The sequence below is a fragment of the Manis pentadactyla genome, chromosome 16, assembly GCF_030020395.1.
Source record: "Manis pentadactyla isolate mManPen7 chromosome 16, mManPen7.hap1, whole genome shotgun sequence".
NCBI classification, from domain to species: domain Eukaryota; kingdom Metazoa; phylum Chordata; class Mammalia; order Pholidota; family Manidae; genus Manis; species Manis pentadactyla.
Genome location: NC_080034.1, coordinates 27,645,588 through 27,752,077, shown reverse-complemented (window position 1 = coordinate 27,752,077; position 106,490 = coordinate 27,645,588). Strand labels below are relative to the sequence as shown.

The following is a 106,490-nucleotide window of genomic DNA, read 5'->3' as shown; positions in this document are numbered from 1 at the left end:
CAAAGTGGGGAAAGCACTAGCCCGAGGTGGCACAACTCATGGTTAATGGCAGAACCAGGATTAAGAATTAGAACTCAGGTTTCTTCATCTCCAGTGTAGGGCAAATGTACAGACTTCATTGCTTCTCTGGGGCTGTTCTTCCACGGGAGGAAGATGGTTCAGTGAAGACTGGTTCCAATGCCCTGTCCCCTGCCCTCTGTTAGTCCTTCCTCACATCTAGTTCGTCTTTTCCCTGTTCAGTTGAGTCCGGCCTCTGAAATCTGGCTCCTGACTCAATCCTTTACCACTCAGTTGAGAATAAGCATCTTCTCTAGGTTTCCAAGACTCAATTTCCTCTCCCCACCCTCAGCCCCAGGAACTTGCGGAAACCAGGTATGGGGAAGGATCTTGGTTGAACCGCTGCTGTCCCCTCCACGGAGAACAGCGGGAGAGAGTTTTGGCAAAGATCTCCGGATGGTGGTGGGGGGGAGGGGTTCGGTGGGCTGAGCGAGGAATGGGGAAGGGGTGCGAGAGCCCCTGTTGCTTCTCCTCTTGGGGGGTGGTTATTAGGTAGGCTTGGAGAAGGCGGAGTTTGGGGGGCCGGGGGCGGGGCTCCTGAGCTGGGAGGAAGGGGGGGCACGCTGGCTCCAGCTCGGCTCAGACAAAAGGCGGCGGCGGGAGCGGGCGGGAGGTGGAGCGGCGCCGCGAGGGCCTCAAGGTGACACCCGCCCCCGGCCCCGGCCCCTCCGGCCCGGCCCCCCAGCCCGCCACCCCACCCCCAGCCCCTAGCCCCTCAACCCCGGTGCCCTTTCCAGGCCCCCTCCCCCCGGCGGGGGGTGGGGAGTAGCGAGGGCCCCGCCCCCTCCCGCCCCCTTCCCAGGGCCCGCGCAGGATGCCCCCGGCCCCCGGCAGCCCCCCGGGAGGCCCTGAACTCGACTCCCCCACTCTACGCCATGTCCCCCCCTGGCTCGGCCGCGGGAGAGAGCGCCGGCGGCGGCGGCGGCGGTGGCGGCCCTGGGGTCCTGGAGGAGCCCACGGCAGCGGCGGCGGCGGACGAGGGCCCCGCCCGAGAGGAGGTGAGAGCCGGCGGCGCCCCTTCCCCGGGTGTGGCCGCAGCCCGACCCCCATCCCCCGCCACGCGCGGCCCCCGCCCGTTCCGCCGCAGCGCGGCCGGCGCCCCACACCCCTAGCCGGCCGCTGCAGCCGCAGTCCCGCGCCGCTGCCCCCGCCCGGCGGCCGGAGCTGTCCGAGGTGGCGGAGAAGGGACCGCGCCGGGGGCGGGGCTTAGGGGGGGTCCTGGGCAGGGGGAGGGGCTTGGGGCGGGGCCTCCCGGACCCCGGGCGGATGGGGGTGGGGATGATGGCCGGGATCCATTTAACGGTGGGGTATTCTGTCTTGAAGGCCAGGAAGGGCTACTTGTAGGGGTTGCAGAGACAAGACAGGACCGTGGGATAAATGGTACGCAAGTGTTACCTGAGCTGGGGTCCTAAGAAGGTCAAGTGTGTACAGAGGCAGTCCCTCCTGGGGTCCCTGGGAGAGTGTGTGAGAGGGTGCACCTCTCTCTCTCAATATCCATGCCACCCCCGGAGTCCCTGAACCCAAGGATCCTTCAGAGTGTTAGTATAAGTGTATCCGTAGTTCGGGACCCTACTTTTTCAGTCCTCTGAACCTGGAGACAAAGAGACTGAGGCATGTACAAGGAGCAACCCCCCCATCTTGCACGCACACTCAGGCACACACACACACACACACACACACACACACACACACTGCACTAGGCAGAAGCACACAGGCAGGCAGGGACTTGCAGGTAGTGCTCCTTTCAAATGTGCTCTTATGGAGACAAGCACACACCCAGGTGGGCACAAGTGCACAGCCCCGCAAGGACAAGGCTCCCCCAAATGCACACGTACCTACCTTAATCTTGTGTGTATATGCTGTGGGCTATTTCCTAGTTCATCTACCTACCTGCACTTCCAGATCTTTCTTCTGGTTTCACACCACGTCCAGGGCCCACCGCCTGTTACTGGGCTCTTCCTTTCCTCCCTTTTCTCCCTTCCCCTGGCAGCCTCCAGGTCAGGCCCGAGGAATTGAAGGAATAGGTCAGGACCTCAGCAGGAGGCTGTGTGTGGGGATCTAAAGCTAGACAGCAGAAAGGAGTGGGAAAGCACAGTCCACCACCAGAAATCCAACTCAGTACTCAGCTATTAAGCGGCTGCTGGGTGCCAGCACCACGGTAGGCACCTAGGATACAAAGAGAACAAGGCCCTGCCCTCAGACGTGCTTAGTTTAGTAGGGGACCCAGACATGTAAACAACTCACTGGGGTGATGGTGGGACAGAATGTGCCAAGTGCTTTAACAACCCCTTGAGAGTACAGAAATTCTTTTTTCCTTGACAAGTGTCTGGGCTGCACATGTCTTCCTTTCTACCCCTAGTCCCCATCTCACATCCTCACTTCCCAGCCACATGGCTCTGCCCTTCTGGAAATCTCCTCCTGGAGTGCCTTTGACTCAAAGATGCCAGCACCTTCCCTCCCATCTTGGAAGGGAAGGATGCTAGGGTGTAGAATGGGGCTCTCAGGGGGCCTGGGGGATACCTCTAAAGGAGGCATGAGGCTGATTGTGAGGGACAGGGAAGTGGACAGGTCAAGAGGAGTGGCTCCTCCAGAACCTAGGACTAAAAGAATCTGGAAGAAGTGAGGGCCCCACCTGTTAACTGGGAAGGTGATGTCAGTGGGTCCCTCTCCCCTTTCCTGGAACACATGGAAGGAGTCTGGGCTGGCGATCTGCCTTTGCTGATGGCTGTCTGTCCTTCCCTGTCTTCCCCATCCACACTTTTTCCTGTTTCATTGTCATCTTGTGTGTCCTTGGACTCTTGTTTCTCTGGATGCCATCCTATCCATCTGTGTCTTCTTTGCTACCTGGGTCTCCTCTCTCCATCTCTGGCTCTGATACCACTCTGCCTCTTGGGGTGTCTCTCTCTCTCTCTCTCTCTGAACTTCCCTATACTGACATTCTGTGCCCTTTTCCTGTCCCCATGGCTCATTCTGGGTCACTTCTGTGTTTATCTCTGGTCCTTGGGTCCCATCTCGGCATTACCTTCTCTCTCCATATCCCTGTCTGTCTCTGTCTTCATCTCTGGTACTGGCCTCTGTCCCTCCATTCCTGCATCCATCCCTGTGCTGGGTCCTGCCACTGTGTCTCATGCCCCACTTATCTCGTCCCCATTCCCTGCCCATCTGAGCAGCAGCGTCCCATCCAGCCCTCTTTCACCAAGTCCCTCTGCCGTGAGTCCCACTGGAAGTGCCTGCTGCTCTCACTGCTCATGTACGGCTGCCTGGGAGCCGTGGCCTGGTGCCACGTCACCACAGTGACCCGCCTCACCTTCAGCAGCGCATACCAGGGCAACAGCCTCATGTACCACGACAGCCCCTGCTCCAACGGCTATGTCTACATCCCCCTGGCCTTCCTGCTCATGCTGTACGCCGTCTACCTGGTGGAGTGTTGGCATTGCCAAGCCCGCCACGAGCTGCAGCACCGTGTTGATGTGAGCAGCGTGCGGGAGCGTGTGGGCCGCATGCAGCAGGCCACGCCCTGTATCTGGTGGAAGGCCATCAGCTACCACTATGTCCGCCGCACCCGCCAGGTCACCCGATACCGCAATGGAGACGCTTATACCACCACCCAGGTGAGGGGCTGGATGGGAGTGCAGGCCAGTCCAGATGGGAGGGGGATGCTGGGACCCTGCTTAAATATCCCCAGGGGCAGGAGCAGGTAGCATGAGCTCTTGTGGGTACTGCAACAGGAAGGCAATAACAAACTGTAATAGTAGCAAACACTTATCTAGAAGCCAGGCTGTGCTATAAGTACTTTAAAAATATCATTTATTTAACCCTTGTAACAACCCTATGAGGTAGGTAACTATTACCCCATTTTATTAGTCAAATTGTTAGTATGTGGTACAGCTGGGATTTGAACCCAGGAAGTCTGGCTCCAAGGTCTATACTGTTCTGTGTTTATTGGTTGGAGATGGCTTCACATAACGTAGTCTTACAGCATGCTCTCACCTGTTCAGTGAGGTGGTTTCTCTTTCACAGGCAAGGAGACCTAAGCTCAGTGACTTGCCCAAGGTCTTCAGCTTCTAAGTGGTAGCACTAGACTCAAACCCAGGGCCCTGGATCCGAAGTCCAAGGCTCCCAGAGGTGGGGGTCAGCTGGCAAAAAGGTGGAGGTAGGCACCAGAGGCCCCATGGAGAGTGTGGGGGTGTCAATCAGCACCTCCTGGATCCACCATGATTAGACATAGGAAAGCCCTGAAGGAAGAGGGGGGAGAGATTTTCCCAGACGTGGGTGACCTCTGTCTCAGTACTGGGATGGGTAAACAGAGCCTGAGGCCTGCGGGAATCTAGAAGGAGGTTGGGTAAAAGCTAAGGTGGGTCCAGGGAGACCAAAGACAAAGGTGTTGGACAGGGAGCTCCTCTGGAGAGCCCATTTGGAAACACACTTCTAAAAGGGAAGAAAAGCAGGCTGTTTGTGATGAGGAGGCAGCATGGGATAACAGCGTCAGTGGCAAAAGGGCCAAGCAAGCTGGAGGGGTAGTTCTAGGCCAGGGCCTGACCCCCAGAAGAAGCAGAACTTAATTAAAATTAGAATGCACGCAGGTAGGGATGAGTTCTAGTCATCGCTAACTCACTGATCAAGCTGAGGGCCTCAGTTTCACTATAAACCAGGTAAGATCTGACCAGGCTCCAGTCAGGATCTAACCCAGGACAGGCTTGGGGTTTGACCAGGCAACAAGAGCAGTGATGGGGTGGAAGAGGGTGAGCAGACAGAAGCGACTCCCGCAGCCTTCCCCGGCGCCGCAGGTCTACCATGAGCGTGTCAACACGCACGTGGCGGAGGCCGAGTTCGACTACGCGCGCTGCGGGGTCCGGGACGTGTCCAAGGCGCTGGTGGGGCTGGAGGGCGCGCCGGCCACGCGGCTACGCTTCACCAAGTGCTTCAGCTTCGCCAGCGTGGAGGCCGAGAATGCGTACCTGTGCCAGCGCGCGCGCTTCTTCGCGGAGAACGAGGGCCTGGACGACTACATGGAGGCGCGCGAGGGCATGCACCTCAAGAACGTGGACTTCCGCGAGTTCATGGTGGCCTTCCCAGACCCGGCCAGGCCGCCGTGGTACGCCTGCTCGTCGGCCTTCTGGGCTGCGGCGCTGCTCACGCTGTCGTGGCCTCTGCGCGTGCTGGCCGAGTACCGCACGGCCTACGCGCACTACCACGTGGAGAAGCTCTTCGGCCTGGAGGGTCCGGGCTCGGCAAGCAGCGCGGGTGGCGGCCTGAGCCCCAGCGAAGAGCTGCTGCCCCCGCTCACCCACCGCCTGCCGCGGGTCAATACTGTGGACAGCACGGAGCTCGAGTGGCACATCCGCTCCAACCAGCAGCTCGTGCCCAGCTACTCGGAAGCGGTGCTCATGGACCTGGCGGGGCTGGGGGCGCGCTGTGCAGGGAGTGCGGCGGGCGGCTACGCGCCTACCTGCCGTTATGGCGGGGTGGGCGGCCCGGGCGCCGCGGGCGTGGCTCCGTACCGCCGCAGCTGCGAGCACTGCCAGCGCGCTGTCAGCAGCTCGTCCATCTTCTCGCGCAGCGCCCTGAGCATCTGCGCCAGTCCGCGGGCCGGCCCGGGGCCCGGCGGAGGGCCGGGCTGCGCGGGCAGCCGCTTCTCGCTCGGCCGCCTCTACGGTTCCCGGCGCAGCTGCCTGTGGCGCAGCCGGAGCGGGAGCATCAACGAGGCGAGCTGCCCCACGGAGCAGACGCGGCTGTCGAGCCAGGCCAGCATGGGGGACGACGAGGACGACGACGAGGAGGAGGCCGGGCCGCCGCCGCCTTACCACGACGCCCTCTACTTCCCAGTCCTTATTGTGCACCGGCAGGAGGGATGTCTGGGCCACAGCCACCGGCCGCTGCACCGCCACGGCTCCTGCGTAGAGACCTCACTGTGACCTCTGGCCCCTGGACCTGCCCGCCCCCCTCCCTCCTGCCCCTCGCTGGATGGTGCCCCCTGCGTGCAGCAGGGGCAGTCACGATGGTGCCTGAGGCTGTGCTGGGCACGGCGTGGGGTAGGGTGGGGTGTGGTGAGGTAAGGGTGTGCGGGACAGACCCGGGGGAACCCGAGACGCGCGCCTTCCCTGTACATAGACAGATGGGTGGGAGGTGGCTGCAGCTCCGGAGAATCCCACCCGGGCAAAGTTGTCAATTCCAGTCCCGCCCCTGAGTTCCTAAGGGGACTCCATCCCCTTCCTACACCCACACCCGATATCTCCTGTCCAGGCTCTCAAAGGATCTTCAGACTATTAATGTGGCGACTGTGCGGTGGGACCCGAGTTGGGCCTCATCTCATGTGAGAGGCCCTCGCCGTGCAGCTGGGGAGGTTCTGAGGCCTGGGGAAGGGAAACGGGGGCTTTCCTTCCTTCACTGCCTGGGCCCCCTGTGGCCTCTCTCTACTGAGGAGGCCGTGGTTTGGTGAAGAGCAGGGCTGACTTCCAACCAGCTGATGAATTCACCGGGTCTGAGGCCGGTACTCCATCGTAGAACCATGGAAATATCCTATCCTCTTCTTGGCATTGGCCCCAGAGGTCGGGGTTTCCTTTCTGTCACTCCCCTCCTGTTGTTTATCTCACCGGGCGCCTGGGGTTCTGGTCTGGAGGGACTGTGCTCACCACAGCTGCCACTCCGCTTCTTCTCCTCCTCTCCCTGGCTCAGAAGAGCTGCTGCCAGAGGGGAGGGGAAGGGCAGTGGCAAAATGTGGGGTGCGGTGTACCTCAGTCCTTTCCCTAAATGCAGCCTCTGAACACGGGTGTGGGAGGGCGGTATACTGCTACCCAGGGGGCATTCATCAAAGCTGGCCAAGGTGAATGAGCGGGGAGCGCAGGAGACAGACCTGGGTGACAAGGGGAGTCCTGGAAGCAGGTGGGAGTTGCTGAGTAGAGGGCAGTGGAGGTAAAGTGAAAGGACCTCCAAAGGTGGGATGTCAGTGGGGCCAGCCTGTGCACCCCCCAGACTTGGGAGGAGTGGAGAGTGGATGTCCTTGCACGTTGCCTCTGCAGGGCTGACGACATTACAAGCCCCAGCTGGATAAATAATTCCGGTGGCAGGGTCAGAGGCAGGAGTTCTCCAAATTTGCCTGACCCCTCTGCCCTTCCCTATCCTGTGAGCTGAAGCCCTCCAAACGCTGTGTGTCCCAGGGTCTTCAAAGGGGCATCCTGCCACCACCCCAGGGCACTGACCCCATGTCCTATTCCCCCAAATCTCTGATGCCACTTTCTTTCCCCCACCACTTCGCCCCTGATGTGCTTCAGTGTGCATGTCTGTGTCCAACCCCGTCTGCCCTCCCAACTCCCTTGGCTCAAGTTTTCCCAGCAGACTTAGCACCCAGGGACGGAGCTCACATTTCAAGCTCAAGAGGATAACCCTTGGTCCACCTGACATTGCTCACCTCTGATATTTCTCATTTTGCCTGAGCCATCAGAGCTACTCCTTCCCCTCCTTCAGCCTCTCTGCCTCCAGCCTAGGGGACCTTCACCTGCCAAGGGCGTGGCCTCCACCTATACAACATCTGCTCTGGCTCCCAGCCCCTCTTCCCTGGGGATTGGGAGGCACAGACTGTGGAGACCCCACAGCCCCTAGCCTATGGGAGTTGAGCTTTACTTTCATGTAGAGATGGCTGAGTGGGAAGCGAGAAGAGGCTGGAGAAAGGGAGGCTTGGGTAGGAGGGAACATCTGCCCACTAGATTTCTCTGGGCAGCAGTGGCCACCTGCCTAACAACACAGACCCTGCCTGGCCCCTGAGTCTGTGCTCCTTGGGGGCCTAGTGGTTGGTGCACCCTCTTTCCTCTGAATGGACATCTGTGAGGTACAGGTGGGGAGTGTGGCCTCAGGCCCCAGTTCCTGGCCAGCTGGCACCTGGATATAATGTCCTTGTGTGGGGGCAGATCGGCCGCTTTATTTCACCAGGGAGGGAAGAGCTCCTCCCCTTCACGAGTGCTCCTGAGAGAGAGCCTGAGCAGGGAGGAGGGGAGAGGAGGGCCTCTCTTGTTTTTGCCTGGATTGACCATTTCTGCCTAGCTCTCCTCAGACAGCCTCACCTCCCACACATGCACAGACTTAGAGAAACCAATTCTTTGGTCTATTTTCTTGATAGCTTTATTGATTGCCAGGGAAAATGAAAACCAGAAAATTAATTAATCTCTAAAATTAAACTTCACGCTGAATGTTCTTGTTTCTTTAATTAGAACCTCTGCTAGCAGCTGTGGCTATGTACACACACACTTACACACTCACACATACCCTCACATCTACACGTTTTCACTCCAGAACTGTCAGAGGGTGTCAGACACAGACAGACTCTAGGTTGCCCCGACAGGCACACACGTGCAGTCACTCCCAAGTCCCCTTTGGTGCTCCACTCAGAGCCTGCTTGTTGGAAAGAGTCCCCAGATAGCAGGCACCCCTAGGCTGTGGTTGCAGCCCATAACCCAGACTGTGGAAACACCACAGGGCTGGAGGTTCTGGGCTCCTCAGCCCGAGGAGGGTGGGAGAGGTGGCTCAGCCTGAATGCCTCAGTCAGGTCCTCTCAGGGCCCTGTGGGTTAGTGTGATTCCTGTGGTTGTGGCCCCAGGGTGGGCAGCCACAGAGTGACAGGAATTGTGGAGGGCACCTGGAGGGCTTCATGTATCCTGGGGATAAGGGCTTGCAGGGTGGGCTGGGCCTGGCTGGGGAAAAGACAGGTCTCTGTCAATTGGGTGCATCACACTGTGGCCTTTCTGTCGTAGATTTCCAAGCGCAAAGATTGTACAAATCAAACTGATGGACAATAAAGTTGTGGATGACTCGCTGACTTGCTTTCCCAGCATGGCACTTCCCCACCATCTTGCCCTCCCATGAGAAGCTCTCTGGGGAGACCACTGGGTCTGAGCCCCTCCTATCACCTCTTTCCCCCTTCCCAGGTTGCAGGGTTGGGGGGAGGATTAGGGTATGACAGGGCCTGTAGAACTGGATCACTTAAGCAGAGTCAAGTAACAGGTCTGGGGTCAAAGAGCCAGGCAAAGCTCTGCTGTGGCCAGATGACAGGGAGAGAGAGGAGAGTGTGTGTGTGTGTGTTTGAAAGAGGTCAAAGATCTGTTCAGGAGAGAGGAAAATGGTGGCGAGGGGAGTCAGGGAGATGGGTGGACCCCTGGGCAGGCACAGTCACTCAGTCCTCTGTGCCTTCCCTACTTCTGGAAGAATCGGTCACTTCAGGGGGTCCGGTAATATCCTCTCCCTTCATACCCCATTTTCCCCACCTGGGCCCTTCCCTCTCCTCACATCTTTTTCCACACCCCAAGGATATTTGTGGTCTCCCCCTCACCCCTTTCCCTGGACCAGTGTGACACTCTGCAGCAGGCATGGCAGGGGCATGAAATGAGGGATGGGGCTGGGGCAGTGGCCCCAGTCTGGTTGCTGCCCCAGTCCTGTCCCCCATCTTATCCCGCAGGGTTCTCAGGGCTCTTGGCAATGATTGGTGACATGAAGTGGCTGGGATTCAAGGCCTGCTGGCGGGCTGCTTCACGGTTGGCACAGAGGGCCTGGCCAATGAGGTACTCGCTTTCCTGGGCTACGTCTGAGAGGCGCAAGTCAAACTCCAGGAGGGTCCTATTATCTGACATGCCTTCCAGGAGCTGCTTCCCGCCATCCTGGGAGAGGAGCACAAGGAAATGGGCCATTTACATCACCATCCAGGCTCATACACTTATTTATATAGAGATGTGACTGGAACAAAAATTCACAGGATAATACTTAACCTATTTGTGTAGCACACTGACATTTTCTATTTTATTCTATCCTATCCTATTCTATGAGAAAAACGGTACTCAAGATTCACTAAATTGATTTTTCAGCCCCAGTGGTTTAAAAATATGGTTCTATGGCAGTGATGACCATTCCTTTCCTCTGGATCAGCCCTGGGCATGTGGGACAGATCTGGCCAATGAGAGGTGAGGAGGAGGTTGGAGGGCGTGGCTTCTGGGAAGGTTCTCCTCCCTCTGGAGAGAGGACAAGGGAGAAGCACCAGAGTGGACAAGGCCACATGGCTGGGTGGGCAGAGCAGAGGATGGCACAGAGCCGAGGAATTTACCGACCCCAGAGCTCCCTGTCATGAGCTTCTGATCATGGGACATAATGAATATTCCTCTTGTTTAGGCCGTTTATAGGTTAAGCTTCCCAGTACTTGTAGCCTCGAGCAACCCCTCTGGAGACAGCAGGTGTGTGAGGACGGCTGTCCTCTGGGGAGGTTTGGTTGAGGACACAGGGCCCTAAGCTAGAGCACATGGAGGGCCCTTCTCACCTCTCCTTTCAGCCCTAGCCGCTTCGGGCCCAGGCCTGATGTGAAATAATTTTATACTGGGAGTCAAAATACTGCTGCTCTTTGGATGTGTCCCAACAACGAGTTGCAAAGTCAATTTAATGGGTTACAGAAGCATTTTTTAAAAATGAAGTAGAGTAGACCATAAAGGAAAAACATCAGCACATGTCAGCAGTAAAAGTAAATGTCAATTATACTGATGTCTGTGTTCTCCAGGTGTGGATGTAAATTGCACTTCTTACTCTGAGACTTGGTTACGATAATCTGAGAGACACTGTCTGTGGGAAAGGACCCAGGCTTCCAGTCAGTCCTGGGTTTGGTCACAGCTCTGCCACTTTCTACTGAATAGATATTCTTGGGCAACTGACTAACATCTCTGAGACTCAATTTCCCATCTGTAAAATGGGGTTAAGAATATACATTTTACTAGATAACTGTGAGGCTTAATGGAAAACTAATAGATATTGGGCACTAAGTAGTATATAACCCTGAGGAACAGTAAGAACTAGCAATTGCCAAGGGCCTAGCCCGTGCCTGTAATGGTTAACTGCCTCATAAGTATAATTCATTTAATCCTTCTAGTAAGAATCCTTAGTAGATACTATTATTTTCCCCATTTTACAGATGAGGAAATCGAGGCCTAAAAAATTAAGTAACTTTACTGAGTGCTAAATAGCAGAGCTGGGATAAGAACCAGGTAAAATCTGTGATCTTAACAATTACCCCGTGACTATCCCATGGCAGATGGATTCTATCTCCACCCCCAAGGCCCTGGGGCCCCTCCTGGGCCCTGCCTGCCCCAGAAGTGGTGCTCACCAGCCCGACGTGGTTGCAGGACAGGTTGATGCTGGTGAGCGTAGTGTTGATAGCAAGCATCTGGGAGAGGAGTGTGGCAGTGGGCTCAGACAGCTTGTTGCCGCCGAGGTGCAGCGTGGTGAGGCACTTGTTGGTCTGCAGGGCGTGAGCAAGTGCTTGGCCACCCTCATCCTCAATGTAGTTGAGGCGCAGATTGAGGGAAATGAGGTTGGTGTTGTGTGCCAGGGCGTGAGCCAGCGACTGGGCGCCAGGTGCACGCACCTGGTTGTTGGCCAGGTTGAGCACACGCAGGCGGCTGTGGCTCAGCAGCTTGGCAGCAGCACGCACACCGCGGTCCCCAATGAGGTTGTGCGACAGGTCCAGCTCCTCGAGGGCAGGGTGGTCCAGGAGGCTGCGAATTAGAATGCGTGCCTTGTCGTCATCCACCTTGCTTCGGGTCAGCCTGAAGATCTGTGGGCAGGTAGAAGGTCTTCAGAGCCTGGCAGTGGGGGATGATCTGCCTGCCTACCTGCCCTCTGCAGGTAGAGGAGGGAGCCACACGGAACCTGACGTTCTGCTCACCTGGTGTTGGCCATCTGGCTGGCTCCCGTGTGGAGTAGGTCTATCTGGTATGGCAGAGTAGTGCAGAATTGGTAGCAGGCAGTAGGGGGGAAAAGCTACCATTTATTGGGAAATTACTATGTGCTGGGCATGCTGCTAGAACATTTCATAACCATCATCTCTAATCCTCAGTATCCCAGTAAGGCAGAACTAGTTCTCTGTATGTTACAGATAGGAAACGGAAGCTTAGGGTGGATAGAGCATTGGTCCAGTCACACCGTGATTAAGCTGTGGAGGCAGGCTTTGCATCCGGGTTTGATGCCCCAGCCTCTCACTGCATGCTCCTCGGCTGGCTAAGATCCACCATGGCAAGGAGAGGAACTCTTCGAAGGAGACTGCCAGGGTAAGAAGCAGGGAAAAAGTGGGAAGGGTGAGAAACAGGAAGTGGAAGGATGGAGAGAAAAGATCAAAGACGGTAGGACTGACGCTACAAACGGGAGATCGCATCCCCTACCCCTTTCCTTCTCACTGGCTCAGTCCGTGCCTCCCTCTTCCTTGAGACCCTGTGTGACTGGCCTCACCACCCTCTCCCTGTCCCTTCAGTCCTGTGCTTTCTTTATGTCCCTCTTAGCCAGCTTAGAGTCTTTTGTTCCCCTCAATTTTTCATTGCATCTAGCTGGCAAAGCTCCAGCCCTGAATCAACCCCACTCTTTATTTTCTGCATGTCTGTGCTCAAGCAGCTGTCATGATGGAAAATGTCATGTTATAGGAAGGACTGGGTGATATCACAGGAGCCACCAATAGGCCGTCAGTGCTGTGTGCCAATTCACTCTGTTTTTCTGGACAACATACTCCCTCATAATCTGCAACAACTTTTTTCCCATCTCTCTCCAGCCTCCTCAGATGTCAGGGGGTCCACTGTACAGCCTCCTTTCAGCAGGTGAGTCTCCTGCCTCCCTAGCCGCTGAAAGGGAACCTCCCATTTTCCTAATACCAAACACAAACCCATGGCTGCCCACCACATCACCCTCCCTTCTGCCTGAAGCAACCACCCCCCTTCAGCCCCAGGTGCCCCCCTCAGCCCCAGGTACCCACCTCCTGCCTTCTCAGGAACCTCCCTGGTGAGTGAACCTGTGTCTCCCTCCCGTACTCATCCCCTTTCTTGCAGTTTGATGAAGGCTTACATTTATTGTAAACACATGCAAGTTTCTTTCTAAGAAAACCCAACCCCCTCATCTCTTACTGCTTTGCCCTTGGCTCCCTTCACAGCCAAGTTCTTGAAAAAGCTGATCACAGGCATCCTGTTTCCTCACTTCCCACTCTCTCCATATACCACTCCTGTCTGGCCTTGGATCCTGGCCCTCTACTGCTGCAGCTCCCTCTCGGTGACCTTCCCCTGTGCTAAATGCAGTCCTCAGCTCCATCCCACCCGACTGCTACTCACCTCCTCTTCCTGAAGCACACTCCTCCCTGGGCTCTGGGATACAATGCCTTGTCCGCCCTTTCTTCTTCCTCTGATTTCCTGACAGGCTCTCCCTCTCCCAACAAAAGTATTTGGGACATCCTTATACTAAAAAAATTATGCTCTGTGTATCTGAAATTCCAACTTATTTTATTGCAACCCTACCCCAGTTGCAATTTTACATATATATGCTTGGTGATCAGTGCCTTTTATCCTACCAGACTGTTAGCTACAGAGAGTGCAATTGGTAAAATTTTGTTCATTGTTGAATCTTCAGCACCTAGGACAGGGCCTGGGGTGCAGCTATTTGTTGGATGGATAAATGGCTAATGAATGAGAGGGTGGTGCCTTGTTCATCTCGACATCCCTAAAACCCAGCTTGGTGCAGGGAGGGAGATGGGAGGAAGAAGAGGAGAATAGAGGAGGAAGTGGAGGGGAGAGGGAATCAGAAAGAGGCTGAGAACGGAGATGGGGAAGACTTGGGGTGGGTGGTACCTTGAGGGTGTGGCATGCCTTGATGGTGGCCGCCAAGGAGTGGCAGTCTTGGTAGGTGAAGAGGAAGAGGTTCCATTCAAAGTTCATGCCACAGTCCTTGACACCGTACACCAGATCCAGCTCCTCCAGATGGCTCAGGCCAGCCACCAGGTTATTCAGTTGGTAGTGGTCCATGACGGGCTCCTCTGTCTCTCCCTCACTGCCTGAGTCAGTCTGCTCCCTGCTCCTGGGCAGGGATGGGAGCTGCACGGGAGGAAGGAACTGATGCACGCGGAGCCTGCGCACGTAGTTTCTGCAGAGTGGCAGCAGGTCAAGGATGACGGCAGGGGCCGTGGTGCTTGGGATGAAGTGCTTCAACAGGTTCTCCAGGTGACGCTCAAAGAACATGCGCTTCCAGCTGCCGCCGTACTCAGCCACATGGCACACAGGCCAGCGCTGCGTGCAGCAGCGGCGCCAGTAGTTCTCACTGTCGATCAAGTTGGCGGTCACAGCCAGAGGCAGGTCAGGGGACAGGTGGTTCAGGACCTTCTGCTGGTGCTCTGGGAGCAGCTGCTTCAGGACAGGGTTGTCTTTGGGAAGAGAGGAAGGAAAGCAGGAGTCACAGTGCTGGGAATGCCACACACGGTACCCTGGGCTGGGCCTGCCTAGGGGCACCAAGGAAAGAAAAGGTCCTCCCTGTTCTCAGGAAGCCTGAGTCTGAGAGGAGAGACAAGCTTTACTCTCAGGAAGGCTCACTCTGAGGGGGATATGCAGCCCCTGGCTTAGGGGTGTCTTTGAAGTAGGACATTTTAGCTTCTTTTCTCAGGGAGATCCCAGTTTGAGGAAGAATCTCAGGTGGGCCCTCAGTTACCACTTAGTCTGATGAAGGAGACAATCCCTGAGTTCAGAGTTTCCCGATTTGATTTGATTCATTCATTTAACAACAACAAAAATTCTGAGTACCTACTATGTACCAGACAGTGTACTAAGTGCTGAGGATATAAGAATAAGCAAAACAGAGGGAGCCACTCCCTCTTATGAGGAGAGGTAGACATGAGCAAGTCAAACGAATATATTGTAGGTCAGGTCATGAGAGGTGCTCTAGACAAAATGATGGTCCTGTCCTGGGGCAGCCCCCTGTCTGGTAAGAGAGGCTGGCAATTTGTGAAAAGGATGAACACTACAGAGTATAGAGTACAGAACAAACCAAGAACCTATACACGCCATGGAAGACTCCAGGAGAGGGGAGGGTGCTCAACCAAGGAGGGCTTTCTGGAGTAGGAGACAGATACAGTTGGGTGAGGAGCGGGCATAGGCATGGAGGGTACAGTGTGGGTGGGAGTCTGGTGAGACCTGGAAGCGGGGACAGCAGGAGAAACTGACCTGGTCCTGGGAGGAAGGGAAGTGTTGAGTGTTAAGTGTGAATGTGGAGACTGTGTGTCCCAGCACCCAACCTCTGAGTTCTCACCCCTGGGCAATCCTCACCCATCATTCCCCACTCCTGGCCTTCTCCCTCCTGCCCAAGGCAGGGATAGACTCACTCTGGAAGTTCCTGACAATGTGCTGAATGCAGAGCTCTGTGAGGAGAGGCACGATGGCCAGTGACCACTCAGCATCCTCAGCGATGATCCTGCGCATCCAACGTACATTGGCCCCAGAATTCCGGCCCTTTGACTTCAGCGGGGGTGGGATAAATGAGGGTTTTGATGGCTGTGGGCCTGTGCTCGAAGCCTGGCCTACAGTGGAGGCCCAGTCCTGGGTGACGACTGAGGACTGGCTAGGGGCTGACACTGACGGTGGTGTTAGGGTTTCCTCCATGTTGTAGACTGGCAACATAGAAGCAGGTGGTCCCTTGGTGATGGCCCTGTGACAGGAAGTTTCTCACACTGGACACTGGCAGGTTCTTGGTGCTGGTGGGAACCTGCAGCAAGAGGAGGGAGTAGAGGTGTTACTTTGAAGGGTCTTGGTGGGCATTTACCAAAAGAGGTAGCACAGAGTGGTTCTTAAGGGTCAATCTCTGGAGTAGGGCCGATCCAGGTACAAGTTCCACTGACTAGGTGTGTGGCCTTGGGCAAGCTAGGGATCTCTTTGAATTTCAGATTCCTCCTTTGTGAAGTGAGGACAACCGTTACCAATGAGATGATTGGGAGGCAGGAATAAAATAATACACCCAAAGAGGCATAGGATACTCTGACACATGAGACTATAACATGGAGCAGCCTCCAGTTTTTTATAATAACAGTTACAGAGCTACAAGCAATTGCTGTATGCAGGACACTCTTTTTTTAAAAAAGTTCTCAGTGCATATTAACTCCTTTAATCCTTACAAACACCTTTTTGAGATAGTTACTCATTCCCATTTTTCTGATGTGAAACTGAAGCATGGAGAGGTTAACTGACTTGCCTAATGTCACACAGCTTGTAAATAAGATGGATTTAAACTCAAGTCTACCAACTTCATATTCTTAACCCTACAGGATACTGCTCCTCTGAGGGTGAAAAGTGGGGGTGTGTATTGCCAAAAGACTGAGGTGTAACAAAGAACAACTTAATTCAAAACAGTTTCCTGCACTAAGTATTTTACAGAGAAGAACTGCCTGACCAGGAGAATGGGGTTGAGAACAGCATTGGCCACTGGGAATATAATAATATATGTTTAATTGTATTATGTATTATAATATAATGCCTGCCAAACCAAAAGCCATGTATACTATTTAAAAATTTCTAGTACCCACCTTAAAAAAAGTAAAGAAACAGGTGAAATTAATTTTGTTTAACCCCGTATGTACAAAATATTATAATTTAAATATGTAGTCAATATAAGAATTATTAATGAGATATCATATGTGTGTGTGTATATATATATGTGTATATATATATATATATATTTTCATATTAAGCTGTCAAAATCTGATGGCTCAATAGCCACATGTGGCTAATGGCAGCTGTTTTGGAGCGTGCAGGCTGAGAGGAAGAAGCAGGAGCCAGACCCACGCCCCTACCAGGCCGCCAGCAGGTTCTCTTCTCCTCTGAGCGCTCTGGCTCCAAGCCCCCTCCCTTCAATCTCCCATCCCACTCCTCCTGGTTCTCCCAGCCTCCCGGCACTCCAGACAGCAGCAGGAAGGCGTGGGAGGCAAAGAGGCAGCTAAATCTGGGGCTGAAGACAGAAGACAGAGGATGTATCTGGGGCTGGAGCTGGGGACCTGCCCCCCCCATTTGTCCATTCCTGCCCCCTTGCTGTACGTGCCCCTGCCCTGACAGTACTGGTGGAAACGGGGCTGCTCCACATGCATCTCCACATCTAGACAGTTTCCCCTCAGATTTGCTCCCTGATTCGATGCACTGTATAGTAGCCAGTGGGAGGAACACTCTGAACTAGCAAAGGTGTCCTTGGCAGATGGAAGGTACCAGATGGTACGCCCTGGCCCTCCAGGCATCTCAAGGAGGAAGAGCCTCTGTGTGTGTGTGTGTTAGAAGAGGAGCACGAGGAGGCACTGTAGGGAAGATATCTATATATTCGTGACACCCTTATGGAAAGCAAATGCAAATTCACAAACAGCTTGTGTCCAGAATTATGGAATAACCAGATGATGCTTTTTGACTGATGGCCCTCAGAAAGTGTGGCAGGGAGGGGCTGCTACTTAGAGGTGCCAGATGACTTTGCATTTCTGGCTTTGCCAATGACTTGCTGTGTGACCTGGGCTAAGTTACTTAACCTGTCTGAGCTGATGTTTCCTTATCTGTAAAATGGGATAATAATATTGTCCTGTGCAGATTGTTGTGGAGATTCCTCTGAGATAATATTTCAATACTATTGATAATATTTGGAAAGAGTTCTAGGGTGTGTGTGTGGAGGATGAAGGCTATGAAGGACGGCGTCCTGGCTGGAGGATACCCTGGAGGCCTGCTTCTTGAGTGCTGACCTGAGATGGTGTCTTTGAGTGAAAGAGATGTAAAGGGCAAAGTAGGAAAGGTGGTATTACGAGCTGGAGAGAAGGATGGAGGGACCTGGCTGACTGAGCAAGAGGAGGAGGAAAGAGACAACAGGCCAGCCTAGCTCCTGCCAGCTCTGTATCTGCATTCCTGAGACTCCCTCCAAAGAGGACACTGGGTGGGCCACACCCAAGGGAGCCAGGGATGGAGGGGGCAGGCTACTTGTGGGTGTTGCCCTGGATCCTGGCCTCACCGTTCTGGTAGGGTTCCCTCTCCTGCCGCCTGGGGCTGGGCAGGAAGCCCTCTGGCCCAGGGTGGCTGTGGTCTCACTGCCTTAGGACCCAGCAGCGTTTCCCAGGGCCTGGTCCAAGCGCTGCCTGCAGCCTGCCTCTGGGTGTGACACTGCAGGATCCGACCTGGGGCGGTCAGGGCCCTGAGCAGCCTCCTCAGAAGAAAGGCACTGACCAAGGGCCCCTTTATGGGCTCTGAGTGCACGGCTGGTTTAAAAAGAGCCCCTGGTGTCTTACAACGTTTACAGAAACCTCTGTAACCAGGTCTGATGTCATTTTTAGGGCAAATGGTGGAACCCTTAACCTTATAATAAGGTCAGAGTTGACAGTTTTCACTTAACCACTTTTTTATTTAAAAATATAGATATTACAAAAATATTTTTGGCAAGCCAGTTATTACCAGGCAGAGGATTCTTCCAAGGAGGATTTTAGTTCCAAATGTTTATTTTAAGTCAATTTTTAAAAACTGATAAAATATTAAGACAAAGGATATTTAAAAGGATAATGAGGAAGACAGACTCCTTGCCCCCTTGTTTGTTATAAAGATGATATAAAGTGTGTGGCCCCTCTGGCAGGTCGTGCGCTTGACCCCTGCCTTTCTCAGCCACTGCACGGTGGCCACTCACTGGGCTGGCCTTCGGCCTCTCAGATCATTCTCTCTTCATCACAGGCTCCTCTCACCCTGCCCACCCCTCACATGCTGCATTTCTTAGGGACCTGCCATGGCCGCCCGGCCTCACACCTGCTGGTGGCTGCAGCTCTCACCCCTCCTCTGAGCTCCATGCTCAGGTGCATGGCTTCCCAGCTCCCCCAAACTCAGTCAGCCCCGCAGGAGAACTCAGGGTGCCCTCCCCTGGCCATCCAGGTGCCTGAACCAGAAGTTGGGGAATCACGTCTCTCCTTCGGGCCCCCACAGATGGTTACCGCTGTGTCCACTCAGTTCTGCATCCCACCCCAGCAGCCCCTCTTCTCCCTTCGTGCTGCGGCCTTAGCTGAGGGCCTCACTCACTGCCCACCTGGGTCCCAGCTTCAGCTGACCAGCAGCCATCTGCCATCCAGTGTGGTCCTCTGGCGTCTAGGGGGGCTGCAGCCAGGGCCCGAGGGTAGTCTCTTGCCTCCAGCCATAGTGCACAGCTCTTCCACAGTTACACAGTGTGTCCCCTCCCCCCACTTTTCTGCCCTCCACCAGGAAAGAAGAAAGCCTGTCCCTAGGGAAGCAGGGGTCCTACTGTTATGCTGAGAGAGCCTGTCAAGGAAGGCCTCCCCAGGCTAGGAGAGGACCCAAGCCTTGGCCCCGTAGGATGGGAATCTCAGGATCCTAACATAAGGCTTTCATCCCAGTTACATTAAAATGCAGCTTCCCCCAAAGAAATGAAATCTTAATATTACGTTCATGTGTGTGCTTATATACCCATATTTTAACTTTGAACTATTTTTTAAAAATGCATCTCATTTTAGATCAAATAAAAGCATAGTAAATTATGAAATATACACTGACACTAAAGTAGCAAACTTAAAAAATGTAGAAGTCATGTGATATATTCTTACAGTTTAAGCATACAGAAGTTTTATATATATATATATATCCCCTCTTATTAGTCATCCACACCTCAGTGTGAATGAGTTTCAGATCCAAAAAGCAAAGGTAGGAAAGGGGCAAGAAAAATGTGCCACTGAGTGGGCAGAAGGTAGGGAGGGCTGGCAGGATAATCAGAAGGCAGGAGACCTGAGATAACTCCAGCTACCTCACAGGGTGGCCTTGATCAAGCCTGGGCATCACCAATCCGCAGCTGAGGGTGGCAGTAAGGGCCACTACCTTCCTGGGAAGTCTGGGGGAATGAGTAGATACCCATTAGCCAAGGGACCCAGGAGCACCCAGACAACCCAGGGGCCTATGGAGGGCAGCCCTAGAAGTGGCAGAGCAGTCACCTTCCCTTCTAGAGCCTTTTCTCCTTGGGGGAACCGATAGGGCCATCAGAGAATCCCAGAGTTTGAAGACTGGAAGCATGTTCAAGGCCTCCAGCCCTTCTCTGGGGCAGGAATACTCTCTGACATTCCTGAGACAAAGTTGGGGCCATCGGGAGTGGGTGCCTCTTGTGCCACCACCTGGTGTCACCATCTAAGGGCACACCCTGCCCTCAGAAGGAGAAAGTGAGGACATGCCCGGTGACCTTTCATCTCCTGATGCCTGTCTCATGGGCCTGTTGGGCTCCGCCTGCTGTGTCTCCAACAGCCTAATCCAGCCCAGGACCACAATCCCTGGGGAAAGGCCCGTCCTCCTCCCCCAGGTCCCCACTCTGTGTCCTTAGGATGAGCGTCCTGAAATCACAGGCAGGCCATAACTCAAAGGGTGGGGTGTTAAGGTCTGCTCTTTACATGCCCACACATGAAGTAATTTAAAGCATTACTTCAGGATACTAGCAGGATGCCCCAGTTTGGCCAGAATTGTCCTCATATTTGATGGATTGTTTCTGGTGGACAAGTGTTCTGGGAACCATATCCTTGCCTATAGCTACAATTTATGGAGTTCTGGGCTCTCAATAGCATATGCACAGCAGGAGGCAGCGTAGCAGCTTCCCAAGGACTCAGGAGGCATACGAATCAACTCTCCAACACACAGATCTGCTCTGCCCCTAACATCTGAGACCCCGGGCAAGTCATTTAACCCCGAGAAGCCTCGATTTCTTTATCTGTAAACTGGGGCTGGTAATTAATGTTATCCACTTGATAAAATGATTCAGAGGAATAAAGGAGCTAATGTGTGTGAAACATTTCATATAATGCTGGCCCAGAGCCAATATTCAAGATATGGGTTAGATATTATGATGAAGATGTTAGACGCTTTACCTACATAAGTTTACTAAATCCTTGAATTTATGATTGAGGATTGTTACTGTTATTATAACACTATTACCCCCACTTCACAAATGAGGAAACAGAAGCTTAGAAAGCTTAAGTAACTTGTCACATGGTTAGTAAATGGTGAAGTCTAGGTCTACTTGTTATCTGTCCAAAGCCTTCCCTGTCTTCCATACACAGAAGCATAGGAAAAGAATACATTGGGGTGGTTTCCTAAATTGTTCCAGACTCGGTGAGTCTTTGGGGCTGGACTAAACAGCCCAGGCTCCCCCACCCGCCAGACAGCTGCCAGGCATGGGATCCTTCTGCAGAACTGGACTGTCACCTAAATCCTTCGGCTTGGGACTCCAGGGACACCCAAGAGCATACTGCAGAGCTGTGCCCTCCTACCCCGAGGCTCACTCCGTCAATGTTTCTCGTAGATCTAGGATTCAATGCTTGAATCTCCAGCACATTCTCTCCTCTGAGGTCTCAGACCTTTTCCATCCTGCACAGCTAAATCTAAACTGTGGGCAGCAGCTCCTCCCACCTGCCCAAACGGGAAAGTTGAAGGTGCTGGGGGGCCTCTCCCTTCCTGTTCGTCACATCCCTGGTTCCCAGGTGCCCTCACCTCCCTTCCTCTTAACTGAAAAGCTGAAGTACTTGGCCCTCTTTAGACTCACGAGCACCTCTGTGCCCCTGGTCACTCCTCACCCCTCATCCCTACCTTTACTTCAGACACTCCAGCAAGGGAGCTCAGCTCCAAAGGCCAGTGGAGTACCTCCCCCAACCCCCTGGGGTGAAGCCACCCTGGAGTCTCCTTGGTAACCAAGCGAAACCGGCCCTGCAGAGGGAAGGAGGGAGGTGCAGAAGCTTCTGGATCAGCAGGAGGGATAGCTGCCTGCAGGAGCTGCGGACAGGGATCAGCCTTCCTGAGAAGACTGGAGCCCCCGGGGCTCAAGACTTGTCTTCCGTGACCAACCTGATGCCCCACTCTCCCCTTTCCTCCTCCTCACTGTCCCCCTTCCCTTCCTCGAAGACCCTAAGCCTCTGGGGCAGTTTGCAGACAGTGGCTGTAGAGGGTGAGGAGGCACAGCTTCCGTCTCAAATTGGTGGGGGTTTGGCGGCCTCCTGTTGGTACAGACCAGACCGCCTTTCCCCACCACACGTGGGATCGAAGGCTGTAGCCACCTGCGGACTGAGGGCGCTGAAGGGGCTTCCGGGCCCTGCGGGCGGGAGTGGGGCCAGGGAGAGTTCAGCCCGATAGGAGCCCCGGAGGTCGCCTCACCCGCTCCCGGTGCCTGGGCGCTCACCTTCCCGCAGTCCCCCAGCGCCGCGGCTGTCGTTAGGGACGCCCCGCGTCGCCAGGGGCGGGTCCGGGGACCGGGCACCTGCGAGCGACACCGCCTGCGCGTGCACAGCGTCTCCGCGGGGGGCTGCGCAAGCTCGCAGCGCTGTCCTCGGATGGTGGTCGCTTCGCGCCTTGACTTGGGGCTAATGCACAGACGTTTCTCGTGTGCTGCGGGGGGCTGCTGTGCGGGGTGGGAACCTCGTGGCATGCTTTGTTTCTGGGGTAGGTTTAGGAATGGGTGGGCTTTTCTGGGGGAAGGTGGAGTCGGCGTCTAGGGCAGGGCTCGTAGACTACAGTGCTGTTCCTCCTTGGCACCTCTGTGTGGCATTGGGGCTGGAGGGGGTGAGTGGAAAGAAGTCCACGAAGGCATCAGCAAGCAGTCCTCCTTTGCTTTGGGCACCTGGGACTGCCGAGGCCTCCGGTTGATCTAAGCCTACGGAAGAGCTGTGGGCTGCCCATCCCTGCAGAGGCGCCTGCCACCTTCCTCCAGGATGTAAACAGGGCTGATGTCTGCCACCTGGCAGAAGGTTCCAGGCCTCCTAAGAGCTCCTTCAGTAAGCCCTAAGCCTGAGAGGCAGAAATGGCCAACTTTCGGGGGTTGGTTAGTAAGAAACTGGCCTTCAGGAGAGGGGCAACCAGGGTAGTGGGACGTTGCATGAGAACGTGGAATTTAGCTTTAATTTCAGCTCTGCTGAGGATTATTAGTTGTTCACTGTATAAGTTAATATCTTAGGAGCTCAGATAAATCAGGGGCACAGAACTCATGTGCCCACGTGTAAAAGGGGCTGGGCCCTCTGTGATACCACTGAACGGTGGCTGCTGATGCAGTTGCCAAGATGCCGAGGTAAGAAAAGCTCTGAAACCCTGCAGGCCTGAGCACTTGGGATTCGGGTCCTTCGGTGCCCTTCCAGGGGTGCCTCAACGAGAGTGAGTAGTTGTGCAGGAGACAACGCCAGTGGGGCCTGCTCTAATAATTTTAACGGTTCTAGAACTTCGTAGCCAGGGAGCCTTTGACTTGAGTCCCTGGAGGTCCTTTCCTTCATCCAGCAACAGAGATTGGGAACAGAGGTGGGGCTCCAGCTTTTGACTGGGTCCTGAATGGATTCACAGTGGTAGGGAAGGAGGGCTGCTCTCCACCTCTCAACCGCCCCCTGCACCGAGCTGCCCATGTTCAGCTTCAGCTTCAGCTCAGGCTCGGGGCAGCTGCTGGACAATTCATTTTGAGTGGGCTTCTTCTGGCCCCAGCTCTTCTGACCCCATCACCTGCTATTCTCCCAGCTCATTGTGCCTGGTTACCTCCCCCTCAGGGCCTTTGCACTGGCTGTTCCCTCAGATAGCCATGTGGCCCACACCCTCCCCTCAGATGCCACCTCTCAGTGATGCAGTAAGGCCACCCCCACCCCCAGGTCCCGTTCTTTCTTCACAGACCTCATCACCACCTGACACCCTCCTCTCTCTCTTCACTGCCTGTTTCCCAACCAACCGGGCAGGGAGTTTTATCCCCTTGGTTCTCACCGCTTTCCCAACAACTGATCAGTTATCCGTTATTCTCTTTACCAACAACTCACTAGGGCCTTCGTTAAAATGAGGTCATTGTTAACGAAGTGACACCAGAGAGGACCTGCCCAGCTGTCGTGACTTTCACATGACAGTTCTGGATCTTGGTGGCCAGGGAGGCCTTTGCAGGCGCCCAAAACAGGCTGGCACAGCCAGCCTGTCTGAGCACTTGTGGCGATGAGACGGTTCTGATTTGGCTGCTGGGTGGGATTCAGCCCAGTGTGAGGGGTCAGATGGGTGATGGGGCACCCATGCCAGGTTGCCAGGATGGGGAAAGGCTGCTCTTTTTTAAAAGGCCTTCTGGAGCTTCCTGTCCTCTGTGAAATACTTTTTAATGAGCAGTCACAGCCAGAAGAGCCCATGTCTTCACATCCCCCTAATAGGGGTGTGTCTCTGGGCCCCCTTCTGCCTTCTGCAGCCCACATCTCCTTGTGTCCACACAGGGCCCAGGGCAAGGCAGTCCTCTTTGGCTCAGCTGCTTGGCCTGCAGACTCCAGTCCTCTGCTTCTGCCTCAGGGGAGGTTCTGCGGGCTCCTCAGGGTTCCTGGCACTGGCCTATCTCTTCAGTCCACAGCAGTCCCTGGGCAGGTCTGGGTCAGAGCTGGTTGAGGGCATAGGCTCGGGCTGTACTGAGGGCAGCTTCCAGGTCAGCAGCGTTTCCGGTGCCCTGGGCCACGACTTGAGAGCCCCAGGCCTTGCCCCCCATGTGGCTGCATACAGCCAGTGCCCAGGCCTCTGCTGTGAAGGCTGGTGTAGCACTCTGGGGACAGAAACAGAAGGGGCAGTGATGCAGAACAGCTCTCCCTGCCATCATTTACTTAATGTCAGGGCGACTGGCACCCCTACCAGCTCCTGGCCAGGCACATGGCTGGGGCATCGGGTGAGGAAACAGGAGAGGGTTAGGCTAGGAATGTGAGTGGAGGTTGATGAGTGTCTATTAGTTGTTTGCAAGGGCTGGACTGGATGGGTGGGGGGTGGGGGGCGGTAACTGGGGAATCATGGTCTTTTCTCTGCTACACGTTGTGGTGGAGTGGCTAGGGACAAGGAGATGACCCCACTCCCATCCTGTGGTATTGTCCAGATGGCCCTGCCCAGCCCCAGTTCCCTTGTTTGGGAGGAATAAAGGCATGGAATCAGAGAGCTGAACTGAGGTTGGCGGGGTGGGGCTGCTCCCCCACTCTCCTCACCTGGGCCACCTGACAGGCACACAACACATGCCCCAGGGGCTGGGGGCTGAGGAGGAGCACGGACGTGTGGGGTGCCTGCTTACACAGCTGCCGCACCACCTTCACCAGCACCTGGGCAAAGGGGCACAGACGGTGAGCCCCCGGCTCCCTGGGTTCCCAGCCATCCCCTGCCAGGACGTCCCCTTCTCAGACTCCAGGCCAACTCACTGAGAGGGACTCAGTGGACACTGTGTCCACAATCAGAGGTGCCCCCGAGTGCCGCCGTAGCAGCTCCTGGGTTTTCTGTGCAGCCTATCGGATAGGAAGGAAGAACAGCAAAAGGGTCAGGCTGGGAGGCAACTGGTCCCTCATTTCTGACCTGAGCCCCAATGCAGAAATCCTCTCCCCCAGCAAAGGCCTTCAGCTTTGAGCAGGTTGCCAAGGGTTCTGCCTGGAATGGCTCCTTTTGGGTTCTTCCCCTCCTCCCTCCCCTCTTCCCGTTCATCATAGCCCCAAGCCCCCCCAGATAGGCCGCTGATGGTGAAGGGATGAAGGCCGGGGCACAGATGGACAGGCAGGGGTGGGAGGAAAGAGCCACACCAAGGAACGATTCAGGTTGAATGGCCAATCAGGTCGGTCTGCTTCCTGGAGGGAGAGTCTGAGCCAGACTGGGGAGTTAGGGGAGAGACAGTTTGAGAGAGAAGTGGGGGAACGGCTCAGTGATGGTACCAGCTGGTGGGAGAGGGAGGGGCTGCCACCCAGCCCCACGCCAGGCCTTGAGGCTTCTTAGTGCACATGCTGGAGTGCCCCTGACCCTTGCTGGGTGTGCCTGGCATCTGCCCCCAGGGGTGCAGCCGAACCTCCTCTTACCTGCCCCATCTCCAGCTTTCGGATGGCAGTGTTGGCACGCCGCTGCATTACCTTCAGTGTGGCCTGAAGCTCTCGCCGCTGCCATTGGGGCATCGTGGCGTTATCCATGACCTACGGGCAGAAGCAGGACATGGTTCTTGCTCCTCCCTGAGCCACAGCCTCTGAGCAGGGCCCAGCAAGGCCAGGCAGAAGAGCCCGTCTACCGCATTCAGCCCTGCAGACAAACAGCAAACATCTGGGCAAGCTGGAGTCCAACAGGAATGCTGGGGAGAGACTGGAGGGGGCTGGAGGCACGGGGAAGGAAACAGGGAAAGCAGAGGTGGGAGTGGCCCTCACATCAGTGAGTCGCCCAATGTCCCTGGACAGTCGCCGCGCCTCCACCAGCTCCCGGCTGCCCTGACTCAGCCGCCCCGCAGCTGCTTCCGCCTCCTGGGCCAGGCTCTGGCCTAGCGCTCGGGCCTGCCAGGGAGGAAAAGGGCGTCAGCGCTGCTGGGCTCGACTCCCCCCGTGGGCTCTCAACCCGTTGCTGGTCAGGGCCCAGAGAGAAGTATTTAATAATCAGAACCAATCAAGGCACCAAATAATCATCACAGATGCCAGCTGCCAGCAGCTGGTACAGATGGCCACACCGGAGCACCGCGTGAATACTGGGTCTGCTGCTGGGCACCCCCCAGCCTGAATGTGCCCCCCGGCCCCCATCCACGCCTAGCAGCCTCCTGGGCCTGCTAGCTGGCTGACCTGCCGGGCCTGCTCCCCAGTGATGGCCAGCAGGCGAGTGGTGCCCTTGGTGAGCTGGCGCTCCCCGATGATGACCATATCCCCTATTGTCCCTGTGCGTAGCAGGTGCCTGTGGGCAGAGGGAGGAAGGATGATGTCAGAGGGCTGATGGGAGAGAAAAGAGCCTGAGTTCCAAACCAGGGGGTGGTGGCTCCAAAGACCAAGGAAGGGTGAGGCTCCAGGGCCCCAGAAGCAGGGCAGGTAGGGGGAACTCACGTCCCACAGCACAGCTCCACAGAGGTCTGCAGCGCAGCTTGGGAGCCTGGGCCCAGTGCCTGGGCTACAGGCACCCCCACTGACACCACCCGCACAGGGTCTGGGTATACCTGATGGGGAGAGGGCATAGGTCTGTTAACTGGCCTGGTGGCAGGGGGACAGGCGATCTCTCCCAAGGGGGCTCTCACAACTCACTTCATCCAGAAAGCGCAGCCCAGGAACATGGGCGGTATGTGCCAGGGCCACCTCCTCCATGTACACGGCCTTATCCTGCCCCACGGCCTCCTGCACAGTGCCCTCCACAGCCCGGAGCTGCTCTGGGGTCAGTGGAGCCTGGTGGGGTGGAGGGGAAATGGACAGACCGACAGGCAGTCAGCACCTGGCCTGTATCTGAAGCATTAAGAAGCAGTCATTGTTTACTGAACTCTCCCCAGGTAACACATAACAGGTGCTCAATAAACTTTGATGGAGCACTTAATTCTTTTCCTTAGAAAGCTACCTGGGAGTTGGGCCTATTGGAAGCTGCAAGCCTTTCATTCGGCATTAAAAGTCAATGTAGAAACAGAAAATGGGGGTTCTGTACTCAGGGAGCTTACAAGGGACAGCCCAAAGGAAGAGAAATATCAGATGGAAGAGATGCCCGAGCAAGGAGTTACCAGGTGGATTGGGATTTAGTCAGTATTTCCTGGAGGAAGGATTTGAGCCTGTAGGGTAGACAGGGTGGCTGAGAAGGGAGAGGGCAGCTCAGTTTGAGCACGATGGCTTGGGTGACAGCATGAACAAGGAAGCTGGGTGGCTCAAGAGGCCCCACACACTGTCTAGCCTGACCCCTCACTGGCGTGGGAGGAGCCTGTCAGGAAGACACCCACCCAAGACACCATAGTGACTTTGGACTCCCCTTACTACAGCCACCAAAGATCGCCCAGGCCTTCGGACTCCCCTTACCCCCAGACTGCCTCCCCTGAATCCTGTCTTTCCGTGCCACTCACCTTGGTGGCCACATCGAGGCGCAGCCGCTCAGGATTGAGATGGGAACCTCGCTGCTCAGTGCCAGGGCCCAGGGCCTGCCGCAGAGCCCAGTTTAGTAGGTGGGTGGCTGTGTGCTTCTCCATGCAGCCCAGACGCCAGGCCTGAAACACTTTTGTCACCCAGGGTCCTGGGTGAGAGTTAGGGGTGGGGAGAGTTAAGGGGCTACAGAATATGAAAACAGCAGAGTGGGACCGTTACCTTATCCACATGCAGCTGTACCTGCTCCCCCACCTTCAGGCACTCAGGGGCCACTGCCTCATGCAGAATGAAGCCTCCACAGACCTGGGCCTGGACCACTGGGAATAGCACGTCCTGGGGAAGGGCAGGGGCCAAGGACTGGAAGGCCTGCTTGTAGTCCTTCCCTCCCCTTGGGTCCCTTCCCAGCTTAGATCTGCCTGCTGCAGAAGTCAGCCTCTGTGTGTGTGTGGCGGGGGTGCTTACCTCCTGTCCCACCCGTACCAGGTAGCCTCGGTCTGAAGCCTGACCCCCCTGTTCAGCGTAGAAGTTGGTTTTGTCCAAGAGGAGGCCACAGCGCCGGCCTTCTCCCACAGAGGCCACGGCTGATCCATCTTCTGTATACAACTGGAGCACCTGGGCCTCACAGGTGTGGAACTCTGCCAGGGTGAAGAATGGTTATCAGTGCTGGGGTTTGGGACAGGAGATGTGAGTCTGTGCCTTACTTGAAGCCAACAGGCACGTGGCTGGGGGTCACTTCCAGTTGGGGACTGCTGTGACCACTGGTGGCTACCCTGGGGAATGCATAGGGCTGGTGGCAACCATCTCTGACTGTCCCTCCCCATCAGGGTCAGGCAAGCCTGTGGCCACCCGCCTCAGTCCAGGCTCTCACCATAACCCCCACTGGGTTGCAGGGAATAGTTGTACTTAGGGCTGTCATCGGTTGGGGGCACCCCTCGGCGTTGTAGCTCCCCCAGCGCATGGATGTCAAGCCGCAGTCCCTGTTCCTGCCCTGGCTCAGCCTGCCGTGCCTGATGCTGCAGGATGGGCATGTGAATACGGAAGGGGGCACGGAGAGTGCGATGGGACGTCAGCCTCTACAGAGCCCTATCTCTGCCACATGGCTGTGTGGACCCTGCATTCCCCACTGGAATAAGCCCTCTGGGCTCGGCTGGCTGCGAGAGATCCTGGGCTGGCCGGTGAACCACCCATCATGCAGGGCCTTGGGCTCGGGGCCCCCTCACCCACCGCTGCCCCTGCAGGTCCCTCTCTAGGACACTGCCAGCCTCTTTCATCCTGCTCCCTATTTAGCCCACTGCACTGATCTTTCTCTACTGTTGGGCTGGGTGGGGCCTGGGGTGAGGGGACAGACCCCACCTCAGCCTCCTGTTTCCTTCAGAAGCTGCAGGTTCTCCTCTAGAACTCAGGGCTGGGGAAAGGGCTCCAGGGTCCCAACAGAACCCTAGGTGGGATGTCCTGGCCTGTACCTGGGCCTCCTCCTGGGCCAGCCGTGCCAGCCCAGCAGAGTCCAGCTGCACCCCTTTCTCCTCCAGCATCAGCTCCAACAGGTCCAAGGGGAGTCCTATGTTCCCCGACAGTGACAGGGACCAGGCCACGTCGGCTTTGAGGAAAGAAGATAAGGGGTGTTGAGCAGGGAGGGGCAGTACAGGGAGGGCGATGAGGTGAGGGAGAAGCAAGGGCCTGGGTTTTCCTAACCACATAGTAGCCAAGCACAGGCCCTCCCCACTGGGTAGGCCTGGGATACTCCCCTGGCATGCATGCATCACTTCATGGAAGGGAAGCTCATTCTAGGCATGAAGCCAGCCTTAGAAAGCAGAGACCAGAGGCAGAGCCAGCTGGGTACTGGGGAAGTGGGGAGAAGCAGGGTGGTGTTCCTGCCACAGAGAGGTCTGGGTGTTAGAAGGAAAACAGGGAAGGGGTAGCAGGAGGAGGGGGTGGCTATGAGGCACAAGCCTGGCCTAGAGTGCCTTCCCTTGCCTGCTCTGGCTTGCCTGAAGTAAGGCCCTCAAGCCTTAGCGAGGCACCCCTCACCAGGGAACATATCAGAAGGCCCCAGGCGCCTCAAGGTCCGATCGATGACCCGCCGACCCCGCTGCAGAGAGGCCAGGAAGGCTGCCTCATCCTCTGACACCAGGTTGGCTATCTGCACCAGGGCAGGGTGGGTGGAGCTGAGCCTCCATGGAGGGAAAGCCTCTCCCCACGATCTTGTCAGCCCTTCCCTCCCCCATCCAAACCCAGTACCTGGGCAGAGTTCTTCCGTAGTTCTGGGTAAGTGTCCCCCTGAGAGCGATGGAAAGGGCTGAGGTGGGGAAGGCAGCAGCCCTCTCTCCACCTCCCCACCCTGGGCCTCCCTAAGGATGCCTGCCCTGGAGGCTCAGACGGGCTCACGGGCAGGAGAGGGGCCCAAACGGGAAATCCATTCTCTTGGGGGGTAAGGGATACAGGCAGAGGGTGGTCCTAAGGTCAAAGGCTCAGCAGCCCAGGTAAGGAGTTTTCCTGAAGGCTCCCTGCTTTTTGTAATTCCAGCTTTCTAAGCCTGTTGACAGGACTGTGGGCTGGATATTTAGAGGGGAACCCAGGCGGGGGTTACTGCCTGGGCTCAGCAGCAGGCTCCTTGAGTGCGCTGGGAGTCCAGAGGAGTGAGGAAGCTCTGCCCTTACCAGTGTCTCCACCACTACAGGCACCAGGCTGCCTAGGAAGCCAGGGGGTGCCCGCAACACCTCTGCAGAGAACCGTACAGCTCGGCGGAGAATCTGACGAAGAACTAGCCTAGAGGGGTTCAGAGCCCAGATATGAACTCCCAGCATCCCCTGTGCAGCACTATGGGGAGCGAGGAGGACAAGGACCAGAGTGTGTGCTCCCACCCCAAAGCTGCTCCTTTCCCCTGCTTCTCCTGCCATCTCATCCCAACCCACTTCTCCACCTCCTTCCTTCCTTTTCCCTGCACCCCCCCAGCAGCCCCTGCCCCCTCTATAGCCTTCCCAGACTCACGGGGCTCCTGACATTCCAGGGCAGACACCATCGGCAATGCAGACACTGAGTGTGCGGATGTGATCGGCCACCACGCGGTACGCTGTGTCTGTGCGCCCCTCATCAGCTGCCCCTACCCGGCCCAAGTAAGGGGGTGCTCCGCAACCCTGGAAAGTAGGAAAGGGAACATGGCTGCTGCCTCTGCCTGACCTGACCCAGGTGGGATGCTTTTCATCTCCCCTAGAGCTCCCACCCTCACCCCGAAAGCTGGCTATATTCAGAATGGGCTTGTGGAAGACACTTCAACGGTGAATGGGGCCAGTCCCTGCCCTAAAGGGGCCCATGTTTAGCACTGACAATGATCATAGCTATGATCACTTACTGAATTTCTATCAGAACTGGGTTGGTGACTGAATAATACGATGTCTAACACCCAAAACATCCTGCTCCAGGAGGTATTACTATCCTTGCTCCCAAAGAGGAGACTGAGGCTCAGAGGAGCTAAGCACCACAAAGCCACAGAACTCATCTGGAGCCGATCAAACCAGGCATGTTGGACTCCAGGTGCTCCTAATTCCCCACACCTGCCTCTACAGCCTTTATGCGGGGCAGGGCGAGGGGGTAGGCTGTGTGTGCACGTAGCTGCTCCCAAGCCAAGTCCATAATTCATCCAGCCCCAAATCCATCTGTCCCCAAGCTTCCCCCTCTATAAACAGTTCTGCCATTCACTGCAATACTCAATGAAAAAACTGAGAGCCAGCCTTAACTTCCCTCCCCATCCAACCCAACAGCGGGTCCTTTTGCTTCTATGTCCGTGAGATTTTGCAAATCAATCTATTTCTCTCCACTTGCACTGTTACCAGCCTAAGCTAGGCCCTATTGTCTCTTCCCTGAATTACTAAATAGCCTCTCAATTGGTTTCTCAACTTCTACTCTTATTTCCTTCCAGCCTATCCTCCACACAGCAAAAGGACTGGCCTTTGAAAAGTGTCAATCAGATCATGCCCCTCCCCACTTACAGCCTTTCTCACCACACTTGGAATAAAAGCCTGCTTTGGATTTTAAGGGCCCACCGATTTGATTCCTATCTCCCTCTCTGTGCAAGATTGTCTATAAAAATGGCCATAACCCTTCCCTTTCCTGTGTGCATGCCACTTTGCAATGTGACTGCTTCCCATCAAGGGATAGCACCTACTTCTCCATCCCTTGAATGTGCGCTAGCCTTGTGACTTACTTTGGCCAACAGAATGTGGTGGGAATGACACTGCTCTGAGCCTAAGCCTCAAGAGGTCTCATGCGCTCTGCTTTCCTTCTTGGAACCTGCCGAGCTGTGATGTGAACAAACACGAGCCAGTGTGCTGGATGACAGACACACAGCCCAGTACCCCACTGCCCCAGGCTGACAGCTGGCCAGCCCCCAGAAGTAGAGCTGCCTAGCAGCTGACCCCAGATGTATGAGTGGCTTATATGAGACCAGAGAATGACCAAGCTAAGCCCAGCCTACACTGCTAAATCAGACTCATATGCTAAATAAATGGTTGTTGTTTGAAGTTACAAAGTATTAAGTGGTTTTGTTTTACAGAAAAGTTAACTGACACACTGTCTGAATACATCCCATGTGATTCTACTTTAGCTGGCTGGCCATCTTTTTGTTCCTTTCCAGCCTCAGGGCCTTGGTACCTACTGTCCTCTCCGCCTGGAATGAGCTTCCTGTGGCTGACTCCTCCTCTTCCACAGTTCAGCTCAGAGATCATCTTCTTGGCAAGCCTTCCCCAAACACTTCATTTAAGATTCCTCTGTACCTACCCTCCTTCCTAATTACTATCACCTATGTTTACTACCTGTTCACAGTCTGTAAGCTGCTATCTTCTTCGTTAAAACATTTGGCTTTTTATCTACCTCTTTGGTCAGATTGTGGTCTCCATGATCTCTTTTAGTGTTGTATCTCCTGTACCAAGCACAATGAACTTAATACAAAGTAGGCACTCAACACCTAGTGTTTGAATAAATGAAGGAAGAAAGGAGTAAGGAGTTAGGTAATAAATGTGAATCCTGGCCTCATGTTTGACACCCTGGTATTCTTGGCTGGTCACTGTCCCACATGTGGGAATACATGAGTTCTCAACAGACATAAGGTAATAGTGGCAAGCACTGGGAACCTGCAGACTTCTGGGAGGGAAGAGGCAGGCTCACCTGGTGTATGGCACTGAGCAGTGGGGAGAAGAGGTCAGTGTCGTAGGTGGAGCATCTGCCTTGTAGCACAGCCACCAGCCTTTCCAGGCCCATTCCTGTGTCCACATGCCGCTGGGGCAGGGGCTGCAGGCTTCGATCTGCTTCTCTGGCGAGAAGGTGAGCAAGGTGAGGCTCCGCACAGGATTACAGGTATGAAGCAGATGGAGGAGTGAGGAATGAGCAGGGGTCCAAAGGGGTTGACAGTGGGAGGAATCAGAGGGTAGTACCATTTCCCCCACCCTGAAACACAGACCGTGATGGTTGTGTTCCTATAAGGGGTTACCCCCACCTTAATCCCTTCTGGGGCCCTTGCTTGCACACATACATTTTCTTTCTGGGACAGAATTCTTTGCCATTAGAAAGAAACTTGTCAAGGCTGGAAGGAAATCTTAGAGATCATCAAGTTCAACTCCGTCATATAATAAAATAGCAGAGGCCAGAGAGCAGCAGTGACTAGTTTAAACCGTCATGGGCAAAAATTAGGACTAAATCAGTTATTATCTGACAAGAGTTTAGAAATGTGCTTGGCACATAGTAGGCAGTACTGAAGTGTTTATTTTTATAAGAAATGGGTCAAAATCTCCTGACTGCCACCTTTTTCACTTCCAGGCAGGGATTCTCCTCCTGTTTCAGCACCCCATTACCTGTTGTACTGCATGAAGACCAGATTCCAAAGCTCCACCAGCTGGGGGGCTCCCACCCCACCAGCCAGATCATAGTGGATCTCGGTACAGGGTCCACAGGGGCCAGTATCCCCCATCTCCCAAAAGTTCTCTTGTGGTCCAAAGGAAAGCACATGGCTGGCAGGCACCCTGGGAAGAAAGACAGGTGGGTGGTGGGGAGACAGGCACACCCAGAAGTTGGCACCGTCTCTGCCATGAGAGCACCCCCATCAAGCTTGGCAAGAGGAAGAAGAGGGATGATCCCACCATATTCTGGAATATGCTGAGACTCTGAGGACTGGTGCTGATAGACTTTACTTCCCAGTCCCCTTGGCCTCCAGGAGTGCACATAATAGGGGGTGGACTTACCCTAAGCTCAGCCAGATGTCCCTACTCTCTAGGTCTGGACCCAGTCCTGCCTTGGGGTCACCACCAAAGTAGGAGACCCAGAGCCTGTCTTCAGGGACCCCGTAGACCTGAGTCAGCAGTTCCCAGGCCATGCTGCAAGCTTCCTCCTGCAATGGAAACCCACATGAAGTGGGAAGAGGAAGATGGGTGAGAAGAAGGCCCCCAATGAAGGGTCAATCAAGCCACATGAGTTTAAGACAAAATTTCACTGTCCACCGTGTTTCCAGAATAAGCCATGATCATTTCTGCTTCTGAGTTTTTTCCTGCTCAGAAAGCTTCCTCCCTCTTCTAAATCCTACTCTTTCAAGTTCCACCTTTCTATGAAATCCTCTATCTGTCATAGCCTGGGGTAATTTTTAACTCCTGCATTTCAGCATTACTGTCTGACTATTTATTCATACAATTACTGACCAGCTATTAGGCAGGAGGTACAGTTCTGGCCCTCAGGGAGCTTTATGATCCAACTAGGGCTGTGACACACACACCTATTATACATATTCATCTAGCACTTTAGCTCCGGTGTAAGGCCCTGCCTTAGCAAACTCTAGGAGTAGAGACAGGACTAATCTTGATTTCCTTCTTGGCTGACCACTGACTCTGTTAATTCCAGGACTTCCTGGAGACTCACCTTAAAGTATTCACCCCCAAAAGCCCAATTGCCAAGCATCTCAAAGAAGGTATGATGGGAAAGGTCTTGGCCCACATCCTCTAGGTCACTGTGGCGTCCTCCAGCCCTCACACACTTCTGGCTGTTGGCCACACGTCGGAAGCCTGCCATCTCGCTTCGTGGATCCACAGTACCCAAGAAGATTGGTTTGAACTGGAAACACATGAAGAAGGGGGAGAGGGGTATCTCAGTCCTTCAGTAGAGGGGAAAGGTGGGGAGTGGGAACAGAGATGGCTGCTCAGACTGAAGCCTGACCATGTCCGTGAGAGTACAGTGTGGTCCTGGCCAAGGGGGCAACCTGGGAGCCTGGGGATGCTCATCTCTGGTGTATGTAAGGCAAATAAAGGTATGTAAATCATAAAATAGAGACCCTCTGCTAGTAAAATAGGCAAGATAAAAGGAGGAAGAATATGCTGGTGCTTGAAAACAGGGCAATGAAAGGCTGCATCCTCCAACTCAGTTCAGAACCACACCCAGTAAATTCAGGGTATAAAACTGAGACCACAGGGTACTGGACACACCTCACAATGTCAGTATTTAGTAGGAATCTTGGACAGCATCTAAGCTAGGTTCACCTATTATTCCCCTCCATGCCCATTTTACAGATGAAGACAATGAGGCTTTGAAAGGGTAAGTCGTGTTCAAAGTCAAAAGCTTACAGAACACAGGCTAGCACAAAATATGTGCTCAATAATCACTTATTTAATGAGTGAATTACTTTTATTTAAAGAATGGAGAAATGAAGCCAAACTTCCCCCCACCCCCGCAATCGGCCCCCATAGAACTCCACATGCACCATTTCTGGGCCTGAAACTCAGTCCCAACCCAGGTCAAGCGCTTCCCAAACCCCAATCTGCACACCCCACTCCCTTGCCCAACCACGCACCGCCGTCTTTTGCCGAAAGCTATGAGCTCCTCCCCTCGTTTCTTTTGCCCAATCCCACAGCGCTTTTCCCTCTGGAAAAAAAATCACAAACTCCGCCCCCGATCTGTTTGGCTCAGCCCACCTGGTTCATCCCCGCGTTGACGAAAAGCAAACTGGGGTCGCCGCGGGGCCGCACGGAAGCGGACGGCAATAGTCGGTGGCCATGGCGATCCCGAAAAAAGCTCAAGAAGGCCTGCCGCACGGCCGTGGCCCGGGCTGGACGGGGCTCGGATGAGAGCGGTCTACGGCTGGGATCTCGTCCCGGGGGCATCCTGCAGATGACCCGCCGCAGTCGCCCGGCTGCAGCTCCCACCGACGTAGCCATCTTTACTTGGGGCAGCGACTTCACGGGGTCAAAGGGCACATCGGGTATGGAAGGTGACGTGAGACGGAGCTGTGCGTTTCCGACAGCGGCCCCTAGCGGTGGGAGGACTCACGGCAGCCTCTGCTGCCTGATTGGAAGTGATCAGAAAGGGGAAAGCCGGTGTGAGTGGGCGCCCCAGCCTGTCACATAAATGGCCCTTAATTCATTCTGCATTAAACAGATACTCATTGAGAGACTACTATGTGCCAGGCATTGTTTTACGCGCTGAAGGTACATTAGTAACAGAATTCTGCAAGGTTAGTAGCAGTGAACAGGCCTGGATTCAGTTTCGTGTGTGTGTGTGTGTGTGTGTGTGTGTGTGTGTGTGTGTGTGTGTGTGTGTGTGTGTGTGTGTGTGTGTGTGTGTGTGTGTGTGTGTGTGTGTGTGTGTGTGTGTGTGTGGTTGTGTGTGTGGTGTGTGTGTGTGTGTGTGTGTGGTGTGTGTGTGTGTGTGGTGTGTGTGTGTGTGTGTGTGTGTGTGTGGTGTGTGTGTGGTGTGTGTGTGTGTGTGTGGTTGTGTGTGTGGTGTGTGTGTGTGTGTGTGTGTGTGGTGTGTGTGTGGTGTGTGTGTGTGTGTGTGGTTGTGTGTGTGGTGTGTGTGTGTGTGTGTGGTGTGTGTGTGTGTGTGGTGTGTGTGTGGTGTGTGTGTGTGTGTGTGTGGTTGTGTGTGTGGTGTGTGTGTGTGTGTGTGTGTGGTGTGTGTGTGGTGTGTGTGTGTGTGTGTGTGTGTGTGTGTGGTGTGTGTGTGTGTGTGTGGTGTGTGTGTGTGTGTGTGTGTGTGGTGTGTGTGGTGTGTGTGTGTGTGTGTGTGTGTGTGTGTGTGTGTGTGTGTGTGTGTGAGTGCCAAGGGGGGTAATGTCTGCATTCATTCAAGAGGCACTCCACAAATATTTACTGAATACCTACTTTTGTGCCAGGCACTTTCCAGTTCCTTTTGTGTTGGACATTGGAAATGACCGTTTTGTTTTTAAGAACTGAAACAGACCCTTCAGAGCAGGAGTCTAGCAAACAGCATCTGCTCCATTACTAATTGCTAAATAACATTTGGTCTCTTAATTTGTCTGGGGATTAGATGGCATCCAGATCATCAGGGCAGGAGGAAGCTGTTGGCCTATAGCTACAGAGGTTTCTCTCTCTCTAAGCTGCCCAATGCTGCCCGGTTTTGTGTGTTTTGCTGTAGGGTAAGAGATACCTGTTCTACTTCCCTCCTCTTCTTTCTCTCCATAGTGACAGCTGTGACCATGAGGCCAATGCAAGCCCTTGTGGGTGCAAAGTGCTCATGGGACTTTGCATGATACCCTTTGCTCTTGGTTTGGGAAATTAAGTGGGTTGAGAAGAGAATTTGCCAGAGTTTAAGCCCCGTGGGGCAGCAGAGCTGAGATCAGTGCGGTCACTTACAGGGCCTCAGCCATCCCGCTAGGCTCTTTTGGCCACATTCTTTGTGAGTTGTGTTATTTAGGGACTTTTGAAACACAATTTCCTTGGGAAATGTCTGGATTTGAGTTTCTATAGTGATAGTGAATTCTCAAGTTTGGATTTGAGTTTCTATAGTGATAGTGAATTCTCAAGTTTGTATTCTGACAGAGCCCAAAGCATCTATCCTATGGTCCTTTGTTTCTTCTCTTGCCGTGTAGATTAAAGGTGTTGTTTTGAAAATGTGTTTTGCCTGTTTTGGTTTTTCAAGTGTTTCTGGAACAGGAGCCTTAAGCCAGATGGGAATTTCTGAGATTGATGATCTTGAGACAAGACTGTGAAATTCTTCCCCAAACTGAGATGGGAGTGTTTTGTAAGAGAAATCTAGCTGGGGTCTCTACCCAGTACTAACATCAACTCTTTTTTCCTCCAGATTTTGCCCAGGAAATCCTTGCCTTAAGTAGAAACAGTGTTTTTAGACTAATGCAGATCTTGGGTGGAGTCATGGTTGTTGTTTTTTTAAGCACCTTTGTTGAATATAATTCACATACTATACAGTTCACCCATTTAAAGCCTACAATCAATGGCTTTACGTACATTCACAGAGTTGTCATCCATCAGCATAATCATGTTTAGAACATATTTATTGCCTCCAAAAGAAACCTCATACCCTTTAGCTAATAGCCCCCAAACCTCCTGTCCTTCCCAGGCCTACCCTATCACTAGTCTACTTCTGTCTGTATAGATCTGCCTATTCCGAACACTTCATATAAATGGAAACATACAATATATATGGTCCTTTGTGACTGACTTCTTTCACTTAGCATAATGTTTCAAGGTTGATCCATGTTGTATGTATCATGAATTTTTAGAAATGCATTTTTTGAACTGTTTTGTGTTTGAAGAAAGCCTTTTTCTCATTATTTTGTCTTTGCCATTTAAAAAATGATCATTTTCTTTTCTTAAATGAAACAATATCTGGTGTTCTCTGATAAGTCAGTCTCTTCTTTTCTTCCTGGTGAAGCAAAGTGGCTTTTATAGGATTGGGATGTGTCTGTTTTGATTTGCCATGTCATCTAATGAGGAAGTTAAACTAAAGGTCTGCAGTTTCCCAAGATAGAAAGCTATGGAGAGAACTCATCAGACTGGGAAGTTTCTGACCTGGAAACTTCTCAGTAGTACTCACTCATCCACTGTTTTAGTATTCATAAGATTTTCATTTTGGAGTTTAAAATGCAAATGGATTCTGTTTTCTGGGAGCCCTGCAATCGGGTTTTGGTGCTGCTTTCCCTAGGTCTGGAATTGCCCTTAAGTTGCTGTTTAACTTATCTCGGCACGCATTCTCTGAGCCCTGTCTTTTCCACCTATTTCTTCAGAAGCTACACCCTTACTGTGGGAATGGAAATTCTCCTTTCTTAATTCTCCCATTGGCTCTGAGAGCAGAACCCTGAGGTTAGTGATGCATTCTGTCCTGGACTGATAGTGAGAAGAGACACGAGGGAATTTCCACCCTTACTGAGCTAGGGAACTCAGCTTTGGAAACTTCTATAAAATCGTAACAGCTGTTTTTTACTGTCTAGGTTAAACGTTCAGCGTGTAAGAGGTGTTCCCAGTTTGACGCATTTATTTATTTATGGCTTTGCCTTTCTTGGATTGTGAAAGCAAAGTTTGTCAAACGTTAATACGTAGGTATCTCCTGGGATCTCGTTAAAAACTCAGGATACTGATGCGGTAGGTCAGGGGTGAGATCGAAATTCTGTATTTCTGGCAGGCTCCCAGGCAATGCTGGTGCTTCCCTAGTTAACTAGACTGTACCGAGGGACAGAAGTGTGGCAGAGGACTAGTGGGAAGAGTCGGGGCCGAGACTTTTCCTTGATACCCGATCTAGGGCTGGCGTACCCCGCGGCGCTGCTCTTCTCCCGGAGCGGGTTGGCGGCTCCTGGAGCTGGTCGTGCGCATGCGTGCTCGCTCCACCCCGCGCACCCTAGGCTCCAGCGACGGTGGCGGTGGCGTCCTCCTGTTGCTAAGAGACGCCGGACCGGGGTTGGGGGTGGCGGGGGGAACCGCACTGGCGGGAACCCGGCACCCACACCAGGGCGCGGATGGTGGGGCTCCAGACGTGGGTGCCCCCTGAGGTCGGGAATTCAAGGATCAGCGCACCCTCGAGGGTCACAATGTTCCTATTTGTCCTTATGAATTTTTAAATGGTTATGTAAGTGCCTACATAATAGTCCGAAATACTGTCTGGCCCGTTGAAAAAGTTTGCCAACCCCTGTATTAGAGGTTTAAAGAAAAAAATTTTTTTTTAATTTTCAGAAAGATGTGTAGAAAAGTCACCCAAACCAAATGTATAGTTAATTAGAGGGCAAAACATCTTTGTAACACCATCCGAGTGGAGAAATAGAACTTTGTAGCCACCCGAGTACTCCATGGCCTCTGCCTCCACCCCAACCACCTTCCTCCTTCCACGGGTACCACTACCCTTCCATAGTAATCACTACTTTGCGTGCCTTTATAGTTTTATCACCCAATTATACATCCTTAGATGTTATAGTCTTGTCTGTTATTTTAGAAAGCTTTGCTGATACGCGTTTTAAGTCTTTTAATCTGTAGATTCCCTCATAATCCCCTTTTTTCCCTTACAGTGTGTCTATTGCAGAGCCTGGGATGTTTGATCTATCGAGTTTCCCAGTCTTCTAAGTTTTTGCTGACTGCGAATTCAGGATTCAGTTCACGTGCAATGTGTTATTTCTCTGTCCTATTTCATGCAAATTAGTACCTGGATCTAGAAATCATCTTGATGAGACACAGGTTTGGGTCTTTTTGGCAAGACTTTAGATGGGAGGGTGTTCTTTCACCAGAAGGCACACTGATGTCTGATTGTGTTTTCTATGATCTTAGCAGCCACGTATACATGATGCTTATAACTATTAATTTACTAGAGGGTACAATAGGGTGACACTCTAATTCATGTTTTTCATTTGTTAGTTGGAATCTTTCTACACAGAGACGGATTCCTCTAATGTATTATTTGGCACAGTGTGAGAAACACACTCACTGGTCAATATTCAATAAGCGGACACGGAGACAAAGGGAACAGCCGAGCGAGGCTTTAATGAAGGTATGGCAAAATCGGGTGTCTGGTGAGCAGGCACACCTGAGGAGTTTGGCACCAATAACTTATCTCCTAGTGCGCGGGTCCCTCCCCTGGTTCCTCATTGGCTGAGTACTACAGGGTTCACATTCTTTCCCGGACGTCGCCTAAGCCAGTTATATATTTCCCTTACATTTGTCTTAATCTTATTGGTAGGTTTAAAAAACTCAAACAGGTATCGCCAGGCCCTTATCAAGTCCCACCCCCACTCTCAGCCTGAGCAGCTTCCACCACGTGGCCCTTTGTTAATACCTTACTGTTAAAATGTTTTAAACCTCCTGGTGGGAATAAATCACATTTAGGTTTTATGCTGTTTTCTAACATACAGTTAGTGTAGAAAAGGCAGGATAAATATTTGATTTTCCTCTTCTAGTTATCAGTGTTTAATGAATTCGTTTCCTCCCACCGTTTAAAGGTGATCTTTTCTTATGTTTTTGAGTATCATTATGAACTCATGGGTGCAGCATATTTGCGGTTTCAATCCATTGCAATTATTATTATCTCTGTTAAAACTCAAATTGTCCCATGTTTGGTCACCGGGGACCAATTTGATTTGGCTTCTGAGTCCTTTTAACGTAACCATGGTAGTCATTGGTAAGCTTCTTGCTTTCTGTTATGACAAGATAACTTCTGGCTCATTTTGTACATTTCTTGCCCCAGACTTCGAATCAGCCATTTCAGAAGTCCTGGTTACGTTTAGTGGGAAATGGTACAGATTCAAAACTACAAACTGGGTGCTAGGGATGCTCATTGCCACTGGGCTGGTCATTATTTCAAGGCTTTTCTAGAGGACTGATAGGGAAAATAACTATTTATAGGTAAAATGTTCCATTCGACCATTGTAGGCAGGGAAGTGACATAATCTGGTTTATGGTTTTGAAACATCATTCCACTGTGAGAGAATGAACTATTGATGCCGGTGTTCTTGTTTGCAGAGTCGAAGAATGAATTTAACAAACACCCAAGGTAGGGAAGCCAGAGAGAGGCTTTTATTGCGGTACAGTGAGATGACAGCTCCACAAGAGAGCCCGTAGTAGTGCGTTGTCTAGGGGTTTTATAGGCAGTTGAGGATTTTGGGGAACTGGATAAAAGGCTTAGGGGTGTGGACTTGTTAAGTGGTTCCCTGAATATTAAAAATAAGCTTAACACAAGAAATTTACCGCTCTAATTTCTCCCTGGGATACCAGCCTCTTGGTCTGGGAGCATATAAAACAAGGCTGCCTGCCCAGCCCCCAAGGTGGGCTGAGGTATTGTTTGCTAAAGAGTAAGTTAAGAATCCTACTTCTTAACTTCCTGGGTATTTAAAATGCAGTCTTATCTTTAATAAAGGTGGAATCTTCCCTGCCTTTTACTATGTTGTTTATGTCTGGGCCTGCATGCTAAATTAGTTGCCCAGTTTGCAAATCATCTCATCAGGTCTGAAGGAGGGAAGACACCATATACGCCTAGGCCTTTTAGCATGCTAAAGTGAGTCTTACACATTGTGGGTAAAATTGTAACATTTCCACGATATCTCACCTGGCTTTGGTTCATTTGCATATCCTCAGGGGTGGAGAAGTTCATCTCCCTGTCGGCGGGTAATTACCTGCGCAACCAAGGGCGTGTCTGAACCAGAGAGGTTAAAGGGAGAGGGCTGGCTTACTTGCGGCTTGTTCCTGAGCAGAGGTGGGAAGAGATGGCCCTGGACTGCAGTTTGTAAGCAATAAACGGGTTTTAAACTTTATTTTTACCTTTGACTGATTTAGGTTTTTAGAGGTATTTTGCCCTGGGATTTCCTCTCCCCGGACTTATATCTGGCGGCATTTGGCAGGATTCCTCTGAACACAAAATCTGTCATAATGGGTGCGACCTTTGGGAGGGCTGCTCCTGTGGATGGTGGGGAGGCCCCAGCGGATACAGCGGCAGAGGGTGCCGCTTCACCTGTTGTTATTCCCCCCCAGCTGTGGGGCTTCCAATTTGGGAGCCCCTACTGGGGAGTTGGTCTAGGGTAAAGTACCTCCTAGAGGCGTGGGCCCTTCCCCAAAACTGGGGAAGGGTGGGAACTCCGGAAGCTGCAGAATTAGCCCTGCGTGAGTTGGAAGACTGCTTGGAGACCTTACAGGGCTGTGTAGCGGCTGGCTTTGTAGGGTCTCTTTTCATCGGGATAGTGGAAAATGTTATACAGGAGAAAGAGAGGATTGTCGAGATGGTTAGCGAGAAGAGAGAGGGACCTAGACGGGAGAGAGACACACTTAAGCTTTGGTTGGAGGAGCTGGGCGATAGCCTATGGGATGCTATTTAAGAAGAGACAGTTACTGAAAAGACAGGTCACGCTGCTAGAAGACTCCTTAGCAGCAGGGAGTGGGGAGACGGCAGGAAAAGCCCTGTTGCAGGAGGCCATGGAGGAGGGGGAGGAAAGAGTAGTGCTTTCAGCCCCGGAAATGGTGGAGCAGGAGCCCTTGGTGGAGAAGCCCGAGGGAGAAGAGGAGGCAGGGTCATTGGAGGATCTGCTGTCCAGGCCACTGCAGGGGGTACCATCTTCTCCTGTTTTAAAGGCCTACCCAGCTGTAATTAAGAAAATAAAAACAAAACACAGGCTCCTTAGGGGGAGGAGCAGCCCCCTCCCCAGGTTGTGGAGCACTCCATGCTCCGCCACTATGCCCAGGATGAGCTGGTGGACATGAGCGTCTGGTATAGGCAAAGGCCATCGGAATCTCTGCCTACATGGCCTTTTTGTCCTGGGATATGGGGGTGGAAACATTGTGTCGGTTACTGAGATGAGTAGAATGGCTTCCCTGACGACTCACCCTTCCCTCAGGCAGTGGTTGCAAAATGCCTGTCACGCCTCAGGGAATCAGACACTCCTGGAATGGTTGACAGCTGCCATCAGGGTAGTCTGGCCTAATCAGGGCGATTTACCATATTTTCCCAGTAGTTGGAAAATGTATGCAGAGCTCCAACAGATGCTGTGGGAATTGGGTATGAAAAATATAATCTATAATATGGACCCCCAGGGACCTGGTGAGGTGTTCACTATAGGGATGAGATATCTGGTGCTCCATACAACTCCCACATCTCTCTTTGGGTCCCTGGTGAATACTCTTGCCCCCCACCTAGGGCAACCCATAAGTGAGGCTACTTGCACCTGAGCAGATCTGGGGGCGGTTCAAACAGTAAGGGCATGGAGGAAAGTACGGGCCACGACTGAAAGGAGAAGTACAAAAGGCCCCCTGAAGGTCTTGAGGACCCAAATGTGGGTTGATTTGCGACTGAGGGGGTGGGGTCAAAGTCCCCACCTTGGGGGAAATGGTGGGGACCAGAGGCAATTGTATCACTACATTAATGATACTATGTTCACATCTGATTCTCTTTCAGATTTAGAAGGGGCATTTCCTAGACTGTTGCAACATCTACAGGAAAAAGGATGGGTTGTGAGTAGCACCAAGGAGGTTCAGGGACCTGGTTTGTCTGTGAAATTCTGGGGCTGTTGTCTGGTCGGGTAAAACGAAAGTTGTTCCTGAAGCAGTTACAGACAAGGTCCAGGCTTTTCCCACCCCTACCACTGTGGCAGTATCACAAGAGTTTTTGGGTCTTTTGGGCTACTGGAGAGTGTTTATCCTGCACTTGGCACAAATTCTGAAGCCCTTATACCGGTTGGTACGGACGAGCATCAGGTGGGACTGGGGAGACATGTGCAGCTGCTTTTACTGCTGCCAAGCGGGTAGTCAAGGCCGTACGGGCCTTGAATGTAATGGACTCATCAAGGCCCTGTGAGCTAGATGTTCATGTAACCAAGATGGTTATGGATGGGGTCTTTGGCAGCAGCTTGAACAGACATGCCAACCTATTGGATTCTGGTCACAACTATGGAAAGGAGCAGAGGTTCGGTACACTTTGATAGAGAAGCAACTGGCTGTTGCTTGCTGGCTACAGAGCCCATTGCTGGAACAGCTCTGACCAAGGTAATAACCACCTATGCCATTGCGGGGTGAGTGCAAGACTGGACCCAAAAGCCACAGAGTGGCGTGGCAGACACCTACACTGGCCAAGTGGGGTGCATAGTTAAAAGCAGCTCAACGCCCTCTCTCCTAGCCCCTTAAGTGGCTAACTCCAATGCTTATTGGGGCCAGTGACCTATACCAGTGGAAAGTAGGAAGAACTTCTAAGCCATTGGTAGCCGAGACTCCTTATCAGGAGGGAAAAGCCCCTATACCTGAAGATGCTTGGTACACAGACGGCTCCAGTCATGGGCAATCCCCAAAATGGAGGGCTGTGGCTTTCTATCCTAAGACCGAGACAATATGGATGGAGGATGGAGAGGGAAAGAGCAGCCAATGGGCTGAGTTGTGGGCAGTATGGCTCATGATCACTCAGGACCCTTCCCCCATAGTTGTCTGCACTGACAGCTGGGGCGGTCTATCTGGGCTTGACCCTGTGGCTACCAACATGGTATCGTGCCAACCGGATGGTTGGTCACCAGCCCCTTTGGGGCCAAATGTGGCAAGACCTATGGGCCTCTCATCAGACTGAGACTGTCACGGTATATCATGTGACTGGCCATTTGCCTTTGGCATCCCCAGGGAATGATGAAGCAGACACATTGGCCCAGGTGCGCTGGCTAGAAGGAAAGCCTGCATCTGATGTGGCCCAGTGGCTACACCAGTGTTAGTTGCACAAGGGGCAAACGACAATGTGGGCTATAGCCCGTAGGTGGGGCTTACCATTGACCTTTGAAGAAGTCAGCAGAGCCTGGAAGGAGTGCCTGTGTGCTCTAAGAGGGACTTACATCAAGTCCCACAGCAACATGGGACAATAGTAAGGGGGCCAATACCCCTTGCCAGGTGGCAAATAGACTATATTGGGCTTCTGCCCATATCAGAAGGTTATTGGTATGCCATGACTTGTGTAGACATGGCTATTGGACTATTGGTTGCTTTTTCTGCATGTCGTACAGCTCAGCAAATCACCAAGAGGGGCCTGGACATCTCTTTGCAGCCTATGGCTGGCTGCAGGTGATTGAGAGTGATCAAAGCACCCACTTTACTGGGCATACATTACAAGAATAGGTGCAACAATTAGGAATAAAGTGGAAATTTCATATACCATATAATTCTACCAGGGCAAGCATGATAGAGAGGTACAATGGTTTGTTGAAATCTGGCCTGAAGTTGGACACCAATAGTCTGTGGGGTTGGTCAGGTTGCCTATGGACAATGCTGCGGCATTTGAATGAGAAGCCATGTAAAGGAGCTTTGAGCCCTGTGAATACACTCACACACCTTGCTGCCTCCCCTATACAACTGTATGTGCAAACCAAAGAAGAGTTATTAAAGCCAGGATATGGCCAGCAGAGCAACATCCTGCTGCCAGCCCCTACTATGTTAAGCCCTGGAGACACTGTTGAATGGACCTGGCCCTGGACATTTCAACACATGGACCAGTGATGGCTGGCCCTTCCGGAACCTTGGGGGGAAGGCCTGGAAGCAGGCCTCCTGTTGAGACAGGGACCAGCTTACATGCAAGGAAACCCCCTACCAAAACTCTGTTGAACTTTAAGCTCTAGAGTCATTCTTCAGTGAGATCAGTTAATATTCCCCAGATAAAGAAGAGTAGCACATGTTTTTATTATGCTAATCATTTGTAATCATGTGTAAGATTCACTTTAGCATGCTAAAGGCACAGGCCTGTGTGCTGTCTTTCCTCCTTCAGATCTGATAAAGTGACTTTGCAAACTGGGCAACTAATTTAGCAAGTAAGCCCAGGCATAAACAACATAGTAAAAGGCAGGAAGGATTCCACCTTAATGATAAGATTGCATTTTAACAACCAGGAAGTTTAACAAGTAAGATTCTTAACTTACTCTTTAGCAAACAGACAATACCTCAGCCCACCTTGGGAGCTGGGCAGGGCCTTTTGATAATGCTCCCAGACCAAGACGCTGGTATCCCAGAGAGAAATCAAGGCAGGAAATTCCTTACGTTAAGTTAATTTTTAATATTCAGGAACCACTGAACAAGTCCACACCCCTAAGCTTTTTTCCATGTTCCCAAATATCCTCAGCTGCCTATAAAACCCCTAGACAATGCACCACCAAGGACTCTCTTGTCCCCTCCTGGTGTGAGCCTGGAGCTCTATTCTCTCACTATCTCTAAATAAAAGCCTCTCCCTGGCTCTACCTTGACCGTTTGCTAAGTTCATTCTTCGACTCGCAAAGAAGAACCCCAGCATCACTGTGTATTCCTGGAATAACAGCTGAATGGTTCCCAAAGGTCATGGTAGTATATCCAAAACGTCCAGGAGGTAAGAGCATCTTGTGGGGAAGTTTTGTTTTATCTTTATGGCCAGTGCATGTACCTCCTGTAGCCCTATATATTGACCCATCTGTAACTCCCAAAGGGACGGGGTGAAAGTCTGGTATACTAGACCAGGACGAGATCCCATTCCTGCCACTGTTTTATCACAGGACCACTCTCTTGCCTGCATCCTACCTGATGGATAGGATTTGCCTGTGCTGGTGTCATAAAAACGTGAGTCTTACTGCTCTTAAGGTTATTTTCTCCTACAGTCCTTGTGGCCTGAATGCGCCCCCTGGCTGCAGCTGCCGCATGATGATTGCTCTGAACCCTCAGTTACTGTCTGCTATGGACTTAATCTGCATAAGACTTTGAACCTAGCTGAATCCTCAGGCTTGAGGATTGTCATGACTTTATTGTTATGTCATTAGTCTGGCCACAGTGCTCCAGTTTTCTCGCCCAGGGACCACTGCGGAAGAAGGGGAACGAGTAGATTGTAAGGTGAGATTTCTGGAGGGGTGGCCTGTGGATAAAATGGTAACATTTACAGAATATCTCTCCTCGCTTCGGCTCATTTGCATATCCTCAGGGTGGAGAGAATTTCATCTCCATGTCAGTGGGTAATTACCTGGACAACTGAGGGCGTGTCTGAACCTGAGGGGTTTAGGGGAGGGCCCTGCCTTGCTTGCTGGCTTCCCGAGCAGAGGAGGGTGGGCCCTGGACAGCAGTTTGTAAGCGATAGACGGGTTTTAAACTTTATTTCTCCCTTTGACTAATTTCGATTTTTAGAGGTATTTTGCCCCGGGATTTCCTCTTCCTGGACTTACACACATGATTACAAATGATTAGCATAATAACGTGCTACTCTTCTTTATCTGGGGAATATTAACCGAGCTCACTGAAGAATGACTCTAGAGCTTAATGTTTAACTGGAGAGTTTTGGTAGGGGGTTTCCTTGCATGTAGTTACATTGCTCTGACTGCAAATATCCTGCCTTGCTTTTTCCAGAGGCCCTCACCACTCTGACTATGCCCATGGTCTGTGTCTCACTATGGGGGCAAGAGGGGAAGCAGGAACACCTGTTAGGATGTTGTTGCCCAGGAGGGAGGTGATGGATAGGATTGCAGCAGTGGAGACAAGAAGTGGTCGGATGCAGGCTATATATGGACAGAGAGCCATGTATGCTGACGGATGGGATGCAGGGAGAGAGGAAAACGACAAACTTCTAAGTGTGTGACCGGAGTAACTGGGTGGGTGGTGATTGCCATTCACTGACGTGGGAGAGCCTGGGGTGGGGAAGGCGCAGGTCTGTGGAAGGGAAATCAAGAGTTTGCTTTGGATGTACTAAGTTTAGACATCTAAGGGAGCTGTCTCTCGGTGTTGGATAGAAAAGTCCAGTGCAGAGGCAAGATCAGGGCTGTAGCTATAGATTTGGGTGTCACCAGTACATTGGTGGTGCTGGATGAGAGAAGACCACCTTGGAGGAGTGGGATGGAGAAGAGGGAGGAGGGTCAGGTCCTGGGCTGCATCCTGGGCAGCTGGAAGAGGAGACCCCTGCAGAGACCTTGAGAAAGCAGTTGGGGTCAGGAGAAAACTGGGGAAGAGTGTAGTTACACCCAAGAGACAAGAAAAGATGACGTTCAAGGAAGAGGGAATGGCCAGTTATATCACATGCTGCTGAGCGTTGAGCAAGGTGAGGGAACATCCAACCAATAGATTGGGCAAAACGGGAGAAGTTTCAGTGGGATGGGGAAGGGAAGCCCAATTGGAGTGAGTGAGAAGGGAAAGGAAGGTGAAGAGACAGGAAATGTAAAAAGCCTGGAGGGATTTTGCAGGGAAGAGAAGCAGGAAAAAAAGGCTGGAAGGGGCTATGGGCTTTCTAGAGAGTAGGTAAAAACTAACTTTATTGTCAGCAGACTGCACCACAAGGAAATTCTTTAGGCTGAATGGAAGTACTGCTAGATAGGAAATTGAGTCTTTAGACAAATGAACACTGGAAATGATAACTGTGGATAAATATAAAAAGCTATCTTTTTTCCTTAATTTATTTCAAAGACATTTAACTGTTTAAAGCAAAGGAATTTTGTAATAGTTGTATTTATTGCTCCTATCCTTTATGTTATGTGCTATATATGATTATAACACGAGGGATGGGAGTAGTCAGTGGAACTATACAGTTGGAAAATTCTTATAATTCACATTAAGTGGTATAATGTTTAATCTATGTTGACAAGAGAAGTCAAGGATATATATTGAAATCCCTAGAGCAGCAGTTCTTAAAATGTGGTACAAAGACTTTGGGGGTCCCCAAAACCCACTCAGGAGGTCTACGGGGTTCTCCTTTTTCCAACTGCGTGTATTTGTAAGGATGCATTTTCTTCACCTTTGCCAACCAAAGCAACATATGACAACAAATTAAATGCATAAGTAGATGTGAGAATCCATCTGTTTTTTATTAATCCAGACGTTGAGATTTGCAAAAATATAAAACAGTATCTCTCACTTTTGAAAAAAATATTTTTATAAAAACATATTGTTTATGAACACATGTAGTGGTTTTATTTATTTTCATTAAAAATAAATATTTAAACAATTTTCTATTTAATTTCATATATGTGTGTGGGGGGTGCATTTGTCTTCCACATGAAAGTTCTTTGGGAACCTTCAGTACTTTTTAGGAGTCTAAAGGGGTCCTGAAACCAAAATGCTTGAACTTAGCTGCTGTGGAGCAAACTCAAAAATAATGCAATGAGCAGTACTATTTATAATAGCCAAATGGTAGAAATAATCCACATGTCCACCAGCAGAAGAATGGATAAAATGTATATACATAAGATGGAAAATTACTCAGCCTTAGAAAGTAATGAGGTGTTTACAATACATGCTACAATGTGAATGATCCTTAAAAACACGCTAATTGAAAGAAGCCAAACACAAAAGCCACATACACATGAATCCATGTATATGCAATGTCCAGAATAGGTAAATCCAAAGGGACATTGTAGATTGGTGGTAGCCAGGCATCGGGTGGGAGAATAGGGAGCAACTGCTTAATGGGTATGGAGTTTTATTTTGGGAAGATGGAAATGTTTTAGAACTAGATAGAAGGAGTGGCTGCACAACATTGTGAATGTACTAGATGCCACTGAATTGAACATTTTGAAATGGTTAATTTTATGTTATAGAAGTTTCACCTAAAAAAATAACAGGACAAAGTATAGTTAAAAAGCCAATAGAGAAGTTAAAATGAAATCAAAAAATTATTTAGTTAACTCAGAAGATCGGAAAGGAGGAACAGAGGAACGAAAAACATGGGGCAAACAGAAAACAAATAGCAGGATGGTGGACCTAATTCCAGCCACACCAAGAATTACATTATCCTGTGACCCAGCAGTTCCTCTCCAGATGTTTAACCAAAAGCAGTGAAAAAACATGTTTTCAAAAAGACTTGTGCATGGTTGCTCATAACAACTTCGCCTGTAACAGCCAAGAACTTGAAACAGTACAGGTGTTCATCAACAGAACTGTGGTACATTGACTTGAGGAAATATACTTAGCAATGTAAAACAAAGTATTGATATACACAACATGGATGAATCTCAAAAACTTGCCAAGTGAAAGAAGCCTTACCTGGAAGAACACATAATGAATTATGCCATTTTTATAAAGTTGTAGAACAGGGAAAACAACTAATCTATTATTTTAATCTCGATTCTTTAAAAAGTGGTTGCCTCTGGAAGGTGAGGCAGGGATGGACTTAGGAAGGACTTGAGGGAACTTTCTGGGGTGATGGAAATATTCTTTCCTTTTCAGAACTGGGTTACACTGCTGTATGCATTTGTCAAAACATTTCACAGTATGTAATTTTTCAAACTTTTTTTGATTTAAAAAACACCTGTAACAAAATTTACCATCTTAACGGTTTTTATGTGTACAGCTCAGTAATTTTAAGTATATTCATTCACATTGTTGTGCAACCATCACCACCATCCATCTTCAGAATCCTTCATCTTAAAACAAACTCTGTGCCCACTAAACAATAATTCCCCATTCTACCTATTTCCTCAAGCCCCTGGCAACCCCTATTCTACTTTCCACTGCTATGATTTTGACTAAGTATCACATAGAAGTAGAATCACACAGTCTTTGTCTTTTTGTGATTGGGTTATTCACTTAGCATAATGTTCTCAAGGATCATCCATGTTGCAGCATGTCAGAATTTCCTTTTTTAAGGCAGAGTAGTATTCCATTGCATGGAAATACCACATTTTGCTTATCCATTCATCTGCCAATGGACACTTGGTTCCACATTTTAGCTATTGTGACTAATGCTGCTGAGAACATGGGTGTACAAATATCTCTCTGTGACCCTGCTTTTGGGTATGTGGAATTGCTGGATCATCTGGTAATTCTATTTTTAATTTTGTGAGGAACCACTATGCTGTTTTCCACAATGACTGCATCATTTTACATTCCCACCAACAGTGCAACCAGGATTCCCATATCCTTGTCAACACTTGGTATTTTCTTTCTTTCTTTTCTTTTTTTCTGATAATAGCTATCCTGGTGGGTATGAGGGATGACCACATTATGTAATTACAAAAAAATGGAGTACCTTATGGATTTGTGTGTCATCCTTGTGCAGGAGCTCTGCTAATCTCTGTATCATTCTTATTTTAGTATATGTGCTACCCAAGTGAACACACTATATAATTTTTACACAAAAAATCCCCAAAACAAACATGTAAGAAGAGTTTAACTATTTTTGATAACAAGAGTAAAGAGTGGGAAATGCTTTTAAAAACCCTGAAAATATATACAGTCTAGTTGATGACATGCATGCTGAAGTGTTTAGGGATGAAGTGTTCTGATGTTTACAATTGACTTTGAAATGCACCCAAAATAGGATATATTGATTGACGGATGAAATCGATGTGTGATCAGGTTATAAGGCAGATACAGGAAACTGTTAATGATTGTAGAATCTAGGTTGTGGGTGTACGAGTGCTTACTGTATGGTTCTTTCAACTTTGTGTTTGAAATTTTCATAATCTGTTTTTTGGGAAAATTATCTTTGTCTTGGAGAAGTTTTTCTCTAAAGGACTGAGATTCCTATAGTAAGTGTAGGAGGATCTGTCCAGCAATGAAGAGGCCTCAGGAGAAAACTTTACAGAACTGGCCTGGCACTAGGACCCTGGAGGTGTTGGGGGTTGTCGGGGACAGAGTAAAAGGGATCACACGATCCAGGTAGGGAGAGTGGAAAGAGGAGGGCAATTAAAATTCATCTTGGAATGGCCATCTGGAATGAACCTGTCTGGACAGGAGGATGACAGATATTACTGTTTTTCCTGTTTAGGCATTTAAAGCTACAGAGAGTCAAGGTAGCAATGGCAGCTAGTGGAAGTCATCTGGCCACTGGGGAAGGATTTCCAAATGGTATGATGGTATCAGGGCTCATGGGTTGGTTCTCAGAATTTAAAATCCAGTAACTAAAATATCTGAGTGCCCTGTATGTGCCCAGGTCATGCTAGCCCATATTGCAAACAAAAGGAGATTACTACACAAACTAGAATGCTGAGACATGGAATTGCCAAGTGATTCAGATGCTTGGAGCAGATGGTCCTTGCATTCGCTGTCCTGTGGCACAAGAAACAAATGTCTTCAGAAGTCTCCTTGGTGAGCAGAGCAATGCAACAAGGGAAGTGAGTGGGATGAAGGTTTAGTGGCTGACATAGCTGATGCCAGGTGGCCAGGTGCATGCCTGCAAATCCAACTGGATTGTTCACCCTGGCTGGACTTAGCACACTCTCTCCTGATGGGGCTGGAGACATACTGTCACATTCTTGACTCTTGGTCTTCTGTCTAGAGTCTATGACAGGTTTTTTTCTTCACATGACACAACGGACTAGGTTGTGACATCTTACTTAAGTCGATTATCCCACAGGTATTTTCATGACTTCTTAACCACTTCTTTGCACCTATTACTCATGTAGCAAGAGTCAGAGGTACTTAAAATGATCCATGGTTGGTGGGTGGGAAGTGCTTAGAAAGTAGAAACGGTGACTGTGGAGATAAAAAGCCAGTTGAGTACCCAGACTGTTTGACCCTTTTCAGAGGTTATTGTCTCTATGGGTTCAGTTTGGATTATAATCCTGTGAGTTTTTCATGCCTCCTGCTTACCCTTCCCACTTGGAACCTGGAACCTTGATGTACCTGGAATGTTTGATACCTTGGAGAGTGGCATTTTTCTGTATGCCCTGTATACTACATCTTGGGTCTGAGCTAAAGCAAGGATTCAATTATCACTGATGTTGAGTCTGGTGGGATTTTCTCTCATCATGTCAGCTGCAGTCCCAGCAGAGCAGTCTTTACTGATTGGCAGATAGAAAATTGTACATCACACCTTGATTAGGTATTGTAGGTGTTTGTCAAAACTTATGTCAAACATCTCATGGTGTGTAATTAAAAAAAGCTAAACCAGTATTGACTCTAGTTGATGATATATGCATGCTGAACTGTTTAGGGGTGAAGCATTCTGACATTTGCAACTTGCTGTGAAATGCATCAGAAATAGGGTGAACTTAGAGGTATTCATTTGGGCAGGTAACCAAAGACTCAAAATTTGTAGGTTACCTGTTAATGAAACACCATCACTTGTTCACTGATTTTGAAAATGTAGTACTTATTAAATTTTTTTCTAATTTCAGAAGAAGTGTGCATGTATTGTAAACAAGCTGAAGATTGAGCAGCTTCATTTAAGCGTGGTTGTGAATGGTGGGCTTGTGTTGTGTGGGAAACCACCTTCCATTTGTGGGCCTCAGTTGCCACCATGCATGAGGGTAGGGAGGAGGTGGTGAGATGTATGGAGGGCGTGTCCTTGAGCCGAGCCCTGTTGCCTGCTTGGAGGTGCTGGACCAGCAAATGATGCTCGTTGGTAGAAGTGTCTGAGCAGCTTTCCTAAGGTCTGCGCAATTAGGATTCTGTTCTCTTATTAGAACTGACCAAGGCCAGGGGTCCTGTGCAGTGTTTTGTTTTTTTCTTGAGGGAATCTGGAATAAAGAAATTCTGTATATAATGCTATGGAAAGTTTCCCAAAAGTGAAAAGAATAGTGTGAGTGTATATTACAACTGTGTACAAAGGGATGGAAAAACATACTCCTATTTGCTTGTACAGCTCTGGAAGGGATACCTGAGAAATAACAGCAGTTTCTGTTGGGATGGGGTGGAGGCTGGGCCTGGCCAGATGGCAGATATACTGGGAGAAAGGCCTTATATATATATTTTATAGTTTTTGATTTTGCAAGCTATGTAAATGAATTTCCTATTCAAGAATAAATAAATAAAATATTAAGAGTGTACATAAAATAACATGAGACAATGTTCTCCAGTTTCTTGGAGCATATAAAAATGGGAAATTTGAAGGCTTTGGCACTCCCTGATTAATCAAAATTTCAGCTGCAAAGACCAGCACTACGCTAAGAGAGGCAGAGACTTTGTGTCTTGGTAAATGTGCATATGCCATCAAGATACATTATTTCAATGTTGGATTCATTTCTCTTGGTTTTGGTTTTGTTTTGTTTTCTGCTTCTTTATTTATCTCACAGGTAAGTTTGTCTTCACATCCTTCCCCTTTCAAAAAGATACTGGGGCAGAGCCCTGCCTCTATGTGGGATCTGGGGATGCAAAATAGTTTTGTCTTCTACAACACATCCTACCAAGGCAGGTATCATGTGGTGGCTGTGGCTCCTGGGAATCGAATCAGCTCTCTTGCTAGAGTATCTGACTTCCCTGCTGCTTCCTTTGTTCTTGTTGGATGAGCTTTTAGGGATGGGGACAGTCACTCTGGCTTTGGTCTAGAGACGTGATGTGAAGCCCTTCTGCAGTTAAGTATTTAATAAATCAGAAAAAAGACTTCCATTATTCCTTCCTGAAATGGGCCTTGGTCTGTCTTAAGGATGTCTGGAGAATGGAAAAGTGAATACAGAATTAGGAATCCTAACATTAATGCAATTTTCGTTTGCTATCAGCTTACTCAATTATCTTTGAGATGCTATTAAAAATGCATGCAGGATGTGAGTGAGCTTGAACATATCAAAATTCAAGTTGGTGCCAATTTACATCGGCACTCCATTTCCCTGACCCTGTGGCTTCCAGCTGCTTCAGCCATCTGGGATATAGCCCAGAGCATGCATGTGCGGGAAAAGGGGCTCTGAGCCGTGGAAGTGCTGCCATAAAGCCCAAAAACTCAGTTCAAAGGGGGGGTCTTTCCAATTCTCACGCTGGGCTTGTGGAATCAGTAACTTATATTAATAACAATATTAGCTCTCCCTTGCTGTGCACTTACTGTGTGCCAGGTAACATGCTTTATTTGTAATAAGTTATTTAATCCTCACAACATCACAATGAGGTAAGTTACTGTATTTATTCCCATTTTTGGGGTATATTTATTAATTTTTTTATTACAGTATCATTGATATACAATCTTATGAAGGTTTCACATGAGCAACACTGTCGTTTCAACATTCACCCATATTATCAAGTCCTCCCCATCCCCCCATTGCAATCACTGTCCATCAGCGTAGTAAGATGCTATAGAGTCATAACTTGTCTTCTCTATGCTGTACTGCCTTCTCCAGTGACCTACCTATATTATGATTGCTAATTATAGTCCCCCTTAATCCCCTTCTCCCTCCCTCCCTCCCCTCCCATCCTCCCCAACCCTTTGGTAACCTAGTCCCTTCTTGGAGTCTGTCTGCTGCTGTTTTGTTCCTTCAGTTTTGCTTTGTTATACTCCACAAATAAGAGAAATCATTTGGCACTTGTCTTTCTCCACCTGGCTTATTTCACTGAGCATAATACCCTCCAGCTCCATCCATGTTGTTGCAAATGGTAGGATTTGTTTTCTTTTTATGGCTGAATAATATTCCATTGTGTATATGTACCACATCTTCTTTATTCATTCATCCACTGATGGACACTTAGGTTGCTTCCATTTCTTGGCTATTGTAAATAGTGCTGCGATAAACATAGGGATGCATATGTCTTTTTGAAATGGGGCTCCTGTATTCTTAGGGTAAATTCCTAGGAGTGGAATTCCTGGATTAAACAGTATTCCTATTTTGAGCATTTTGAGGAACCTCCATACTGCTTCCCACAATGGCTGAACTAGTTTACATTCCCACCAGTAGTGTAGGGGGGTTCCCCTTTGTCCGCATCCTTGCCAGCATTTGTTGTTCCTTTTCTTCTGGATGTGGGCCATCCTAACTGCTGTGAGGTGATATATCATCGCAGTTTTAATTTACATTGCCCTGATGATTAGTGATGTGGAGCATCTTTTCATGTGCCTGTTGGCCATCTGAATTTCTTCTTTGGAGAAGTGTCTGTTCAGATCCTCTGTCCATTTTTTAATTGGGTTATTTGTTTTTTGGGTGTTGAGGCATGTGAGTTCTTTATATATTTTGGATGTTAAACCCTTATCGAATAAGTCATTTATGAATATATTCTCCCATATTGTAGGATGTCTTTTTGTTCTACTGATGGTGTCCTTTGCAGTACGGAAGCTTTTAAGTTTGATGTAGTCCCACTTGTTCATTTTTTATTTTGTTTCCCTTGCCTGAGGAGATGTGTCCAGGAAAACGTTGCTCATGTTTATATTCAAGAGATTTTTGCTTATGTTTTCTTCTAAGACTTTTATGGTTTCATGACTTACATTCAGGTCTTTGATCCATTTCAAGTTTACTTTTGTGGGGAGTTAGACAATAATCCAGTTTCATTCTCTTACATGAAGATGCCCAGTTTTGCCAACACCATTTGTTGGAGAGGCTGTCTTTTCCCCATTATTATATTCATGGCTCCTTTATCATACATTAGTTGGCCATATACATGTGGGTTTATATGTGGGCCCTTTATTCTGTTCCATTGATCTATGGGTCTGTTCTTGTGCCAGTACCAAATTGTTTTGATTACTGTGGCTTATTTAGGGTTTTTTATGTACAGTATCATGCCATCTGCAAACAGTGACAGTTTAACTTCTTCCTTACCAATCTGGATGCCTTTTATATCTTTGTGTTGTCTGATTGTGTGGCTAGGATCCCCAGCACTATGTTGAATAAAAGTGGTGAGAGTGGGCATCCTTGTCTTGTTCCTGATCTTAGAGAAAAAGCTTTCAGATTTTCACTGTTAAGTATGATGTTGGCTGTGGGTTTGTCATGTATAGCCTTTATTATGTTGAGATTCTTACCGTTTATACCCATTTTGTTGAGAGTTTTTTATCATGAATGTATGTTGAATTTTGTCAAATGCTTTTTCAGCATCTGTTGAGATGATCATGTGATTTTTGTCCTTTTTGTTGATGTGGTGGATGATGTTGACTGATTTTCAAATATTCTACCATCCTTGAATCCCTGGAATAAATCCTACTTGGTCATGATGGAAGATCTTTTTGATGTATTTTTGAGTTTGGTTTGCTACTATTTTGTTGAGTATTTTTGCATCTATGTTCATCAGGGATATGGGTCTGTAATTTTCTTTTTTTGTGTTGTCTTTGCCTGGTTCTGGTATTAGAGTGATGCTGGCCTCATAGAATGAGTTTGGAAAACTTTTTGGAGGATGGGTATTAGGTCTTCTTTAAATGTTTGATAAAATTCAGCAATGAAGCCATCTGGACTAGGAGTTTTGTTCTTTGGTAGTTTTTTGATTACCAATTTGATTTCATTGCTGGTAATTGGTCTGTTCAGATTTTCTGTTTCTTCCTGGGTCAGTCTTGGAAGGTTGAATTTTCTAGAAAGTTGTCCATTTCTTCTAGGTTATCCAATTTATTGGCATATAATTTTTCATAGTGTTCTCTAATAATTCTTTGTATTTCCATGGTGTCTGTAGTGATTTTTCCTTTTTCATTTCTGAGTCTGTTTATGTGTGTACACTCTCTTTTTCTTCCTAAGTCTGGCTAGTGGTTTGTCTATTTGTTTTTTTTCTCAAAGAACCAGTTCCTGGTTTCATTGATTCTTTTGATTGTTTTATTCTTCTTGATATTATTTATTTCTGCTCTGATCTTTATTATGTCTTTCCTTCTACTGACTTTGGGCTCATTTGTTCTTTTTCTAGTTTCAATAATTGTGAGTTTAAACTGTTCATTTGGGCTTGTTCTTCTTTCTTGATGTAAGCCTGTATTTGCGATATTCTTTCCTCTTAGAACTACCTTTGCTGCATCCCACAGGTTTTGGGCTGTTGAGTTGTTATCATTTGTCTCCATATATTGCTTGATCTCTGCTTTAATTTGGTCATTGATTCATTGATTATTTAGGAGCGTTTTGTTAAACCTCCATGTGTTTTTGGGCTTTTTTGTTTTCTTTGCATAATTTATTTCTAGTTTCATACCTTTGTGGTCTGAGAAGCTGGTTGGCACAATTTCAGTCTTTCTAATTTACTGAGGCTCTTTTTGTGGTCTAGTTTGTGATCTATTCTGGAAAACATTCCATGTGCTCTTGTGAAGAATGTGTATCCTGTTGCTTTTGAGTGTAATGTTCTGTAGACATCTATTAGGTCCATGTGTTTTAATGCATTGTTCAGTGCCTCTGTCTCCTTACTTATTTTCTGTCTAGTTGATCTGTCTTTTAGTGTGAATGGTGTGTTGAAGTCTCCTAATATGAGTGTGTTGCATTCTATTTTCCCTTGTAATTCTGTTAGTATTTGTTTCATACGTTTAATTGCTCCCTTATTAGGTGCATAGATATTGACAATGGTTGTATCCTCTTGTTGGACTGACCCCTTTATCATTATGTAATGTCCTTCTTTGTCTCCTGTTACTTTCTTTGTTTTGAAATCTATTTTTTGTGATATAAGTACTGCTACTCCTGCTTTTTTCTCCCTATTATTTGCATAAAATATCTTTTTCCATCCCTTTACTTTTAGTCTGTGTATGTCTTTGGGTTTAAAGTGAGTCTCCTGTAGGCAGCATATAGGTGGGTCTTGTTTTTTTAATCCATTCTTCAACTCTGTGCTTTTTGATTGGTGCATCATTCCATTTACATTTATTATTGATAGATATATACTTATTGCCATTGTAGGCTTTAGATTTATGGTTACCAAAGGTTCAAGGATAGCTTCCTTACTATCTAACAGTCTTGTCTTAACTTGCCTATTACTCTATTTCGAACACAATCTAAAGGTTATTTTTTTTCTCCCCTTCTTCTTCTTCTTCCTCCACTTTTTATATATTAGGTGTCATATTCTGTACTTTTTGTGTGTTCCTTGACTAACTTTATGAGTAGTTGATTTAATTTTGTGTTTTCTTAGTAATTAACTGATCTACGTCCTTTGCTGTGGTTTTATTTTCTCTGGTGACAGCTATTTAGCCTTGGGAGAACTTCCATCTAGAACAGTCCCTTTAAGATACACGATAGAGACAGTTTGTGGGTGGTGAATTACCTCAACTTTTGCTGTCTGGAAATTGTTTAATCCCTATTTCAAATTTAAATGATAATATTACCAGTAGAGTATTCTTGGTTGTAGTCTCTTCTGTTTCATTACATTAAAGATATCATACCACTCCCTTCTGGCCTGTAAGGTTTCTGTTGAGAAGCCTGATGTTAGCCTGATGGGGTTTCCCTCATAAGTGATCTTTTCTCTCTATCTGGCTGCTTTCAGTGCTCTCTCCTTGTTCTTGATCTTTGACATTTTATTTATTATATGTCTTGGTGTTGTCTTCCTAGGGTTCCTTGTGTTGGGAGATCTCTGCACTTTCATGACCTGAGTGACTATTTCCTTTCCCAGATTGGGGAAGTTTTCAGCAATTATTTCCTCAAAGAGACTTTCTACCCCTTTCTCTCTCTTCTTCTTCTGTTACCCCTATAATGTGAATATTGTTCTGTTTGGATATGTCACATAAGTCTCTTATTCTTTCATTCCTAGAGATTCTTTTTTCTCTCTGTGCCTCAGCTTCTTTGTTTTCCTGTTCTGTAATTTCTATTTCATTTACTGTCTCCTCTACCTCATCTAATCTACTTTTAAATCCCTCCTTTTTATGTTTCATTTCAGATACAATATTTTTCAATATTTCTGTCTCTTTGTTGAAGTCCTCCCTGAGATCTTGAATACTTTTCTGTAGCTCCATAGCATGTTTATGACTTTTATTTTGAAATATTTATCAAGAAGACTGGTGATTTCAGTTTCACTGAACCCTCTTTCTAGCGTTTTTTCCTGTAGTTTTGTTTGGACCAAATTCCTTGGTCATTTCATTTTTTTAGTGTTTCCTGTGGAATAATAACTTTGTGTAGGTGGTGCGCTCTAGTTCCCAGAAGCTCTACTCTGTGGAGCTGCTGAGCACTTGAGGTAATGGCAGGGGTCACAGGCGAGTGGAACCAGCACCTCCTGGGAGGAAAGAGCTCAGCTGGGAGGGTTTCCTGCCTTCCCAGCTGTAACATCTGCCTCCACTGGCAGGCCCAATGAGCCGAGTGTGCAGGGAGGAGCCTTTGTGCTATGCCCCTGTAGTTACTATGGGTGGGGCCATCCTCCAGCTGGCCTCGCACAATGGCAGGGGTGGCAGGTGAATGGCCCTGGTGCCTGCCAAGAGGAAGGGGTGGCAGGCTGCCTTTGGCTCTGAGGGGTCTCAGGGCTGTGTTGCCAGCCAGAGGGGTGGAGTGTCTGAAGTTCCTGAGACTTCCCAACCTGCTGGCCTGAGTGCACTGGGAAGGTTTTGTCCACCTGTTCTTTCCCCTGAACAGCGAGCTCTGTGTAATCTTTGCCCCTTTAGCACCCCTCTTGCTACTGGGAAGTCCTTCAAACTGCCCATCTTTCTTTTGTCCCGGGGGGGCCAGCTGTGCATACCTGTTTTCCACAAGCAGCTGGAATCTCAGTCTCTCCGAGTATTCTGCCCATCTTTGCTTTCCCACTAATCTCCAGAGCACCATGTAATGTGGTTTGTGCTCCAGGGTCAGATCTCCAGGGCTGGGTGTTCAGCAGTCCTGGGCTTCTACTCCCTCCCTGCTCCATTTCTCTTCTTTCCACTTGTGGGCTGGGGTTAGGGGGAGGGCTTGGATTGGGGCTTTGCTACTTTACCCTTTTCTATGAGATCTTCTCTTTTTCCCCAGATGTGGGCACTCTGTTCTGCAGTCTTCGGGTCATTTTTTTCAGGATTAGTTATATCCCTGTATTTCCTTGTTTTATGTGATTTTGCGAGGGGGTTTCTGCCTCACTTCTCATACCACCATCTTTTTTCCAAGTCTATTTATTCCATTTTACAGATGAAGAAACTGAGAGAAGTTAAGTGACTTGCTTAGGGACATGCAGACAGTGAGTGGTAGAGATGGACTTTGAACCCAGGTAGCATGGCTCCTGAGCTTCTCTTATAACCATCTCTGTTCACTCCCATCTGATTGTGTGTGTGTATGTGTGTGTGTGTGTGTGTGTGTGTGAGTGCATTTAACACTTAATTCTAAAAAGCTTGGGTATTTGGCTTTCCAACTCAGCAGATTAGGAATGGGGCCACTAGAAGCAAGCATACTTTACAACTTCAAGAGACAGAATGACAGCCCAGTGGTGATTGAAGAGATACGGAACCTGTAAACTCAAGCAGTCCTGGGGCCTCGCTAGGAGTTAGTCCTGCACACGTCAGTTGTCTTTGTAGGAGCCACTAAAATACAGCATAGAACCATGATTCAGATTTTAAAAGATGGCTGTAGTAGATACTAAACTGTCCCCAAGGTTAAATTTCCCCTTCTTTCTCTTAGTAATAGAACCCCCAACTTTTCCACAGACTGCAGCTGTGTTTCTTTTACTGAAAGGCGTGGCTGTGTGGCTAAGTTTGGCTCCTGGAATAGGAGCAGAAGTGAGTGAGCTCTTGTGACTTTTCCTCTCCATGGGCTGGGACGTGGTCTTGGGGGTTGGAGTGGTCAGAAAGGAAACACCCAGGATAGCAGCAAAGGATGAAAAGAGCTTGAATCCTGACCCTGTGGTGTCACTGTGGACGCCCTGGACTATTTGTTTCTGCCTCGTTGCATGTAAGAGGAAGAAGCTGTCTAATTTAAGCCATTTTAAATCTGTCTTAAAACAGCCACACTCACAAAGCCAGTGAACACACCCAGGAAATCAAGGAAAGGTTACGTTATGTTTGCTGTTCTGTTAACAAGTCAAGGAAATATTCAAAGCATCTTAGAAAGTTCCATAACAAGCTTTGAGGCCCAATAGGGGCAACTTTAATTACTTGGAAACATCTCTGGACATTTTCTAAATGCTGGCAGAAAAAGGAGTATCTTCTATATGGTTGCTGTAATACGGAGAGGTTGTCAGTTCACTTCAGGTCTATATATATTTATGGAAGGCTGCTATATGCCTGGCAAGGCCAATGGAGTCCTTGCTATCAGGGAGCTCACAGTCAGGGTTCGGGGATGCAGGGGCACAGACATATGAGTGCATAGATATAAAAAATGATCAACAATGTGGCATATACCCAACCCTAACTTGGGGCACCAGAGAAGGCTCTTCAGAAGGACAACCAGGCAGAGTCGTAAGGCTGAGCAGAAGCTTTGCAGGCTAATGGTCTAGCTCTTGGTAGTGATGTTTTCCCTAAAGAAAGAAGTACACTTGTGTTTTATGGCAGCTGGAGCTGAAAAAGCCATTCAGAGGCTTCTCCGCCTTGAGAAATGTGACCCAGAGAACTTGTATCTTGAATTTCTTTTCCTTCTGGTTCCAAGCTCCTCCCATCCACGGGACTGTTTGCAGCAAACTTCAGGGTGACCAGTGTGCCCTCTTGGGATGTGAGTAAGCGTATCTTACCTAGTGTATGTTACCCAGGAATCATCAGAAGGGTTTGGCTAATAGTGTCTTTCTTTCCATCTTTGTAGCCAGGAGCCTCGGGAATTAAAGCAGTGCTCACAGAAGCATGAGCTGGCTCACTCCCATGTTCATCCTCAGTGGCAGGCTGATGGATAATGGGCAAATTATGTAACCTAGTTGTCAGTTCTGTGGATGATGATATTACCCTTTCCTAAGCAGGGGACTTTAGGGAATGATAAATTGAAGGTATTAGATGGCACTTGGCAGACTGAGAAAGTCAGTAATTAATTACTTTGGAGCAGCCTTGCAGAAATATTGATGCCTGAGAGACATTTGACATTTTCTTTTCCCCAGACAGTATTAACTCAGGAAAAGAGTCCAGCTTATGGTAGTTGGGATAAGAGGGGTGACTGCAGAACACAAAGGAGAAGCAAGAAAAGGTAGAGTAGGCCGCTCATGAGAACTGTCTTTCCCTGAATTGTGGTTCGAGGCTGGTCTCACCTCAAACTTTTTGCTTACCTCTCTAGTTGCCAAAGTTCAGAGCCCTAAGTCAAAGCCAAAATCTAGCAGTATATGGTCAGGTCATGGACTTTTAAAAAATCAGCTATGATTTTATTTTAAGGAAAAACATTTTCTTTCACACACACACATACACATACAATGCATATATGTATGTACACACACACACATATATATATTTAATTTGCCTTTAAAAAAGATTTATCACATTTGTTTTTCAGGCAAAACTTTATGAACAGATAAAAAAAACATACTAAAACTGGAATAAATAAAATACCAAGATGAAAAGCCCTTGACTTTTGCTGAAATGAAATTTCAATTATAAATGACAAGGTTGCATTCATCCTGAATGAGTTAACATTGTCCTCTTTGATAGAACAGATGAATAGATGGAGCAGTAGCTATTTGGCATGCTGCTCAAAGTACTTGAATTTTAATCTAACCTCTCCCTGCAAAAAAAGAAATGTAAGATTGCTTCCTCCTGTCCTTAGGAGAGAGCATGACATGAAGCATTGTCAGCTAGGCCCGTGCCCTGGGCGCTGCATCTCCCTTCATTCTCCGTCCCCTTTCCTTCACAACACTTATTTCTCTCTTTCATATTTGTTTCTCTGCCATTTTAGAACTTGTCATTGAGTCTAACATAGGTGCAGAAAGGTGCATTTAGGTGAACTGCTAGATGGATTTTCCAGAGGATATGGAATTTAAAAAATTAACATTTTTATTATAAAATATATGTAACATAACACCATTTTAGCCATTTTAAATGTAAAATTCAGTGACATTAAGTACAACTACAAGGTTGTGCAACCATCACCACCATCCATCTCCAGCATTTTTTCATCATTCCAAACTGAAACTCTACCCATGAAACAACTCCTCATCCCCCTTCCCCAAGCCCTGGTTAACCATATTCTACTTTCTGTCTCTCTGAATCTGACTACTACAGGGAGTCTCCTATATGGCCGTGGACTGTTGATATGCAGTGGACTGGCTGTGGCCTTGAGACCGGACACCACGTGTCTCTCATTTCTTTTCTTTTGATGTAAGTTTATTAATGGCTAGCTGTGCGATTATAGTCTCCAGCCAGCAATGGTACCTTGAAGACTGTTCTCATGGATTTTTCTCTTACTTGCTGTCATTGGTGTGAAAAATTGCTATGCAGCTAATGTGTCTGTGTCAGACCATGGGCTCCAGTGTGAGTAATAGAGCTGCCACTTTACTGCTAACTTCTCTTGCCCATCACAGTAATGAGTGGAGTCCTTCCTCCTAAGTGGATTTGGTTAAGTGCTCAGTGGTGGTATGAATGCCATTTCTTAGAGGAAATCGAAGCCACGTTTGAAGGCTGCTGCTTCCCACAGTGATGATTTCTGAAATTTTCTTCATCTGCTCTGAAAGACTTGCTTCCTAAATATGAAGCTTTTGTATCCAAGAGTGCCTGTTTAAAAGAAAACTGTGTTAAGTATGCAATTCTGCCTCTGTCCTGCCCTGACCTCCTTCCCTAAATCTGAATCCTGTTTACCTGAGCAAGGAACATCGGGAATTTTTAAAGGCCAGTTTTATTTGGGAGCAGGGTTTAGAGTGTTTCTGGAAAATGAACACATGGAAGAGGAGTTTGAAAAGAGTGAAGTGTGTTGGGAGAACACACATATACCTCATTCCAGGGCATGAAAGTCATGAGCACATTTGGTTTGGAGGAGGCAGCAGTCCTGCAGCCAATGTCTTGCTGTCCCTAAAGCCTCTTAGAATGAGCCAGCGAGCAGTCCAGGCATCAGAAAAATAGACCACAATTTTTTTGCAGGGGATGGAGAAGACAGAAGAAAAGACGTTTTTCTCTCCACTTGTAAAGTAACAAGGACCAATAGTCTCCTTACCCCATGGGTGTTTTGGAGGAACTGTTGAGGATGGATGAACTTCACTGGATTAAGTTATTGTTGTCAACTCATCACACCCTCCCTGTATTAGAACGATACATCCATACCCTGGGCATGTGACCATATTATTCCCCCACTGGTGTGAATGGAGTATGTGTCCTCACTTCAGTGGTTTTGGGTGTTCCCACGTAGCTTGCTTTGTCCAAAAGAATATGGGTGGAAGTGCCAGGGTGCCAGTTCACTTAACCTTCTTGTTTTATACTATTTGATATGAGAATAACATGCCAGGGGAGCTGCAGATCTTGGGAGAATGAGACAAATGCCAGGGAGCAAACCTGAATTTAAGCTGCACCCTGGAGCCAGGCTGACTGGCGGCCTGTAGTGAATTGATGTTAGCTGACCTCTGGACTCATGAGTGATTAAAAATGCAGGCTTGTTGTAGGTCACTGAGTTTTGGGGAAGTTTGTTACAGAGCATTATTGTGGCAATAGCTGACTAATACAAAGAACAAAATGCAGAAGTAGAAAGTAAAAGGGTATGTGAAGTAGATGGTTGATGATGAGTAAGGAAGGAAGTGATGAGCATAGAGCAAGTAGGGAAGAGCCTCCAAGAAGACAAACAAGGTGGAGATGAGAGGAAAGGAATACCGCAGCTGCAGCTCCATTGGAGCTGGATGGGGGGGCAGGACATGATATGCCAACAGAGCAATAATGGGAAAGTGGGGCATGTGAGATCTAAGGACAGAGCTCTGCTGAATGGGTACTGGCACCACTGAGTGGGATGCTTCAACTTGAAGCACAGGGAACCAGCCCCCCAAAGGGCGGAAGCCTGGTGTGAGCTGGGCTCTGTAAGAACTTGTGTCCTTGGGGAAATTACTTAACCTCCCCAGGCTGAGATTTGGAAATAATGGAAATAATAATAGTACCTACCCTATAGGATTGTCCTGAGGAGGAAGTGAGAGTAAGCATCTGACACAATGCCTGGCACAGAGTAAAACCCCCCATAAATTAATATGAATAACTGTGCTACTAGTTTTTCACAAGAACTGATATCTGGTGTTCAGTAAGAAATCGACATATCTTGTGTTGCTGAGCCTAGGTATTTAGTAGAGAGGTAGGAGACCCACCAAGTGGATTAACACCCGACCGAGTCCTGAGCTCCCATCGCCAGTGCTCTGAGAGGAAAGCAGCCCTCCTGCCTTCTGTTATCTTCTTCCTCAGCCCACAACAGCCAATCTGCTGGCTTCCTTTTTCCTTTTTCTCTTTTCCTCTGGGAAGTCTGTTTATTCTTATGCCGTAGGGGGTAAAAAGCTAGAGGAGGACCCGAAGGGGCAGATGGCGGAGCTCAGCAGGACGCCCCATCTGATGCAGCTTGGGCTGTGCGCAGTAGTATTTTCTAGCTGGCTCTCCTGCCATGAGCTGGTGACCCGTCTGTCCCATCTATGGTTTGTAAAATCGATCAGGTGATCTTTATCACAACTTCAGCGGGGGTATTTTTAGCCAGTCTGGTCTCTAAACACTACCTTGCATTTACTTTCCTAATATACTGTGTTTGTTTGCTCCTGTTCTGTTTTGCACCCTCCTTTTCCAGGGGAGAATTTCCCAGATCAGTGGGCTCCCTGCCCAGCCATTTTTACATTTTTTCTTAAGAGTTCTGCCCTGGGAATGTTCTTTGTCCCTGGTCCTGGTTCAACACCTGAGTGGGGATCAAAAAGGATTTCACAGCCTTCCTCACAGAGCACGATGAGGTGAGCAGGGTCAGGGGGATGACCTATCCCTTCCCCCCAAAGGCCTCTAGCTCTTCAACAAGTTGTAAAACTTAAAATCCCTTCTTTTGTTTTCTCTCCTTGCTCATGTCCCAAGAACGTGGGCAAGTGCTGCTCAGTTCCTCTTGCATCAGATGTGAGTTTATCCTTCATTATTTTAGAAATCAGCCCTAGAAGGAAATGCTCTTAGTAGAAGTTCACACTTATTGGCTCCTTACCATGTGCTTGCCATTCTAAGTCCTCTAGGTTTATTTATTCATTAACCCTCTCAACTGCCTTGTGAGGTGGGTACTGTTATTCCCCTTTGCAGACGAGGAAACTGAGTTTCACCGAGGCTGAGTGACTTGCCGAGGGGTGCACAGCTAGTAAGCAAAAGTGGCAAGATCTGCTCTCAGGGAATGCAGCTCTGAAGACTGCCCGTCTACCCGTTATGCCATAGTGCTCATCTCTACAGTCTTTACTGGCTTCAAGGCCACCACAGTATTCATTTACTGGAAAAGTGACAAATATTCAGCACTGTTCAGAGAATTAGCAGTCTCTTAATAGGCCCTAGGAAGAGCTTGGTCCTCCATTGCTGAATGTTCTCTCTAGAATGTGGGTTATTTAATGCCTCTTTGTCCCCAAATTTGAGCCCCAGGACCTATTCCAGGCAACAGGAAAGATTCATTCATCTTCCTATTATTATGCCAACGTCTCCATACTTTCAGTCTGGTTGAAGCCAAGTTAACCACGTCTAGCCACCCCTCTTTCCTCTCTAGCTCACACAGAAACTAACGTACAATTAGATCTGTTTTCCGAGATCTGGTGTTGTCGGGCTGCAGGTCTTGGAGTACCTTTGCCTCCCTTTGTTCGATTGGCTTTCTATATCCCATCAGTCCCCTCTGGTCTGGCCCCTGCTGGAGAGAGGGCCTTTCCTACGGGCCTTTTCATCTCATCAGACTAATCCATCTGGAGTATTAGGGTTCTAGCAAGACAGGCATGGTGCCCTCAAGCTGGGGAACCGCAGAGTGAGTAATAAAGGGACTATTCACAAAGGTGTGGGTGGGGTTTAGAAAAATCAACAAGGGATGTGGGGAGTCACTTCTACCCCTGGGCCTGAGGGTCTAGGGAAGGGCAGTTGCTGGCCCCCAGGGAGAGCTGTGTGGAGAGGGCTCTGGACAGGCACTGTGGCCCTAGGGAGAGGGGCACAGACAACTGACTCCCAGCAGGGAAGGAGCTGGAGGAGTGAGTACACTGACTTCTTTCTTCCCTCCCTCCCTCCCCACTCTTTCCAGTGTCTCCCAAGGGAGCTGGGGGATAGATAGGTCCATACAGGCAGCCTCCTGGGCACAGAGCAGGGTGGGAACCATGGGGAGTGGACCTGGAAGGGCAGAGGGAGGATATGAGGATACATAACATACACCCCTTTTGCCTCATGTTTCTTCCGCTGAGGCTCTGCAGTGACTCCCCATTCCATACTGGGGCAAGCCTGACACCCAGGGAATTCCACAACCCCCTCAAATCCAGTTCCTTCCAGATCTGCAGAGAACAGGCAGGCATTCACATACACTGGTATTCTTACTCTGTGCATCTGTCTTATATATTAGTATGCTACATAGTTTTAAAATCTTCATCATTTATTTATGTTACTCTGATATCCAAGCCAATGGGATCTTTGGGCTTCTGGGGACAAGCATCACCCTGGGGCCCTCCTGGGCAGTCTGGTAGCCTGTGATGGGAGTGGTGAGAGCCTGGCTGGTACTGAGATGCCAATGGACCCTCTAGTGCTGAGGATATGTACTGAGAAGGCTGCTCCAGTGGAGAAAGCCCTGACTCTTCATCTAGGGAGCCTGGGTTTAAGTTCCAACTTTGCCAGTTGCTAATTGGATTAGTACTTAGTCCTTCCAAGTGTGTCTTTGCTCATCTGTAATGGGGGGGGATTCTAATAGTATTTTACTATTCTAACAATTAAATGAGGTAATGAATGCAAAGATCTTGGCCTATCATAGGCACTCAGTTGGGGAATTGGGTGTTATACTCACCTTTGCATCCCTGCCCCCAGCACAGTGTCTGGCACATAGGAGGTACTTGGTAACTGTTCTTGATCTGAACTGATGGTGAGGCCCTTTGAGGACTGGGAGCTGGTGGTGGTAGTGGGTTCTGAGGTAGCTAATGCTCCCTCTCCCTCATCTTTTGGCAGGACCCCTTGCCTACCACTGGTTTTTGAAGGTGATGGTGCATCAGTAATCCAGCCCATTTTCCCAGTGCCCACTTTGTATGAGGCCCCAAGAAGCTTCAGCTTTAAGGCAGTGGTAGAGAATCTCCCGGCACATTTTATTTCCCATGTCCTGGTTTACACTGCCCTCTGGTGTTTGCCAATGGAACAGGCATGTTAAGTGAGGGTTTGTGGTGACTTTTTCTTGACACTGGGGACCAGAGGCCCCCTACTTGGGCAGTTTGCTGTGCTGTTGGGGAAGAAGTAAGTGTTTAAGATTCCCCTACCTAATTTAGCTTGCAACTTTTGAGGTTTACCAAACACAAGGGGATTTTTACCAATGTCCCTGACCACTCAGCCCTCAAGTAATGTCATCTTTCTAGGCTCAAATTTCTCTCGGTGGCAGGCACTTTGTGTTCTGCCAAGACCCAAGAGAAACTGGGTAGAATTTATTTGATACTGTTTCCCCTCTCCAGTCTAGTTTCTTCTAAGTCCCTGGGCACCTAATTTTTAGCGCTGTCCCATCTGCTCTCAAGGGTCTGGGGTGGCAGGAGGCATCCCAGCTCATTAGAATGGACCCTCCCTAACCTGTGCCTGCAACATCCTGCCCCAGCCACCTGCTTCCACCACCCTGCCTCCTGTCTGTTGTCCCTTCTCAAAGCCCAGTTCTCAGTCAGAGAACCGAAGTGGGGCCCTGCAGGCCAGAGGGGGTCAATGGGATCTAAAGACCAGCCTGCCTTCTTCTGACCTTGCCACGGAACCAGCTAGAAGCCTATGCTTTTTACATTTAGGCTGAATCATGAAATTACTGATATGCAACTTTTTTGATACATAAAAACAGCAATTTCATATGTTTCAATGCAATACATAGGCATGTAAACCTTGTACGTACTAGTGGTGGTCCTGTAGTCCCAGGTTCCCTGCCAGCTAATTCAGACCCCCACTCAGGGCTCAGCAAGGATCCCATACTGTAGAGCTGCAAGGAGGGCCCTAAAGCTCAGAGACAAGGTCGAGTTGACCTCAGGGGCCCTGGACCGGCCCCACTGTAGCATCAGGTCCTTCTGCTCCCATACAGGCTCTGCGGTGACCTCCAGGCCAGCCTTGGTTTGGGGTGTACAGCCACCAGCGCCAAGCCCTCTGGCAAGCCCTTCTTGCTAACAGGTGCTCGCCCTCTGGGCTATACCGGCAGGGTTTTCTGGGAGCTTCAGGAGGCCTCGGGCTTCTGGATGCATCCAGCACCCCCACCCTCACCTCTGCTGCCCAACCCTGGCTGCCTGGGTTGCTGGGCCGGGAGGCTTCCAGAACTAACCCCTGGTGAGTTGGAGCTCCGCCGCTCAGAGAACCCCTTAGGTGGCTCCGGTGCTCTGCTAAACCTTGGAGCCTTTCGCAGGAGGCATATAAAACTTGCCCAGGGGATGAAGGCAAAGTGGCTGGGGAGGTTTTGAAGCTGCAGAGTAAATGGAAGGCTTATGAAAGCAGTTCCCGGGCCTCATGGAAGATGAGAGAGTTTCTGCTCTGGGATTCACCCACCTCCCTGCAATCTCAGGGCCAGCAGGTAGTTCTTCATGCCTTGGAATCTGGTGGTGCAGTTTCCTGGTCTCTTAGGGATCTGGTCTCTTTCCTTCTGGGAGAATGCAAATAGGACAGGAGGGTCTCAGCTCAGGCCATTTTAACATCCATCCATCCATTTAGTCACTCATTAAGCAACTGGTCATTAAGCACCTGTATATGCCAGGCCCTGCACTAGATGCTTGATATATAGCCTAGCAGTGAACAAAACAGGCAAAAATCTCCTTTCTCCAGGACTGCAGCATCTTGGGTCAAGCCATTAATAACTATGCTGGTACCCATCTAACGTTTCTATTACAAAGTTGTTACCTCTTCTACCATAGGATAATTAAACAGATAAAATGTTTTTTTTAAATTTTAATAAAGGAATTGCCCAGGATATAATGTTCAATTTAAAAAAACCTGATAGAAAGTTTTATATGTAGTTTAGTTCCAATTATGTTAACATAGATGTGCATAGAAAAAGGACAGGATGGAAATAGCCCCTATATAGTCCTATAGTGGTGTGGCAGGTTGTATTTTCTACAAGATCCCCCATCCCCCAGGCTCTTCCTACTGTATGACCTTGATTCTCCCATGGAGAGATGTGGTGGCAGTTCCCTCTCCCTGCATCTGTGACTACAGAGGTCCTACAGCCTCAGCCTGGTCTTCCTGGGAAGCTCCTACTGGGAACTCAGATGCCACATTGTGAGGAAGCACATAGGAAAACCATTTATAGGTGATTTGCCCAAAGTCCCAGCTAAGACCAACACAAGTCACCAGACTTATGAATAAGAAAGCTCCAGCCACCTTCTGACTGCCACCACATGAGAGATGCCAAGCATAAGTAGCCTCGATCAGCCCAGGCAGCCCCCAGAATCAGGAGATAATACAGTTGTTGCTTAAAGTCAGAGTTTGGGGTGATTTGTTTTACAGCAATAGATATCCAAGGGGTTATCTGGTTTATTGTGGACTATGGCTATTAACACTACCTTTTCTATATTTCCAAGATTTCTACAATGAGCACTTATTTCTTTTTTAATCAGTAAAAAATTGTTATTAAAAATAAAAACAGGATCTAGATTTATTTTATTTTATTGTTTTGTTTTTTTTTCAGTTCACTGAGGGAGAAATTAGATCTGAATTTGAACTGAGGGACTTAAGCTAGACTTGGAGCTGGAAAAGATTAGTAAGAGAAATTCAAGTTAGTATGAGGGAAAGAGTCGTAGACTTGGAGTGAGGAAACTTGGAAATGAATGTTAGCTTTTTCGGGTGACCTTGAAGAAGCCTTTGCTCAAATCAGCATTCTATTTTGAAAAATGCAGCTGGCTGCTTAAGGAAGATAACATCTACCAGGACGCCTGGCCCAGAAAACACGCTCTGTAAGTGGTAGGTGATCTTGTCTGATCTATGCCAATTATAAGAGGGCATCTGCAGCTTTTGCTTCCAGAGGCTACAGTTTCAATTAGGAAAATTGCCTGGAGAAGAACCACAATTACTAAAAAAAATCCAGAAACTGAGTAGCTTTTCCAGTGGTCCTTGCTTAGGGCTCCCACCACGGCTGGAGCCTCTGTCTCTCTGGGGAGACCGTCTATGAAGCCCTTGCAGAAGGTCAGAGAGACAGGGGATGCGGCGGGAGGAGGACCTGGAAGCCCGGCTTGGTGGGAGGCTGCGCGGCTGCGCGGCTGCGCGTTGCCTGGGCGGGTGTCCGGGCAACTCCGGAACGCGCCTCCGCTGGGGAGCTGCGGAGGCCGCGTCCCTCTGCCCTTTAGCTCTGGTTTCTTCGGCCCGGCCGCCGGCAGTTCGGCTGCTAGTTGGTGCGTTCATCTTGCAGCCTCCTCCCTGGAGGCCTGCCCTGGGGGAAGCGGGCGAAAGACCCAGAGGTGGAAAGGGAGAAAGGACCTTGGGTGGAGGGGCAGTGAGCCCTGCTCAGGCTCGGAGGCGAAAACCTACCGCCGAGGATGATGGGTGGGGGCAGCTTACACCAAGACACGCGCGGTAGAGGGAGGGAGGGAGGCTCTGATTCAGAGGCCAGACTTCATGACTTTAAATGGCTTGTGCATTTTATTTGCTCTGATTGATGACTTTATTACAAAGGTCTTTCCTTTGTCTCTGGGTCGCTTGTAATATTTAAAATCAACGCGGGCATAGGTGAGTCCATGTACACTCGACAGAGTCCACAGGGCTGTCATCTCCCACCCATCTCCAGAACGACCTGCTGCAGAGAGCTGGAGAAGGTTCACGAGACAGGAGACTCTGGCATGACGACGGTGGAGAGGAAATACAGTTGAGTTTAAGAAACCGGGAGGGCTGGGTGTGGATTTGGTGGCCATATCCAAGTACACCGGAGCCAGGAGGCACTATCTGTAGTTTAAAAGGAGGCTAGTTTGCCGACATAGTAAAAGAACTACTTGAATAGTAGCTTATGTCTGTATGAAACCAAGAACTGATAAGGCGGAGAGCAGTTCAAAGCACAGATTCTCATAAATCACCTCTCTGGAGGTCTTCCCAGCCTACGGATCTCATAACTCATGTTACAAATGAGTACAGGGAGCCAGAGGTTTGACCTGCCCAGTGCTTTAGGCAGTAAATGATGAAGCTGGGCTTTGACACAAGTCTTTGGCCTCCAAAGTCCATGCCTTGTCATTTTTTTTTCCTCTTTGCTCATGTATTAGTGAATTTGTGGCACTGTTTATTGGATGGGATAGCTCAGGTGGAAATTATGAACACTTTAAGGATAAGTTTAAATTAAATAATGGATGGTAGCTCTATAATTGGTTTTTAAGGCTGAGAGGATGTTTGGTAGTACATTTTCATTTAGAGTGTCACCGAGCAGAACAGTCAGTCTCTCAGAAAACCTCTAAGTGCGAATATGCCTTCATGGACTTTTAACTGTCACAGGTGAGTGGTCTGTGCACTGCCAAAAGAAAATATAGAATGTTCCATCTCTGCTCCATCAGATCTTAGCTTGGTGCCTGGTTTTCTCTATTCTGGGTCTGCCATCTCCTCATTGTTCTTCACAAGTGTAGGGAGAGGAGGGAGGTATGATTTATCACCAGTCTACAAGTGGGTGCCAGTAAAGTAGGAGTTTTTTTTTTTTTTTTTAGATAATTATTTTTTATTGAAGGGTAGTTGATGCACAATATTACATTACATTAGTTTCAAGTGTACAACACAGTGATAAAACATTTATATACATAATTCTAGGTTCCAGCTATCACCCTACCAAGCTGTTACAATATCTTGACTATATTCCTTATGCTATACATTACATCCCGGTTACTTATTTATTTTACCATTGGAAGTCTGTCCTTTTTTTTTTTTTTTTTTTTTGTGAGGGCATCTCTCATATTTACTGATCAAATGGTTGTTAACGACAATAAAATTCTGTATAGGGGAGTCAATGCTCAATGCACAATCATTAATCCACCCCAAGCCTAATTTTCGTCAGTCTCCAATCTTCTGAGGCATAACAAACAAGTTCTTACATGGAGAACAAATTCTTACATAATGAATAAGTTACACAGTGAACAGTACAAGGGCAGTCATCACAGAAACTTTCGGTTTTGCTCATGCATTATGAACTATAAACAGTCAGTTCAAATATGAATACTCATTTGGTTTTTATACTTGATTTATATGTGGATACCACATTTCTCTCTTTATTATTATTACTTTTAATAAAATGCTGAAGTGGTAGGTAGATACAAGATAAAGGTAGAAAACATAGTTCAGTGTTGTAAGAGAGCAAATGTAGATGATCAGGTGTGTTGCCTGTAGACTATGTGTTAATCCAAGCTAGACAAGGGCAATAAAACATCCACGTATGCAGAAGATTTCTCTCAGAACAGGGGAGGTGAGGTTCTAAGCCTCACCTCTGTTGATCCCCAATTTCTCACCTGATGACCCCCCTGCGACTGTGCCTGTCTTAGGTTGTTCCTCCCTTGAGGAATCTTACCCGTCTCTGGCTAACCAGTCATCTTCCGGGGCCATACAGGGAAATGTAAAGTTGGTAAGTGAGAGAGAAGCCTTATTGTTTGAAATGGTTAGCTTTTTATTTCTTTGCATATTTATGCCCTGTAGCTTCTATGCCCAGCATTTGTCTTGAGGTATCTTTACCACTTGGAAGAATTATGATACTCGGTAAATTTGATATGAGGCACGAATTCTATTTAAGGGTTGTAAATAGGAAGGAAGAAGAAAATCTATAGAAGTAGCAGGCGGAAGAAAACATGGGAAGATTGATTATTTCTTTGACATATCTTCTTGTAGAGTAACTTCAGCATGTATAGGTTTTAAGCTACTACTTAAATTGTGCGCACACATTAACATAATAGGAGTATAGTTACATAACCAAAGCATATCTGTAATTACCAGCCATCTCCAGTGAAACCAAGAAAACCAGTTAGGCACCTTAGGCATTTGTGAAAACTTATCGATGATATGGTGGATATTGTCCAACTGAACTTGAACAGTCTGAGAGAAATCAGACAAATTAAAACAACCCATTCCTGGGGAATGTTCACATCCCTTATGTTCTTTTAACAGTAAATAGTCTGTAGTTGTAAGATTTTTGAGCGCTACAATTTGCACTTCTCCTAATTCTTGGTTGAGTTCCAACAGTATAGATCCAGTCAAATTTGTTGTTTTACTGTATGCACAGGCCAGCTTAGATATCTCCTTCATCATTCCCATGGCAAGTCCAGGAGCTGGTGGGATGAGTGCATCTACAGCTGTAGCAGTGCGTGGATCGTTGTTGGGGTTTTTTGATGATCATCTTCTGGCATGAGTCTTCCCGAGAGTGCTGATGTTGGAAGTTCTCTTTCATCTTAGTTCATTTTCGGGGTAGCCCAATTAGGCTTTGATCTTCTGTATAGACGCAAACAGACCCTGTGCCTACACTTTTATATGCCCTTTATACCCTTGTGTAGAACTCATTGGAGGTTACCACACAGGAACTGCCCCCTTTTTTTTTTTTTTTTGGTATCACTAATCTACACTTACATGACAAATATTATGTTTACTAGGCTCTCCCCTATACCAGGTCTCCCCTATAAACCCCTTTACAGTCACTGTCCATCAGCATAGCAAAATGTTGTAGAATCACTACTTGCCTTCTCTGTGTTGTACAGCCCTCCCTTTTCTCCTACCCCCCCATGCATGTTAATCTTAATATCCCCCTACTTCTCCCCCCCTTATCCCTCCCTACCCACCCATCCTCCCCAGTCCCTTTCCCTTTGGTACCTGTTAGTCCATTCTTGAGTTCTGTGATTCTGGTGCTGTTTTGTTCCTTCAGTTTTTCCTTTGTTCTTATATTCCACAGATAAGTGAAATCATTTGGTATTTCTCTTTCTCTGCTTAGCTTGTTTCACTGAGCATAATACCCTCCAGCTCCATCCATGTTGCTGCAAATGATTGGATTTGCCCTTTTCTTATGGCTGAGTAGTATTCCATTGTGTATATGTACCACATCTTCTTTATCCATTCATCTATCGATGGACATTTAGGTTGCTTCCCATTCTTGGCTATTGTAAATAGTGCTGCGAGAAACATAGGGGTGCACTGATCTTTCTCATACTTGATTGCTGCATTCTTAGGGTAAATTCCTAGGAGTGCAATTCCTGGGTCAAATGGTAAGTCTGTTTTGAGCATTTTGATGTACCTCCATACTGCTTTCCACAATGGTTGAACTAACTTACATTCCCACCAGCAGTGTAGGAGGGTTCCCCTTTCTCCACAGCCTCGCCAACATTTGTTGTTGTTTGTCTTTTGGATGGCAGCCATCCTTACTGGTGTGAGGTGATACCTCATTGTAGTTTTAATTTGCATTTCTCTGATAATTAGCGATGTGGAGCATCTTTTCATGTGTCTGTTGGCCATCTGTATTTCTTTTTTGGAGAACTGTCTGTTCAGTTCCTCTGCCCATTTTTTAATTGGGTTATTTGTTTTTTGTTTGTTGAGGCGTGTGAGCTCTTTATATATTCTGGACGTCAAGCCTTTATCGGATGTGTCATTTTCAAATATATTCTCCCATAATGTAGGGATCCTTTTTGTTCTATTGATGGTGTCTTTTGCTGTACAGAAGCTTTTCAGCTTAATATAGTCCCACTTACTCATTTTTGCTGCTGTTTTCCTTGCCCGGGGAGATATGTTCAAGAAGAGGTCACTCATGTTTATGTCTAAGAGGTTTTTGCCTATGTTTTCTTCCAAGAGTTTAATGGTTTCATGGCTTACATTCAGGCCTTTGATCCATTTTGAGTTTACTTTTGTATATGGGGTTAGACAATGGTCCAGTTTCATTCTCCTACATGTAGCTGTCCAGTTTTGCCAGCACCACCTGTTGAAGAGACTGTCATTTCGCCATTGTATGTCCATGGCTCCTTTATCAAATATTAATTGACCATATATGTCTGGGTTAATGTCTGGATTGTCTAGTCTGTTCCATTGGTCTGTGGCTCTGCTCTTGTGCCAGTACCAAATTGTCTTGATTACTATGGCTTTATAGTAGAGCTTGAAGTTGGGGAGTGAGATCCCCCCTACTTTATTCTTCTTTCTCAGGATTGCTTTGGCTATTCGGGGTCTTTGGTGTTTCCATATGAATTTTTGAATTATTTGTTCCAGTTCATTGAAGAATGTTGCTGGTAGTTTCATAGGGATTGCATCAAATCTGTATATTGCTTTGGGCAGGATGGCCATTTTGACGATATTAATTCTTCCTAGCCACGAGCATGGGATGAGTTTCCATCTGTTAGTGTCCCCTTTAATTTCTCTTAAGAGTGTCTTGTAGTTTTCAGGGTATAGGTCTTTCACTTCTTTGGTTAGGTTTATTCCTAGGTATTTTATTTTTTTTGATGCAATTGTGAATGGAGTTGTTTTCCTGATTTCTCTTTCTGTTGGTTCATTGTTAGTGTATAGGAAAGCCACAGATTTCTGTGTGTTGATTTTGTATCCTGCAACTTTGCTGTATTCCGATATCAGTTCTAGTAGTTTTGGGGTGGAATCTTTAGGGTTTTTTATGTACAGTATCATGTCATCTGCAAATAGTGACAGTTTAACTTCTTCTTTACCAATCTGGATTCCTTGTATTTCTTTGTTTTGTCTGATTGCCATGGCTAGGACCTCCAGTACTATGTTAAATAACAGTGGAGAGAGTGGGCATCCCTGTCTAGTTCCTGATCTCAGAGGAAATGCTTTCAGCTTCTCGCTGTTCAATATAATGTTGGCTGTCAGTTTATCATAGATGGCCTTTATTATGTTGAGGTACTTGCCCTCTATTCCCATTTTGCTGAGAGTTTTTATCATGAATGGATGTTGAACTTTGTCAAATGCTTTTTCAGCATCTATGGAGATGATCATGTGGTTTTTGTCTTTCTTTTTGTTGATGTGGTGGATGATGTTGATGGACTTTCGAATGTTGTACCATCCTTGCATCCCTGGGATGAATCCCACTTGGTCATGGTGTATGATCCTTTTGATGTATTTTTGAATTCGGTTTGCTAATATTTTGTTGAGTATTTTTGCATCTACGTTCATCAGGGATATTGGTCTGTAGTTTTCTTTTTTGGTGGGGTCTTTGCCTGGTTTTGGTATTAGGGTGATGTTAGCTTCATAGAATGAGTTTGGGAGTATCCCCTCCTCCTCTATTTTTTGGAAAACTTTAAGGAGAATGGGTATTATGTCTTCCCTGTATGTCTGATAAAATTCCGAGGTAAATCCATCTGGCCTGGGGGTTTTGTTCTTTGGTAGTTTTTTGATTACCTCTTCAATTTCGTTGCTGGTAATTGGTCTGTTTAGATTTTCTGTTTCTTCCTGGGTCAATCTTGGAAGGTTGTATTTTTCTAGGAAGTTGTCCATTTCTCCTAGGTTTCCCAGCTTGTTAGCATATAGGTTTTCATAGTATTCTCCAATAATTCTTTGCATTTCCGTGGGGTCCGTCGTGATTTTTCCTTTCTCGTTTCTGATACTGTTGATTTGTGTTGACTCTCTTTTCTTCTTAATAAGTCTGGCTAGAGGCTTATCTATTTTGTTTATTTTCTCGAAGAACCAGCTCTTGGTTTCACTGATTTTTGCTATTGTTTTATTCTTCTCAATTTTATTTATTTCTTCTCTGATCTTTATTATGTCCCTCCTTCTTCTGACCTTAGGCCTCATCTGTTCTTCTTTTTCCAATTTCGATAATTGTGACATTAGACCATTCATTTGGGATTGCTCTTCCTTTTTTAAATATGCTTGGATTGCTATATACTTTCCTCTTAAGACTGCTTTTGCTGTGTCCCACAGAAGTTGGGGCTTAGTGTTGTTGTTGTCATTTGTTTCCATATATTGCTGGATCTCCATTTTGATTTGGTCATTGATCCATTGATTATTTAGGAGCGTGTTGTTAAGCCTCCATATGTTTGTGAGCCTCTTTGCTTTCTTTGTACAGTTTATTTCTAGTTTTATGCCTTTGTGGTCTGAAAAGTTGGTTGGTAGGATTTCAATCTTTTGGAATCTTCTGAGGCTCTTTTTGTGGCCTAGTATGTGGTCTATTCTAGAGAATGTTCCATGTGCACTTGAGAAAAATGTATATCCTGTTGCTTTTGGATGTAGAGTTCTATAGATGTCTATTAGGTCCATCTGTTCTACTGTGTTGTTCAGTGCTTCCGTGTCCTTACTTATTTTCTGCCCAGTGGATCTATCCTTTGGGGTGAGTGGTGTGTTGAAGTCTCCTAGGATGAATGCATTGCAGTCTATATCACCCTTTAGTTCTGTTAGTATTTGTTTCACATATGCTGGGGCTCCTGTGTTGGGTGCATATATATTTAGAATGGTTATATCCTCTTGTTTGACTGAGCCCTTTATCATTATGTAGTGTCCTTCTTTATCTCTTGTTACTTTCTTTGTTTTGAAGTCTATTTTGTCTGATATTAGTACTGCAACCCCTGCTTTCTTCTCACTGTTGTTTGCTTGAAATATGTTTTTCCATCCCTTGACTTTTAGTCTGTACATGTCTTTGGGTTTGAGGTGAGTTTCTTGTAAGCAGCATATAAATGGGTCTTGCTTTTTTATCCATTCTGTTACTCTGTGTCTTTTGATTGGTGCATTCAACCCATTAACATTTAGGGTGACTATTGAAAGATATGTACTTATTGCCATTGCAGGCTTTAAATTCGTGGTTACCAAAGGTTCAAGGTTAGCCTCTTTAGTATCTTACTGCCTAACTTAGCTCGCTTATTGAGCTGTTATATACACTATCTGGAGATTCTTTTCTTCTCTCCCTTCTTGTTCCTCCTCCTTGATTCTTTATATGTTGGGTGTTTTGTGCTGTGCTCTTTCTAGGAGTGCTCCCATCTAGAGCAGTCCCTGTAAGATGTTCTGTAGAGGTGGTTTGTGGAAAGCAAATTCCCTCAGCTTTTGTTTGTCTGGGAATTGTTTAAACCCACCATCATATTTGAATGATAGTCGTGCTGGATACAGTATCCTTGGTTCAAGGCCCTTCTGTTTCATTGTATTAAATATATCATGCCATTCTCTTCTGGCCTGTAGGGTTTCTGTGGAGAAATCTGATGTTAGCCTGATGGGTTTCCCTTTATAGGTGACCTTTTTCTCTCTAGCTGTCTTTAACACTCTTTCCTTGTCCTTGATCTTTGCCATTTTAATTATTATGTGTCTTGGTGTTGTCCTTCTTGGATCCTTTCTGTTGGGGGTTCTGTGTATTTCCGTGGTCTGTTCGATTATTTCCTCCCCCAGTGTGGGGAAGTTTTCAGCAATTATTTCTTCTAAGATACTTTCCATCTCTTTTCCTCTCTCTTCTTCTTCTGGGACCCCTATAATACGGATATTGTTCCTTTTGGATTGGTCACACAGTTCTCTTAATATTGTTTCATTCCTGGAGATCCTTTTGTCTCTCTCTATGTCAGCTTCTATGTGTTCCTGTTCTCTGATTTCAATTCCATCAATGGCCTCTTGCATCCTATCCATTCTGCTTATAAACCCTTCCAGAGTTTGTTTCATTTCTGCGATCTCCTTTCTGGCATCTGTGATCTCCCTCCGGACTTCATCCCATTTCTCTTGCGTATTTCTCTGCATCTCTGTCAGCATGTTTATGATTCTTATTTTGAATTCTTTTTCAGGAAGACTGGTTAGGTCTGTCTCCTTCTCTGGTGTTGTCTCTGTGATCTTTGTCTGCCTGTAGCTTTGCCTTTTCATGTTGATAGGAATAGTTTGCAGAGCTGGGACGAGTGACGGCTGGAAGGACTTCCTTTCTTGTTGGTTTGTGGCCCTCCTCTCCTGGGAGAACAGCGACCTCTAGTGGCTCGTGCTGCGCAGCTGCGCACAGACAGGATTTCTGCTTCCTGCCCGGCTGCTATGGAGTTAATCTCCGCTGTTGCTGTGGGCGTGGCCTGGCTCGGGCAGCTACTCCAAAATGGTGGAGTCGCGTTGGAGCAGGAGCTGCTGGGAGGCTATTTATCTCCGTAAGGGGCCTCCCTGCTCCCTGCAGCCCAGGGGTTAGGGTGCCCAGAGATCCCGGATTCCCTACCTCTGGATTAAGTGACCCGCCCTGCCCCTTTAAGACTTCCAAAAAGCACCCGCCAAAACAAAACAATGACCACCAAAAAAAAAAAAGAAAAAAAAATTTTAAATTAAAAAAAAATTTTTTTTTAATTAAAAAAAAAAAGGTGGTCGCTCGTTTTTCTTTATTCTCTGGTGCCAGCCTCAGGCCTCTGCTCACCGGTCTTGCTGCCCTGTTTCCCTAGTATTGGGGTCCCTATCCCTTTAAGACTTCCAAAAAGCGCTCACCAAAACAGAACAGCAAAAAAAAAAAAAAAAAAATGGTCGCGCGCTTTTCTTATGTCCTCCGGCGCCCGGCCTCCGGTACCCGCTCACTGTTCTTGCTGCCCTGTTTTCCTAGTATCGAGGGCCCTGCACTCTGGCCCGGATGGCTGGGGCTGAGTGCTCGGCAGTCCTGGGCTCCGTCTCCCTCCCGCTCTGCCTGCTCTTCTCCCGCCGGGAGCTGGGGGGAGGGGCGCTCGGCTCCCGCGGGGCCGGGGCTTGTATCTTACCCCCTTCGCGAGGCGCTGGGTTCTCTCAGGTGCGGATGTGGTCTGGATATTGTCCTGTGTCCTCTGGTCTTTGTTCTAGGAAGGGTTGTCGTTGTTATATTTTCATAGATATATGTTGTTTTGGGAGGAGATTTCCGCTGCTCTACTCACGCCGCCATCTTCCGCCCCTCCTCTAAAGTAGGAGTTAGAATCATTAAGTGCCTCATGTGGCTCGATCAGCAAAGAGAAAACAGTTTTGGGATTTTAACTGAAGCTCCAGACCTTTCTACAGTTTCTAGATTAACCTGGACTAAAGGAGGGGTTAGCTCTTTTAAGGGTGGGGTAGAGGGTTTTCATGTTTCTCCATGTTTAGGGGTATCAGAATAATGACAACCCCTGAGGTCCTCTGACCATGTTACCCAAAGATCCATGGCTTCTTTTTCTGCTTGATGGGTGTGTCCACTCAGGAGACCATGCTTGAGCTCAGTGGAGTCTGTGGGTTTCATGAGGGAAGGGGCACCACGAGATAGTTGAAGGTGAATGCACAATCATGGGTGTAGATGCATTTTTCCAGCAGAGGGAACTTGTTGCTTTTATTGCCTCTTTGGGGAGTCTGTGATTCAAAAAAGGGTTAAAAACCACTGTCCTAGACCCTTAGGTTGGGTGTTTGAGCAGATAAGCAGGAGTGGGAAACTGGTTAAAGGTTATCCACATTAAGCTACCTTGGCTTGATGCATTATTTTCTCCCCACCAGACGGTGCTATTGTATAAATCAGCTGAGATGACATGGGTGTGAAAGTAAGCCTTGCTTATGTAAGGTGCTATTCTTGCCTAAAGAACTAGAAATAATTATTGTGAATTCCGCAGATAGTACAGAAGAAACAGACTTTGTTCTCAACTCTCCTTTTCCTTTTCCCTGAATTCCTTCCCAGTCACCAGAATCTTCTCTTGGTCCTTTTAGTTGGATCATCTTTCCTTACCTCACAGTGTTTTCATCGATTTGCTAGAATGTCCTATCTTATGCCTTACTGGACATTTGAATAACAATAGTGATAAAAATGGTGACCCTTACAAGAAGGATTGTGCCTCACTACAGCCTAGTGAGCTAGGTAGAGAGGTGGGGCAGGACACCAAGAAGTAATTGACTTGCCTAAAGTAACTGAATGTTTTATTTGTAAAATTTTATTTGTAAAAATACAGTATTGGAATGGGATGATTCAGACCTGCAATTCCAGCACTCTTCTACTTGTGGAAATGTAGAGAGGCAGCTGCAAGCCATGTTTAAGTGTCTCCAGGTTGTGTTTGAGCTGAGTTAACTCTAGCAAGATCCTGTAGTCGGCTAACTCTAGGAAGATCCGTTTGCCAGTTCAACAGAGACTAAATGTGCCATTTGCCAGTTTAGCTCATCCTGTACCTGCTGGTCAGACAACCTTTTCTGTTACAGTAGCCGCAGGCCACTTTCTAGAGTGTTGCCAACACAAAACTTCTTAAGCAAACAAGGAAGTACACTAAATTTGCAGATGTGATTCACTGCTCGCTGCTGAGGGTTATGTAATACATTTAATTTGCCCCTAAAATTAAAAAAACAAAAGCAAAAACCTTGTGAATGTGCCCCTTCTAATACCATTCATAGCAACCAATTCTTGCTTTGGTGAACTCTCAAATCCTCTAGTGGCAAATATACAATTTTTTGTATGCAAATGTTTACATGCTATGAAAAGGCAGTTGCTGTTAAAAACCTATGGCAAAAATTATGAGTAAATGCTGTAATAAATAACTCAAAACTTACCTATGAGTATTAACCTAGAAGATATCTCTGCCCTTGATTTTATTTCTTCTCTGCATGTGTGGGTCCTTTCTACATCCTTAGATATAAATTTAATATATTTTTTTTGTACACGTTTCTAGACGTAGAACTATTGGATCAAAATTGCCCTTCTCATAGACTTTGAAGGACACATATGACCAAATTGCTCTTCAGTAAAATGGAGACATTTCCAACAGCAATGTGCAAAAATGCCATTCCTCCAACCCGTGCTAATGTTGGGTGTTTGCAAACGGATAGCAAAAGTATCTTGTTTTAAATTCAGCTCTTTGATTATTAGGAAGGAAGAACTTTTTTTGCAAAGTGTATATTGGCTATTTGTATGTATGTGTGTGTTTTGTAAGTGAATTACCTAATCATGTCTTTTGTTCATTTTTTTTTTTCTCTTTGGGTATTTGTTTCAATCTTATAAATTTATAAAACTCATAATTTGTCATGACTACTAGCTCATTTTCTTATTATGTGTATTATAAATTTCCCTCAGTTTATAGTTTGCTATGAAAATTCTAAATGTATTGAAATCCATACATCTTTTCCTTCATTTTGCCTGTATTTGATAGCTTTCTTAGAAATAACTTCCCTGCTCTAAGATTATATGAAAATTCTCCCAACATTTTTTTCAGGCACATCTTTCTAAGTTTCACATTCAACTGTAATTTATGTGTAATTTATCTGGGAAAAGAGAAATTCCCAATTAATTTTATTTTCATTCCAAATGGTTAATTAGTTGTTCCAGCAGTATTTTTTAAATAATTCAACCTTTCTTCAGTGACATAAAAATGTCACTCATTATATAAAATTTTATTCTATCTGCATATTGTGTTTTGTTCTATTGCTGTATCTGTTAGGTTTTGTATTAGTACCGTCTTGATTATTGTAATATTAAAGTACATTTTATAAATTATACTCCATAGCTCTGTAACCTTAAGTGAGTTGCTGGACATTTCTGGTACTCAATCTCCTTATATGAAAGTTATTTCTATTTTATTTGTAAATTTGACTTCTTTTTCATGCCTAATGCTGCTTGCTTGTGTTTAAAATTTTTTTTCTTGAACTTTGCTTATCTGCACTATTAGTTTTTCCACGAAGCCATAGTCTTCTTTATTTTATTCATTTCTGCTTTTATTTGATAATTTCCTTCCCCATCATTTTTGGGGTATATATTTTTTCCTTATTTATTAAATTGAAAGCTTAGTTCATTAGTTTTGGAATCTTTATTAGCACTAAAACCTGTTGACTCTAAGATGGACATTTTTCACAGTTTGCGTCTCTGAAGTTGGGTTGGTCTAACCAGTGCTATGGGCCCAGCTGCAGATGTGAAGTAGTTGTCATAAACTTTGCTATATGAGCACAGAATAATGCAGAAGGTGTGTCTGTGCTTTGAAGAAAATTCCAGAGGCAGTAGAGGCGCACTCATTTCAGGAATGCTGCGTTATTTGTGTTTTTCTTGACTCTTCCTGTTGAGTTCTTAACTGTTCTTGTTCTGAGGTGGGAAATGCAGATATTATAATTGAGGTTAAAATGATTCAGCAATCAGACTTTGGAATGTGAGTAGGTTTAAGAATACCCTAACCACTCATTTTGCTTATATCTTCCTTCTTAAAATATGCAAATGATGACATGTGATTAAAATTTGTATCTAAGTGAGTCTAAAAGAGTGCTCCAGTAAGTATAAAATAAAATATCTAAGTGATAAAGCATTGTGTCATATTAATTGGCAGCCTTTGTTCTTTGTGGTACATAAAATAATAATGTTATTATAACTGATGGTGTCTTCTGTTCAGTGAAATATAGTGCATGCATTTAAGGCTCCAGTTTCTAATTACTGCTTTAGTGGAATCCCACAAGTTTTGAAATACAGTACTTTATCATTGATCATTAAACATCTCATAATTTCCATTAGGATTTCTTCTTGTATATGAAATATTTAGAAGTGTGGTTTGACTTTCCAAGTTTATGGATGTTTTTTGGCTGTTTTTTTTACTATTGCTTTCTAATTGTATTGCCCTGTGGTGAGAGAGTGTGGTCTATGTTATATTTGTTGACACTGCTTTGCTGGTTCAGTATGTGGGTGGTTACTCCTTTGGCTGCTGGGGACCTGTGCTCCCCTTTTCACAGCTCTGATCCTTGTCTTGGCCCCTCCACTGGGCTCATTCCACACCAACTACTCACACCTCAAGCACCCAGGTGATCCTCACTGTACTTGGGGTTGCTCTAAGCTCTACGGTGTATTCCAGAACAGCTCTTCCCACGCTTGGCTGGCTCTGGGGTGCTTCTTAAACATACCGACTCCCAGGTCTTCCCCTGTAGGTCTGGGTCAGAGCCCTGGAAACTGCAGGCTGAACATGTGCCCTGAGGGGGTTCTCACAACCTGTGCATTCTGGGAATCAGGAAAGGCGCAGGGTGGAATGCGGTGCAGTGATGGAGCTAGACTTAAAGAGGAGGAGAATCACTGCCAAATGTGAGGCCAGGTGCCACGGGAAAGGAGAACTTGTTCAAAATGCAGGTTCCCAGACCTTACTTAGATTCTGATTCAGTAGGTCTGTGATGGGACTTGGGAAGCTTTATTCTTAATAGGCTTCCAGGTAATTCTGATACAGATGGTCCCTATGTCAGAACCTGAGAAACCTCAGAATAGGGGAAACTGTGAAAGGAAGTAGCTCAGCTGGCCTTGAAAGTAGGTAGAGTCAGGGACAAAGTCTTCAGAGTAACGGTTTTGGTGGTAGGGTTGGGATTGACAAGAGCAGTAGAGTGCGGTATGAATTTGAGAGGGTGTTGATACGAAATGAACAAAAGTTGTCTGACTAGCAATGCCATGGATAGATGGTGGAATTTGCAGGAGGTATGTGGTATATACTATTTATACATGTGGCACCATGTAGGTGGGAGAGTGGTCAGGCTACATATGTACTGGAGAGTCAGAGAAGTCAGACTCTTATTTTTTGTAGTTTTCTTGTAACCAGAGGGTACATGGTATTATTAAACTTTTATGCTCTATGATATTATTTCTGAAGAAATGCAATATCCATTCATCTGACATTTTTTTCAAAGTAGAGGCAAGGCAGACACCTATATGAAATGATGAGGGTACAAATGCACTTCCATGAGACAGTAACTGTGCAGCAGAGGGAAGACAACAACCTATCTGACAGCCCTGCCTTTCAGGACTCCCTAGGCTGTAATTGCGGGTGATGGGGGAGTTATAATTCTTTTACATGTATTTGCTTGGTTAGGTGAGCATCTGCTTTGTGCCAGGTACTATTCTGGGTGCTACCAAGATGAATAGGACAGTCTGGTGGGGGAAACATGTATAGAAATAAATGATGACACTGCAGCGTGAGGGGAGCCCATGGGAATTTCTGAGAGCAGTTCCTCGGGCTCTTCATGAGTCTTTCTATGAATAAATCCTTTGGAAAATTGTGTTTAGTCTGCTCAATACAATGTCCAGTGATAGACAGCTTGATTCAGATGTTATCTCTTCCACTGAATTCCGAGTAGGCAAACTCTGGAGGGGCAGCAGTCTCGCATAGTCGTTAGGATTTTAGACTTTAGAGTCACAAGAACTGTGATCAAGTCTGGGCCTAAATGTTTATTTTCCGTGTGATCTTAGGCAAGTTGCTTAACCTTCTGAACTTCAATTTCCTCATCTGAAAAATGGGAGATTAAGTAATACTGGTGTCTGTGGGTTGTTGTAGGATTTAAGTGGGATTATGTGTTTAAGATGTTAACATAATTCCCAATATACAATAAATGCTCAACAAATGTTTGTTGTTGTTTTTTATTTAATTAGTTATAATCTGGAAACAAGATGGAGTGGAAGGTTTTTTTTATTAATTTAATCAAATGGCACTATCAATGTGTTACAGGTACTGAACACAGTGATTTTCTGGAATCTAAGGCATGCTTTGCCGATACAACATCCTCTAGCAAAAAGATCAGCCCGTTATCTTCTGTCGAAGCAGGTCTAAGTGCCAGTGAGTCTCCAGACCTCTGCAGAATATCTGTTCACCTAGAGTAAGTGAGAGTCCAATGAAGAGCTATAAATGTTGGGGGAAATTCTGACCAAGAAGCTAACAGTATGGGAGGTAGCATAACATGTTTGGCAAGATTTGGATACTGGAGCCAGGCTATCTGGGTTCAAGTACCAGCTCTGCCAGTTAGTATCTGTGTGAACCTGGGCAAATTGCTTCCCCTCCCTGAACCTGTTTTCTTATTTGTAAAATGGGGATAATGGTTCATAGGATTGTTCTGAGGATTAAATGAGTCAATACACGTAAAGTGGTTAGAAGCCTCCCTGGGCACACAGGTGCTGTGTGAAAGCTTGCTGTTATGAAATTCAAAAGCCAGTGGAACTAACTTATATATTTTTGGACTACATACATACATGGGGGTAAATGATAAAGAAAAGCAAAGAAATGATTACCATAAGAGTCAGAGTCAGAGCAGTGGTGACCTCTCCTGGGAAGGGACACACAGATGTGGTTTCTGGGGAACAGGCCTGGCTATATTTTGTTTCTTGTCCTGGATGTTAGCTTTATAATTATTTGTAAAGTTGCATTTGTGTTTTATGTACTTTTCTGTGTATATTTTTTACAGTAAAAAGTTCTGAAAATCTTTTTATAATTTTTGTTATGATGAAAGTAATTTAAGTTTATTGTAGAAATTTTGAAAATAGAAAAACAGTATTAAAATAAAAACCAACCCACCCTGTCCTCTACCTTCCCAGGCCTAGACAACTCCTAATCTACTTTTTATCCCACCTCTTAGAGAATCAATGCTGACATTTTGATTTTTTTTTATATGTATAAGAGAAAAAAATCTCTTTCTTATGCATATAAATAATATTTATTTTACACAATTAAGATCTTATTATACTACTCTTCAGTAAGACCTGCGTTTTCCCACTCTGCATTTACCCACTCCTGTGCAATTGTCTGTTTACGTGTCCATGTCCTTTCCCCCTAGACCCTAAGCTCCTGAGAGCAAGGACTGTGATCTAGACATAGATCCCCAGTGTCTAGAACAGTGCCTGCCACAAAATGAACTTAGATAAATGTTTGTTGAGTAAACAAAGTAGGTGGATACTTCTAAGGTTCATTTATCCTTGCTACACAGTTTGTTCAGCAAAGCCTTTAAAAAAAAGATTTAGAGGAGACATTGCACTTCAATGTTATAATTATCCTATCTTCTGAACCGGGAAGGGGCTCTGCGTTATTGCCTATTTGCTCTACTTGCCTGCCAGGAAAGTTGAAAGAGCTTCCCAGGTATAATCTGAAACTGGCCCCCAGATGAGGAGGGCAGGGAGAGACTGAAGAAAGAGGCAGACCCCTCCAGATTGGTGTGGGTGGCAGGTTACTAAGCAAGGGAACTTACGTTCGAGGCTTGTTTTAGGTGGCCCCAAGATAAGCAGATCTCTGCACATACCCACCAAATCTTAAAACTTTACATAGAGGCCTTAACTGGGTTCAGTCATGTATACTATCCAGATGGTCTCAACACCACATCACTACCTCAAGGCAATGCCCCTGAGGTGGCCTCTGGTAGTTGGGAAGGCAAGCGGAACCCACATTCCAAGGATGGGAGGGGAAGAGGAGCACCCCATTGCTGGGGCCCAGCTCACTGGCCCTCACATCTTTTTGATGACCTCCCCCAACATCATCTGTTTATTTAAAACCAGAGATCAAGCCATAGAAAACTTGTGAGTTATTGGACTATGGTCCTTTATGATTTTTAGGCAGCATTGTCCAGAGTTAGACTGCAGATGGGGTTCTGGCCCCATCTAGGTATGTTTTATTGTTAACTTCTTTGAAAGTCCATTTCCTTTCCAAATGGAAATGGTGATATTGGTCCTACCTCTATCAAAGGACTGATATCAGGGAGCAAATGTGACGGGCACCATGAAGTTGCTTTGAAGCTACTCAAATATAAGAGCAATGTCCTATTAGGAAAAAGGATTCTATGGTTTGATAGCAGATAACTATGCCTAAAATAACTGAAATAAATATGCTTGAAAACATTGTCCAAGGCCATCTATCAATGCAAAGCCACTTAAACAAGAAGTGGTGGCTTTTTCTGCTTCAGTAACTCACAATAGTTCGTTGTAGGCCTCTTTAACTACCAGGAAGTTCAGTTTTAAACATAATGCTCTGTTATTATAACCAATTTCAGTGTAGATTTGTTTTTGATTATTTCTTCCTTTTCTTTTTATACTTAGTGGTTTTTTATCTCCATTTAAAGGTTTTATTGAGCATGCATTTATTTTTTATAATAGTTTTATTGAAACATAATTCACATACCATACAACTCGCCCATTTAAAATGGACAACTCAGTGGTTTTTAGTATATTCAGAGCTGTGCAACCATTTCCACAATCCATTTTAGAACATTTCATTACCCTTAAAAGAAGCCTGTACCCTTTAACAGTCACCCCACCCTGTCCTCTACCTTCCCAGGCCTAGACAACCCCTACTCTACTTTTTATCTCTATAGATTTGCCTATTCTGGACATTTCATATAAATCACCAGTCCATGATTGGTGTCTGCCTTTTGTGTCTGTCTTCTTCCATTTTGCATAATGTTTTCAAGGTTCACCTATGTGGTAGCCTTGTCAGTAAATCACTAACCTTTAAAAAAATTGTGGTAAGGTATGTATAACATATCATTTGCCGTTTTATACATTTTTAAGTGTACAAATCATGGGTATTAATTATCCTCACAATGTTCTGCAACCATCACCACTGTTTTCAAAACATTTTCCTCACCCCGCACAGAAACTCTGCACCCATTGAGCAATAATTCTTCATTCTCCCCTTTCCCCAATCCCTGGTACTCTAACCCACCCTAATCCATTAATCTAATCTATTTTCTGTCTCTGTGAATTTACCTGTTGTAGATATTTCATGTAAGTGGAATCATACAATATCTGTCCTTTTGTGTTTCAGGCCTCTTTCACTTACTATAATGTTTACAAGCTTCATCCACATTGGAGCATGTATCAGAACCCTGTTCCTTTTTATGGTTGAATAATATTCCATTGTATGTAAACAGCACATTTTGTTTATGCATTAATTTGTCAGTTTGGGTTGTTTCCATCTTTTGGCTATTATGAATAATGCTGCAGTGAGCATTCATGTCCAAGTATTTTCTGCGTCTTTTTTTTTGTTTTCCAATTCTTTTGGGTATATCCCCAGGAGTGGAATTGCTGGGTTATATAGTAACTCTACTTTGGGAAGAACAGCTAAATTGCTTTTAAGCATGTATCTTTTTTGAATATGTTTCAGTCCACTCAAATTGTGAATGAATATATTTTATGCTCTTGGATGTTTATGAAGGGGGCAGGCCTAGTTCTCGTGAGGGCAATTCTAGGGTAAGATATGTAGGATCAGGTTCCACATACCAATTTAAGTGCACAGAAAAACTGAATCCTTCTGCTTGCTTTCTAGCTCTGCTGCAGATTTGGATCTGAAATCCTCTTCCTCACATTCTGATCATTCCTCTGAAGCCTCATTGCCTGAAGTCCAAAAGGATAAATATCCTGTGGAATTCAGCCTGCTTAAATTGCAGACAAGTGAGTAAATCATACAGCCTCCTCCCCATGCCTCTGTGCCCAGGTTCAGAAGTCTGCCTGCTGGGCCCCATTCACTGAAGAGCCACTAAATGCCAGGCACTTGAATGCTTCATCTTCATTTTCATGACAGCTCTGCTGGGGACATAGTGTTATATGTTTTTCAAAAATGAAATACCTTTATATAAAATCCATAAAAGTCCTGTAGCAAAGTATTAACATAATGAAGAAATGTATAAAGTAGAGTGTAGAAACCCCTCCTCCATATTCCATAACAATATCTGCATTTTGCCTCATAGCTGGGAAGAGTTTGGTGTCTCTTCTTCCAGAATTTTGAAATGTATGTACATACATATGTATATATGGGTTGTAGTATACAACCGTATTTTCACTAGCAGAAAATAGTATCCAAAAGAAATAGATCCTAGACCTCTTTATGTGTCAATACACATATATTTTTGTGGCTAATATAGACCTATTCATTTTACAGAAAGAAACTGAGGCTTGGAGAGATTCAGTCCCCATGCAAGTACACCCAGCTAGGAAGTAGAGTGATGGGATTAGAACCCAAACTTGCCTGCCTGCAACACCTGCCTTCTTTCTTGGCCGCCACAGAGCCCAAGTGTTTCTCAAGCAACCCTAGAGCTCTTAGGAGGTCTCTTAAAATTTCTTTAAAATCACTTAAGCAATTTTACAGGCAAAGAATCAAATGAGGAAACAAAGACACTGAGAGGTCCAGTAACTTGCCCGAGGTCTCACAGCAGCCTTTCTTTTTGGCCAGAGTGGCATGTCGACCCTTCCCAGTGTCTCTGCAGTGTGGACGTGCACCGTCGCTGCTGCCATCCCCATGTTCTGTCTGGTTAAGTTGCCATGGCTGGCCAGCCCTTCCCTGGTTGAAGGGCATTCTATTCTTTCTACCCAAATCTCACAGTGAAGGTTGGATCATAGATGCTTGTAAAACACGTGTAAAGCATCTCTGAGCTTCCCATCCTATACATCCCTTCCAACCATAAAATTGGCTTTATTTTTGGAGGACGGGTAAAAGGGGAAAAAAGGGGGGCCCTTAGATAGCTTTCTCCCCACTTCCTCTCCTTTTGTGCCCAGTCCCACCAAGGTTATCACAGCCCCTGATGTAGAATAGAACCAAGGAACTGTACATGTTGATAAAGTGTATGCAGCTGATGGTGTCGGGGGAGTTTTCACAACTTCTTGTCTTCCCAATTGCATTATGAGGCTGGGAGTGGTGCTAATGGGAGGATTTCTGATGTCTTGCAGAAGATGGGCAGCGTCCTGAGTGGACATTTTACCCGAGGTTTAGCAGCAATATCCACACCTACCATGTCGGAAAGCAGTGCTTCTTTAACGGGCTCTTCCTCGGCAACAGGAGGTCTCTGTCAGAGAGGACAGTGGACAAGAGCTTAGGGAGGAAGAAATATGGTAATGTTTTCCTCCTGGACCTTGACTGTGCAGTGCACCCAAATACTACTGAGTCTGAGTCTGCAGGCCCAGCATTCCATGGCTCGGGGCAGCCCTGCAGGGTTTCCATGTCACCCTAGTGCAGCCAGGAAGATAGGAAAGTGAAGAGGACCATTGGCAGACTGCACTTTTTGGCAAAAAACTCTTAACATATGCTGATCCACATTTTTTGTTTTTCTCTGAATTTCATAAAATGCTAATGTGACATTTAAGTCATCAGATAAATTCTCTCAGCTACTTATTAATAGAAGCCTTCACTGAAGTCCAAAGAAAATAATTTATGCTTCAATTAGATGCTGCCCATCATATGCATTGAAATTGGACTTTCTGTTTTTCACAAGGAAAACATCCCATAATTCTTAGCCTGAAGTGCATGTTGTTATTTCGTAGCTTATTTAATTAGAGGCAGTTGAGATGAGTGCATCGATTCTCCTTGGTTGGTACCTTGATGAGAACTTGGGGAGTTCTCACCTGCCCGTCATAGATTTACTGAAAGGCCCTAAAGAGTTGCTCACTACCCACGGACCATTTGTAATATACTTTTCTACAGAAATACCTGTGTAGGAGGCAGCCATTGCTTCAAGGATGGATAGGATTGCTGTAGCAGGAATACAAAGAGAAAGAAATAGAAATCTCTCATTTCTGAGTTTTAAAATAGATTTTTAAACTCATAACAGAGACAAATAGTTTTAGAAACCAAGGCTTTTGTTTGGGTAGAGAAGAGAAAAGCTAGACTAGAGGAGGAAGGCAAGTCATCACTGATATGGGAACTTTGAGGAGCCCTGCATCCTGCCCAACTCCTGAGATCAAGATCTTGTCAATGACAGGACGTGAATCTGGCTGCAGGAAGACCTTGGGCCTCAGAGGGAAGTGGCATCTGCCTTGACTGTGGGCAGGGGAGCAGGGCAGTAGACTCTGGGCACTGTATGGGCAGAAAGCCAGCCTCAGGGTCTCACCCACCCAGGTGATGTGGAAGAATAGCTGCATTTCTGTGTTCTGGGAAGACTGGAGGTTGGACAGAGAGAAGGAATGAGAGCAAGCCAGGAGAGCTGCACAGGCCTCATAGCTGGGATGCCAGGAGGCCACAGTATGATGCCCTGTGGACCACTGAGTCAGGGACCATAGGAGAATAAACTTATGTTTCACCTGATGCACTGTGGAGGGGGAAGGCTTCCCAAGGGTCAGACTAGCTAATGCATTTTAGCAGACAACAGAAATAGATGCCAACTTTCAGAGAGTAACAGAGCAAAGGCAAGCAGCAGACACTGGTGTGGTTTGCAGACAGTGACACAGGACCCAGTCTTCCACTAAAGCCTCGATATCAGTAAGCCGACTGTGCATACTCCTACTTTCCACTCCCAATGAGATGCAGCCATAGGCTAGATAGGAAGGATTTATTAGCTGGTTTAAATCTTAAACAACAAAACCCAGAAGGGACTAAGTGTAGCTGTATATTACTTACGAATGCTCTTGTCTGCAAGTAAGAGAAAAAACAAATCATCAGAGACATAAGTTATTAGATATTTATTATATACTTAACAAGAAGCCTTGCAACGTAGGTGGTCTATAAGGTCTGGTTGCCCAGGGCTGCCAACAAAAATATTGGCTCATTTGTTGGGTTTTGTTTTCATGTTTGTCATCTATGGTTACAACTGTTGCAGTTCCAAGTGTCATGTCTACATGCAAGACATGAAAAAGAGGAAACTCTTGTTGCCTTCCCCTTTCAGAAGAAAGGAAAAGTTTCCCCAGAAGGTCCTTAGGAGACTTCCTTGCACCCATGTCTCACTGGCCAGAACTGGGCCAACTGCCAGCATAGGTCAAAAGTAAATGCGATGATTGCGATGACCGAATTCTAACCGTAACCCATCCCTTTCCTCCTGACTCAAAAGTAAGCATTATCTTGAATTTTAGGTTTATTATTCCTTTTCCTTCCTGCCTGCCTTCATTTAGTGGTTTTCATAAATACTCATAAAATGGAAAGGTATACTTATAAAATGCATATTGAATATATAGAATAATATGTCCTAAACACTGGCATGCTTCTCACTTCATTTGGGAAATAGAATATTAGCTTTATATTTGAAGCCTCCAACAGGCCCCTCCCTGAAATACATCTTTCCCTTCCCCACTCCAGTGGTAACTCCTCTTTTACTTTTATTAAAAAGAAAGACTTTGTTTAGGGACATTTTCAAGCATGTGCCAAAGTAGAGAGAAGAGCATAGTGTACACTGGTGTGCCCGTCACTCAGCTTCAGTTGCCAGCATGTGGTTCGCCTTGTTTTATCTCTACCCTTCTCCCCCAGGGATTGTTTTTTTTTTTTTTTTTTTAGTCCTTTTCTTTTTTTTAAAATTTTTAAATTTTTAATTTTTAATTTTATTATTTTATTTTTTTATTGAAGGGTAGTTGACACACAATATTACATTACATTAGTTTCAGGTGTACAACATAGTGATTCAACATTTATATACATGACAATTCTAGGTACCAGCTATCACCATACCAAGCTGTTACAATATCTTGACTATATTCATTACATCCCGGTTACTTATTATTTTACCATTGGAAGTGTGTACTTTTTTTTTTTTTTTTTTTTGTGAGGGCATCTCTCATATTTATTGATCAAATGGTTGTTAACAACAATAAAATTCTGTATAGGGGAGTCAATGCTCAATGCACAATCATTAATCCACCCCAAGCCTAATTTTCATCAGTCTCCAATCTTCTGAGGCATAACAAACAAGTTCTTACATGGAGAACAAATTCTTACATAGTGAATAAGTTACATGGTGAACAGTACAAGGGCAGCCATCACAGAAACCTTTGGTTTTGCTCATGCATTGTGAACTATAAACAGTCAGTTCTAATATGAATACTCATTTGATTTTTATACTTGATTTATATGTGGATACCACATTTCTCTCTTTATTATTATTATTTTTAATAAAATGCTGAAGTGGTAGGTAGATACAAGATAAAGGTAGAAAACATAGTTTAGTGTTGTAAGAGAGCAAATGTAGATGATCAGGTGTGTGCCTGTAGCCTATGTGTTAATACAAGCTAGACAAGGGCAATAAAACATCCACGTATGCAGAAGATTTCTCTCAGAACGGGGGGGTGAGGTTCTAAGCCTCACCTCTGTTGATCCCCAATTTCTCACCTGATGACCCCCCTGCGACTGTGCCTGTCTTAGGTTGTTCCTCCCTTGAGGAATCTTACCCGTCTCTGGCTAACCAGTCATCTTCCAGGGCCATACAGGGAAATGTAAAGTTGGTAAGTGAGAGAGAAGCCTTATTGTTTGAAATGGTTAGCTTTTTACTTCTTTGCATATTTATGCCCTGTAGCTTCTATGCCCAGCCCCCAGGGATTGTTTTAAAGCAAGTTCCAGACATCAGATAATTTCACTGGTGAATATATCAGTATGTACCTCTAATAGATAAGGATTGTTATTTTTTAATGGGACCATGGTACCATTCTCATATACTAAAACACCAGTAACTCCTTAATATTACCAGTTCAGTCAATGCTCAAGTATCCAATTTGAGATTTTATCACAAATGCCAAAATCTGAAAATATTTATAGTTTGTTTGAATCAGGACCCAGATAAGGTCCATACTTGGCAATTAGTTAAAATGTCTCTTAAGTCTCTTTTAGTATATAGGTCTTTTCCCTTTTCTTTCTTGTAATTTATTTGGTGAGGAAACTAGGTCATTTGAGGAAAATAGGTTATTTGGTGGGGAAACTAGGTCATAGTCAGAATTTACTGATTACATCCCTTGGTATCATTTAGCAGGTTCCTCTGTCCTGTGTATTTCTTGTAAGTTGGCAGTTGTAACTATAGGCCTGATTTGCTCCAGTGTGATTTCTTCTTAGGTGATATTGTGCAATGACTTCTTTAGACATCAAATGCAATGGTCCTTTTTCCCTTTCTTTTCTCCCTTGATCTTATTGCAGCATTTGATACTGTTAAGCTTGACACTGGACACTTCTTCCTTTGTGCAATTCTCTTCTCCCTCATTATTTCTTGGACAAGATGGAGAGGCAGTATCAGGGACTGTCAGCCAGCTTCTGTTTTGAACTGGAATTCAACATATTTACTATAGTAAAAAAATGCCCAAAGTGTAGTTAAATAATGGTTGACTCTAACCCAGCAGCTATGATCAGGCCATTGGTGGAGTTCCTTAAAGGCCTCATTTGTTGTCATAGAAGAAAGAATAAAATGTTGTCAACCATGTTGTAGGGAAATAGATCTGAAAACATAATTTGTTTCTTGCATAGCTCTTCCTTTGGTATAGTGTATTTTATTAGTCAGAACAGGATGGATTCTGCTGTAGTAACAACAATGCATGAAATCTCAGCAGCTTAACCATTAAAGTTTACTTCTTTCTCTTGTAAAGTCCACAGTGCATCTAGCAGCTTTCCAGGGCAGCTCCCTTCCAAGCAGTGTCTCAAGGATTCCTTTTGCTTTCAACCTGTGACTTCTCTATCTCAACACGTGGCTTCTAAGTTTGCCATAGTGGGAGAAAGAGAAAGTATTGAAGAATCACACATCAACTCTTAAATGCTTCTTACTGGAAGTGCCACACATCATCTCTGCTCAAAAATATATTGGTTAGAACATGGCTCTAACTACCTGCATTGCGGTGGAGAAATGTGGGGCAGAATATCTTACCTGGTGAACAGTTTGCTCCTTCATAGTGTTATTTTATTTTTTGTTTTGGTATCATTAATATACAATTACATGAGCAACATTGTGGATACTAGATTCTCCCCATTATCAAGTCCCCATCACATACCCCATTATAGTCACTGTCCATCAGCATAGTAAGATGCTATAGTCTTATTTGATTTTAATGTGTGTATCCTATTTTTTTACCTCCTGAACCTCTTTATATTCAGAAGATTGGATGGTTTGTCTGCAGGCATAAATAAGTACCAAAACTGATTGTATATACTATGGATCTATCAGCTATTGATACACAGTGGCCAGCAGTTTGGGATGATACCTGTTTTTGTTATATATTCAGAAATTATACCAAGACCCTATATTATACCTAATAACTTAAACAAACATATTATCTCACAGGTGTTTGGGAGATTTTTCCCTAAGAGTAATATCCTATATTTATACACAAGCCATTGTTTCTTTTTTTACTTGCTGACATTATCTTGTGAGATCTTTTACAGTAGTATATTTCTAAGTGTTGTCCTCAGACCATAATCAACTAGAGGGTTTGTATAAAATGCTGTTTCTGGGAACCACTCTAGACCTGAAACAGAATTTCTTAGACTGGGACCCAGGAAGCTGTATTTTAAACGGGCTCCTTAGGTGATTCTTAGGTATGCTAAAGATTTTAGACCCACCCCCTGTAGTGTATGGCATTTACCACTTTATGTAGTATTATTTAATCTCCTTATATACATGTCTTATCTTCCCAACTAGATAAGATTCCCTAGGGAAAGGTTTGTACCTTAGCTTAGATAGTGATTGTATTTTCCAAATTAAAAAAAAATTGGGATGGGGGTGGTATTAGCCTAATCCTGATTTCAAATAATAACAACTACTACCATTTCTTGAGTGCTGCCTATATGTCCAGATTATTCTCATGTAGTACTCATGATAACTCTGCAAAGTAGACATTTAAAATAAACAGCCTATAAATGAGGATTCCAACACTTAGGAAGTTAAATAAATAGCTCAAGGGCACAGAATTCAAAATTGCAGGAGTGGATTTGTACTCAGGCGTGACTGACTCCAAAATCCAAACCCTTTTCACCAGTTCTTGCTGACACCTGACCTTCAATTGTCGGTGCCCTGTTTGGGATTCAAAAGACAGGGTCACTCCACTCTCATTGCTTTGAGTACCTAGCCCCTTCCAGCCAAGCAGGCCCTCAGTATATGTGTGTAGTTGATGTTTTTCACTGTGCTTAAGAGCTAATAAAAAGTTCAGATGAAGAGTCTTAGCCATTTAAAAGGCTTTTGAAAGATAAAAGTGAAATATTAACTACTACACTAAATCAGGACTTCTACGTATTGTGCAGAAAGTCTCGCTGAATTAGCCACTGGCATTTGGGTAGGTAGGAAATAGCTTATCACAAATCTCCCTTAATTCTCCTTTTGGCTTGCATCTTGTGGGTACAGTTGAATTGAGTGGTATAAAAATAGGCATTAAAAAGAGAAACAAAGAGGCCCGTTCATTGGGTGTGTGCACAGAGAAAGGTTGTGCCTCCAGCCATGCCTCCCTGCTTCTGATCCTAAGACTGCTTAGTCACAGTCGGGGTTTGTTCTCTTTGTAGATACATCTGGTGTCAGAGGTGCTGGTTTAAATGACCAGCCTGTACCAGGCTGACTCCTTTCTGGCTCACGTGATTAGTTACTTGGTTGATGGGGGATATTCAAAGGGACTGATGGGTGTCAGAGCCCTGGCTGAGTAAGCAGTGTGTGCTCAACAGCAGAGGATTTTCCCCTAACTCCATTTCACCAGGAAGCCTACCTCCTATTGCTACACGGCCCCAGTCTTTGAAGCAGAAAGAGGAGCAGGACTCCCATTAGCTGATTTCCTCCCTAGACCAGTTGGAGAGGCATAGCCTCGATTACAATTACTTCTAGAGCTTTATAGGACTCTGAGATGCTCAGGAATGAAAATATTTCAAGAAGAGTTATTGCTCATCATTGCAGATACCTATGATTCTCCCTTCACATTAGGTTCCCATTGAAACGTAAGCCTTCTTTTCCAGGGTGAGGTGGTCATAACCACCTTTTAGAAAATATCCCAAACACAGGCTCACACTTTCATCTTCACCTCCTCAAGGTGAGACAATTAAAAACAAAACATTAAGAAACCTATATGTATCTCATAATAAAACACTAACTTACCTATTTCCTGACATGACAGTATGCTTCCAGTAAATCTGTGGCTTGTCTTCAGCCCTTTACATGATTTTGTTTTTAAACATCTTTCATAGATATTGATCCCAGGAATGGAATACCAAAGTTAACTCCAGGAGATAATCCATATATGTACCCAGAACAGAGTAAAGGCTTCCACAAAGCAGGATCAACTCTCCCACCAGTGAATTTTTCAACGTAAGTATGTTAATACTAGGGTTACTTATTTAACTTTCAAGGAATTGTTATTTCTCTTTACTTCATATGAATCATATTTTACAAGGGGTAGATCTCAAGAAGACATGGTTGGTGAAAATTCCTAAAGAAGTACTTATCTAGTTCCTTACTGTATGTTCATCTGTGTGTGTGCGAGCGTGCGCACGCGCATGAGTGTGTGCACGTAAGTAGCTATGGGAGTAAGAGGGGTTCCCCACCCAGAACAAATTCCCCTATAAATCCAGTGAAGCCAAAGTAAGGCAAGAAGGGCAGGTTGGGAGAAACCATTTTTATTGCTCACAGCCTGTTCAAATTTGATAGCCAGGCCCCGCTCTGTCTTTCCCCTCTGGCAGTGGCACGCACCCCCTCCCCGCGGCCCCTTCTGGAAGGAACTCTCTGGCCAGGTCCTCGGTGACTGGCAAATGCCAGACAGATTACATACCAGGTACGGAGGGGAGGAGAGAATGGCCGTTTTCTCTCCACCTCTTGCCCCTTGATCCATTGGCGACTCCGAAACATCCATTGGTATGTGGCTATGGCTAGATGGGAGATTCTGGAAATTCTTTTACTTCAATAACACAGTGTGTTATTGAAATTATATGCAGGATACTGACTACAAAAAAAGTGGTTGTTAATTTTGTTCTTATTGTTACTACCACAGATACGAAGACTTTTCAGTTTCTTGCCAAGCCAGATTGTTGGTTAGTGACTTAGACCACAGTGATTGAGGAGAAGGGAGGGTCATGAGGTTTAAAGAAAAATAGTTGGTGTATTAAATTAAAAATACTATTTTAAAAGTTAGTCATGTTTGATTTATTCTTATTTACTAAAAATGATAAGAAATAATAAGAATTGTGGTCTGTACAGTTCTGAAGCCTATACATGACTAAAGCCAGAAAATAAGACATTTTACTAAATACAATGATTTATTGATCTCCTTGCTATAGAAGCCAGACCAATTCTGTGGTTGCCTTTGCTGTTTTTCAGAGTGTCTTATGAAAAGAAATGTGATACATTTATTCCACTTGAGCCTCTTCCACAAATTCCCAAGTGAGTTCTCTCATGATGTTTTATATTATCCTATCTTTATGAAAATATCAATTATTTATTATATTCTCCTATGGAGTTGCTCATAGACACCCAACACATAGGGACCTTTTGAATCCTAGCAGGTGGGCAGGGCAGTTTGTATGGAGGTTTTTGGTAAGACAACAGCTTTAAATATTTTCTTTTCTGTTTCTTTCTCTGTTTTTAAAGCATTAAGTCTTTGCTTCTGTCTTCATTATTTCTTCCTTCAGCTTATTTTGGTTTACTTTTGTTCTTTTCCTATTTTTTAAATGGGATGGCTAACTCATTTTTAATTCTTTAATTTTTCTTAGTATCTGTATTAAAGGTTATGAATGTACTGCTGACCACTGCTTTGCTTATATTATACACTTTGGTATGTAGATTGTCTTTATTTTCAAAGAAGTCTGCAGTTTGCGTTGGTATTTTTCTTTTGACTAAAGAATTTTTGTTTTCATTCTGTAATTCACTTTTTTGTGTATCACAGATTTGGAATCGGAAAACACTTTTTATTTTTTTGCTTTATGGAGCTTATCAAAGTTTTCCTTGTGACCTAATGTATGCTCAGTTTTGGGACTCCCTTCACAAGCATTTGAAAGTGTATTCTATTTCATCAAGATGCAAAGTTAGAAACACACCCAGGAGATATATCTTACTGATTCTCTGTTTAGTCCCTACATTTCCTTATTCATTTTTGCCCACTTGACTTAGTTTGGACTGAGAATTGGTGTGTTGAAGTGTCCAAATATTAGTGTGTTTCTACTTTTATTGTTAATTGTAGCCATTAGCATTATAAAGATATCTTTTTCCCATATAATGTTTTTTGTCCTATATTATACCTTAGCAGATATTAAAATTACACTTCTTGTTTTGTTTGCATTTAATTAATATACCTTTGCCCATTCTTTTATTTTTAGACTTTTGAGTCACTTTAAGTCTTTTTGACATAGAATTGCCCCTTGTGAGCCAAAATGAAAATTTTTAATAAGTGAATTAAGGCCATTTGCATTTATTGATTTGACAGATAGATTTGATTTCAATTCATAATATTTTATGTTCCATTTATAATGTGTGTTATATTTTCCATGAGGTTTTCACTGTTTTCTTTGATTGCTTCAACAAAAGTTAAAAAATTATTTCTTTTGATGTTTGGGAATACTTGTGTTTTTAGTCTCATGGTTCTTGATGCCACTATCTTTCTGTATTGCTCTTCATCCTTCAAATTCTCTTACTTGGGCTTCTGTTGGTTTGTCAGCTTTAAATGGTAACCTTGACTCCCACCTATTGCATATGTGGTAATCCTCCTCTTCCTTCTTTCAAGGACTTCCCTACCCCCAGAAGGCTTGTCAAGGTTTCTACAGTCATGGTGCATTTGTCTAAAATGCATACCTTAAAGTATGAAAATTCTAGCTGCCAAAAAATAAAAATATTCTTTATCTCCCTGCTCTGACTCATCCCAGGAGTCACACTTTCTGACACCTCTTGGAACATGTGCTGTGCAGCCCAGCATACGCCCTTTAAAATCTCAACAGACCTGGGAGGATGCTGGGTGTCTGCATTAGCTGAGGTCCCAGCAGAAAACAGAAGGCACATGCATCTGGGATTCTGAAGACAGATGTGTGGGCAGGTTGAGACCATCTACATGGGAGGGTGAAGCATCCAGGGGCTCCCGACAGTGGGCAGCTCCTGGTACTAAGCCTGAGAAGCAAGAAGACGGATCATAGCTCAGAGAGCAGTGGGGAGGAGAAGGTCTGTTCAAAAGATTTGTGGTAGTGAAGAATGCATTGGGGTACCTCCAGAGGTAGGATGGGAATAGAAGAGCTAGGTAAGAAATATCCCAACCTCTTTCCCACCTCTAATCTCCTTTTTGGTGCCTTCCATTAGCAAGCCCAGCTCAAAGTAGATGCAGGGAGGGGTCAGGGTGATGCAGGGTGCAGGTGTCAGCTTCCTGGGCAGAGAAGGGCAGAAAAAGATCTGGGTTTGGGGCAAAGGCAAATGGTGAACAACTAGCATGGTGTTTTATTTTGATACTGGTCTCCTAAATTGGGGATTTTCATACTTTTAGAGAATGTAATGCCTTATCCACTGAGGGTGTTTGTAAATTTTACATCAGACAACAAACTCAGGGTGTTGTTTTCTTCCTACAGCTTGCCTTTCTGGGTGAAGGAGAAGGCCAATAAACTGAGGACTGAGATAAGAGAAGTTGAGGAGCTTGACAACTGGCAGCCAGCAGTCTCCTTGATAGACAGTTTAGTCCCTGCTGGTGGGTTAAAGAACCTTCAAAAAGTAGCATTAAAACTATAGACAAGCCCAGAACAACATCTTTTGAGAGGCTTGGAAGTGGAGAGAAGGCAAAGATGCTCCAGAGTGGATGGTGTCCTTTGCCTGGGATGGTCTCTTGGGCAGATGTCATGGCTTTGTGTCACCAGTTGAGTGTGTTGGTGGAGAACTGTCAGTCTTGTAATGGCACACGACCTTTAACTCCACGCCTCTATCCATAGGTTCTTTGGACTTTCCAAGACAATTCTGAGCAGAACCAGGCCCACAGAATGCACTGACTGCACTCTGGACAGCCTCTTCCAGTTGATGGCTTCTGTCAGTGTCCTTGTTCTCAATCAAAAGTTGACTTTGATGAGGAATCACTGTGCTTTATTTTTTTAACTTCAAAACTTTTGAAAACTTTCAAACATACAAAAATGAACAAACACCTACATATCCTTCTTTCAGAGCTACAATTGTTAACATTTGCCCAAATTTGTATGTGTGCTCTCACTCATATATTATTACTATTATTATTTTCCTGAATTATTTGAGAGTGAGTGGCAGACTTTACTCCCACATACCTATATACTCCAGTATGTATCTATTGAGGTCAAGGATATTCTCTACCCATCACAATACAAATATCAAATGCAGGGACTTTAACACTGATACAGCACTATTTGTACATATACAGTTCACATTTGATATCATTCAGTTTAGTTTAGTTTTTTAAGGATGCCCTCTGATCAATGGTAAAATGCTGACATTACGGAGCTTTCATTACTTTTGGTGAAACTATTCTCATTTTTTTTAGTGCCTTTTGAGATTTTCTCAATTTCACTTGGTATGTGTCAGAAAAACGTGAAGGCTGGATATTCACTAGGGAATTAATACTCTTTCCCTGTAGCTCTACTCCCATTCTCAGTATTGTTTGTCTACACAGCCAAGCAAGATGAGTGAGCTCCCTGAGCACCAGTCATGAGTCCTAGGGCCTCTCATCAGGCAAGAAGCAAACACTTGGAAGTAAGTGGGGACAAAAGCGAACCCCACAAGGTTGGGCTGTGACTCTCAACAGGCAAACCAAATGCCTCTCAGCATATTCATAGCCAGTCGCCTTCTCCACTGAGGAGATCCCACTGGTTGGCTAATGAGTGCTGCTGATCTGTTCTCCCCAAAACCTTACAGCGGGAAGAGAGAATGGAGCCCATGCTGAGACTCAGAGTGCCTAAGATGTGAGACACAGTTTCCTTCCCCGTCAAAACATTGTCTCCAGACAGAACCTAAGGGAGTGTAGCAGGCTTAGAACATAGTATGTTCATGCTTTCTGCGTACCTTTGGACTAACCAGCAGAGAATGTGGTGGCGACCACCAACAGTACCTGACTCTGGCTAACACCGGCATACTTCTGTGCTAATTCTCTTGCCCTTGTTCCCAACAAAATCCAGAAAAGAAAAGAAAACCAAATAGATTAGGAAAGGAAAAAAATGAGGTTGCCAACAGATTTTCTTGAATACATTAATATCTGAAATAAACAATCTGTGTGTGCTTCTATTACTTAAAAAAAATCAACTGTGATCACCTGTGTGGTAGATAATGGAGAACAATACAGACACAAAGAAAGGTTCTGCAGGAATTTCTAGATGGGATTATCCAGGTGGTCTACTTAATTCCTAGATGCTACTTTAAACCACAATAGATACAGTTTCAAAAACTATTTCAAGATTGAACGTCTGGAGTTTCAGGATCACTGGAAATTAGGGCAATTCTCACTGGGTTTGGGTTCACTATGGGCATATCTCAGTGGCCAAGCCTTATTTCATGGCATTTCCCACAGCTGGCCTGTGAAGAATTTGCCAGCTTTGGGCAGGACATAGTGCACGTACATGTGTGTTTTGGGGAGAGTAAGGTAAGGTGTAGCCAAAAGGCAAATGGGAAAGACATACGAGTGTCATAGCTGTTCCAGCTTTTTCTTCTTTCTAGGCGCAAAGAAGTTGAACCTGTTACACATGAAGATCTCCTTCATTTCACTTGAGATTCTTTGATAAATAAAAACGTGTGTGTGTGTTCATTTCTTATTTTCAATAACTGAAGCTTGCAGGTTGAATAGAAACAACCTGCATTTGACATTTACAAGTGAATTATTAAAGTAACAACTTTAAACTGCATATATAGTATTCTAATCTCAGATACTGGCAAAAAAGAAAAACGGCCTTTGTAGTATGGAGGGAAAATTATGTTACACAGCAAGTGGCACTAAAATCTAAAAACATACAGACAATTTCGAGACTGTTTCTATAGTCTCTGTACTCTAAGTTATCAAAATATTAAGATATTAGGGTATTAGGCTTTTACAAATCTATAATTTATGAATATTCTGTATAATTCCATTAACTGCGTACATTTCAAAATTGAGATATTCAGTTTGGTTAGACTGTCTCCTTTTGCTTTTCAGCACTTGGACTCAAAGCCTACCTAGGTAAAAGCCTTGTTTAATAGTATTTGACTTGAAGTATTTTTAGAGTTGGAGCTTGTCAAATCATGCCACTAACTGAGGGAGACTTTTCTTTCCTGCCTGGACTATCAGGAGAGAGTGATACTTTGACCCAGAACTGAGACATGTGCCAGATGTGGGAGGGTGCACCTTTTAGGGGGTCTGCAAGTTCCCAGTAGACTCTAGGAAAGGATGTGTGTGGGAGCCAGTTTGAGATGTGTGGTGTCCTTCCAGTGCTGGGGAGCTCCAGGAGTGGTTATGGCATGAGCCCACCCTGGGGGATGGGGTGGTCACTACTGACTTGAGAAGCCAACCCTGAGGCTCCCATACATGGACTTTTTAAGAAATAAATGAAAACACATACATGAAAAACAAACGTCTTGGTGTGCATGGAGGGGCTCAGTCTTGTGTCATATAAGCAGCCACATATCACAGTGATTTGTTTTCTGAGGGAATGTGTTGGTCTCCACCAAATATGGAAAGGGTGTTGGGGCAGGTTCCAGTGGTGGTGGTGTGAGCATGTGTACGCTCATCTGGCTAGAAGTGTGTTCTTTCGTATCAGGGTTCTCTTAGTAAGAGGACAGAATGAATGCACAAGACATAATTATACTAAGTTCTTTGTTGTTTATCTGAAATTCAAATTTAACTGGACATTCTGTATTTTCATGTGCTAAATCTGGCAACTGACATCAGAGGAGGTACAAAGGAGATGGGTTTGAGGGCTAGCTAGGAGGAAAAAGCCACAAGACTGGGATGGCTTGGGGATGGGTGGGAGGAAGGTATGGCAGACGGAAAAGGGGCAACAAGGTGGATGGTGGTGCTGTTACCAGGGCAATGTGTGTCATTTAGCTCATGTGGTGTCTTTACATACTTACAGAAAGATGCCTTCTTGGTGGACAGTCTGGTGGGATGTACCTCCTGTAGAGCAGTGTACGAGCTAGATTTCAGCCCCCATTTGTCTCTTGTGTAGTGAACCACTTACACGATCATACATGACAGCCCTGTGCTATTCACTGAAATAAGGTATTCTGGAGAAGTACAGTTTTCTGGGGGGACCTCAATTTTGGGACGTTGAATTTACAGAACCTGTGACACACACGAGTGGAATTGTCCAGGAGGTAGTTGGGCAAATGAGTTTAGAGTCTGGAATATGAATGTGAAAAAAGAAGTGTCCCGTGAGGAATGTAAGCCCCAAGCTTGTGCCTTGTGGCTGTAAATGATCTGATTGGAAAATTGGTTCCAAACTGAGAAATGAGCTCACAAAGACACTTGAACCTCTGGGGC

General features: G+C 46.5%; 4 protein-coding genes and 1 non-coding gene across 10 annotated transcripts; 2 read left to right on the top strand and 3 right to left on the bottom strand.

Annotated features, from left to right (window-relative positions):
* The first annotated feature begins 687 nt into the window (after window positions 1-687).
* TMEM151B (transmembrane protein 151B) lies at window positions 688-6,085 on the top strand. Of its 2 annotated transcripts, none has more exons than XM_036927377.2 (3): window positions 688-1,055; window positions 3,228-3,668; window positions 4,827-6,085. In XM_036927377.2, exons 1-3 carry the CDS (start codon window positions 933-935, stop codon window positions 5,970-5,972), a joined length of 1,710 nt encoding a protein of 569 aa, XP_036783272.1. In that variant the 5' UTR covers window positions 688-932; the 3' UTR covers window positions 5,973-6,085. The 2 variants fall into 2 exon arrangements, with proteins under 2 accessions (XP_036783272.1, XP_036783273.1); XM_036927378.2 differs by having other exon boundaries at window positions 704-1,055; window positions 4,845-6,084.
* Window positions 6,086-8,028: 1,943 nt separating this feature from the next.
* TCTE1 (t-complex-associated-testis-expressed 1) lies at window positions 8,029-22,436 on the bottom strand. Of its 3 annotated transcripts, none has more exons than XM_036927379.2 (5): window positions 22,011-22,436; window positions 15,203-15,582; window positions 13,683-14,251; window positions 11,093-11,635; window positions 8,029-9,701 (listed from the first exon to the last, which is right to left on the bottom strand). In XM_036927379.2, exons 2-5 carry the CDS (start codon window positions 15,495-15,497, stop codon window positions 9,492-9,494), a joined length of 1,617 nt encoding a protein of 538 aa, XP_036783274.2. In that variant the 5' UTR covers window positions 15,498-15,582; window positions 22,011-22,436; the 3' UTR covers window positions 8,029-9,491. The 3 variants fall into 3 exon arrangements, with proteins under 3 accessions (XP_036783274.2, XP_036783276.2, XP_036783275.2); XM_036927381.2 differs by having other exon boundaries at window positions 11,186-11,635; XM_036927380.2 differs by having other exon boundaries at window positions 22,036-22,436.
* A 1,174-nt stretch (window positions 22,437-23,610) lies between these two features.
* AARS2 (alanyl-tRNA synthetase 2, mitochondrial) lies at window positions 23,611-35,853 on the bottom strand. 3 transcript variants are annotated; one of them, XM_036927374.2, is made up of 22 exons: window positions 35,611-35,853; window positions 34,565-34,756; window positions 33,898-34,043; window positions 33,511-33,678; window positions 32,828-32,972; window positions 30,656-30,801; window positions 30,325-30,433; window positions 29,906-29,944; window positions 29,696-29,807; window positions 29,131-29,264; window positions 28,536-28,680; window positions 28,130-28,302; window positions 27,887-28,000; window positions 27,649-27,789; window positions 26,855-26,992; window positions 26,660-26,769; window positions 26,405-26,513; window positions 26,003-26,125; window positions 25,667-25,777; window positions 25,025-25,108; window positions 24,818-24,928; window positions 23,611-24,390 (listed from the first exon to the last, which is right to left on the bottom strand). In XM_036927374.2, the coding sequence occupies exons 1-22, from the start codon at window positions 35,851-35,853 to the stop codon at window positions 24,226-24,228; spliced, it is 2,958 nt and encodes a 985-aa protein (XP_036783269.2). In that variant the 3' UTR covers window positions 23,611-24,225. The 3 variants fall into 3 exon arrangements, 2 of the variants coding, with proteins under 2 accessions (XP_036783269.2, XP_057349750.1); XR_008994284.1 differs by lacking the exon at window positions 23,611-24,390 and having other exon boundaries at window positions 24,826-24,928; window positions 25,025-25,464; XM_057493767.1 differs by lacking the exons at window positions 23,611-24,390; window positions 24,818-24,928 and having other exon boundaries at window positions 25,026-25,454.
* On the top strand, window positions 35,783-104,250 carry SPATS1 (spermatogenesis associated serine rich 1). Its single transcript, XM_057493768.1, has 7 exons — window positions 35,783-35,897; window positions 87,112-87,259; window positions 90,688-90,812; window positions 92,085-92,246; window positions 99,250-99,370; window positions 100,376-100,438; window positions 102,601-104,250. The coding sequence occupies exons 1-7, from the start codon at window positions 35,807-35,809 to the stop codon at window positions 102,755-102,757; spliced, it is 867 nt and encodes a 288-aa protein (XP_057349751.1). The 5' UTR covers window positions 35,783-35,806; the 3' UTR covers window positions 102,758-104,250.
* On the bottom strand, window positions 51,332-51,435 carry LOC118933303 (U6 spliceosomal RNA). Its single transcript, XR_005033072.1, has one exon. It is a non-coding gene; the product is annotated as a U6 spliceosomal RNA (small nuclear RNA).
* Window positions 104,251-106,490: the final 2,240 nt, after the last annotated feature.

Bases quoted from the DNA above. Each gene is read 5' to 3' on its own strand.
- TMEM151B (XM_036927377.2), top strand. From the start codon at position 933: ATGTCCCCCCCTGGCTCGGCCGCGGGAGAGAGCGCCGGCGGCGGCGGC. The intron at 1,056-3,227 runs GTGAGAGCCGGC...CCATCTGAGCAG, and splicing joins AGGGCCCCGCCCGAGAGGAG to CAGCGTCCCATCCAGCCCTC. The intron at 3,669-4,826 runs GTGAGGGGCTGG...CGACTCCCGCAG, and splicing joins ACGCTTATACCACCACCCAG to CCTTCCCCGGCGCCGCAGGT.
- TCTE1 (XM_036927379.2), bottom strand. From the start codon at position 15,497: ATGTTGCCAGTCTACAACATGGAGGAAACCCTAACACCACCGTCAGTG. The intron at 11,636-13,682 runs GTACCACCCACC...ACCTGCCCACAG, and splicing joins AGGCATGCCACACCCTCAAG to ATCTTCAGGCTGACCCGAAG. The intron at 9,702-11,092 runs GTAATTGTTAAG...CTCCTCTCCCAG, and splicing joins TGCCATGGGATAGTCACGGG to GATGGCGGGAAGCAGCTCCT.
- SPATS1 (XM_057493768.1), top strand. From the start codon at position 35,807: ATGACCCGCCGCAGTCGCCCGGCTGCAGCTCCCACCGACGTAGCCATC. The intron at 92,247-99,249 runs GTAATGTTTTCC...CATCTTTCATAG, and splicing joins CTTAGGGAGGAAGAAATATG to ATATTGATCCCAGGAATGGA. The intron at 100,439-102,600 runs GTGAGTTCTCTC...TTCTTCCTACAG, and splicing joins CCTCTTCCACAAATTCCCAA to CTTGCCTTTCTGGGTGAAGG.
- AARS2 (XM_036927374.2), bottom strand. From the start codon at position 35,853: ATGGCTACGTCGGTGGGAGCTGCAGCCGGGCGACTGCGGCGGGTCATC. The intron at 34,044-34,564 runs GTGAGTCTCCAG...TTTCCATTGCAG, and splicing joins TTGGGGGTGAATACTTTAAG to GAGGAAGCTTGCAGCATGGC. The intron at 25,109-25,666 runs GTAAGAGGAGGT...CCTATCCGATAG, and splicing joins GAAAGCTGGAGATGGGGCAG to GCTGCACAGAAAACCCAGGA.